We start from the raw sequence: 144,179 nt of genomic DNA, 5'->3' as shown, positions 1-144,179 counted from the left end.
GTTTCTTATTTCCATCTGGCATACTCTCACAGTTTAAAAGAATCTTTAAAAAGTTGCAGAGTTAATGAAGTGGACGATTTTTTTTTTAGATTGTTCACCAGTAACAGGTATGCTCTCTTCAGTAAATCAGCACCTTTTCCTGCGGTGTTCTGTGAGGTTGCATGTGAGAACAACAGCTCAGAACTGAACACTTGTCCTGGCTACAGTCTGCGTTTACAACACCCGGCTTAGAATATGTTCTTTACAGTAATCAGAAAACCAATAACCTTTTGGCACAGTACAGCATATTATTTTATCCTAGAGAGAACTAAGCACATCTTTTAGAGCACTGTTAGTTCATGCTCTCTCTCCTGAATCAGCTTGCTGACAGGTACATTCTAGAAGCGGAATTTTGCTTAGTCCCCTTTTCAACCCTAACCCTTCCCTGCTTTTTGTCCTCTTGTAACATAAACAGCATAATGGTTCCTTCCCAAAAGCTTTGTAGCTGGCAATACTGACACCTTGCTGAGAGCAGGCAGCAAGTGTCGTTATCTAGTGATCTCCCAAATTGCCATTTTTCTTTTTCAGCTATCTCTACCATATATCTTCTTGATAGAAAACTACTATATGAAGTGCTTCTGAAGTAAAGAAATTCACTTCAGAGGTTTTGGAGATTTTTTCCCTATTTTTCCTTAAATTCATGGCTCTCAAAACACTGACAGTTTTGATGGAAGAGGTTGCTGCCAGCAAGAAAACAGATGCAAAATTGAGGAAAACGTGTGAAATGTGGAGAAGAGTAAATCAGCGCTTCAGTGTCAGAGTCACTATTTCATTATTCAGATGCAGTAGGCTGAGCAAAAAAGATGAAACATGTCAAAAGTAAGAACGAGGTTAGTATTGAAGTTCACTGAGAAACCGCAGCATCCAAGGCTTCTGCTCTGTAAGATTTATAATTACTCTCCAAAAAAACTCTTTGTGCTTCTCTGACTCATATAATTTTTGACCAACATATCTAAGCACATTACTGCAGTATTTGTTTCAATTCACTGTAATTTCACCAAAATCAACTGGATTTCACCACTGTAAAGCTAAAGCTTTACTGTAATGAATCAAGCCCAACACAATTACTTAAAAGTATAGAAAAGAGAATACTGAGAGAATGTAACATGTGTGGGAAAGTTGGAGAAAAATGAAATTCCTTCTAGAAAAACATCTAAAATATCATAACTGCAGCAGGACTGGATTTACTGCCTGTAATTTAGACTCCATAGGGCTGAATGTGGATACAGACGCCCTATTAGCAGTTTTGGAGGAGAGGACACGTACCACTACATTTATTCCTGTTCATTTTCTTAAATTAACAGCATTATCATTAGTTCTCCCTCTTGACAGAAATAATTGGTGGAAGACCAAACAATAGCTAACCCGAGGACCAAACTGCTATCAACAATACCGCACTATGCCACAAACTGAAGCCAAACCCTAATTCCAGGATGCATCATTGCTGCCTGAACCCAACACCACCACAATCACGCTGTATCAGAGCTAGGTTCTTTTTAATCTAATATTCGTTACTTTACCGTTTCCAGTAAGTAATTCTTCAGAGGGGAAAAAATACAGAGTAAACTATAATCTACCTTATCAATTACATACTCAGTTCATACCCTAAAATGTTACTTTAGTTGTTTGTTGTCTTATTTTGTGCAACTCGGTCTTAAAGACGTATAAACCCTCATCACTGATCCCTCTAGGTTCGTTTTGTTTTGTGAGGGTGGTAACACAGTTACTTTAAAATACTTAGCAGGTTCCCCTCAGTTTTTCTTTTCAAATTCTTTTACAAAAATCACAAAACATTTAATTTTAACCTTTTCAAATTACTTTGTTATTACACCTTATGCAAATCATCTTTTTATGTCCAACTTCACTATCATTTTTTAAAAATACTAATAATAAAAATATTTTAAAAGCAAAATTGATTTGGTAACAAATGTCAAGTTTTTTTTTTTAGCTTGCTAGAGAGCAGAAAAAATAATAATTTTTTACTTTTTCAGCAGCCTTAATCTTTCTTATATGTTGTAGACTACTTACAGAAACACCTCAATCAACTGAGTCTGTCCCACATTTTCAAGAAAAGCCTCAGATTCAGCAATTTGCTTTTACAGACCTGCTTGGGATTCTCAGAAATGTTCATCAGTATCCAACCTCAGATAAGCAGCAGACACTTAAAAAAGACCATATTCTCTGTGCCTTGCTACTGCAGTTTTGTATGATCAAGGGGAACAACAGGATTATGAAGAGCTAGCCTGGCAACGATCTTGCTACTTACTAAACATAATAGCTGTTAATGACTGATTTCTACCCACACATTCTTCTTAAATAAGGCTTCTCATTAGTGTCAAGTGCCATCATTTGTAATTTTTATAACATTTTTATATGTTTTGCTTCTTATGCAACCAACACATTGAAAGACAGAGCTTGTAGCATCATTTTTGAGTAATGTCTTCTCTAGGCCTCAGTCTTCACTAATCAATAAATTTAATCTATCAAATTAAATGCATTTCCAAGTATCGGTCATGTGAAGAGTTGAGACAGCAACTAGAGTGCACATTCTGAAAGTCCTTTTAACCACCTTTCCTTCCCAAATAAGCCTTGGTTATCCTGCAGGATTTTCAGCCTGATAGTAATCTCTCAATCTCCCAGGGGAACACACTGCTTATTTCTCATGAATTAATATTTTACAGCTTATATTGTGCATTACAATCTTCCAATCCTCACTCTAGATGAAAGAGGTACATTTATCATTTCCAAGAACAATAGGTTTTATTCAGATTGTGCAGGAAAGAACCAGAGCCATCCTAAAATGAGCAAATGACTAGTGCACAGATGAAAGGAAGATGAAGGCAGGCTTATAAGAAATATAAAAAAGACATTTTTAACACTTTTTTTCTTTCCCCTTGATCAATTTCTTTTCTCAAGGTGCTTTTTAACAATAAGGCAAGGCAATGTACTTGACTCTGTCAAACCCAACATTCCCTCAACGTCATTTGAAGAAATAACAAATTTCTACAGGAGAAAATACTGTAGAAAGGATTCAACAGATAGCCCAGCAGACACATTTTTCAAATGGGACAGACAGACAGTCCTGGCAGTTTTATACCAATTTTTGGAAAGCAGTTTTATACCACAAAAAACAGAGATACTACAGTTCAGATTAAAATTTGACCTCTTGTCCTGGGCAGATGAAAGTAGCAAGGTTTTGGAAAGAACAAAAAGCAAAAAAAACCTAGTAACGAGTAAAATCCAGGCTGGAAGACTTTAACAGAAATGCTAACTGCCAAAAAGCAGTTAAAAAACCTTCATACACAGAATATGTCTTTTTCTACTGAAAGCCTTTCTGCTGCCTAGGAGTCCCAGATGATGGCCCTTATTTCACCTGAAGCCCTTGCCAGAACAATGGAAGGAGGCAAGTGATTTAAGAGCAGTACCTGCCTCCCCAGAGCTCCCTACCAGGGAAGAAAACACTTCCCTTCCTCCTAACCCTCTGTGCAGCTCTCCTCCTGGCATCTTTTTTCCCAAGACATCATCACAAGAGAAGGCAGACTACCACCCTCCTTGGCAGCTCTTGGAAGGCACGGCTGAATTTACTCAGGATGAAATTCAAAGGCAGGCAGTTTACTTTGTTAGTGCTACCAACCAAGGAAGTGGTTCAACAGCTTTAAACAATAATACTCCCTTCTACTAAAATCAAAAGCACAAATGAATTAAACAGAATTTCTCACTCAAAGCTGTATTTCCTAGTACCCCCTTTAAGCCCAGTGAACACGCTCTTGTCTCGGCTCTGGCAACACGCACAGCTGCGTGTGAAACCCAGCTTGTTCCCAAAGGTGAGGAGAGGAGAAGCCGCAGTGCTGCGCAGCAGCGACGGCCGGGCCAGTTCCTTACCCTGCCCACAGCGAAACCATTCCCCGCCTGCAGGCAGAGCTCAGCCCATCTCTCAGGCCAAGGGAGACGAAGCGAAATGAGGGCAAATAACAAGCGTTGCTTTGCAGAAGTCGAGTGCTCCAACTGCTCTCTTCGGTTCCGTTGTCCTTCCTCACCCCAAGTCATGACATTCTATTTCCCACCAAACAGAGGAGATTTCCATAAAGTCAAACTGTAACTATATGCTGCCATGCATAAGGACTGGCTTTGGGGTTAATTTTGTGTAGGATGTGTGTATAAAAATACTTCTAGCAGATTTCTTTGCAGTAGATAGTCAACAACTTCATCACGATGTTTTTATTTATGCCAAATTTAAGATATATTAAAATATGCGAATCTTCAGGGGTTAGTCACGCTGGCATAAACAAATACCAGCACATGTACCTGCAAAAAAACACAAAAGGGCTAAGAAACACTTTCTTCCCTTGAACAAGCACTTCTGAAAGCTGTTCTAGAGGGGGTGTATCCCCACGTTTGCATAAATACGTTGACAAATTTGTCCTATATTTTAGGTTATTCTTGGAGTGATTTTCTTTAATATATGACCAGAATAAACATTGCGTGGAAAGCTGTAGTGTGTTTGGATTGTCTATAGATGCTGCAAATAATTTAACAAGTACCCTCATGTTGTTTCTTGCTGTAGGCAAAACATTCATTTTCTTCTGCTTAAATGTAATGATTTTTTTATTATTTCCTTTTTACAACAATTTAGGAAAATAGTAAAAAGAATGCTTCTAAGTATAATCTTTTATGAAACAGGCAATGCCACAAAATTCACTCCAGATCTCATTCTATTAAAATCAAGCTATGCCAGACACTTGGCCACTATGGACTGCAAGTTCTAATAAAAGTTTAAAAAATCTATGGAGATTTTGACTATTACAAAAGTCTTCAATGCGCAAAATTCCCTACACAGAAATATGTAAAAGATTCCAATTTACACTATGCTGTCTTAATATTTAATTAATATTTTTGCTCTAATTAACAGCTCCTGAATACCTAATTTATGATTCTTTTCTTTCATCTGATATCCCCTTTCCCTCCCTGTGTTTGCAGTATCAAACACAGATTTGGAATATTAGCTTTCTGAACACTTTGATAAAAGAATATTATAAGCTATATTTTCCCCAACATAAGGCCCCAGAAGTCACAGTTTCATAGTGAAATTACCCATCTATATTTTCAATGTAATAAACACCTTCTGTGCTCTGAAGCTCTAAAGGATTAGCAACCCAAAGAAGGCTAAAAGAGCAACTTAGCTATGCAAGCTGGAACATGCAGAACCCTGTTAAGAGACAACCCACATTACCCCCAAGAGTTTTTTGTCTTCTTGAACATGACAAAAATAAAATATTTTTTGAAACATTGCTTTACACACACCCCAGCCCTTATTAAAACAAAGGTATATTCACAGTATTGGGAACACTATAAATTGAAAGTCGTGGTCTGACTCTTCCAGAGGTGTAAATCAGTAAGCCCACTGAACTGATAGGAGGTATTCAGTTACTAAAGTAAAGTCCTGATGGCAAAAGCACCAGTGTAAATCTGCGATCATCACAGTGATTTATATGGCTTGTATTTGTTCTAATTATTTTCACTTCAAAAATACATTTTGTTTTAATTGATACCTGTTGATATCTGTTTATATTCTTTGCATTGAGAATCGATATCTAAAGTTTTGGAATCATCAATAGGGTGAGGGGAATATTGGTTATACAGGGGAATGGAACTGGACAGTTTGGACTGTTCAGTTTTGAGTTCTGCTCCAAATCCAGCATTTCTCCACAGTCTGTGCCTTGATTCTCATGCGCGGTGTTTCTGAGGTCATACTCCTTCACTGGGGACAGATTGTCTTCCAGAGCAAGGGAGTACTAGTTTGGTCCAAGACAAGTAGTTTCCAGTGACCCTCACTGGTACAGAATGAGCACGTTAAAGGAAAGACAGTTCAAGTAAATGAATTCAGCTGGACGGGTGTCATCTTTGTGGAAGGACGGCAAGACAGCAAGAACATTGCAGTCCAAGCCAATGGCCAATAATTTTGTTGTTAGTAGCAGAATAAAACACAAACAAAGAGTTTTACTGTAGTTCCCAAGTTATTTGTGGCTGAGATGCACCTGAAAATTTGGCAATTAGTAAGAAAATGTGCTCTTTACAAGGCTCTTAAAAGTCCCATTAAGTCTGTATTTACTTAGCATTTTCTCTAACACCCTTATTGGAAACCAAGCAGTGGTAGTTTCAGAAAAAGTAGTAAGAGAATAAATGCCTGTTTTCCATTCTAGTGCAACAAGAAGCGGTGGCTGAATTCCAGAGTGCCCAAATTAAAACTGGATAAACCTAATGACATGCATTCCAGGCTCAACCACAGAATACATCTCCAGAATAAATTCATTACCTCATTAATTCCAGAGATATTAACTGCAGTCAGTACAATCTAGGAAAACTTGAATTGTTTCAGAATTTTGAGACTATGAAAGAACCAATAGATTTCAATGCCCCACTCTGTGTGGTTCACTACAGTGATGCAGAAGCAATAGATTTAAACCTGTACAATTTCAAAAAAGCATGCATAGATTCAGCCATACAGCTCTCACTGATGTAAAACCACAAAGTCACCTAGAAGTATTCAGAAAGGCAGGACTATAACTTCAGACCAAAGCAGAGTAATCCTGTTTTCAAAGTTCCTTGATAACAGCTGCAGTCTTTTGAACTTGCCTTGAGTTTCAGTTCGAAGATCTACAAAAAGATACCTATCTCTAAAGGACTCTGCTCAAGAAATGTCAAATGTAAACAGACTTTGAAGGAGTTAAACAACTGTTTCCAGAGCAGCAATGATCAATTTTAAGCTCATTTGTTGTTTTAGTTTGATTTAACAACACAGAAAGGAGACCTCAACACAAAGCAATAACATGCAGTAATTGTGGTAGGTTGCAGTGTGATTAGATATTGCTGGGTACCAATATTAACTTGGGGGTAATGTATGTACATACACCACTTTGCAGCCGACTTCATTTTAATATGTAGAGAGCATATGTTCTGACAGCTGTGTGCCATAACAGGATCCCACCTTTGTCTGACATGATTGATGTGCAACCCTTGAGACTATCTTTCACCACAAACTGGTATTATACAGGTAGTCAGTGTGAAAGAATTTCTTCTGTTAGAGGGAACCAAAGGGAAAAAAAACAATAAACTGAAAAGAGTTGCTCTTATTTAAAAAGCAGCAGGACAGGGAAAAATAATTCTTTGAAGAAGAACCTTTCAGCTCACAGTGCAGGCTTAGAAGATAAAAATGCCTCCCAATTTTCATATATGAATATCTAAATGCAATCTACAGACAGAAATTGAAACAAGAGTGGCCTGGTTTCCAAATATACCAAAACCCCTTTCAATTCTTATGGTTTCTTTTATTTTTTATATCATGCTGGCTTTTAAGGTATCTCTGTATTGCATATTGCAAGCTCATGCAAGTTTGTTGTATGTAGTGTCCAAACCAGCCAGATGTGCGCCAGCTGCAGGCAGGCTGCTGGCTAAACAACGGCTGCTGCACCTGAAATATTAACCAGGACTCAGTGTTGTACTAACTACACGGAGGACTGAATTGTCTCTTTCAGATCAGCTCAGTCATAAAATTCAGAATGGTGTCCTGTGTATTCCTGCATGTTGCTCATGTGCCTCACTGATTAAAGATGAGATTGTAGCACTTTATTTAAAAAATGGATTTAGATGAAAAAATTCACGAATCTACAATGGAAAATTGTTTTCCGTAAATGTAACCTAATATGAACTGATCACTACTTAATAACTAAGTGAATATTTTTTGTTGATTTTTTTTTAAACAAGACAAAATAAATTCTACCCCACACACGTGTGCGTGTATATACATACACGCACACACATTCCCAGATTTAGGTGTCTGAAGTATAATTTGATGGAAATTTGGCCCTTCAAACCAAACACTGTGGAAGACATAGACCTTTGTACACAGCTAAATCATCTGGAAGTTTTCTGAAATCACTCATTTTCTTCTGATCACACTCACATCTGACATGTTAAGAAGACTCCACATACACTACAGGGAAAAAAGCACAGGAAAGGTTCTACCACTTCTTTCTCTATCCCTCCCATCGAAGCGGCTTCTTTTACTGAAAGGAGAGAGAGAAGGAGGGAGACCAGATAGGGGATGATTATACAGATATTCACGTAGGAAGGGAGTTATGGGTCTGTGTGTTTAGCACAGCAGGACCTGGACAAAAAGGTACCACCAAAAAGAGGGACCCAGGACTGAAGACTAGGACAACCACTACCAAGCAAACACTCCAATCACAACGCTACAAAAATACAGCTTCTGTCCCTGGTAACCCCTTTGGGCACATGGCTACCAGATATCCAAAACCCCTTACTACTACGAGATGGCCTACCTCTGCTTTTGTTCACCAAAAAGGATATCTGGGGAAATGAGGAGATCCTGGAGCCTAAGTGGCATCACTGCTGCTCCCACGCCTCTTGGGTCCAGTGACCAACTTGCCTATACAACAGGAAGGCATCAGGGTGAAAACCCCTGTCTGGTGGGTAGCAGGTACCCCAGAAGGAAAGTAAATTTCAAACACCTTCATCTTTTGCCCAGTAGGATTCATATCCTGGTGAAACTTCTAAACTACAAAGGTGTTGCAACTAAATCACAAGCGTAACAGTAGACAGCAGGGGACACATTTTCTGTACACTTAAAACATCCAGTTCAGAGGAAATAATGAACATTTACTTCATGAATCCCATTAACACTGAAGTGTGAGATATGCTAAGCAACTTAGCACTGCCAGAGCAGAGATACTATTAAGACTATCCTGAAGCCAAGCTTTTAACACTAGGATACATTAATTTAGAAAAATGATTTATTAACACACAGATTCTAGCCATCCAGTGGGTTAAGATGAATGCAAACTGACTTGGAATGAGCAACTGCTGGGAAATACAGACTTTTTTTTCATTTTCCCATTTGAAGCAGCCATATGCCATCCTAAATGTTTCCCAAGTGTCCTGAAACCATTACATTCTGCTAACAGGTTGACACCCATGAACACTGACAGAATTGCTCTCCTCCATCCCTCATTATTCCCACTTATAACCTACCAACCATAAGTACTTGTTCTCTAGGATAATTGCTTCACCATAATTCACTATTAACTGTGGCCACACTGGAATGATTGGATCTAATACTAAAGGAAATGAGAAAATAAAAACCCCAGAGTGGGTATGGAGGATCACTTGGAAATCTCTTATGCTTCAAACTCAAGCTAAGGAATCATGATTGAACTACTAACACATCACTGCAGGAAAAAAAGTGTAAAAACCCTCTGAACATCTATTTGCCAACCTCTGTTTGGCACGGGCATCACTAGTGATCTAAGAAATGGAAATATCCATCTCCAACTGTTAGCACCTTTTTCTCCTGAAAAAGAAGTGGTATCTGTCCTGAAGCTGATCCTCAGATAATCAAGACAATTAGACAATCAAGTTTGGTATTGATTGAAAAGTCAACAATATTTCTATATTGTTAAGCTATCTCAAAATCAAGAATTAAGAAAATCCACAGCATGTGCTGCTTAAAAAAGATTAAAATGCTCCACATGATGACTGCTATAAAAAGAAAATCACTGTGTATTCAATCAGAAATATCAGCACAGAATGTTAATCTCAAATAGGAAGTAAAAGCTTCCCTTCTTAAAAGAAAATTAAAAAATAATAATAATAAAAAATTGATCTCATTTCCAAAACAAGATTTTTTTGTGCATATATTATTTCAAACAAGATAGACATCAGTTTCCAATTCCTCATCTTCCATTAAAGTATGTCAAAGGGCTCTTCCTCTGGACTAATCCAATTTCTCCTTGCAAGCAGATCTTCAAGAAGGAAAAAAAACACTAATCTTTTTTTGTTGTTATTGTCTTAACAAAAAAAAAAAAAAGGTGAAGATCAGTATTAATGTGAGTATTTTGCAAGAAGGCAGCCAGTGTGCAGAAGAAAACCTCCTGCTCCATTGCCTGAACTTGCTGTCTCTGAGATACTGCCTCAAATCAGCCCCAACAACACCCATCTCCTGCTCCCAATGCAGAACAGGACACAGCCTGCGGCAAGCCAGGACCCCCAGCTCACTCAGATGTTTTCTGAACTCTATCAGCTCCTCTGTCATCACCCTTCCTTTCCAACTCAACACACCTTGTTAGTTACCATGTATTATTCCCATTCTCAAACTGTAGTTATGGATCATATTAACACTAAAATCTTTATCCAGCAGAGAGGGCTGGATAGGTCAACAGCACTTCTAAATTAGAGCCTGTGTCAGTAAAATTTTCTAATATCTATCTCAACAAAAGGCTGACCAGAACTCTTCCCAAGCACGAAAAACAGTCAATGTCAGAAAACCTATCAAGTTCACTATATAGTAACAAAGTCAGCCATGTTTATTATGGCACTACAGTATTCTTTACACCGAATGAAGAACATCAAGTACAATTCTTTCAAATTATGTCTTCCAAGCTCATATAAAAGACTACTGCCAAAGCAAAAAGCAGATTTGTTTTTCAGCTGACAAATGACTGATTTTTATTAGACATTTTGTACTAGATCTATAACATCAAACCTTCCCTTTGAGAAATTTTAAAGATCTTTCCCAATGTTTGTGAGACACATTTATGGATAGTATATGACTTTTCAAGGAAATTACATTTCAGAATTTTGTTTCTATGACAAGAAATAAGATTTCAACTCTCTGTCTAGTTTCAATAGACAAATTGAAGGTCAACATGGTCTGCATATTTACACCTCTAGAGTAAGCAAAAAGTGAAAAGGCAAGTAAATCACCTTGAAAAGGCAAGAGCCCAGCCATAAAAACCTATTGTTTATCTTTTGCAGCAATGGTATTTTACTTTCCAAATAAAAATCCCAGTTCTGCAATGAACAGAATTATTGAAGTAACACTGTACTACACTGTTTTAATTTCAGATATTTGAAACAATGATACCATAAAATGATCTGAAGTATTGTTGTTGCATAAATCTCCAAGCACTTTCCGTGTCCTTAATGTTTGAGCCTAAAATTGTTTCATTCTTTAGCTGAGAGTGCACATTATAAAAGTTGCAGTTTATCACTTTTCTTTCATTCTTCTCCAGCAGTTACATTACCACATCCTTTTTTATTACTATCGCAGGATGTCACTATGTAAGTGACATCATAAGGGGAGAACAACGATTTGCCAGGAATAGTCAGAATTGCTCTGCAGTGCTACAGAGCTCTGTGTTTCAGAGAAAAGGGGACAGTCTTGCATTTTAGCATGCTGAACGTGTGCACTATCAAATCTATTGCCTGTCACCATAGTCCCTTGGACTGGATAAATTATATCCCACAGTTGGGTAGTACAAAGGTAATTCTGTTGCCATATGTTGTGCCAAAGAGCTCATGCCGTGACAGGGTGCAGTATGGATTATGCTTTGCCATGTGACGCCAACTTTCTCCTTCATCTGTGAGGGATAAACCTTGCCTCCTTTAAGATTTCAAACTATCCAAAACAAAACAGTACTCCCAACAAGCTGGAGATGCAAACCTTGCTTTTAAAAAAAGGAAAAAGAAGAGACAGAAAAAGCCCTACAATTTTTCAGATTTTGGAAATTACTTGTATTGTCCCAGCATACACCCAGAATTCACTACGCATCAATCTCATAGGAATTCCAGTCCCAGTTCTAAGTTAGTAAGTCAGAAAAATTGGAGTCAAGAACATTGTGATCAGCTTCACACATTTTCTTTATCAGACATTGCAGTATTTTTGAGTTTCTTTGGTTGGTTGATTCCAAATGCTGGCATTGGCAGCAGCTCACACATAAAGAAAAGAAAGATCATGAGAGTAGAAAGAAAATAGGTAGAGCCCCCCAGAGCATGTTTAAGAGATTTTGCTTGTCTGTTCAATTTATTACTGCATTTCATTATTTAGCAGAAGTGAATTGAAGTGGTTCATAATATGCCACAAATGATTTCAACCATCAGCATCCAGCTCAGTTCAGGAATAATCAAAAGCCATTGCTACATGACTAGAGTTGGGCATAGGAGAGAAAGGAGGTCTGTTTGAAGTCTTGTTCCTGGTACGGAAATGACCACATCATGTAAGTCAAATCAGTGAACACATGGGTTTCATCTCATAAGGCATAAATGAAGAAAACTACATTTTAGGCATAACTAGAAATACAATATGTGAGAGGAAAGAATGGACAGTAATAACCTAACATCTCACATGAGAAAAACTGCTCAAGATAAATGGTAGAGGCAGTGAATGCACATATGATCAAACACTTCTCACATTCTTCAAGAATTAAACAAGATAACCCCCCTAATACACACAGTCATATGTGCTCATAGCTCATTTGCTTCAGTAATTTTTTTTTTAAACTCTTGGAAAAGAAAGAGACATTCAGAAAGGGTTTTGCATAACAGCAGCCCTTGGAATACAAAGGCTTGCTATACAAAAACTTTCGGGGTCAAAGTGCAAGAAAAAACTTTACTGGAGAATTGTTCAGGTATATAAAGTCATAGTCACATCAGTTCCTCTTCCACCCATACATCAAGAAAGAGACAGATATAATTTAAAGGAATCATGCATGAGTACAAACCCCAGCCCACGCTACAGTCATCAGAAATGCTGCTTGCAGAAGCAGGAGTCAAGGAACACGCATCTTGCCCGCCAAAAGCAAGCCTAGGCCCGATCCCTCATGGGGATTTTCCTAGAAAAGTCTCCCTGGAACACTGACTCCCACAGTGATTTTCTTCTCTTACTTTTTTAAACAAAGAGTTTAGATATTTGTTATGCCAGCAGGCAGTCTGTAATCCTCACCCCAATTTCAAGGTTACTAGAACATACTCCTTTTGATTTAAGGCCTTTTGCCTTCAGCTAGAATCCAGCTTACCCTAATTATCTTCATTATAACATCCATAATTCGGGGCTCCCATGGGCACTAAGGGTGTAACAAGGATGGCATAAATTTTTACATCCATTGACCTCCAAATTAGTGCGAGCTTATTGCACTGGATAAGGGTACAAAGTCAAATAAATTCCTTGCTTTCCACTCACTTTACAAATGTGTGGATGAAACTTCGTGGTTAGGTATGTGAGCCTATGTCATCTGCATTCCTGTTTTTCAGTGCTACATATAGCTCATGGCCCAGATGCTGCACCATTCAAGGCTGTTTTATGTGCTATTTTCATGGCCAAGTTGCGATAAAGCCTAGAAAGGTTTATGGCCACATTAAAAGAACATTCTCACATCAAGTCATCCAACTGCTTAGTCAATGTATAATAGGTCCTGGACACCACCTCCCTCTGTAAATTTTATAGGAAATACTCATATACAACCAGAAGGACCAAAAGCATCAAGTGGTCTTTTGCCATAAGAAAACATTGTGAAACTTTGTAGGTCTCCATTTTCCCTAGAGTTCCAAAGACAAAAGGGTACTGTGAGAATGGAAAGAGTGCTCAAGGTGGAGAGGAAGAAAAAAAAGAATTATCGTTCTCTTCAGCTGTGAGAAATTTAAATGAAAAGAATAAAACACTCTCCCTAGATGTGCAGCCTTATAAAGATCCCCCAAGTTGTATGGATTCCATTACCATAGTGAATAGTAATGCTAATGGCAGTATGGAGAATATCTCGAGGTGAAAAACAAGAACAGCTCACATTATGATCAGTAAACATTAAATCTATGGTAGATCAACATATACGTACCAGCTAACCTCTTGTTCAGTTATTTAATAGGAATATTTACTATCTAGAACCTGGACTGAGGTTATTACATTTAGTCCACATATCCCATCAAGACCTGTCAGACCACCTAGTGTTAAGAAAATGCTGTAAGTGAAATCTGATCGGATTTGCTATTTCAGTATTTCTCCTTTTCGTTTTAGCATGCCCCACTAGTTGGCAATTACTTCGTACTGTACAATCTATTAAATATTCATGTCAGATATTATTTGCATAGAGCAGCCTTTCTCTGATAAAAAAATATGTTATTCATTCACTGCTTAGAAGATTGACCTAAGGTCCCTACTTTAAACACAGAGTTATATTGATTGTGAAAATACAGTAGGAAAATTATGTAGTTTATATGCATGCATTATTTCTACTGAGTCATCCTCAAGCTTATAATTTAAGCCTCAGTGTTTCAGGTAAAATGAAATTGCTTCACTAAGTAAGGCTGCTTTGATTTCAGCTTTGCTCCAAGCTTTGCCAGGCAAGCAGAAAATCTTCGTAGTATGAAAGGTCTTGTTCATATAGAATGTATAGTCATGCATTGATAAAATCGTATGCATTCAAAACACACCCTGCCTTTGTCCAAAGATTGTTTTACAAAACCCTTTTTTCATTTTATGGAAATAATTCCATATCCTATATTAATGGAAGATCATCATAAATGAACAATGAATTTAGACTTCCAAAGCACTGCTGCAACTACTGCATTATACATAGCATACAGAGGACAGAGAAAACTAAGGAACTTCCTTCAAACGGGAATAAACGCCCCAAAACCAAGCCAAAAGAACCCCAAGCAACAACAGAAAGATAAGCTAACTGGATTTAAACTAAAAAGAAATTTACTTCTCATGAGTGTGCCAGAGGAAGAAACTCTGAAATACCCCACTTTTTAAAACCTTATCTGCATTTTGCTTTTCTGCCGCTCTCACTAGACAGGAACAGTTTAAGAGCCGGGGGAGGAGGGGAGGAAAAAAAGAGAGAAAAAAAGAATGGACACATTCTTTGCCTGCCTGCCTTTTTTGTTGGTATTTTGCTATTTTCTTACATCCAGCCACCTGCTAGTCTTTCCCAGGTCCTCTGGTCCTCTCCACCCTTTCTCTCTCTTGCCTCCTTGCCTCTTCTCCCCATTTCAGTCCTCTGTTTCAAGAGAACATTATCTCTAGTACGGTTATTCATCATTAAGAAATCAAAACAATGAGGAAAATTACAGTTCAACACTTAAAGGAATTACATTATCCTGGCAATGTTGCTTGCTATGACAGGAAATCCATGTCATGAAGAAGTCTGTTCACCTTTGAAGTCTCACAAGTCAAAGTAGATTTCAGGGGGTGTGTGAGCCTTTTGTTGCTGTCTATGTGCTGATCAACTGCAATCCCTCTGCAATGTCATTTCATTTGAGGAGTTACAGGTCACACTATTGCAGATGTATTAAAGTACTGAGCTAAACAATGTGTTTCAAGAATGGACTCCATTCTAAAACTTTGGAATAGGCCTAGCAGGATTTGTGCTTCCCCAGAATAAAAGGTCCAGAATCTGGTATCTCCCTAAATCGTAAAGCCAAGTAAAAAGTTCTCTGAAGACAGCTGAAGTTGGTATTCTGGGTATTCTACATGTTAGCCTGACTAGTACCCTTCTGTATTTTGTTTGATGTTCTCATGTAGTTCTGTACAGAAAGTGAAAACTTTAACCTCAGTGCAAACATTGGCAAATTCCTGCTGAGTTCTGTTATCTGAGAAACTTACCCGCGGTACTGCAGGGTTAGGGAGGTTGCCTGGCTTACTTTGCTTTCATTTATCAACTGCAAAGGTTTTTTTGGCCAACAATGAAGTTCAGATGCAGATATTAAGTAGGTTTTTTTCTTCTCCAAATCCAACTCTTTTCAGTTCTAATACTGTGTTCCCATACATCCATATACCCTTGTTTTTCCTTAACACCTAGTGATTATTCCATTTCATTAAAAAGCTGAATAATCTAGGGAATACACGGCCAAATTTCAATCTATCTTTATAAACGCAAGCAATACAGTAATGATTTGCCACCATTTGTACTCACTGTGACATGGTAGAAAGCCAAGCACAATCAAATGGGGTGGAAAACAGATGCAGAAGCTCTTAACGGACTGTATAACATACTGGATGTAAATATAACAGGTAATATCTGTTGACATATTGCAGCATATGTGATAAAAGTCTGTAATGCTGGCTTTTAAATTTTGTTTCAAGACTTCCTTTCTTCTTAAAATGAGAAGAGAGAGAATTAAACCAGCACTTACTTTCAGTTTGCAGAATGATGAAAATTATTAAAAAATAAGGAGGCCATATCCAGTGACATGGTGAACTTAACAAGTCTGGGCTGTAGACAATTGTACATCCAGCAAACAGAAGGATGGTGTGGGACTACTTTGAAGACCTAAGCTACCTGCTCTGCATGCTATTTTTCTATAATTTGCTTATATTTCAACAGGAAGACAGATGTAGTGTCTCAAAGATGAAGGGTCTATCTGGTTTTACTAAATCGGTAGCAATAGGAGAGAGTCGAGTTCCTTATGTAGTACCTTATTCATTTGCAGATTTACACTAACGTATTGTTTTTCAGTATATTTAACAGGAATAGTTTCTCATATATTAACTTTGGTGTCCCAACAAAGCAAAGTCTACACTTTAGTGAATACTCCCCTAATGAATAAGATTCTTCTCAGTGTGGAGAAATATCCTAACCTGTCCCATAATATGGGTATTGCATTTTCAAGACATGAAACATTCTATACAAACAAATCGATTTTTCTTGTATCTTTGCATTTCTTCCACAACACACAGAAATAGTCAAGAGTGAAACTAATCTTTTGTAAACTCGTGTATAGATTTTTACTTTCAGTAAGTAAAGGTTCTTTTTCTTTATCAAATTGTTTATTAAAATGATTCAGTAGAAATACTTCCTTAACGTGGTCATCCAACAGAACACTATGCTATGCTAGAACTAGAATACCTTTCTAAAATGTCTCCCTCAAATGGATCTGAGGCTTCTCCACTCACATTTTCATGCAAGCACGTTTTACACCAAGAATGGATTTTTCCTACACTTTTTTTACAATGTATAAATGCAACCCAATAATATATTTCTAGAATGAATCTGTAAGAATAATTCACATCTCATGCCAGTGAAAATCTGGAATAATTCCACTGATGTTTCAGAAATTATCCTAGTGTAAAGAAGAATTAAGGGAAACAAAATACAGAGCCTTTTGTCTCCAAGGCTTATTGCTATACAAATAATTAATTAGTGTAGCTTGTGTGCTGCGGGACTGCCTGTCTGACCATTGAGCAATTAAATAAAGTGATTCTAGGAGCTGTAAGTGGTTGCCTCTGGAAAACATACCATCCTTCAAAACAAGAAAAAAGCATTCTTTACTAGTTCAATTTTTACAGAATTATAACCTAATTAATCTTATATAGACTTCTTGGCATCACTATTCTCTCATTGTTACAACAATTCATAATTTAGTCTTGCAGTAACAATCTTAACAACAAAGTTTGGACACATTCCAGGCACAAGGGCAAGGGACAATTTCGACCAGAAACATTATACATACATTTTACCATTACTTAATATTGCATGTAGGAGATACACATATAGAGAGAGATTTAGATTTTCTTTGAAGAAAACCCAGAGGCACTATAATCATTAGCTAAACGTCCACCAACTGCATTAGGGAGTACATCACCTTTTCGATTTCCCCAAAAAGCCTAAAAATCACAAAAATAGAAATACAGGATTCTTATTTATGCTCTGCTAAGAGAATAACTAGAATTGTAATACAACAGTTAGCAGCACACAAATAGAAAACATGACAACACTATATGTCATCAGCTATTTGGAGTCTTATCTAAAAAATTATCTTCAGAATTAGATGAAAAAACTCTAATCATAATTGTTGATGGGAGGTTACAGAGAACTGACTACAATTCAGACACCGGAGGCCTCTCTAACCTTCTCTGGGGATTCAACAGGGTAGAGATGACTCAAAGCTATCATTAGCACATCCTACTGATGATCTTACTCATGTATCCTTGTCTCGAGCACAGAAACACAGTAATAGAAGTAAGGCTCAAGTAGGGGAACAGAAAGGACTGTTTTCACAAAGTATATGGTAGTAATTAAAAAAATAATAATAATCTCAGCACTTGGAAAGACATTATATATTTGCTTGAAGCTGATGTCCAAAAGGATTCTTCTTCTACTTTAATCAAAAAATTATGATTAAATGTGCTTATTGCAAATCCTATGATACTACATAAAAGAGGGATTTATTTAAATTTTCCAAAAGCAGTGATATTATTGAACAATGATCAATAATACAATAGCTAATATGCCGATAGTTCAGAAAAGTTACAGTTTATAAAGTTAAGATTCCATTACGTGTTGCACTTTGATTCAATTTGATCTTTTAGCCACAATACCCTGCAATCAGGTCCACAGTAGAGACACAGAGGTAGATAACAGGAAAGAGAGTTTTTGACAAGGAGCATCATCAAATCTGCTCCTTTTGTACAGTCTTCATCCGCAAATATCTGAGGAGGGGCCTCACGTGAGGACTGCCGTACTCTTGCCCACATCCACCAAAATTGCCCTTCCAGTCAGTATCTGGAAGCATTAGCATTAGTTCAAGGAAACATTATCACCTCTAGGAGCTGAAATACTGACTGGCAACAGGAACTCACGCGCAGGCCTTGCAAGGCTCGCGAAAAGTCGGGGCTTGTCTAAGGTATAAAACCGATGTGGTTGTTAATCATTGTGAAGGGTTTGTTTTGCAACCACTGTTCAAGCAGGGGTTCATCAATTTTGTGCATATTAGGTTCAGAAACTACCCTCCTCACTGGGGAGTATTTAGTGCAACTAGACAAACACAGATGTTTCTCAGAAATCCCCAAACACTCCTGTGTTCAAAGGTTCACAACATTTTTCAAATCGACTATGTTAATCTTCACTGTCCAATAGGTTATATCTTGTCGTCAGTTATGTTTAGCTGTAATTGAAAATCATGGTCATCTCCAATATTTTGCTCTGCTACTGCACTGGTCCAGTCACTGTTTCTAAATAAAAGGCTGGAAAATTTTAAAGGAGCAGTGCAGATTGAAAAAAAAGTCTGAAAATACAACAGAGAGGTATATGTGTTCAAGTTTTATAACTATTACCCAAATTGCTCCTGCTATGTAACCTTTACAGGTTGTAATTATCATTCCTTGTCTTCACTAAAGCTTTTTGATCAAAATTTACAATGTAAGTTCTATTATTCTCCCTACATATGGCTAAATTCCATTCTTCTCCCTGTTTGTGACCTGGAGATTTTCAGAGGTGCTTGAGATGACAAGGAAATAAAAACTTGTCCAATTTTTCCTTTGACCAGCTGAAGCTCAAAATAAACTGTATGCAAACATTGAGAAGCTGCCATTCTTTGCCTATGCAGACTCAAAAGACTCTGCTGAGATTTATTTTCTAGGTCAGATTTTTATCATTAAAATGTAATAATTTGAACCTAACATTAAGAATAAACAGACGAAATGATCCTTAGATCAGGTACTAAAAAAATCTCTTTCTTGGTCAGTATGTTATATTAGTTATTACCTATACCTTGAAGTATACCTCGAGACTTCAAACTTACGGAGTTCATTCACAGCCACGCACTACCTGATAAACTGTGGATGCAGGAGTCTGTAGCCTATTTTACCCCATCCTCTTAGAAGATATGAATTGCGTCTGTACTGATTTTTGCCCCCTTTTAATAGCTCTGTCATTTATCTCTTTACACTCTTGGTTTGAGTAAAAGAGTTTAAGCAAGCTATTTGGAGCATGCCATAGCCAGTGCCCTGAGAAGCACATTCCAGCTCATTCACTAACAAAAGAAGAACGGGAAGGCTAAGTACCCAATGCTACATACTGAAGAGCAGACGTGCAGGTATCACTGAAGGAGAGAGAATGATCTGATAACAAAATCCTCTCCTGGAATTATCCCAACAAAGGAACTGGTGGCTACTATTTCTACCTGGGGGAGTTTCCCTCCAGGAGCCAGGGCAGCACGTTTGACTTCACAGCGGAGCAGAGCCCACGAGGAGACTCACACAATTGTCACTGGTGTAACAGAGTAAGCTGCAATTCATAGCGAGAGAGGAGCTTTACTGAGCGCAAGGTTGTGTTGTAATGTAAGTACAATTAAATCATTAGAGGAAGCTCACCACATTGATGCCCAGACCAATACAAACTGAACTACTCTTGTTTTGTTTCATGATGGAGACATGCTGAGAATTAATAGCAACCCGACACATACCACCCTGGATCTGGGTGGGAGTAGAGCCTGAATACTCCAAGTAATACTGAATACTGAAAGAGGTGTAGAAATTCTGCATTGTTGAATACTAGGTACTTTGAATCCCAAAAAGCATACTGTACTGTGAAAGAATTTTGAGTAGGTCTGAAAAGAAGGCTGTGATTCTGGAAGAAACAGCAGAAGACTCATTTATTACTGGCTGCTCTATAATCATGTCTCGTATAAACAAAGCATGGCCCAGTATTACTTGTAAGGATCACAGAACCCACCGTGATATGTTTTGGCTTGAGGCATATGTTTGTGGTTTCAAGCTAATCCCTTAATCACTGATGTGAAAATTGCTAGGGATATATAGAGACAGGATAGCTAGGATCCTCAACACAGCATCGTCATCTTTTATTTCAAAGAACAAGCACAGTTTGAAGAATAAACAATTAACATTTGATGTTATATACTTAATTTAATTTAGGATAACAGAGTGATATCTTTGTAAGATACTTAATGAAAATGTAGAAAAGAAGAATGAGAAACAGAACAGGATCTGTTCAACTTAACACAGAAAACACTGTCACTATACAGAGACTAAAAAGAGGATTTTTAAAAAGAAGCTGTAGAATGAATAGCAGAATAGCCACTAATGGAAGGACCATAACAACTAGCGAGCAATCTGCTCTCCCATACTGCAGTGTAAATTAGAAGTACCTTTACAGAAGCCAATTGTTTGGGCTGCATCAGAATAATGTCAGAATGAATGACATTAAAAATCAGGGTAAAATCAGAGAAAATACCATATGTGGTATAAGAAGCATGCATAAAAGATGAAAATACCTTAACCTGGCAACAGAGAACAACTATATAATGAATTTTTGGCAACCTGCCATGCTGAGAATGGCACTAACCCAAACATTCCCCAAATTCCACAAATACTGGAATCCAGATAATTTAAAATGCAACTTGATAAAGAGAATTTTGATAAACCTACTATCTAGACCAATAAAACTGCTTTGATTATATAGGGATTTGTGTTACAGAATATATACAATATATAATGCATCGGTCTTCTGCATTTATCTCTTCCTGGGCACCCGCAGGACATTTTCACAATGTAGAGGGAAAAATTTTCATGTATGAAATCACCCATGTTCACAAGACAAAGAGAAAATGAAGAGTAGTATGTGTATCTTGACTTCTCTAGGAAGAAACTGTGCTCACTGCTTAAAACAGGGTCAGCTAGAGCAGACCGCCCAGGACCGTGTCTGGGCAGGTTTCGAGTATGTCAAAAGGATGGAGACTCTGCAGACTCTCTAGGCAACTTATTCCAGTGTCCGATCACACTCATAGTAAAAGAGTTTTCTCTTATGTTTAAGTAACTGCAGCTTTAGTAACTACACCACCACCTGGCTGATTAAATGCTGATCGCTTCTTAAGCTTAGTTTCTTTCTCTAAAAGCTTTCTCGCCTCCAATACACTTAGCAAACGTGGAAACCATTTCAAAGAACCATACGCTGGTGTCTTCTAAACTATCGTTTTCTGCAAATTGCCATTTCATAGAAGTTGAGGTGAAAATGCTTTTGTTCTTATTTGGATGAAAACTCATTTAGAAAGATAAAGACATTCCCCCAACATACAATTCCTGACTTTTGGCTATCTCTAGCATGAGACAAAACTAGGAAGTCAAGCTAACCATTCTCTACTAATAGACCACATGTACGGCATATTTTGGAACATCTATGCTCAAAAATTTAATGTACCTTTGAGATTCATTGTTAATGTTATACCATAAACAAGTTATTTTGTTGGAACTGATAATCTTCAGAATAACTCTGCTAAGAAAACAAATTGTAAAGACAAATTCTCTGGAAAACACTTCGTTTCACTGTGCTCCTGTCATAGGGCTTTTAGATCAAGCAGCCCGAGATTAATTAAACCAGTTCATAATTTCTGGTACTCTGATTTCTGCATTGAATGAATTAATCGACTTAATCAAAGTCTTACAAATTCTTTGAAATGCAAGCGTAAATTTGACAGTAGCGTGTGGCCAGTATTCACCGACTGATTTCCACCCCGTTTAAGCGTCCCATTCACTGTGAGTGGACCTGCAAGAGCTCAGCACTTCAGAAAGTCAGGGCCATTCTGTATGAGCAACATACAGGGCTGTAACAGCAGGGTTGTAACTAAGCATCAAGAAGGGAACAAGAAGAGTAGGAAACAAGTAAAAGGCAAAAGGATCAAAAAGGCACACCATGTGGAAGCCTCGAATAAGTCATGACAGCAGTTGGCTAGAGATTCTGTAATGCATTTAATAAAATACGTCTATGAACACCAGACGCTGTTTTTTTCCAAAGGCAATGAAGTTCTGATTTACAAAGAAAGAGTATCACCCAAGAGTTACTGACTTTTTTAGTTTGTGCCGAAAAGATAATGTAGGATAAAATTCTGGGCCACAATGTTGTTATGGTGAAACTTCCCCCCCCCCCCCAATTGCAGATGAATCCTTTAGCTCTCCTTCATGTATATATCAGCAAAGAACAAAAAAGCGCAAGGTAAATCATGCTCAAAAATCAGATGAAACCTGGTGAGATCATGCTATCACCATTAAAACAGCCTGGTAATTCTATTTTCAGGTTTACTATTACCCTATAGCTTTAATTCCTAAAACTTTGCTGGATTTCAAACTACCCAGAAAAAGCATTTTTCGTGAAGTGACTTCATCCTCAAAACTAAATAAGAATTCATTAAAGTAAAGCCAAATTGATCTCCAAAACGACAGCTTTCAGAGATAAAGAGATAAACTTTCTGTTGAATACTAGCTATTGTAGGAAGAAGCCTGGGCTAACTTGGCTCACAGGAAATCAAGGTTTCTTTTTTGCTCCCCGTCACAAGTCTGGGCAAATCTTTTTTTGCTCAGCCTTTTTCTAGCTGCTGAGTAGCAGCGATAGCATTTCCCTGCCTCACAGGGATGTTGCGCTCACGACTGCACCAACCATTTCAAAGGAGTTCAGTACTACTGTGAGAGTAGATGCAAGCGCATCAGATATGAAAGGCCATGCAAACACAAAGGTTCACAGGTGCACAAGGGCTATTAATATTTGTATTAATGTTATTCATGCATTCAGATGAAAGACCAAGACTTAAATTTCTATATGATAGATAGCAAAAGTAGCAAAAAGCTACTTAAAATACCTAAAATAATTACTGCATCCTTTATTCCTTCAAAGTTCTGTTGACAAATCATTAATTGACAAATCAACTACTCGGGTATCATATAGCGGGAAAGAAAACCCAAACCAAAAATACAAAACCAAAAAACATGCCTGCCTTAAAAAATGCCTTAAATCGTACCACATATTTTAATTTCTTAAGCTGACCTAGTAGGGTTTTTCTTCTGCTTCTCCTTAGGATTTCATTTACTGTCTCTTGCATTCTATAGTGATTTGTTTTCTGTTGTTGCATTTTCTTTAAATGCCATGAGAATACTATAAATTCTCCGTCAGAACGCTAAATGTTCAGTTTCTAAAGTGCCCTTTCAAACTTGCATGCAAATATGTTTTTTTTTTTCATTTAGGTCTTTAATTGCTGGATTAATCGATGTGGTCATGCTTAAGTTTTTACCATGAAATGAATTAAAATATTCCCAGTAGCAAAACCAAAGTTCTTCTCCTGTGGAGAACTGATTGCAGACAGGGTAGCTGTTACTGTTCCAGGAAGGACTGAAGGTCATGGGTATGGGGAGGAGGAACTTCTAGCATAGCAATTTCCTTCTGTTTGTGCCTATTTTACTCATGACATTCTCATAGTATTTTCACATTCAAAGAAACATTTATTCATAAGAGATTTATGTCAAGGTGGAGGGTTTTTTTTCTTTCATATAAAACCAATTCACTTTGATCAGATTAATTTTGCACTTTATACATAATTGAAATGTCTTCACAAGTAGTTTTTTATCATTACATATTTCTACTTTTTCATATTTCCCCCTTTTCATCCTTTCTGGGTTTCTGTTATTGTTAGCCCCGATTCTTAAAATTCTCTGGAATTAATTTAAAGCTTCAATCTCTCAAGTATATTCTAGCAGCATAATTCTTTTGTCAATTTGTTTCTTTTCACTCAGTAACCTCCATTCTTTTATACGGTTTTAATTGACTCTGTTAAGAAAGATGGTAAAGTCTGGATAAAAAGAGAAAAATGGATCTTTAGAAGAGATGATCAAGACTTTTGTCTTAACATTTACAGGATGACTGAGGGCACACCTTCAGAAGCATTTTAAACTAGCATTTTGCCACTCCTTCTCTGTTAATATACAGGACAATGTTCTGCACCAATCCTATATTAATATTTACAGAATCTTCTTACTATTACAAACAGGAGCAACCAGTGTTTCTTCGATACATCTGGATGTAAGCACCAATTAACTGATCTCACTTTGTCATAGCCTATGGCAGCAACAGGCAATATTGCCAAGCAGCAGTAGACAATCCCCAAAATCTCTACCTTACTGAAAACTAGGACAGCTTATCATTTCTAACCATCACTTTACCTGTACCTGTTAAAAAAATTAAAGAAACTACCCAGTGTTCAAGGTTTGGGTTTGGTTTTTGTTTTTCTTAGCTCATGGGTTTTCTGCATAATATTAAAACCTGAAAAAGCAATTGCTGCACTGACCTTTGGTTTGCACCTCAGCTAACTGTAGAGAAGACGTCGAGAAGAAAAGAGGTTTGAACAGCAACTAACTCTACTTATTCATCACTTCCATGAATCCTGTTTCAGAGTTTTACCCCTTAATAAAACTCAAGAAAAGGACTCAGATACAAGGTCAAATACACACTTAATGCTAATGTATTCTTGTAGGCTTTCCTATACTTCTCTTAACATTTTATAAAGTTAGAAAATTATTAGAAATAAAACTCGGCAGTGTTTTACAAGCTCTGTTACGTGTTACTTCTGTCAAATTGGCAATATATCATACAAGCACCACATCTGATATGCCTAATAAATCCTAATATGATAAACTGATCATTTAATGTCAGAACTGAAGTGGTTATTTTTGTATTCATTAACTTATAGCTTCTGAGCATTTGTCTTTCATTTGGTTGATGTCTTAAGAGTTCAGAAGTTTCTTAAACAAACTCCTTTCATTCCTTCATGACAGAGGACTGCATAGTAAGTGCTTGTCTTGTTTTTATTTTACTTTTGCAGTTTTGAAAATGCAACTTATTTTAACTTAATCCAATACATTCATGCTATATAATCCTCATAATTTATCTGCTGTATTCTTCTGTTACAGTCAGTAGCTATAAAAGCTTAACACAGTTTATCTATTCATATACACAGAAAAGAGACCTGTGATCTCCGGCTTCCATTTGCTCATTTCTTTGGGGCACAGTGATACTAAAGAATTATCGCCTAAATAATCTGAAGAAATAATTTCTGCAACAGGTAAATTAGAGGGTTATAAACCCACAGAACCTGACCAAAGCCACACTGCACTCATGAGCAACCATTTCATTGATTTCATTGATCAGGCCTCGAACCCTAACAACTGATTTGCTCCAAATATAGCCTGGGAAATACTCAAATTGCAACTGAGTACGGATTTTTAGAGTAACTTAGTTGCACTCCACTTTATGATTTAAACATGTATTGCGGACTACCCAACCTGTTTCAAAATCAAATGTAAACATGAAAATTTCAATCCTTTATGGTGGAAGAGAAATGAGAAAGAATTAAGCAGTTGTCCAAGATAAGACAGCCAGTGATCCTGTGTGGCTACCACAGCCGTGACAATGGAACTCAGATCCACAACAAAAATATCCAGTGCTGTCTTTTGGCATATATTCTGATATTCCATAAATTTTGAATCAGGCTCCAAAATGTGTATATATATTCCTGGCTCACAGCCTCCAGCTCTGAAGCTTCTTCCTTGAAAGTTAGCCTGAAGTATTTTCAGGTTACAGATAATATGAAGAACCAGTGGAATGACTATCCCTTTAATGATCTTCTGTTAAGTTACAATTTTTCAGGAAATGGCACTGTGTAGAAAAATCTACTAAAAGATTCAACATAATAGACGGCACAATTCAGAAAGATTGAATTATATGTTGAGACAACACTTGATAGTTTGAAACAACTCACTGACTTTCAGTTCTCTATTCTTAGCACATGTACTTAGAATTTGCGAATGGCTTCAGCTGAGAGGAGCCTTTGAAGACTAATTTAAATGTTTGGTGGGATGGTGATGTAACTTGATAGCAGAAGTTTTTGTTTGCTTTCTTAATCACTTTTTAATTGCACTGCATTCCTCTCTGTGATAGATAAATTTGCATTATGGAACACAGTAGAACAAGAAACCTGAAGGTTATTAGTTTTCTATGAATTAATATTCTTTACTTCTAATTCCACTCACCTGCTCAGTTTCTCAAAAATTGTACTCAATTGCTGCTTAGTCACTCTACTCATAGAAGTAGACGCACTGAGGTAAGATGAACAGGATTCAGACCTTGCATTAAAATACATGTTTATTAATTTGACTATTTAAACAGTTTGACATAATAGAAAGCATCCTTCATTGCTCTCAGTTAATAAGAGAATTGCAGTACACATTTTGTGTATACTCTACCAGAGCATCAAACAGATACTAATTTCAATATTTGCTAGCTTTGGATTATTCCAGATTTTTCTCTTTAGTTGTTGGTCATTTACCAAACCCACAAAATCAACAGTGATTTTAGGTGGTAAGTATGGAATATTCAAAGTTTAAGGTTTTAATCACTGAGTCAGTTGCCTTGAGGCTAATATTTCTCTAAGGAAAGTAATGTTATTGTCTTCAAACTGTGATTGTTTCAAACACTTGCTGTTTTTCATATAACAGGATTTCTTTAGTCTGAAGGAAAAGCACATGTTCGGGAAGTGCAATGCTATTGACAGGTTGATAAGACTGCCAAGGACATTAGGTATCCAAATCTCTGCAGACCCATGACTGGAAGTGTAACTTGCTTCATTCATTATAAAGAGATACACCTTGCCACTGTCGAGAAGTTCCCTCTACCCCCTTAGAGGAGATAACCCCATCACATTACAAGGTAAATCAGCCTTTGTGACTCTCTTCTCAGCAGCTGCCATGGTTGTATTAAGGGCCATGATGAAGCCACTACATTTCCATGCTTCAGGCTATGTATATTCACCTTACGAAGAGATCCCTGGGATATCAGATGCAGAGGTTCTGAAATCACTCAGGAGCAGTCTCCTACAGAGTATTGCATATACACTAGTCATACCCACACTGCATAGCATTGGCCCGGTATTCCTTGTGCACTGCAGCATCCCTAAGCCTCTAAGACACATTATTTTTTTTTTGTGATGTGGTTTGTTTTGGTGTTTGGTGGGGGTTTTTTTCTGTTAAAAGTGAGGACTGCATCATAATCTGCCACAATGGCAGTTTATTGTATCATGCTGAGAGGACAGCCTCATGACAGATGAGGGGTTTGCAGGTGCAAAACTTGCTGGACTAGCACTGAAGGATCCTGCAGGACAGAGGCAGCCAAATCACGCTCAGATAAACTATTCTCCAAAACTCATCTGCGATTTGCATCTGAGGGAAGTAGTTGTCTCATTCCAAGAGGAGCTCAGCAATGCACCAATAAACCTGCAGTGTAGCTAACCAGCAGAAGGGGACAGGGAACAAACCAGGCAGTTATGGCAGACATGAACTCAATACTGGCGGTTCTGTTTAGTTAGCACCTGAGAAGTGTTATCCCAGAAAAGGTGACTTTTTTGCTAAATATTATTAAACTGGTAAACACTTTTTCCCTATTATTGGGAAAAATGCTATTTCCATTGCAAATATGAACTCTGTTTCATTGACTGTGCTTTTATAAAATGCTTTTTGTATCTGAGAATACCCCATATCTCCTGGTAGAAGACTACAAAATGCCTTCTATTATGATTTCGTGAATAATGAAAACCTATATTATAAACTTCTGCTACAATATTTGCATTCACACAACTCTTTATTCTGAGGTATTGTCTTTCGATATTATAAAAAGTCTTATTTTAACTCACTTGAATGTCCTTCAGAGTATAGATGAAGGTCAGTACTTTTATAAGCTTTCTTCCTCTGTAAGCTCATAATACTCTTATGACATTAAGGTATGTACTTAAAGACTTGATTGTTGGCTTTCATTTACTTAATATCTTGGCAAGTTTGCAGTACTGCCACAAAATCTGTTTAGTAGCAAAGCACACAACTGTTCTGCTTTTTAAGCTAGGCTTATTTATATAAATTTATTCCATAGCCTGCTCATCTTATTTTAATGGCCAGATGTTCTTTTCTCTTCACTTCTTAATAAACAAATACCCTTAACTAACCAGACATTCTCAGAGTTCTTCATCCTAATGTCTTTGATATTTCCACCCTTTTTTTTTTTTTTTTTCCTTTTTGGTTACTTTCTTCCATGAAGAGTTAAGGGCACTAAAGGCATTGCCAACATACAAATATTAATTTGAAAGATAAGGACAGAAGTATATCAAGACACTGCTCTCAGTAGTAGTTTACTTCAATATCTAACTGCAAGCTCACCACTTTTTCTAAAGTGAGCCTGACATCTGTTTTTGTTTACCATTTGGTAATGACATGAATTCATACTAAGAGGATGAAACAAAATTTAAATATAAGTACTCCTTTAGATGCACTGGATAGCGAATATAGCATTTTCAAGACTCTATTCATCTCCTTACAGTTTACATGGAGGCTAGATGATGGCTTAGTTATATTAGAAACAACATTTGGGTTTGCTGCTTGGTTTACAAAAACAATTCTGTGGAAAACTTTTCATACAAAAAACCCAAAACCAAAACACAAAACAAACACCAAGGGAAACTTTTGCACTTCTAATACAGTATTTTTGACCAGTTTTAGTTCTGAATGTAAGCATTCTTTTAAAGATAAGCAAACTGCTATGTTCTTTACCAAAGTTAGACTATAACCCACTGTAAAACATGAAAAGACACAATGTAGAAGTAAAACATGATGAAAAGAGCACAGACTCATGGCAGCAATCTAACTTTGTGAACCTGTTAAGAGAGAAGCAGATTTGCCAAAATCCCAAATAAAATATATCAGAAATATTTCAATTCAGGACTCTAGGATTAGATCCTGCATTACACACTTGTATAAACCACAATGTATTCTCTCTTTCTCAAAATTATTTGGTACTGATACAATGCTGGAGTAGGTAGGGGACTGAGGCTGATCTAATTTTGCAAAGCCATCTTCCCAGCATTGTCATTATGCCTCTGAGAAGCCTACAGCCATTAATCAGAATTAAAAACATCTATATTCTAAGAGTAAGATGAAAGTACTACATTTCTGTCTAAATGGCATTATCAGAAATAATGTCTACTTAGCAAAGTGTTTTGCCGAATGATGGAAATTTACCACTGACAGCACGTTTGCAAAGTTCATTAAGACAACCCTACCGTATTCTATTTTATGCAAAATTAAAATGGAAACTAAAGCAGCAATACAAAATCTTTTCTTTTTTTTTTTTGGCAAAATTTCTCCTGTCCTATTCTACTTGTTCCTATATGCTGAATATTTAAAAAAAATAATTGACAACAACATCTAGGCAGAGCTGCGCTCATCTGTTCTAATCTTGCGGGACCACAACTCATTTCAAGCTTGTAAAGTTTATACAAATTACTCATGCACATGGCTAGCCCAGAGGCAGCAGCAGCGTGAAGTGCCAACTGAAAGTCCTAGATTTAACAGTTCAGGCAAAATCCCAGACACAATGGTAGCTGAGGCTGCTCTGCCTATTACACTGAATTGCTCAGTCTTTGAGGTGGGAGACTGCCAACTGTTTGGGCACTAACATTCCTAATGCTTGAGCCATTCATGTGGCAAAGCTGAGAGCCACAAGATGCCACTCACCATTCCTTTCATCCCTTTGGAAAGGTTTTGGCTGCAACGAGAAATAAAAGGGAGGGAAGCACAGAAATAATGAGCCATATGCAAAAACAGCAAGAGCAATTTGCTCCCATTCTAACACTTTTTACATCAGAAATGGAAGGTATTGTGCACTATTCTCAAAGGTGCTGATCACAGAGCCCTGAGAATCAAAGTCACTGACATGCTTGAAAGCTGTTAAGCACCCAGTTGATGTAAAGTTTCCAAGTATCTTTTGGTGCCTGTGCATCAGATAGTGTGGACTTAAGTACGGAGTGGTACCCTTGAAATTAATAATGTTCCCTAACCATAAAATCTCAGTATTGTATATCCTGATTAATGATTTTGGAACTGAGAATTCAGAAAGCTGTTCAGCTTGAAACCAGCTTAGGTTCAGTTAACTCAAGCTCAGGGAGTGAGAAGGGTTTGTATTGCCTACAATTAGCAGAGGGACTACCATGATACCACGTAACATCCAGTTTCGGGGCTCTCTGTAGGAACTTTTTTCCTGATAGTCTCTAGCAGGTGCTGTGCAGCCCATTCATTTTGACATGAGATATACTATTGTTATTTAATTAGCATATCATAAGCTAATCCTGGGAGCCTACAATTATAGAAGCCTGCCAAAGTATGCTTTCATCAAAAATTGGTTCATCACAACAGTAAAACTGAAGAACAAAGGTAGAGCAATATGCTTAAAGTTAGCAATCACCCAGAAAGCATTAATCCACTTCCTACCTCTTGCTCCAGGTTCTTCCAGTCAGGTTTCTATCTAGCAGATTCTCTATGCAAAATATCTCTTTTAAAATACTAAATAGCTGATACATAAACTCATATTATTTTGCTTATTTGCATCTTACTAATTCTCCACTTTATAATCACTCTTTAGAATTTCAAACGGAGAGAAGACAATTACCAAGGCCCCTAATTTTACAGGAATATGAAGAGGAAAGTATCAGGGAAGACAGAAAGAAGAATTAATCTATTAGATTTTTTTCTTTCTTTTCGACAGCCATATTTAAGGAAAGAAAGGAGTAATTTGATTATTATGCAAAAATGTAAGAGAAGGATAATGCGATCATGGAGGACCTCAAGCACTGATTTAATCCTCAACATTTTAATTACAGATTTTATAAATTAATTTTGATTCTTCCTGAAAAGTTCTTCATGGTTCTGAGGTAATAATATCTGATATAATTTATAGTGTTAGGGAAATTCTATTACAACTCTCATAAGATTGCCTTCAGTGATTGTAATTATTGCCTTCTTAATTTTTGATCTACAGGTCTCATTTCAAACGAAGGCTAAAAGGCCTAAAGCCAGGGCTAAGATGGTTCTGTCCATCTTGGACACCAGGGAAATGCTCCTTTAACTCTACTGAGCCAACCTTGAAATCTCACAGGGAAGAAAGCCATTTCCAAGTCAGCTTTTAGAATTTCCTGGATTTCATTCTGGAGAAACAACTTTTCACAACTTATCCCAAGCTTTAAATTGCTAAAACCAATACGTAGATTGTGATTGTAAGAAGGGAAGGACAAAAATATTTCATGCTTGAGCCTTAAGGAAATACTCGAGAGTCCTGGGTAAGACGAGCATATTATTAAGATCACTAAAGACCTTTCCTCCTTTGACAATGGGAGGTACCCTACAGCTTGCTTAAATTTTAGTCCTCTCCCTGATCCCCGCAGTAGTCACCAGCCTGTCACATTTTGTATGCTATTTCTGAAAAGTGGGAGTTCAGCAGTATAGACTATTTGGCCCTTTATATTCAAACTGCTGATGTTACTCAGAAAATACCAGAGCTAATTCTCTGCTTACACAAATTGTCCTTTTCATTCCTCTGCATCTAACTGATGTGAATGTAATTGCCTCCATTAACTTTCAGAGTCATATTCCCCTCCCCTTTTTTTTTAATTAATACAAATGAAAAAAGATTTGGACCTCTACTTTCTGAAGTCAGTGCTGCAGAGAAAGAGGCTAGGGAAGCCAGCTACTCTAGAAATATGGCTTGCTATTTATGACATTATCCATACCACAAGACTTTGAGATACACTCACATTAGACAATACACAGTGCATTTTAATTTAGATGAACACTTGTTTTTGGAAGGATTTAGACTATCTCAATGACTGCTGATTGACATAAAATTAAAAGGGAGAAAGAGTGGCTTTGAAAGTGGTTGTGCATATATTTAACTTGGTGATGTACTGAGGGAACGAACGGATTGCCTCTCTGACCTGTGTGGAAAAGCAGTAGAATAAAATGTGGGTTTGCACTTAGCCTTTCCTTTTTAATACCTGTCACGTCTCAGATTTGTCACCTTTAGATGAATTGCTGCTCCTCCCATGCATAGTGTGAATTGTTTGATGTATCTTTCAAGCAGCTGTTAAATCTGGGATACAGTAAAGTCACGTAATTTATCCTGAGTCAGGGGTGGCACCCAGCAGCAGAACAGAAAGACAGGACTTTCAGTTTTCCTTTCTATTAGGAGCAGCAAGTTATTTTACCTCTTTAGTTAGAAAAAAACTATTTCCTATCATATGCCCAACCATTTATTGTGGCCAGCAAAATTGAAAGGTGAGGTCACAACACCTACCAACAACTTACTGGCTCTTAAGGGAAAATATGTGATCCCTCTTTTCTTCCCATATTTAGCTGGAATCAGTCTCCACGCAGAGATACACAAGAATGGACTAGAATGCAGCTGTCCATGAGAAATGTCTTCCTATAGGGCAGCAAACTTACTGCCTTTATGACAAATTCAATTTTCGCTTTGTTGGGAAATCCAAAGAAAAAAGACACCGTAACATCTGATACCATGGCATTATCCTGTAGAAGGAGAAATGTATGTTCCAATCAGAATAGTCACTTTCATGGTAATTTTATTTTAATCTGCACTTCAGAAACTGTAGCTCTTGAAATGACAGTCCTTGTATAATTGTTGGAGAACAATATCTAGAAAATTGTGCTGAGCTATCAATTTATTCTCTGGCATCTGTTAACACCTGTGTGTGATGAGGGAAAACCCTTCTGAAATTAGGGGTAGATTGGGTATTGCATGTATCTAGTCTTATTTTGTAGAGGTGAAATATTCTCTTCCAGTGTAAGTCAAAATGAAATAAGGCTAGAAATTTCACAATAGTCCATAATAAATATGTAAGGTTTATAAATAGATGAAGTTGACAGACACCTGGTTAAATTCTGTTTAACTGACTCATCTCTTTTCTTCTTTATATGAAAGCAGCCAAAGCAAAACAGAAGAGTTTTTTTCAAATTCAAAACATCGATCTATATGACAGACAGGTGCTGTATGAGACTTTCTTTGACTGTTACCAAGTCCTGCAGAAAAAGCCAAAAATTGAGCAAAGAAAGGCTATCGAGTCATTTCATGAGAACGGAGCAGGACTGTACCATTTCATATTTAAAGAAATGTTGTTCAGTCCTCTCCTAATTTTATCTCCTGATAGATGGGACGTGACATTTATAGACAGAAAAGACAGTAATAGCCATCCACAGGACCCCCCACCCCATCACCCCCACATGACTGGCAGGCTCACAGGAAGCTGCCCGGTACTGGCACAGCCGTACTGCTGCGGACGAGGTGTGAAGCACACCGGCAGGGGTGTGCACAGCACACGTTTAAACCCTGACTAAGTGCTTAAACAATACTGTCACTTTCTCAGTATAACTTGCTAGATATGCCCTCTGACACAGTTAGTTTTTCTAAAATCCTCAAAGTAAAAAATGCAGGATGTAGCAGTCCCTCCAATGTTAAAAGCTTTAGTTCTGAGCCTTTCATTAGTATACAGAAGGTGAGACTCTAATTACTAATCTTTCACAGTCTGTAGCACCCTAGGGCTTCCAGACATCCTGGTGAAGGCAGGAAGGATATTTCAGACTTCATTTCAATTCCCTTAAACTTTTGTCAACAGCCTCATTTCAAATGGAAACTGCTCAGTGCTGCTCAGCTGCGCTGTCTCAGCTTCTAAGCTAGCCCAGCTCTGAAAAAATGCCCTCATTAAAAGAGATGGGCATGAAATAAGACTCAGTTTCAAAAACCTCTAAACTACTGCAACACTGAAAGATGAATATAAACTTTTGGGGCTTTTCTGAAGAAAGAAAACATGAAGACATCTGGCCATAAAACTATTTTATATACACTGTGGATGGTAAGCAGGAGGAAAACCCTGATCTGGTGGGTACATATGAGGCTTGTAACACTGCTTTCTTCTCGTCCTTTGCAGAGCTGCTGTACACACACATGCCCCAGGCACAAGCTTCAGGGCTTGCTAAGACCTGCAGGGAGCCTTTCTGAAAGCTTCTTGCACATTTCTATCAGAAGGAAATGCTTCTTAGAATTCAACAAATCACAGAATCACAGAATCACTAAGGTTGGAAAAGACCTTCAGGATCATCAAGTCCAACCATTAACCCAACGCCACCATGTCCCTTAAACTACATCCTGAAGCGTCACATCCACACGTTTTTTGAACACTTCCAGAGATGGTGACTCCACCACCTCCCTGGGCAGCCTGTTCCAATGCTTGATCACCCTCTCGGTGAAGAAATTTTTCCTAATATCCAATCTAAACCTGCCCTGGCACAACTTGAGGCCATTTCCTCTCATCCTATCGCTAGCTACTCGGGAGAAGAGACCAACGCCCACCTCACCACAACCCCCTTTCAGGTAGTTGTAGAGAGTGATAAGGTTTCCCATCAGCCTCCTCTTCTCCAGATTGAACAACCCCCATTCCCTCAGCCGCTCCTCATAAGACTTGTGCTCCAGACCCCTCACCAGCTTCGTTGCCCTTCTCTGGACACGCTCCAGCACCTCAGCATCTTTCTTGTAGTGAAGGGCCCAAAACTGAACACAGTATTCAAGGTGCGGCCTCACCAGTGCCGAGTAGAGGGGCACAATCACTTCCCTGCTCCTGCTGGCCACACTATTCCTGATACAGGCCAGGACGCTGTCAGCCTTCTTGGCCACCTGGGCACACTGCGGGCTCATGTTCAGCCAGCTGTCAACCAGCACCCCCAGGTCCCTTTCTGCCGGGCAGCTCTCCAGCCACTCCTCCCCAAGCCTGGAGCATTGCATGGGGTTGTTGTGACCCAAGTGCAGGACCCGGCACTTGGCCTTGTTAAACCTCATACAGTTGACCTCTGCCCATCGATCCAGCCTGTCCAGATCCCTCTGCAGAGCCCTCCTACCCTCCAGCAGATCAACACTCCTCATCAACTTGGTGTCATATGCAAACTTACTGAGGGAACCCTTGATCCCCTCATCCAGATCATCAATAAAGATATTGAACAAGACCGGCCCCAGAACCGAGCCCTGGGGAACACCGCTTGTGACCGGCCGCCAGCTGGATTTAACGCCATTCACCACGACTCTCTGGGCTTGGCCGTCCAGCCAGTTCTTCACCCAGCGAAGGCCTATTTTGCAGACTGGCAGAAAGTATTTCCAAACTCTTTACCCCTCTGATGTGGGCACCTTCACCTTTTTCCTCTAACATTCTTTGCAAGTTGGTTTCTGGACACCATTACAAATGCCCTGATATTTCAGTCTAGACTCAGGCATACTTAAAGGTAATCCTCCATACACCAGGGCAAATTCCGTTGGCCAAGTGATATATGAACTATGTAAGTATAATTGATGGCTATTCCTAGGAGAGACACCTTGGATGATTAAATGATATTTCTACTTCATTCTTAATTCAAAACTGATTATTACATGTGCAGTTACTCATGTTATACTTCCCAATTTGAAAAATGAAGGTAACGGGATTGAAAACCTCTTTAACAATGCCAAGGAAGAGACACACAGATATCGCACTGAAACCATAGAAAAGGCATCTTTTCTGATCTTCATGTTTTAAACTGAACGTTCAAAACCTCTTTTGTCGTTCCTGTCGACTTCCAATGCGAATTCCCAAAACCTAATAGTATTGTACTCATTCAGGAGAGATAAATCTCTGTCTTGAAAAAGTTATGATATGGTGTGGCTTGTTGAGCTACATCAGAAATGCATCACACCTGTATGACTGGCATACCATTTTCTGACATTTTATGAAGATATGTTAATTAACACTGCATAATATTGCAAAATCTGCAAGTAACAGTATTTTAAACTTTTCAATTTTTTCCTTTCAAAGCCAGTTAAATATTCCACAGGTGTTTCCCATGTAGAATATTTTGTTAAAAAAAAAGTAGAACAATTTTTTTTTTTTTTTAATTTTAAACGAAAAAAAAGTTCTACGTTAGAATGGAGTCCCTAACATCAATGATCTGGCTGTTAAAGCACCATTGGCACGGATAACACAAGTGAACCATAGTGTACTATACCTCATACTTAACATTCAGGGAAAACATGATCTGTAGCAGCTCTAAAGAGTAACTCTGATCTCTAGAGAATGGAGTCTCAATGATTCCATTAACATTGATCACGTTTGAAGACGTCTCAGGCATAATACATTATTAATATCACCCCTTTCTGGTTTTTTATGATGGTTTGAAAAGAAACAAAGGAAATAGATAGAAATGTTGCCATTAAAATAAGTGGTCAGACTAAAACCCACCAAAGGCAGGAAATCCAAAATTAAAAGTTGCTACTCCCACTGAGCGTCTCCAGACATTAGCTGAACTTGTGTGCTATACTGTGCAATATTGAATCCTGGCATAAGTTCAAAACAAGGTGACTAAAGGATGAGTCACCTCCTTCCTGCAGGTTTATGTCCAAAGCTTAATGCATTTTTTGTGTATCATACCAGTAACTGTCTTCTAGTTCTCACTCCTCTAACACATGTGATTGTTCACAGGAATTTAATCTTCCATGAAAGACAAAATCAGGCTAAGGGTAAAAAAATAGAAATACTTAAGGGATTCGATGGAAAGACTTAGAATGCTCTTCTCCCAGGCTAGATCTAACATTAAAAAAAAAACAAACCTGAAAACCAGATTTAAACTATGTTTAAAGCTAGCTTCAGGATCCAGAGGCAATGCTCATTTTAAATTATGCCAGTTCCAAATTTTCCAACAGACTATTTCTTTATGTTTCAAAAGAAGATGGATTTACCCATCTCCATATATAGACAACATATAGAAAGATAAGCTTGCGGTGGAGCCATGACATATAGGTCAGACCATCAGCACTGAGGTATGTTGTACCCTCAGAGGGAGTGTCCTGCTCCCTTGTGTCTATGAAGCCTGTCTAACTTGGACCAGAGGGACAGGGGCCTTGACTGCTGTGAGTGTAAAGTGTGTGAGTATAATAGAAACCTTAGAACAGGAAGAACAGAAATTGCTATCTACCCACTCCAGCCATCCCACTTAGCAAATAAATTTTCTATTTCATGCCACTGAGTGGTGTGGTTCCCTTCTTGCTCATTCCACCCCACACTCCCTCACAGCACCACTTCCTTATGGACAGACTTATATGAAAAAGTACCTTGTCACGCTGTAAACATAGTTATGAGTTTTGACCACTTCTCTAGGAACAACACATGTCATCTGGTATGTGTTTTTAAAAGAAAGCTGCATACTTCTATCACGCAGACACTTAAATCAGCAGAAAGCTCTTACATAATCGATCATTTCTGACTTAATATCTGACAAATAATTATGCATGAAGTCCTATTGTAGGTATACAGTAATAGAGTCATGCAGTCGTTTGCAAGAAACTTCACAGACCTTACATGCGTGTGCCTGAGAACAGCAATGGACTCTTGTCAAAGTCAAGGGAGCTCTCAGGGCACTATATAGGTGGTTTCAGGGTCGTGGGTTCGAGCCCCATGCTGGGTGCATTCCTTCGTCGGTGTTATTGTTGTTTCCTTCTCTCTTGCTGTCCTATTAAACTGTTTTTATCTCAACCCCCGAGTCTTTTCCCAATTCTCTCCCCCATCCCACCGGGAGAGGGGGGAGTGAGCGAGTGGCTGCCTGGTGCTTAGTTGCCAGCTGGGGCTAAACCACAATAGGAATTCAAGTTCCAGCACAGAAGAGCAGCGTTGGGAATAGGGCACTGAGGCTGATTGCAACTGCACAGCGCAAGATTGCTGTAACAAACACCCAGCTCCAAAAGCTGCTTTTAATGGTTGGACTTGATGATCTTAAAGGTCCTTTCCAACCTAGTGATTCTGTGATTCTGTGATTCTGTGATTTTGAAACATACATATTGTATCGGTTTCTTCAGAACAAAGACGCATGATGTGCTATTAGTGAACTGACTGGTATTACCGAAGAGATAATGTTCTCGTAATAGCGCACAAAAACTCCTTATGCGAAGGAAAAGACTAAAGAAATCCTCCATGGGTCGTGCTTTTTCCTCTCCAAAACTTAAAATATCTAGGGAGTTGCAGTCAATGGACAAACCCGTTTATTCTACCGATGTTGCCTCAGATATGGTATTTTTATGACCTAAGAAGGATAGAGCCCATAAAATTACAACAAACATTTGTAAGCTGGGGTCACAAACTGGGACTGCAAAACACACAGCAAATTTTTGCAAGTAGTCCAAAGCAAAAGATCACTCTGGCATTGCTAATAGTCTACTAAAAGAGTTTACTTAGCTGCCAAATCAATATGAAACAACAGCAAAAATACCTTTTTCTTTTTCTTTATCAATAGCAAACTTCCGTAGTGGGAATGCTACTAGTCACAAAATTGTATCTGTGCATTTTTTTGAGCACAGCAAAATCTTCAGTTCTCTCTTAAAAATGATACTATAGGGAAAAGCATTCCCACTTTGTTGTAGCTGATCTCCTCGTTTTTTAATGTGAGCCTTCAAAAGATTACCACATAGCACTTCTGTACTAATGCATTCGGGTTGATTTAGTTGGTTTACGGTTCCTTGTTATATTATGTACAGGAAAATCTTATTTAATTTCAAACCATGCATCAATGATTTTCCATTCATTTTTCACAGTACCCTGTGTCTAATCAGGCTTACACATGAAATCATTTATGTATACAGTTTGATTTCATATATGTACACACAGGTACATGCATACCTCCACATACATATATATAGATATATAATATGAAATGAATGAAATGTGGTTGCTAAAGTTTTCTTTCAGAGACCAATAGCAAAAACAGCAGGGGGCAAGCAGCAGCAAAGAAACAGGAAGAGCTTTAGAGTGAATTGCATGAAAAGATCCCAAACACATTAGAAACAGATTTGCGTAATAGTATTTCAGCATTAGGGAAATATCTAGTTATGTTGCCTTTTTAAAGCGCATCCCCAAGCAGTTAATATCAATTACCGTAAGCAGGTAAAATTCCAGTTCTGCCTTTGTACTTTCGTGAAGCAGATTTCATTCTTTAGGGAAGATGTTTTCTATTTGCACCCACAAAAAAATGTAAGAAAGAGGAAATTTGTATCATTTTTGAAGATGTAATTGAAAAACAAATGCTTTTATTCATAAGTAGCTCTCTATTTTTTCTGTGTATATGGAACTAAGTACTACAAATAGTAGGTATGACCTTTAAGAAAAACAAAGCTTACTAGCCAGCTGAATCCCACCAGGCATTGTTAAAGTATACAAAACCACTGAAGTCCGGCTACCAGAGCAGATTACAAAGTGGTTTTTACTGGTCTTCACTTCAGACAACTTGATTTAAAAAAACCCCACAAACCATCTCTCAAAACAGGGCTAGATGCCTCCTATTAAATCTTAAATCTTTTTCCTATGCTTTCCTCAAGCTGCTGCCCAGACTGATTAGTTTATAGTATAGTTGGTTATGGTATATGACAATCTGTTGCTAGTCAGTGAGGCATAGAGACAGAGCCACAGGCTCAGCTCTCTGCAAAACCTGTTGGTAGCTGTGGACACAGCTCAGGAAAAGCAGCATTACATCTCTCATGATAAGAGAAAGGGATAAATAGGGAGATGGGTGGCACAGACTTCAAGTGTCTAATGTCTTCTTCTGGCTCTGGAAAGATGTATCAGTCCAAAGAAAGAGAACTACTCTGCCCTAGGCAGCTAGACTCTGAACTTCACACACGAATACGGAAGATTATCACCCTTTTCCACTCTTATTTCTCTATCAGCCAAGCACAGAATCTTGAGTAACCATTTCTGTTCATATTAGAGTTGAGGAACAGCTCTACTAATAAGTTGTAAACCCCCTTCTGTTTGATGAAAACTTACTAATTTAAGTACTCCAAATCCACACATCTATTTGGATTTTCCTGACATTTGATATTTGCTCTGAAGTTCAGTGAGATTAACATTTCGAGGTCAAAGTCATTCAAGTCCTCAGAAAGTAATGCTTATAATAAAATCCACGCCTGCCTTTATTCTGGCGGATGTTAATAACCCCTCTTCTACAACCTCAGATATCAGAACAGAACTATAACCTTTTGTAAAAACGTCTTGACCATTCAACTCTTACTCAATTAATTTTAAATATTGAAAATAACACTTGAAAAGGAATTCAATTCCCTTGATAGCCTCTATGGTCTAGGTAAACACTGCTTCCCCAACTTCTCACTGCCCAAGTGGTTCTTGTTTATTTATAAAGAAGAAAACAATCTGAGTATTGAAGAAAAAACTGTACTTAGTTCAGAACTGAAAGCACTCCTTTCACTTGGTAACAGACTGGGTGGGGGTATCTGTTTCCCCTCTGCTGAATTTTCCTCAGGACCTAACAGGGGGAAAAGCTGGAAAAATAGAATGTAGCAAAACATCCACATCAAGATTTTTAAAAAACTCTAAATTACACATGCACATGCTAGAGTGGAGGGTTGAAGGGTGCTGCTCTACAGAAGCTTAAAATAATCCGAGTCAGAGATGCTCTTTTCTTTTCCCCTCATCCTTAACCATGAAGCCCCATCCCTGTCCCAGTCCTGACATTGATATGGGCCATTAACTGGTTCAGAGAGCTGAATAGCTAAATATGTCCCTAAAAAAAGTGATGAGAGGAGGCAGTTAGCTGTCTGAGCCAGTTCAAGGTTAACAGAGGAAAAGGAACAGGACCACAGCATCCCTAAAAAGCCCTGATTTGAGCTGGGCTTCTGTCTTTTTTAGAGCCTCCCTCCAATCCTAACAACAATTACAGGAGTGCTGGAGCCTGGAACAGATTGTTGACCTTTGCCTAGACATTTGGTGGATACACAGCTTGTGCTGCTTTAATTAAATATAGGGCTGATAGCCTGGACCAGTGGTCAGAAACTCATTAAAGTAATGAGAATGCCTTTGCAGCTACCTTCCAGGCTATCTTTGTAAACTCTTCAGGCAATATTAGAGATTGCAGGGTTGAGAACAGGTCCAAAAACCTACTAGAGGAATAAATGATGATGGCGGCTCATTATCAGATGAGAGAAATTAATCCAGATGGCTAGGAACAGGGATAGGGCAAGTTTAACCTAGTTCTGTTTATTTGAAGTAAAATTCTTCCATCCCCAGCATATCAGTGAATTGAGAAAATATCTGCATAAAATTAATATTTTAGTATACTTCTTAAATGCCCAGGGAAAGCATCTGATGCTCAGATATTGAGATTTAATTAAATTTAAAATTCAGTTAATAAGATGGACAAGTTTGAAAGATTAGGTATGAATCTACATCTGAACTCTTCCCAAATCTCTTTTCCTAAAGTACCTCTAAACAGAGGTTCCCCCAGGATTAATTTCTTGGGTATCCCTTCCTTCATATTCTCTGTCAAATCTCTATTCAAAGCCTCCAAAAGCAAAGCAAAGCCACAGAGCCATAGCTATGAGATTCCTGCTGTCAAAATCTAAGACATCAAAATCTAAGATGTCTCTACAGTATTGTACATAACACAGGACAAACACTTGTTAAACTCACAACGGAACTGGTTTTATTAGAGTAAATTGTGAGCAATCTCACAAAAGCCTTTGCATTATCATTTAAAACTCTGCATTGGCAAAAGGGTTTCTGAGCTTTTAGTGCCTTAAATTTCCCAAACAAGGGTATACAGCTCATCAGTCCAAAAGTAGAAAGTTTGCCTGGTTGGTTTTATTTCCCTTGGCATTTTCCCCTTTTTCTTGATAGAAGACAGCTCCATTGCTATGCTGATAAAAGAGCAGGAAAGCTATATGATACTGCCACCTCCATCAAAAATCATTTCCTTGTCAAAAATCTATATATTACTATTGTAGCTGAAAGTGGCTTTGGTGTAGGTTCAAGGAAATGCTACTGGGACGCACTGTGCATTAGGGCTTTTCTTTGGTCTGGCTAGTAATTGTTTCAGTCAGAGAACTTTTTTTTGTCTGTGCTGTACTTTGTCAACTGCTTAGTGCACAGGCTGTTGGGAAAACTGAAGCTTTCAGAAGTCTGTTTTCAAGGTAATTAAAAGTAAAGATTTTTCCTCTTGTTTTTTTTCTGCCCCAGGATTTTTGCTCTTGAGCAGAAACTCCCTATTGAAGTGAACAGCACTTTCAAGAATGATGTCTTTGGTCAGTACAACTGCACTTGTGCAGCAGTGATTTTACTATGCAGTGCTGTGTTTAACCAACTGAGAATGAGACAACAATTAAAATAAAGCTCTGGTAGCATACCTGCGTTCAGGCAGACACATTATGCACTTAGAAGAGATAATATGCCTCAGAGAATGAGAGGGCAAAATCCAGTTTAATATGAATCGCTTTTAAAAATACCCGTCACCAGTTAAACTATGCCTATGTATACCAGAGCTGTTGTCATCTGAATAATTCCACAGTGAGTCATGACACTAAAGCAGAATTCCTATAGAGAACAAGAAAGAAGGGAGAGAATTTCATGATTCTTTCTTTGGAAAGAACATTTTAGATAGGTCTATTTTCTATGATGTTACCATTCCTAGCTGGATCTACAAGTTATTGCCAAGGTTATTAATATTATTATCTACAAGTTATTGCCAAGATACACCTTGCTGAGACAGTGGGAACTGAATTTAAAATGTTAATAAATTTAAAATGTTAATAAAGGAGGAAAACAGAAGTTCTTATCATTACCCTGCACAGCTCTTTCCAGGTTCTCCTTGGGCCTTTCCCTTCCCCTTCCCTTTCTTCTCCTCTCCTTTCCTTTCTTTTTTCCTTTCCTCTCCTTTCCTTTCCACTTAATTTTATTCAGTGAAAAACTGAAAAAAAGAAAAGTCAGTGTTAAAAGCAAAAAAGGAAAAGAAGACATTAGACCAATCAGTATGTTTCCGTCCCCATGCTGTCTCCAGAAATCAGAAGATATAGTGAAAATCACTGATATCAGACAACTAAAATATAGGCTTTAGCAAAAAACATAATGGGACATAATAGCTGCCAGCATAATCCATCACTGTTCAGTGGGCCTAACTTTCCACTGGTGAAAAAAAAGAAAAACTCCACTGAAAACAGCTGCACCTGTTTAAGAGGAAGATGATTCAGCTCCATGGAGTATGACTGCAAACCTTCCCACACCCCAACCTTCCACCCTTCTATCAAAACACACTGAGGTAAGAGTGACAATCCAGTGGTTAAGGCAATTAAATACTCAGCTCCAATATTTCTTCATTCATAACTTTGGGAAATGAGGTTAAGAACAAATTTTTCAAATTCAGAAATTACTTTGCAAATATTGCTCTCAAAATTGTAGTGAGCTCCAACTGTGACACTTAGAGGTCAGCTAACAGGCTTAATGATCACAGATCATATGCTGAAATGCTAGAACGAAAACAATCTTTGGCTGCATTTTGGGTTCTGAGTAGATTTGTATGAAATTTAGAATTTATGGATTATGGGAAACATTAATATATTCGTATTTGCTTTGAAAATCAGGGAAAAGTATGTTTAGTATTTTCAGCTATACTTCAGTCACATAAAATGGATGTAGAGAAGTTTTATTTTTAAATTTAATGCCTTAATTTCAGCTTGTTTTTTTTTCTTTAAGTATCAAGTCATTTCATACCAACACAAATAGGAATAGGAACACTCTGAAATAAAGGTCAAGCTATTTCATTACAGCCACCCGTTCACAGCAGCAAGAAGGGAATATCTTTCAAACATCTTTCAAAATATCTTTCAAGCTCTTCTGTATTGCAGCTGCCCTTTGTTGAACTTGCTCAGGTTTTCCTAGGCTTACAGAAGTAGCAAGCAATTTTTGGAGTTTGCCTGACATAAATGAAGTTTCTTATTGGTATGTAAAAGATCTACAGAAATGTCTTACTTAGAAAAGGTGGAGGTATATTATTTATTGGTTAGAGAAAAATGACAAACTGATCTTATTTGTTAAATTCTAGCATTTGTCTGTTAAACTTTGTTTTGGTCAATAAGCCATCTATTATGCAAGTAAAATAGCAAAACATATACATAGTGATACAATATAAAGTCACAATGTAAATTTGATGTATATGTATTACGTATATGAATTATATGCGCTTAGAATTAGGCATATTAATGTTTTAAAGATGTTAACAAACATAAATAGCAAATCCTTAGAAGATAAACATAAAAAGTAAATAATGTACAAAAGCATACTCATGGGGTGATTTCTTTAACTACTTTCCTCAGGAATCATATTGACAGCAGACCTTCGACAAAGCCAGGTTAATGCAAAATAGCAGGCTGATGTACCCATGGATGTATATGAGTAAATATATATTTATGAGAGTAAAAAAATATACATTTATGTTGGAGTTCTCCCTGAAATAAAGCTGTTATTTCTATTATTTGCAGAGTGACTAGGTAGAAATAAACCTAACCAAAATAAAAGCATTAACAGATCCCTTATAAGATATCATATCTTATGATATATAAGGTATCTCTAACTCATGTTAAAGTTGACCTGAATCTGACACTGGTTGACATTGTAATATAAAACCAAAGAGTTCAAGTCGACTCATTGAGGGACTTGTGCAACACATCGTTTCAGATCTTTGGCCCCTAATCTTTAACAAACATCGTTAATCTTTGCCTTAGGACCAGACATTAAACATGCAGTCAACTCTGTCATTAATGATACTTTTCCAAGAAGACTACTCTGTGTTTTCATGTGGTGCCACTCTTACTTGATTTGGTAAAGAAACAGTAAGGAAATCTGTAATTAAAGACTCTATTGGAGGAGGCAAAAACTTAGAATTCTCAAATCCAAATTTTTATTTTGTTCTAAATTGGAATAAGAATTCTGAACTATGCCAACATTTTTCATCAAACAAAATTCCAGTGTTATTTTGTCACGGAATCCAGGAAAAAGTGTATTTTCAGTCCTAAGCTTCAACCTCTTTCTTCCCAGCTCCCAAATCCAACCCTCTACTGCAGGTCCATTTTACTTTAACTCATCCCAATCTATCCCACTCTGAGACCCTTCTATCCATTTATAATTAATTTCAATTCAAGCTGCATTGTTCAAACAGGACAGTCCCTGTACAAAGCTGAGACATTTCTACATATCCATTTTAATTCCCATGCAATGAAGTATGAATTAGAAGGAGTCGACAGAGCTCATGCAATTCTAGAGTGTGGATAGCTTAATTGATCAATCTTTGAGAATGGTGAAACATGCCCAGATATTGTAGATATCCATAAATCCAAGTAGGTTTGGAGGTTTTGGAGCAGGTTCAGGCTGGGATACATAATTTGAGGATTTAGTGGCCACATACTAAGAAGTCTATAAAGAACATGTAATAAATGAACATTTTCAAAGTCTAAAAATGTCAAGAGTTTAAGGAAACAACAAGGAGAGACAAATGACCGTCCCTGCCAAATACCAACTCCCTATTGCAGAACCAGCAGTGCCAAGCCTTCCTAAAGGTAAGCACCCAGTGGGTTCTTTCTGTTTTAACTGCAGCAAAGAATACTTATTTCCTTCCCTTTTTCTTGTACATGTGTAGAGCATTTTAGAAGATATTCTGAAAACAAAATAAAAAGGAAATATTTTCTTGATCTTGGTACTTGGTACAGAAAATTGTAATCCAAATCATTAGTTTTTTGCAAAGTTAGGATACAAGTAAGTTGACATTAATAATGAACGGGCAATTACCAGTTCTCCTTATAGTAACACAGTTAATATAGCTCAATGTAAACATTTCATACTCTAATAAATGGTAAGCAAGATCATGTTTTGATACTTAAATAAATACTCACTTTGGTTTTCAGTTCATCATTTTTAGTTTTGCAAGTGCCTAAATATAACTGGGATGGGCAGACAAAAGCAACTGAGACAAATCCACAGACGCATGCTGCAGCCTAGGCAGAAATATACGTGGAGTTCTGAGCCTCATCTTAAACTCCCTATTCAAGCAATATTCCTAATGCCATCTGTTGTTGAATTTGGATGTTCTTAGTCCTCTAACATTAGATGATTAGTCTTTCCTTGTGCATCTGAAATGATTAAAATGTCTCAAAATACATTTTCACAGTAGACACTGTACTAAATGTAGAAAAAATGACACAGGAACAGTTCATTCTAACAAATGGCAAAGAAGAGAAAATAGCTATTTTGGATTTCTTAATTATACAATATGTTATTAAATATTTAATACATCTCATTTAAATCTTTACAGTGTAATCTTACAAGTATATATCCATCATATTTTAATGCATATGTTTTATAAGTATACATACACACACACACACTTCTGGGGACAAATCAGGTATTTCTAAGTAGAGACAAATATAAAATGACTCAGTATCTAGAAATACAGCGGTAGTAACTTGCTCCAAGGCAGCTACATTCAGCTTTGCCTGATACCAAAATCAAGCAGGACTCCCCGGCAGGAAAGAATGCCCTTCTCCAGCTGCAGAGCCTTGTGTATACATCTCTGTGGGTACATTACATGGCATGATGCTCTAGCTGGGCTTGCTGTAATTATCCCTCCTGAGGAAGAGGATATATTAGCCTGAGAAAAGTACAGTATTAACGCTTTTTGCTGTACTACTACTATTCTCCTTTGAGAAAGGCTAAAGGGCTTCAGAAGCTGAGGGTGGGGAACTTGTGTCCCTGTTCTGCTATGACAGTCACGTTGTGTGTCAGGGAAACTCGCCAGATTAATCCCTTCCAGGAGCTGGGCTATGCCTGAAGCTCACACACTGGCAGTGACAGAAGTACTGAGAATCCAGTGATGTGCCCAGGAGTTAGCAGTGGGACCAGAGGGAAGAAGTACATATAGGTACATACCGTAAGAGAAACGGTAAGGAGAAGAGAGACATAATATTGGCCCCAGTTTCCTTAAAAAGGGGGACAGCAACATTTGGGAGATGTGACCCCGGCACAGAGAGAACAGAAATGGAGTAGGAAACACCTGATTAAACAAAAAGTCTGACAGGAAAACTAAAGAGGCACAGACAGGAGTTACTAATTCTAGTAGAGGCAGTATCTCAGCAGTTTTTACCCTGATGTACTCTGGTAAGAATTTGGATAATATGGTCTGGTGTTTTGATCCACTTCTACATACTTGAAGCCTTCTACACCAGTGTAAATAACCCAGCAAATAAAAAATTAGTACCTATCTGCTGGGTATAGCAAACGGAATTGGCTAAAAAAATGGTCCAACAAGCAGAGCCAGCACAAAGGAAGGGGTGGGAGGAGACGGATTTCCCCTTTCAGCAGGCTCAGCGTAATGTGCAGCTTTACTCCCACAGTACCAACTTTTTTCTCTAAAAATTAGTTCAGAGACAGGTTTCTGATATCCAGTCAAAAGAGCAGTATATTCAGCAGCACTAGGCAAAAGTTGATAATACCTACCCACCAACCGAAACCGAAAGGAAAGAACCATCGTGTCTGGAGTTTGGCAAAAAAACCAAGCTTAAAATACTGATTTTTACAAAAATACTGGGTCACATGGAATGATCCCAAGTGTTGTTCTGTCTCATCTGAAATGCAGAAAGCAGAGACAGTGTCCCTTAATACTGTGCTATCAATAACAATGAAGGAAAAAGAGCTGCTGTAGTAGCAACCTCAAAGCCCTGATGCTATTCCAGTACTGGCACTAAGGGTGCTCTGAATTTTTCTGACAATGGTGACCCATAACTTCCTACATTCCTGAACTTCCATTAGCCTCTGTAGACTAAAGTATCAGCTCTTCCTCTGGAATTCCTGGTTCTTGTTAATTCTTTTGGCACTGCTGACAACTACAAGTAAATAGGAAGGCTCTGGAAGATTTTTCTTTCCCCACAGTATTTTGGAAGTTTGAATTTGATGTTAGCATCTCTCTGCTGCAGAAAGCTCAGCTTTTCACCATCTCTAATTATGGACGATTCCTGCTATAACAACACTGAATGCCTTGGTAAGAGTTGGTGCCCCACACTGTTTAACCACGAATCTCAGCACACGTCTACAGTGTTAGGCAACTCCACCTGTGGATCACTTTAATAAACATGAATAGCCAACCTTATCACCCAGAGGTAAATTAGATAGAAAAAGACAAACTTGGATGATCACACATCACATCTTTGCCAACTGTGCATAACGCACATGTAATAGCTGGGATAATGGGAAATATATATAGGATTTCAAAATTTCTGTCCAAGATTTAAAGAAAGTACATTTAAACCTATTATTCATAAGCATTAGGATTTAAAAAAAAATGAAAACATTGTATTATCAGCAAAATTATCATCATTTTCCAGCAGTATAAGTCGGATGTGGAATTCCTTTAAATATAATTGTCCTGTATTTGTTTTCCTGCTTTAAAAGAACCTAAAATGTATTCACATGGTAAAGCTTATTCAGGGATAATGTCAAAATAAATGCATTTTCCTAAAAGATCCTTTCAGACTACTGCATACAGGTGTACTGAAGACAGACTATGCATATTAAACCTCCATCTGAAAAAATATTGCTGCCCAAGCACTTTCTCCTATTTCCAAAACTGACTGAATCTGCAGATGCACAGGATACTTAACTAGAAGCAGGGATAATGTATGCATTATCCCTTTTACTCGCTACTTCCTCTCATAGCTCTCAGCATACAGGTCTGATGCTATATGTAAGAATGAGAGGGAAAAAAGGACTTTACAAATTGTGCCAAATAACATTAATCCATCGAAAAGGACATAAATTAATCCTCTCTTTTCTGGGACTGAAAGCTAGATATTTGTAAGCAAGTATTCTAGAAGCTTTTACTTCATTCCTGAATTGAGACACCTTCATTAATTTGGGCCATTAATTGTGGAGATTCATTACTGGCATATTTTCATCACTTTAGTTTCCTTTTAATGTATTCTTAATGAAATGCTTCTATTTTCACATGGGCCCTCTGTATCGGAATTAACTTGGGCAGCTTTGCAAAAGCAGCACTATAAAAAAGGCAGATGAATGAGCAACACGTTTATAACAAAATACTATGACTTACTAATAATGCTAAGCACACTTCAGTATCAGGCACTACATAATAATGGCTCTGTATGACGATTGTTTTCTATACAGTGACGATTCCGCCCTTTAAAATACATGCATCTGCGAAATCTTGTCTTCGAAGCAGGGCCATTTGTCTCTTTGGTGGTAAATACTAGTTTCAGGTGCTCTTTCCCTAGCTCTATTTTTCTTCCAAACTCACACATAACTCCCAATGACATTAATGGGGGACAAAATGTATGCAATACAGAGAGGTAAAAGGACTCCTGCAGCGTTAAGTTAAGATACCTAGGAAAATCTGGACGAGCTACAGGTTAATTATCTACCAGGTACAACCATTCATAAAATATGAAATAAATAATAGGAACATAATGCTGGCAAACACATACATTTGGATACAACACACTCACACTCAAGAAGTGCACAGCTTCTTCAGGATTCTGAGATGTAAACCAAATGTAGTTACTTGGATTGAAAAGCCTGTGGCCAAGTGATCTACAACTTCTTTCCTATTCTCTGGACCTTTCCCTGTATGTCTCTCTGAGGGTGATAAGCAAAAAGACATTCAGATCCTAATGACAGACATTTCCTATAAAATTCATGATTGCAGGTATATAATATTACTCACCCGTTATTGTAGTATATTCAACTTCAGTGATATCTGTTGGTTTCCCTTTTAAAATTTTAATAATAAATTTGTTTCATTTATGTAACATCCATCAATTTATTTTCAAATTTAATTCTAAATTCTTAGTTTTATATTTAAATTGAAGAAGGAAAGATATAGATTCTCACTGAAAATACCTTTGACGCTTCACTGCGATGTATTTTCCAAATACTTGTTTCCTTCTATAGGTACATTTGTAGGCATCAGTTTGTTAACCGGATAAAACTAAATATATTTTTCAAACCTATTTCTCTGCAGAGTTACTCTCAAGTCACATAGGTGAAAGTCCATTGAAACTAGCTGCAGCTATGCAACTGCTCCAATGGTTCGTATTTGGAGTTGCACTCAGCAGTCCATTTCTAATCAGCATAGTTTTTAAGCCTATTGCTAAAGGTTCATTTGTAGCTATGACTTAATCACAACCTTAACATTAATTATACCTTAAATAGTTAGTTGAGCAGCCTGCACTTCAGTTTTGATCAAATACTTTTCCAGAATGAAAGGACAGACCAAAGAGCGAGACTGCTTCCATCCACCCAACTTTTAATTTCATTTCACAGCCAGATTTGCTCTTACTGTAACCTAGATTGCATACAACAATTTGTCTTGCAACAAACAAGACTGGCAGAAAAATCACAGTGTCAGATAGAATCTTTTTCATTAAAGAAAAGCATTTTAGAAGTTTTGTTGTGTTTCACCTTTGTGACATAATGCCTCATAATGCTGTACTCCTTTTAGCACAAATGTCCTTAAATGTCACTGGCTCATTAATGCAAGCATACTTCTGCTTATAATTATTGGTTACTTATGATTAATGTGCATTTTTTAAATGGTACCTGTTACACTGAGGATTATTAAAAATGGATAATTAGAAGCATCTCCTTGAGAAGAGGAGTTAAATATTCTAAAACTTAACCTACATAAGTATTTGCACATAATAATCATAGAGTTTAAATTAACAACTCCAAATTATCTGTAATGGAACTTCAGAGAAGTCTGGTTTCCTAATCCTTCCTATCACTTTATGAAAAAAAAAAAAAAAAAAAAAGGAAGCGAAACCAACCAATATAGAATGCAACAAGATACAACATAGGAACTGTTGTATTTTAAGGCTATTAAGCTTCTGATCAGAGTCCAGGTCTCAATCCTGGAAGACATGAGCACTTTGGTCTCACAAAGCCATCTACTGCTATGGGACATCCCTGTGGTCTGTTACTCAGTGAGATGTGTTCTGTGTCATTATATAGGGAAAGAAAACATGCCATCAGAGGATTAAATGGCTTGTATTGTAATGGAAGAGAGAAGACCATAACTTTCCCAAGACAGAAGATGATGCATGTGACTTGTTCTGCAACCACAGTCACCTTGTGCTACCTTACAGAAAGTACGAAACTTAGGAATACTTACTGTGAAAAGGGCATTTCCAAGGATTTCACCTGAGACCTGGATGAGGTCCATCAATAGTGATGTGAAGTTCTCGTTTTCTGAAGTTCTTATTTAACCTGTTTATTTGACACATACAACCAATCTAAATTGGTAGAATTCCATACAGCTAATGAAACTACTGGCAGCTTCCCAGACCATTGGGCTACACTTGCAACATTTTAATACCGATAGCATGTTCATTCCACTCACAATATGATTTCAGTGATCTATATTTTTCCCTGTATTGACAAAGTTGTTTATGGCATTCCTCAGGTATAGGCCTTGGGTCCCATTCTACATTTATCTGCTCCCATTAAGTGGTGTCATTAAAGACATTTCGACAGCTCTCTCGGCACTCTATGAATGTTTGTGACATTAAAGCCTGAATGTCTTCAAATTTCCTACAGCTAAATGTTGACAAGCTTGAATTCTTATTTATTAGTTGCCTGCAGTAACAAACTGCATGTTCATCTCTGACAGTTCCTTTCATGATGAGCTCTATCCACAAAAGGCTGATGTTCTGAAACCACGTTTGAGCAAACCCACACATTTTAAGGGCCAAAGTTATTGCAGCACTAAAAAAGAATGAAAAAAAAGATAAATACGAAAGGGCATAATGAGATGTTTAAATGTTATACTGAACCACACGCACTTACTTCAATCAAGCAAGTTCCATCAGAAAAAACCTCTAGCTTTTGAGTCAACGTGGGATGAAGAGAGAAGTATCCTTATTTCCAGCTCTGCTAAAAGACAAGGCTCCCACCATCATGAATTATCAGAAGCAGATCAGGATTTTATATCACTGTCCAAATTCTATGTACAGCACATACAGAAAAGGCAGAACTTTCAAATTACATTAATTTACTTGTTACTTTTAGATACGTTCCTCTAAACACTAACTAAACAAGCTCAGCCAAGATGCTCAGCTCATGTAGGTGTTTTCCCCATTTTCTGCTAATCTGAACATCTTAAACTATACAGAAAGGAGCAGAATAGCAATTTATGTTATTAATCTGAAGGAGAGAAAAAAAAGGTTCATCTAAGGCATTAGGATCAACTAGTAATTAGATTACAAAAAGCCCCCAAAACCAACTAAGGCCAAGTGATCACAAATTCAGAATCTGAGTGTCAAGTTAGGCCAATATATATAGTCAGCATATACAAAAATGTTAACTGTTTGCTAAGCAGGTTTTCAAGATACATCATAGAGACTTTTAATACAGACAGTGTATTGGGAATACTTGTTTACACAGAGCCTACAAGTTCTGTATGTACCAGAAGATAAAATTTTAATGATATTGTAGTCTCTCCCATGTACTAGACACGTCCAAACATGGACTAAAGAAAAAGATAATAAAATGATAGTGCAAAAACTTTGTTCTGTATTCATTCACCCTTTGAACATGGTTGACATGAAGATCTTCATTTCCTGTGCCTACCCATCTCCTTATGATGTGTGCTGTTTTACTCAATATTCAGTCCTGGATAACATTCTACAGTGGAAATATAAATCGTTAAATCTACAGATGGCAAGGGCAAGAAACAAGCCACCCAGAACCAGAATAAATAATTCACAAAAGCTATCAGGCCAAGATAGGAATGTGTTCCCCTAATTTTCTGTGCTGAAATACTTTTTCAAAGGTTTAGAAATAGGTATTTACAAACAAGAGTCAAGTGACTTGACTCTAGAAATCATTTTTCCCATGGCATCAGGAGGATAACATTGATTTATGTGGGGACAAGTTCAAGCCCAGCATAAGTTCTTTGCAGACTGCCTCTCTAAAGGTGAAACTCATAGTTCAAATCTTATACACCAAATAAATTCCACTTAAATCTACTTTGATGGCTTAATTGGGGTGTATGACTTGTGTTTGGCCTCCTGCAGAGTGTTGGATTTCACTCTATATCATTTGACCTTATTGTGAGAACAGCGTTGCATCTTTTACTATCTGTTTTATTCATGATCCTGAGGTGAATACAATAAATAAAAGCTTGAAAAAGCACTCTTGAAGCAATTCCACTGTTAGAGGAAAAAACTGTTTACCTTACTCCTGGGTAGGCAATGGGACTACAAGCACCAGAGGTGCTCAGGTTAACTGTTCATTCTAGATACATGGTTTGACTTCATTTATGATCTTACAACCCTCCCAAATCCCAGTCTCAGTTGTTAAAGTGGCATGAGGTGCCTACAACACAGAACACACAGAATACTCATAAAAGGGTTTTTCCTCTTTACCAAACTATTCTGCCTATATTATGGGAAATGGTCACATCTACATCAAGCACAGGGAACAATTTTCTTGCCGACGACCGAGAAGGATTTTCAGATACATATACAAAGTGCATATTCGCACTACACTTGTTCCATCAGCGTATAAACTACCTTTTGCTTGCTCTGCTGATGCTCCAATAACTTGCCAAGAGCATCTAGAAACCACACTGCTTTATCACTGGTTGGACTTGATGATCTTAGAGGTCTTTTCCAACCTTAATGATTCTATTATTAGAACACTACTGTGCTCAGATTAATAAAAACCAGTATTACTAACAGTGGCTTGTTTTCTGGAACCAGTGCCAACTAAATAGGTTTACATGTCTTTCAGATACGTCTCACCCCGCTGCAACTTAGAATGATTTTATCTTGTCCACCCTTAAAATTATAAGCTTATAAGTGTGCCCAATGAGAGGAAGTAAGTAAAGGGACACTGGAGCATGGTGATGGAAAAATCATCCACCACCTGTTGTCACAAACCCCACAACTGGATGGCTCCAGGCCATCGAGTTCCTCCCTCTGCGATTCACCTTGTCCCCTGGCAGCACAGAATTCCACGTTGCTTCTCTGCACAGCACCCGCGGCTCTTGCAATTCCTAGTGCCTCCATGGCAGTCACGACTGCAGCCACACCACGCAGGCAGAATCAGGCAGGCCTTAGAGAGCAGAGCAAGCATGTCTGGCAAAGATAACGGGTGCCCTTGGGTGTCCCTCATCCAGAGCAGAGAAATGCAGTGGTCTGGGAGTTGCATCTTTTTGTTTAAGCTATTTAAACATAGGAAAGATTTATTACTGAAATACCACCATGGCTTTTGATTAGAAGGAATTTATTCAAAACCTTAACTCAAGAGAAAGTTGGAAGGCTTAGATACAGTCATAAAGATTGCTGTATTAATCTAGGAAATTCGTGGTTCCAACATGTCTTCCACTGTGCAGAAAGAAGCAATTGTACTGAGCCATACTGCAGATGTGCCAGGAAGATTTGAAACATATCTCTCCTCCTATCCCGACATTACCCTCAACTTCACTGATCATGGATTCAGGGTCCTTCAACATCAAACCAAATACAGCAAAGAAACAAGGATGCTTTTCGAAAACAAATGTAATATACTCTTCACATAATTAATGCAGCTAATGGCTGTCAAAACTAAAAGTGAAACTATTTCCCTTGGTACTACTTGCCAACTGCAGGCCCTTACAAACACTCTGCAGGGAAAGCGTAAGCTTGAAGGAGGAGTAAGAATGGCTGTAAGTCCCCTGGTAAAAACTATCCTCATAAAACAAACACATTCCTGCCCTTTAAAGAAAATGACAGCCCATGACCTCATGTTCCAGGAGATTTTTGTGTCCGTTACATTTTTAAGATACAGGTACTAAGTCTAGAGCAAAATGTCAGCTATACATAGATTTTAACAGTTTAAGGAGAAGAATTAGTCCAAGAAGAAGAAAAAAAATCCCCTAACCTTGCAATTTTTCTCTATTTCTATATACTGATTGTACTGAAGCTCATAATATCCACTTTACCAAGCAGAGAGGGACGATAGCCGCAATTATCTGTTCACAAAGAGAAATATAAAAGCTCTACAAGGAACAATTTAAGAATAGGTTTAGGTGAATTTTTAAGTCTGAAATTTTTAAGGGACTTATAAGTTCACTAACAATTCAGTATTTCAGAATATATAACAAACTACATACAAATTGTTAATATCTGAAAAATATATTTCACCTTGATGAAGTGCTGACAAATTCTCTTCAGCTACTCTTTAATACAAATACTCAGAAGTCAAACAGTCTTTAAACAAGATTTCAAGAATTATGGTAATTTTCAGAGATCCCCCCCAGGTTTTCTTCCTGATCTCTTTTTTAAATTTTTCATTTTTTAGGGGCCTGCAAACAGACTTAGATCCAGAAAGTACAACATATTTCTGTAGTATAATATAGGGGGGGAAAGAAAAAGCTTTCTTACCAGTAATACGAGTTCTTCATATGAATGTTTCTTTACGATCTATCAGTCTGGTCTGGAAAACATTTTCTCTTCACAAAAATCTTAGAGAGTATATGCATGCCCTTGCTCCACCTTGCTTGTCCCAAAGGTACATAAGGAGGAAAATATCCAGGACCATTTAAATTTTGTTTTGGCCACAGATACTGAATTTCAAATCCTGAAAAACTGTGTAGGAAAGCGGAGGAAATAAATACACTTTCATACCATACATCTTGAAAAATTCCAGTTTTAAGTCTATCTTCCAGTCTTTGAGAGTTAATCCTATTTACATTCACATTGCAGATAGCTCCAAAGGGCTTTCTCCCTTCTGGAAATTATGTGGTATACTGGTTTGGTGCCATCTGATGTCCCAACAGCAAGTGAGGAGCTCTAACACCTGCCAAACCATTGCCCAAGACCTCTGAGATGATATAGTGCACGGTGAAGGTATGAATGTGACCCCTGTTGCTGCATAACAGATGTCAGATGCAAAGATGTTTCTCATCTGAGCAGTAAAGCACATTTCATTTTAAGCCTAATAATTCATGAGTTTAAAGATTGTAATATATCATGGTTAACACCCAGCAGTCACCTACTCCCTGGAAAGTCTACTGTGAAGTGTCAGAGTAAGTCATACATAAACACATTAAATTCTAACAAGGAGATGCAGAACCACTGAAATCACTGTACCTCAAAATTACTTATTAGTCATACTAATTTAAGGTAAGACTCTAAAAATAAACCTCTGCTTCATAAGGCTAAGCTATGAATCACCATAATATATGAATCATAACTTCAAATGCAGTAATGAAAAGACATGGGAAAATAATACGGTTTGTTCAGGAGAGTGCTGATTATTCCATTTCACAGAAGACTGAAAAAAAGCAAGTTTCATTATTTTTATATAATCATTCTAAATTGCAAAGCCCTCCACACATCCAGCCTATTTAAATACCATTTTAACAATGTAATTACTAGAGATATTTCTCTCCATCTTCCTTTAAAAAAACTACACCAGTAACAACACCTTTATTTATTTTGCTATTCATTATTCTAAGGGGCTGACACCTGGCGGAAACTATTTTGTTTATATTCATTCATATCAGAATACTCAGCTGGAGAAGGCCCAAGTGAATAATTAACTAATCAGTGGAAGAACAGTGCACTTCCCAGCACAGAGGAGATCCTCAAATTCCCACTCTGTGACAAAGACAAATTCATATGCAAGCATGGAAGGCTCAAAATTTGAGATCTTTAAAGATGAAACAATAAAATACTTGTTCAAAACTCTGACTGCAGTTGTCAATCTTTTATCCATTAAATAGCTGTGAATCAGCCAATAGGGCTATGCTCGTCTGAACGTCTTTTGAAGCAGGGAATTTAATAACAAATCCTATCTAACATTGGGTACCACTTCCATTCCTACACCACTGCCAGCTCTTGATCATACATTATCCTCTTCACAGAGGAGTTAATGGAATTAACCTTATGCAAGGGAAGCTACATATTGACGACGTAGTATTATCCACGTTTTTATCATGTTCCTTTGAAGTTTGAAAAGCTTTGTGTACATTCTTGATTCAAATTCTGATTCCTACATTGAGGAATAGAATATAAAATCTCCTGAATTCTAATCTCTCCTTTCAGGGATAAAGTGTCCAGTGACTGGAATCAAAAGTATTGAACTTAATTTGCTTCGACATAACCTAACCCTCCCCATGTATTACACAGATATCTTAAGCCTTAATATACAGGATATTTGGCTTTCACTCTAGGGCCAAGCACTTAGAGGTTAGGCACCGACCTGTCCTGGTTTCAGCCAGGATAGAGTTGGTTTTCTTCACAGAAGCCAGTGTGAGGCTGTGTTTTGGATCTGGGATGAGAAAATGTTGATAATGTGCTGATATTTTGAGTTGTTGCTAAGCAGTCAAGGGCAGTCCAGTTCCTCATGCTGGCCTGCTAGCAAGGAGGCTGGGGGTGCACGGGGAGCTGGGAGGGGACACAGCCGGGACAGCTGACCCAGGTTGGCCAGAGGGATATTCCCTACCGTACAACATCATGTCCAGTTTATAAACTGGATTTAGCTGGGGGGCAGGAATCGCTGCTCGGGGACAGGCTATCGATCACCAGGTGGTGAGCAATTGCTGTATTGGGCATCACTTGTTCTTGTACATTCCTTTGTCGGTATTATTATTGTTGTCATCATTGTTGTTTCCTTCTCTCTTGCTGTCCTATTAAACTGTTTTTATCTCAACTCATGAGTTTTTTCCCAATTCTCTCCCCTGTCCCACTGGGGGATGAGGAAGCGAGCGAGCGGCTGTGTGGTACTTAGTTGCCGGCTGTGGCTAAACCATGACAATCCTTTTTGGTGCACAACATGGGGCATGAAGCGCTTGAGATAAGGCTAAACCATGACATGAACTAAATTAACTGATCCAGCCACCATTTTCATAAAGACACCTTATGTTTATATGGAAGTATTTTAATAACAGTATTTTAAAAGTACAGCACAAGGCTGTGCATCTGCAGCTATTCTTGAGGAACAAATCCCTCCAACACAAAGAACTTCTTTGCACATGTTACCTTTGTACCCCCGTGACATTTTGATTAAAAATGTAACTAATCTTACAAGAAGTCTTGCCCAAATGCAATCAATTATACTTTGTCCAGAATGAAGCTGTAGCACCTTTGTGGAAGAAAAATGAGAGGAGATGCTGGTTTGTGGAGGTTCCCTGTTGATGAATGGACACAGAACTGTGAACATACCAACTCCATTATCATTACAGACAAATTAAAACTAATGCACTTCTTTGTATTTCAGGAGTTATACCTTTTTACACCAAAGACTGACTAAATGGGACTTTAAGTCTCCTGAATCATACCAAAGATGGACTAATAAGCCAGAAAATTTCCATCATGTGTTTTCTTGCCCTTTTATAATATGTTAAAAGTATAAAAATTTGAATACTTCAATAACACATAAATATAGAACTTGGTCAAGATTTGCTAGGTGCTATTAACCAAAACTTGCAGTTTTTAATAGTATCATAATATATTATATGCAGTTGAAGCTGATGAAACTACTTCAAGCTAGATAAAAATAATTGATTCACAAATCAAAGTTGTAAAGCACAGGCAGGCTTTTTGCCTCTCAGAAATCATGTTGAACAGGTAGTAACAGGTTGAATCTGAAATTTGTGCTCATTTCTTCAAAAGATATCTAGAAACTCCAGTTTGCCCAAAGCTATACTCTGCAATAGTTAGAGCAAGAAATACTAAAAAATAAAAAATAACACAGCAGACTAGAGATAGTGGCCTAATTTTCTGGTCTAGTATGGTGTAAATGTAATGTTATTCTTAAAAGTACATCAATATATAAAGAGATAGATCCCAAACCCGTGTATTCCTATTGACATTGTTGGAGTCCCGGTTACTTATAATAATTAATACTTATAATAATTAAGTGGGCACCTACAAGTGTAATAGTAGAAAATTACAAGCTTAGATACTCATGAAAACAGTGAAGAAAAAAAATAATTCTAGACTAAACGATGGAAACACAAAACAAGTTCGATGATCTGGAGAACCCTTACATTCTAACAGTACTGCAAGAAGCATTGATTAATTTGAAATCATAAAAAATGTGTGGAATCTTCACATCATTTTGAATGACATGAATGACACTCCTATTTCTTATATTAGCTTCTGGGACACAACACTGCATTAAGTAGATACTTTATCTATTATTGCAATACTATGCTACATAGACTGAAGATTTAATACATTTACTTTAACAGTGCACCTTTTAGGTTTATCTGTCTGGTTGGATGTTTAAAAACAGATTACTTGAAAATCTGACTACTTTGACAGAGTATTTTGACAGGATATTTTATTAACTAGATTTGCTTATGAATAAAAGTATAGAAATTAATTAGCTTCAGAGGAAAGTATGACAGATGAAGTATTACAAAAACATCACTAATCTAGTTCCCTAAATTAGAATACTGTATTACAAAGCTTCAGGAAACCTGGTTATTTTTCACATACAGTTATATGTACATGTAAGCATCCAGCAGACATGCTTGTTTAACATAACTATGTCTCCTTTTTACTGGCTTATGTACCTAAGTAGTTCTCAGCTGTTCTGAAATATCTTGTTAGAGAAGGCATCTTGTTAGACAAAGTTGCAGCCACAAGAAAAAGTGAAGCTCAAAAGCTGTTTTCATCTGTAACTGTTAATTTTTTTCCCCTCATAAGGCAAATAATGATTGATGGCTCAACTATGAGATGCTCCAGACCAACTGCATCCCTTCTGCAACCTCAGTGACTCTGATCAACTTGACCCTTTTAGCCTGATAAACAATAATACAGACAAACCATCAATTATGCTCTTACATGTCCTTGTCTGTAATCAAGGGTGTATTATTTAGATGTTTTGAAAGCTTCATAAAACTCTGGATATTTCTGTAATTCAGCACAGTTATTGAGGAGTCTCAAAGTGGCCAGAGGATCTTGAGAAATACCTTACTTCCTATTCTGACTTCTACAGATGAAATCATTGCCCTGATTTCTGCCACGGAAGACATTGAGAGCCCTAGGTCCCACAGAAGTCAGTGGTTATCTCTTAAAGTCCGTTTGCAATTGCATTGTTTGTGTTAAATTGTTTGTGTAAAGCTAAAAAGAGATTAATTTTCTCCTTAAAACTTACAGCACTCATGGGAGGGAGTTGCTATTAAGACACCTATTTCAATCTCATGGCATTTACAGCTGATATTCAAAGATTATTCTAACACAACTTTTTGAAATTCATGAGCAGTCTCTACACCACAGGATTGGGGAAGGGCAAGAAAATACCACAGATGAAGTGGACACTTTATGAGCATGAATTCAACAGAGATCATCTATGAACAGAAAATAAAATAATATTATGTTAATTTGCAGAAGGATTTGCCTTTGAACCCCGAAAATTGTTAACTCTCTCAAATTGGAAGATTCCTGGAATTAGTGAAAGAGGAAGTAACAGGTACTACTTACCAGCCTATAATACATTTTCCATACTGTTTAAGGCAAATTTATGCACTATTTTAAAATGCTTATGAATCCTGAATTTTTAAGGAACTTTCAGCTAGAGTAACTTTACATTGGACATGTAAGTGCAAGTAATATACCAGGATTTTGGACCTGTAATATATTGATCAAATATCTCTGGTGCCTGCAGTTGTCATCTGTCAATCCTCAGTACATGATATTTCCAGGGGGGTTACTGACTGGAATGCCTGAGAATACAGTTCCAGAAATAGGGATGCCACTTTCAGGAATGACGCTAAAGCGTCACTTGTTGACAGTTTTATAGGTTTTTATAATACTCAAGGTGATGCACATATTGAACACATAAAGCGTGACTCACTTTATTGGCAGGATGTATACTTTGCCTAGCACATTTGGTATTTTCTTTTTAGATGAAAGCCAGTGTATTAATGCAAAATGAGATATGGCCATTATATATTTAACCATAAATTCTATTTCATTTGTGATACCAAATACAGTACTAGCTACAGCTTTCTGGATCTTTCTTTTTTTGAGACTACATATAAAATCAATATATTAAAAATTAAGGACTTAAGGTGACTTCTTCATTATGCTGGGAGCTCCTTATGCCCTTCTAGAAATGCTGCCCTTCTTTAAGATCAGCAAATCATCACTTTTTGTCTTTGCTAAATTCACTCAAGTGGAAAGTAATAGAGAAATCATACAGGGGGAGTGAGATATGTTCTGAATACTTTTAAACTATAGCTAATATCAGAATGGCCTATGCAATATGTAGATGATAGAAATTTTTCTATTTATCTTATGATAACCATTGAAATTAGTTCGTACTAGAGATCTGAAAAGCTGACAAAGATAGTTTTTCCTCTTGATTCTTTTGTATCCTCTACTGAGCTCAACTGAACTAGAGAAAAGAGTTATGCATATCACAATTGAGAAAAGTTGAGGATACAAAACGCAGATCTTTCAGAGAACGAACATGATCGCTCTCTAAATGCAGAATATTAATTTGTCTCCATTTGGAATTCTTCTCCATATTGGGACTCCAAGATTTGGGTTTTTTTCTATTCACAGCAAGATATCCAAGTTAGCATCACTTTGGAAATAATAAAAAACCCCACACTTTTAAGTAGTTTGAGGACAATTTAACTTATGCACAAAAGGTTAATTTGGCAAATGATTTGTTTCTGGACACAATTTGATTACTTTGGAGAAATTCTGGATGCCTATAGGTCATGGGCGTTATGTTTGCCATCACTACAACTGACATGCAGAGTGCAAATACTATAAAAACATCAACCTGAATTTCAAGAGAAGTACAGGATCTGAGAAGGCTTCAAAGTTTCAGATTATTATAAAGAAAAGAACATGAGTTATCAAAAATATAGTACATAGCAGATAATATATCCAAACCTATGGGTGCTCAAGTCTGGACTTCAGTAACTATAAAAATTCCGATAGATCACAACAGTATATGTTGCTAAACATTATAATTGCATATAAAATTTAATACTTACGGCTCAAAGTACAAAAGAGGTAGCTTCATACTTTCAACAAGTTCAGAAAGTGGTATTTAAAAAAACTAAATAAAAATGTTCCTTGGATTTTCTATGAGTGTATTTACATATGTATGTCTTATTAATGTATCATTAGAATATGCTAATGATTGAGAACTAATATATTACTTGAGATTAGTCTTTATTATTTCAGGGTTTTTTTCCAAATTAGTTTAATCAAAATGATCAGGAATACAATCAGGGAAATTCAAAGTAGGTATTTACACATCAAAAACGCTCCTTTGATGCTTTACTTTTGCCTAATACCAGTTAGCTAAGCTATATGAGACCATATGTGTTTTGTTATTTATACAGCCAGGAGTGTTCTATGACAATAATTGGTTCATATTTGAAGCTATAAAAGATGATGAGCAAAAGATCTCAATTATAAAAGCACTTTACAGACACTTCTAGCCAAGGACTGACTGCAGTAGTTTGTCCATACCCTGCAGTCATACTGCTTTAAGAAATGCAATGAAATACAAAACATACAGAAATATCTTTGGACCCTACATGAACATTATCCACAATTTTTGAAGTTGCAGATGTAAAGGAATATTCTTCAGTACAAAAGCAAGGACATTTTGTTTGTCTGGGTAGAAATGACAAAGAGGTCAAACTTTCTACAGCTGAAGTTTCTGCTGCACAAGGAAACAACTGCCCTGGAGAAGGTAGCTGTGACAATTTCTAAGTCTTAAGGAAAAGTTATGCATAATATCGAATAATGTGTTTTATTCTGGAGACTATGTCTAAATTGTAGAATGTGGGACTTACTTCCAGATGAACATCCCTCTGCATGCTAATGCCAAACATGGATGAAAACTGTAGTCACATGTCATTTACATGGAAAGTCTTCTGTGCACGTGAGCTGGAAGGGAACCATGGTGTGGCCGTGCCAAATGCTCAATGTCAGCACTCAGAACAAAGATCCAAGAGCACAGCAAGCAATTCAACTACTTCAGAGTTCAGTTGTAACCTGAATAATACTCTATGCACCTATCCCTCTGTTTACTGTAAAGAGAATTTAAGCTTAAATTAAAAATTAAGTGCTCTGTACTATACCCATGCTAAATGCCCAAATAAGCAAAACCAAGCAGTGTGAATAACACCAAAATAGTATGCGTACATGTGTATACATGCATGTGTATACATATAAAATAATAGCAAGATATCTAAATGACATCATCACATGAACTTTTGAAAAGAGTTTAAGCATCTAATACATGGGTAACTGCTGCAACCGTATTTCCTAAGCAGGAATCCTAACTCTGACTAAAAACATACACAAGCTTTTCGTAAAAAATGAAAGCTGTGATTCAGAAAGTAGAGGGTACCTACCTTCTAATGTATTTCTATTCAAGAAAGATGATGTTCCATGTTTTATCTACCTCAGAGGAATCTTGTGAAGCTTAAACAGCACAGGCTGCAGGAAGTATAAAGAATTCCAAAACTAGTATATAGTTGATATATATCCAATATACATAGCTGATAAATATCACTTTGTCCTTTTTAGTAGTCTCTAGTTAATATTTAATAAAAACATAAGAGACTTAGTACGATTAAGATGCTCTTCCCTGAAAAGTTCTTCCAGGTTTATAAAACTACCTATGCCCCCCTCAAAAGCTGCAAGTCTTCAGATTTACAAAGCTGCAGTTACATGAGCCAGTGAGCAAAGTGTTCAATATCTGTCTATTTGTCAAGCACACCAGGCTCATTCATTCTGACATCTGTTGTTAGCTCTCCTCCCAACAAATCTGGTGAGAAAGCATATAGAAACATGTAAGAACAAAGAAAAAAGAATGTATAGAAAATCACCTACCGAATGAGCTGAACTACATGCTTAGAGCAAAACTCACTGGATGTCTCCGTCTTTTACTTCCATAAAAAGAGGACTAATAAAACGAGAGAAAAAAATAAGGGAAAAAAGAGACAACCCAGAAAAGAAAAAAAAATCTTCTACTGAAAATTTAACCCTAATTCTTTTCTTAAAAAGAAGGAAAGGAGGAAGAAATGGGTAAATGGGGAACTTCAGAACTTTTCCAATTTTCTGTAACTTCTGTATTTTTTTTCCTTTTAATTCTAATCAGCAACATCCCTTGTGAAGTTATTTACAGTTCCTTAGCAGTTATGAATAAAAAGTAAAGACTACACTCTGAAATATCTTTCTATTTACGTCAGTATCTCTGCAGACAACATTGTTATTCTTTACTTGAGCTATTTCCAATTCAGATTAAAGTGAAAGTATATCCAGTCCTCACTAGTAATTTAAAAATCCCCTACTCATGTGTGCCAGATTTTATATATTTCGGAACATATGCCAAAAAGTGGCTGCTTAAGACAGGGTGTTTTAGAAGAGGGAATTGTGTGAGAAAGGAAATGAATAAAACAATCACAAAAATATTTTATTCTTCTGATTGAATTTTTATCTCATTTCATTACCATGCACTTGCTTTTTTTTTTTTTTTTCTACAGCAGTGATAGTGAATGCTGATAAGATTATGTTGGTGAAGCTCCAGCCCATCACATAATTTAAGAAACCTGTGCACATTCATTTTAAATAAATAAATCTGTCTTGTCTCTAACATATTTCAGAACTGGGTTAAACAACTAATCTGGATACTATAGAAAAAGGTGATTGGTGGCAGATGATAAATTACCTAAATGATTCGCTGTTGCTCTTGGAAAGCTCTACCTTAATCTGTTGCCATACCTGGACATTTGTTGGCCATGCTCCTATGGAACCGACCAGCAAAATCACAAACAGCACCTTAAAGGCAGTCACTGAAAATAAGTTTATTCTAACAGTGGAACAGTGATATAAGAACTAGTGCAGGCAAAGATTTTCTAATCATTCAATGACAAAAATCTATCATGCACATAGTTAGGGTTATTGACAGTGCTCTGTGCTTCTAGAAAGTGAAGTTCACTGTCACTCAAGCGTCTGAAAAACAAGGAGTGGAGAATCAGAGTAATTCAGATTTATATGTCTGAAAAACTGGAAGATGTATTGTCAGGATAAAAACTGAAGCAACCTTAACTCTGCCCCTTCAAGTGGCCACTTGAAAGAGTCACTGCATTCACTATTGCAGCTCTGGGTCATGGAAATATTTGCTGGAGCAGCTTCCCAGGGCTGCACTGAGAAATGAGATCCAAGGACCAATGTGAGGACTGTAACTGTGATAGAGAGAATTATCTAAAAACTTGAGTCGCCATTTTACCTCACTAAAGTTGTCTGTGCCAAATGAAATATATATATTTAAATTAAATAAATGTAGCTGTATTTTGACACGGATATGCCAAATTCACTTCTTTTCTAAATATTATGAAAGTGTAAATACTTAATAAATTTTTTTGGACCAATTACTGTCCTGGGAAATGTGTTAATCTATATATAAACAAAAAACAACATTACTATAACTATATATAAATATCTACTAAGACATCATATGATGCCTTTCATACTGCTGATAGCAGAAATCGACAGTGACATTAAATTAACTGTATTGTTTCTATTGGTGAACTGTAGTATCTAACACAGTAATCTATTTTCAAAAACTTGTTTTAATGTAAATCACCAATTTAACCAGAAGTACAGATATTAAAGTTAATACTACTGGGAAAACTCTGTAAGTAACTAGAGGGAGACACTCAAATAAAGACGTTTACACCAAAACTTTGCACACAGTTGCTCAAAATGGCTGAAAACATATAGAAGTCGTGTATTCTTCTATTTAATAAGGACAGAAAAGGGTTTACTTCTCCCACAATTAAAGCAATCACTAAGTGATATGGAAGCTACTTCATTTATCACTCACTCCATACTTTCTGAATTTAATTTTTATGAGCTCTACAAAGAACTTTTAAAAAAGTACAGTTTCTGTGTTTGAAAGGATTATAAATTTCATGGGTGAAGAATCCCTAACAAACACGCTGGGATGTGTTATTGTCGTGTCACTTCTCCTTATATTGACAAGTCAGTGATGAAAACTGGACGTACTTTCCCCAATTCTGATTTACTGCAGTTTCTAAATCAGATACATGAAAGACAGCTCAATACAAGACATAAGTCAAGGTGTGCCAAGACCTCTGAGAATTCAGTGAACAAAGACTTCCTCTGATTCTTCGGTATTAGTATTTGTGAGATATTTCTGCTTTATGTTGAAACACACACTATATGTATAATTCCATAGCTGTATTACACAGAGCTAAATCCTGAAGCTTTTCTGAAGAAGATTTATGAGGACTTCGTTTAGAATAATTTGAGGATAGTATATATGGTTTAGTTGAATTATGCTTGTCACAAAAATCAAGAATTTCTTGAAAGACTAGATCCACATCTTTTGGAAGATGGGACAATTTCCATCACAAATAAAAGTGGCCCAAAGGCTTCTCTATTTACAACCGTCTGCTCCTGGCTCAGGGCTATTCCATGAGACTGAGATGGCAGGGATGTTGAAATACAATCTCTTTTCACTGGTCACAAGTTCCCGAACTGAGAGGTGCAGGAAATCACAATAGCTTTCACCTCTGGACAGCTGGGATAGGCAAAGATTAGGAGAGCCGTAACAATGATTAAAGAACTGAGGAATCAGCCTGAACAAAAGATTTAAAAGCTCAGACTGTTTATTTCAACAAGGAAAGTTTAACAGAGACTCAACTAGATTCTAAGTATCTAAAATGTACCTGAGACTGAAGAGAACAAATGCAGAGCTTTACATGTATGGAGGAATACCCAGTGGAAAAAATATAGCTTACAGGAGCAACCACAGATCGTCAGAGCCCAAACTGGATTTTATATTACATACAGCTGATTCAAAAAGGCAAGAAGTCAGACTGGGCATAAACAAGAATATGTCCATACATAATATGGAGCAATCCTCCTCTTTTTCTACTATTTGATAAATCTCAGATAGAAGATCAAGAAAAAAGATGGCATTCCTAAAGAGACTAATGCAAGAAGGAAGAGCATGAACATGACTTTTCAATAGGCATGTTAGTGGAAAGCATTTTCAAGTCTAATCCATTTAATCTTCTACGTAATTTAAAAGGATGCTTAAAACAAGCAAACAAGCAATATACTCATCAGTTGTAGGACTACTGCCACAAACAAAGAGGAGCTTTCAAAGAACTGAGGGACCTATGTCTGCAATTGTATCACTCAGTGACCAATGGTCCACCATACTTCTCCTTTCCCCTATCTTGTCTGACACCTGCAGCCTACAAGGTGATGGAATACATTTAGGATCCTTAATAGGATGAGAGTCAACAGTGCTGGAAAATGATATTCACATATTATTAATATATCTTTAACTGAAATTCTTCCTTTCAGAGCAACTCAGAAGAAATGTCATCAAATGATAGTTTCTGCAGCAGGAAGATCTGTATTTCTGTATCACTTCCATTACTAGGGTCTAGCCACTTAGGATCATTACAGGTTTCATTTGTCATAAATTTAATTTTTAGTTTGACAGGAGATAATAACATCCAGTGAGCTGACCCAACCTCAGATAATTACTATCAAAATTGGTCCTGCAGCTTCAACTGGAAACAGTTTTCTTCTTCACTTCATGCCTAAAACTACTGTGCTGCATGGGTGCATTTCACTAGTGACTGAAATAATTGCAAAAAAATTTAAGTCGAAGACTGAAGAATTAATTCTTTGCAACCATCTCAATTTTTACTGGTAATGAAATATTCAGTGATTATGCTGTGTCTGTATTTTTACTTGCATTCACTTTGACGACTTATCAGTTGCAATCTCCATTATTCAGAATGTAAATTACAGTGCTTAGTTGCAAGTGGACATAAATCACATGTTATGGTCTACTTCCACTCTTAGGGACTGGTCATCATCCCAAATTTGATGAATATTTTGCCATTGATTTAAGTTGATACTGAAACAACAAAAGTACAGTCAGCATGAGGACTTTAAAATACTGTATTTCAGTAGAGCTTGGGAAGAGGTTCATATCTAAACAGAATTAAGGCATTTAAAAGATGAAAAAATGTCTTTCTGGGCTTTACCCCACTGGACTGTCTGAGGCAGGTTTTCCAGGAAAAAAAATGGTGAAAACCCTCTTGAGATTGTTGAGTTAATTTAGCATACAAAGCATTCCTACAAGGTCCAAGAAAAAAAGTGTCATTTCAGTAAACAATTTCAAAAGTATTTCCAGTGTCTAAGGACCTAGTAGTAAGGAAATTTCTGAATTCTGCAGGATGTGTAATGTTTTTATTTTATGTCACCTCAGGTGATGAGACAGGTGGGGAACAAATCAGATCAACTGCTTTTTTCTCCCAAAGTCTGGATGATTATTTCTCTAAAATAAAAATCTTTAAAGACATAAAATGATTTAAATAGAAGGAACATTAGAATACCACATGCTGTATCACAGCCAGAGTACTTGGTCTGTAGGTCAAAAAAGAAAACCTATAGAAAAAAGCTTGCTGACAAGACATTTTCTTATTCAGGCACGAAGTGTGAATATAGTATTAAAAATGTGCTTGCCATGGCCCAGAGACTCTTTTGCATGTCATTGTTCTTTCTGAACAGAATACTTTCAAAACTTTATAGAAGAAATTGCTGAGTATCACTGAAGTTCCTGATGAAACTGCAGATATAACTACTCAACAGATTCTGAAGTTTGCTAAAACAATAATGGGTTGCAAACAAAAGTAATGAGTCAGTCTGAAACGTTAATACAAACTGGATAACTCTTAAAAAGAAGGATTGAAAACATTCTGACTAACATAAAAAATGGATGTAAGATAAAATAATTCTTGGTCGCAACACCCATACAATCCATAGGAGTGCAGAGACAGATTTGGATTCCTTTTCAGAAAACGCTGGAAGGCTTCCCACAAAAGTGTTCACATGTATCCTTACCCAGAGACTCAAGGTTTTCTGTCATTTCACCTGAACAGATACTGCATTAGTAAAATCTTCTCTGGAACCCACCGGTGTCTGCTTGGAAGTGAATATTAAAACTGTTTGCAGATAGTTTGCAGTTGCTGTTGAATTTAAATTGTTTCCCTATCCAGGCATCTGGAGTCCAACAGTACTAAAAGGCTATTTGAAAATCCAGTACAGAAAAGCAGATTTGCATAGCTCATCCTCAGTGTTATCCCACCTTCATGATACTATAAAGCTTGTAGAAGATGATCAAAACATAATATAAAGTTGTTTAGTTGTGCCAGAGCTTTTGAATAAACTAACTTTTGGAAGAGATTACAATTAGAGACACTCATTAGAGATGGCTAAAGAGCTGTTGAAGAAATTGGAAGGGACCCATAACATTATTTACATATGTCTAACTCTTTTACTTATACAGCTGTGAATAATTTGACATCATAGCACCAGGACACAAACGACCTTCAGGATCCAAACTATTTGCTGCTTAGAAGGAATTTGGCTATAGAGAAGCTACAGTATATTATAAAAAATATTAATAGAAATATCTTTTTTTAGTGGTTCTCCTACTTCAGTGTATTTATTACTTAAATAATAGTAGGAAATTCATGAACAGAAGAGAGTGCAAAGTTTTAATTTTAAATACAAAATGAAGATCATACAGGAACTTACAGTGTGCTCAGCAGACTACAACAATGTAGCTGGAAGATGTTTTCCACTGAGGAATTTGCCCCTGGATAACAAAAAATCAGGACTTGAAAAATGTAAGCATGGCAAACTAGGCTCAGAGTGAAGATAAAAGTTTTTAACAAGCTCTGAAAATTTCACAGACAGGCAGAGAACTGCCTTTTCTTATAAATATTGTGGTTACATTCCTCACTTTAAAATGAATAGCATTTCACTGTATTCCCAGAACTGGAAAAACTACCAGGAAACCAGCGTGACTTTAAAAGCATAGTCAGTCAGTACAAGCTCCATGAACTGCCTCTCCCCTTTATACCAGAGCTTGCAGGTTGTACAAAAGCCATTTTTACTATGCTGCCAATTTAACTTTCAGTGTGTGATGTCTTGGGTATATTGATAATCTGTATTTTCTTCTCTTTGTTGTTTTATAGAAATGAAGTATACAGTGATTTCAAAATCCTTTTCCACATCAGTCCCAACAAGGGATCATATTCCTATAAGATGGTTCTCCTCCTTTCAGACAGCAGGACAGAACTGATGAGGTGCCTGAACACCCATCAACACCCCAAGAAAGCCATTAACAATTTTTGGCAGTAGTATCCATTAAATAGGCTCTATCTTGAATGAAGTATGGGCCAAGAAACCTGAATTGTACTGCTGATAAGTAAGTCTATCCCACAATACAGACTCATTTTTTGGCTCTCAAGAAGACAAAGAACTGTTCTCTGGGACTTTTTTGGCAAGCTGTATTGGAATGGTATTTTGGCAAGGATACAAGATATACTTGAATGCTCACTCACTCTGAACGTATCTGGAGATGAGCAGTATCCATCTCCCAAAGAAGTCTTTATTTATTACTATCAAAACATATTTGCCAAAAGTTCTCAGTTTACTTTAAAGGTAAGGAGGGCTATAACATATTTGAGACTATGAATAAATTACCTGAAACACAGCACTTATTTATCAATTTTAAGCTTTTCATTTATGAAGGCATACTTATCAACTGTAATTCTTTTCAAGGTTCTGGCTCTGTCATTGAGACAAGCAGAATGAAGACAAGAGACAGGAATTGCTTGCTTGCTCCAATCAGGACTCCAAAAGAAAAATGAGGTTCAGTCAGAAGATTCCTATGCTATAACTCGCGAGATGGATACTAAAAATAAATAAATAAATAAAAAATCCTCAATAACAGACGCCTACACTTCCAGTATGCTAGAAATGAAAAGGAAAGTTCATTCCAAAGCCCTGACAACTGGTCAGAATACAAAGTATGGCCATGTTTTCAGTAGATCGTGTGCAGAAACAATGTACATAATTTCATTTGAAAATAGCCTGGTTGAATCTAAAGAACACCACTTTAGTTTTAGCTTGTGTTTTTAACTAATTTGAAATTGTTTTGTTGCAGTATGTGCAGTGCTATATTTTGAGTCTATTTATCTAAGACAAAGAGTAACTTCTTTATAACCTTAGATCTAGTTACTGATTTATCCTCCTTGGTTTTTTGTGTCTTGAAATTTAGCTGACACTGGAGCAGCCCTGTACAATACATTTCATATATATATGAAGGGGGAAACAAAGACACAGCAATGAACCAAATTAACACACTGGGAAAAAGAAACAGAATCTACCTCCTAGTTTCTTAGTGCTCAGTGTACTCCAATGCATTTATTTACAGGGCTCTTCCTTCTTGGAATCAGATTGCTTGTCTAAAAAAAATTGCTTCACTGACAATATATTTCATGTAAAATGCTTATAATTGGCAGTCTCTTTAATTTTGAAGAGTCTATAGCTTCTCTTAATTTTAAAATTGCATCCCAACAATGAATGGGATGATGGGTATTTCTCAGAATACTAGCAGAAAAATAAATAACTCTGTTTGGAAGTGACGTGAAGGAAGTAAAAGTCAAATTTCTGTATCAGGCCAGAGATACACCAAACCTGCCTCACTGTTGCTTTGGGTTGGTCTGTCTCCTGGAGCAGCCCACATTCCAGGAATCACAACAAAGACCTTCACTGTACTTCACCACTTCTGTAACATTGTCCTATTCAAGAAAGATTGGATGAATCTGTCCATTTGTTGGAACTAGAGTCAGAACCATTATTTCATTTTCTCAACTTCTGTCAACATCTGCCATCTCCTTCCTTGAAAATACAGGTTTGTTTTTAAGGTGTTTTTGCAAAAAGCACCTTACAGAGTGCTTGTAAAGAAATTTAAATCTCTTGTCTTGTTTTAAAATACACCTCCGATGCTTCAATAGTAAATTTTAAATGAGTATTTAATTAGAACTATTTCAGGAAAACCTGATCAAAATGAAATATGAAAGATAAGGACTTCTGCATTTTATGAGAAAAACATCCAGCTAAGTTGAAGGAAAGTGCTTTCCTTTGTACATTTGATAATAAAATAACCTTTCCTTCTTTCATTAGTAAACCTTGACAGCGTACTTTTTCTTAACAATTTTTAAACTTAAATTTTTTATGAAAAGAATTTTATAAATGTCATGGACAGATAGGACCAGTGGACAGCAGGTATAATGAGAGACTGGTACTGCTATAGAAGCTCTTGCATGTGTATTGCTAGTGTATCTTTAGTATGACCTATGGCACCTCTGCTACAGAGTTCTGGGTCTCAAAAATACAGCACAACAAAAGGAAGTGTTATTTTCAATTTAAAATCTTTCTTCACAGTACTGACCACTACAAATACAAAAAGGGTGGTTGGTGACCTATGGATGTGCTGCAAAGCTAATCTGTCACCAGCAGAGATGAACAAAGCAATCAGCAGACCCCAGAAAAAAATTATATCCTATGCTTTGTACACTGCTGCAGACACAATAACAGCTGTCCTTAATAGAATAAGACTGCTGGGAGAGATAGCCATTTGTTTCTTGATGTTAGTGTCTCCTTCAACAAAAATAAACAGTAATAACAGAGGCAGAAGCTTTGCTGCTGAAAAGTGCAGAGGCTCTCAGGGGGATTTGGAAATTAAGATGTCTTTAGGAGGTCTTCTTAAAACATAGTGTCTCTTGAAACCTCAACAGTTTTTCAATATATGAGATCTCAAAAGAGAGGCAGAGAAATTCTTTCTAAATATCCTGTACAAGCCCTTTACACAAATAAGAACTCATACTCAGTATTAAGAAGCAGCTATCCTTGTTTTTTTTTAAAACATTAGTTTGACTACTGTCATGATGCATCAACAGTGTTCAGGTGAAATAGTCAAATAGTCAGTAACCACTACTACAATCAAAGAAGAAAATAATGCAGATACAGAAGGAATATGAAGTAATATATTTTCATTTGAAATTTTAGAAAGCTGTAGATTTAAAATTTTAAAGACACTATTTTTTTTAATTCTTGTTTTGTTTTACACAATATACCAAGTCTGTACCATCTCTGGAAAACATCCTAAGAATTACCAGTAAACACAAAATAAGAATGATGAGGCAGGATAAGAGACGTTCAGATGTGTGCTCAAGGACCCTGGTGTGAGTGGTAGAGGAGCTTACCAATAGTGTCAGGTCTCCCTCTTGCAGCACAGAATAGCTGTATCATTCAGAGATGGCAGTAAAAAGAAAATATTTTTCACAAGATTTCCAGTCTGGATGAGTGCTCTCCCTAAGGAAAAAATGTCATATAGATTCATGTACTGCACCTGATTCACTTCTGATAAATTAGATTTTAGCCTGAAAAGCAAAGGAGGAAGCCAAATGCAGACCTGTGGGTTGGTACACAGATGTCCAAAGAAAGCTTCATCCTCTCGAAAATGCCTCCCTTATGTCCAAAGGAGAGCAAAACAAACTCTCAACCTATAGTCCTTAAAACTATACTAAATATATTACCTTTTCTAGCATGCCTAATATACACAATGTGATTTCAGTATTGACAATTTGTCTTTAGTGTCAACAGAGTATTCTTCACAAAATGATTGGTAAACATTCAAAAAGGGTCCAGAGTGATGCAGACGTATTTGACGTGGGCATCTCTGTTATTTTGCCATCACTGGAAAACTAACAGTATTACAGCTCCCGATTGTTTGATCATTCTACTGGATACCATGAAGTGTAATTGATAAATGTCAGATCTGCTTTGTACATGAAGAGTTTTTACTGCCAAACATTGCTCTTTGAGCTCAGGACAAGAGTTAATTAAAAAGTTGATACCAAAGATAACATCCTCAGCAGGCAACATCTATTGATCTCTTCAGCAGCATGAGCGAGAGAGTGCGATATGAGATTATAAAATGTTCACATAGAACAAGGCTGATTGCCACAACTTTTCCCCATCTTACATGCTCAAGATTGTATACTACAAAATATTAAAAGTATGAAGGGTAGCAAATCATCAAGAAACAATACCAAGCCAACACTGCTGTTTCTCTGTGTTCTACTATCCTTTTTCAAATTCTGTGTAAAAATCTCAATTTCTTTGATATGTTTATCTTCAATTTCTGTACTACAGCTATTAATTTCATTTAGAGATTGGAAATTCACTGCACTGTGAAGCCTTATACTTTTTCCCACTGTTAATACTCAGAGTCCTGACACATTATGGTACATCTTAGTTTTACTTTACTACTTTATCCTATTCTACTGTTTAGTATGGATCTGAAAAAGACAAGTAGACATACTAGCAAATTATTCTGTAGACTAAGATTTTATCTTTGGGTGCAATTTCTTGGCATTCTTCTGTTCATGAATGTTTTTTGTAAAATTCACAGTGTATAGGTTGTGCAGACAACGTCTATGTTATTTAATTGGGAACATCTTAGAGATATGAGAAAGCACTTGTATAAAAAACTTCTCTTTTTGCACTTTTTAAAAACAAAAATTAGATGTTGATATCACTGTTTCTGTGATTACAAGTTTGAAAGAGCTGCAGAACTATCCCAATGGATCTTTGAAAAGAACAGATCATATGATTAAGATTGGTTTCTCAATTTTTAAATTAATTTTAAAATCTTGCATGTTGTTCTGAGCAAGAAAGCTACTCTTATCACGTGGTCCGTAGCTGAACTCACTGCTTTTTCATTACACTTAGGAATATCCAGGACTAGTGGCTGGCACATGTACCTTCATCGTGTGCTACCAGTTTTAGTTCTCCTCTCCCTCAGTTCAGACAAAGGCTTTGTTGATTCCTGTTGAAACACAGGGGTCAGCTTCTACTGAACAAGCCAAGGTTGAAAGACAATGCCATGTACATTTTTTTAAAGTACCTTTAATCACACACTGCCAGCTTATTCCATGCCCTCAGACTCTTTAATATAGCTCAGTTTGAGAGCAGTCTTAGACTTTAGCTTTCAGATACTTTCTATTTTCATTTTATTATTATTACCATCCAGTTATAAACCACACACACTAAGAGGATGTAATGAACACAGTTTTTACGTCTCTCAATTAAGACTGCAAAGTAAGTCCTACAGAAGGTCATTTGATATGTGTGTTTGAATTTCCAGAGAGTTATAATGAATGCTTTTACTTTCTGGGTCAAGCAAATAACAGTTGGCATTACTTGAATGAGATGGATCAGGGTTCAAAATAAATCTTTATTCAGGGAGAGCAAATAGTGCTTTCTGTTACAGTTCTATTATTCACTTCTGTTTTAAAGACATGTCGTGCGTATCTCTTAAAAATTAAGGTGAGACCTTCCATTTGTGAGACCTTGTTTTCTGTACTGGCCCCTTTTGGTATGACCAGTGTCATGCTCTATTCTCTTCTCTAGTCAAAAAATGCTACTAAGAGGATATCTTTTTTATAGCATATTGCAATTATTTTACATGGCAGGATCTTGGAGCAGTACCATTGCCGCTTAGTACTCACATTAATCTAAATTAAATTAGCTATTGAGCCTTCCAGCTGGAAATCCCTTATTATCAGTGACTTCCTGTTGGAATTATGGCGTAATTCGTAAGAAAAGTCAACCCAGAGCCCAGAGCATTAAGCTTGTTTGGTATATCAAGGCCGTGTCAGAATGGGGAAGAAGTGATCAGCCATGAACAACATGGCTAGAGGATAAAATGCAGCCAACTGATCTTTCTTATAACTTATTCATTGCTTATTCATGGAATCAGGGGACAAGGGATCAGCACTTTTTAGGATCAAGACTGTTACACAAGCTGATTTAATTCTTTTTCATGAGTTATTTCAAACTGAATAAAAACCCAAAGATATAAACCAACATACATACCAAGAAAAGGAAATAGCCTGATTGTTGCATCAAAAATAAGTAGACAAACGCATTTTTAGAACATTCAAAATATTGAAGGGTTTCTTATGGTTTTCAAACAGGGTAGAGTAAATCTTGCAAGGTATGTGAAGAGACAAGCTGGCAAAGCAGATAAAAGGGTTGCTTGGATAGCAGCAGAGGATTACGGAAACTTTGTTGGGGGCCGTGTTTGTCTAGCTATAGCCAGAAAAACCTATCTTTTTCTACATAGCATGCAAATATATTATGCAAAAAGAAACTTGTCTCATAGTTTTCTGTTATCTCTTGTTACTACTAAAAATGATGGTTAAGTGATTTCAAAGGATTTTCACACTGATTGTGGGTTATATGTCAACATGGTGACCTTTGCTACGTGCTTTCTATGTTCTCTCAGGCAACAGATTTTTTTCAGTGCTGAATCTCTTGGAAAAATTTCCACAAAATGCAATCTTTATGGAGTGTGCTAGGATTTTTCTAGTTCCTCTGTCAATGCTCTCAATTAGTGACCATAAATAATTCCATTTTTATTATCTTCCTTGTGCATTTTTCAATTCCCTAAGGCTCTGTTTGACTTCTAAGCTTTTGTGTATTTACATGCATCCCAGGGGTGTTATTTTCCAACAACCTTGCTTCAGTTTTCATTGTTATGCATATGATGTAAAAAAAAAAAAAGGCATTTTCTCCCATCACTCAAAACCTATCTGTGCTCATACTTTTGCTTTAAAGTTCTGCCATCCAGCACATCTATTTTTTCCCTTAAATACTGATAAGACGAAAACCCTTTTTACCAGCTTTCTTCAGCTCATAAAATCTGTTTCTTTCTCTCCTATTTATATTTCTTATGATTTAATATCAACTTAAAGAGCACCTCTGCCTGTGAATGTTGGATTTTCCGATTCCAGTTCACCTTTTAAGCCATCAGAAAAAATATATTGCATCACACCATCTCAGCAACATCTTTAAATAACTGACACACATTTGAAGATGCTGTTGTCCTCATGCCTTTGCAAGGTATAAAATGAAAGTGATTACTTTTATTCTCAGGTCTTGGTAGCAGAAGAGATCCATGGATTACAATAGATCAGCTGTGCATATTAGGCATATCGAAATCGATTGATAAAACTTCAGAGTATGCTATCAAAAATTCCATCAGCCCATGCTTTTGCTTTGAGTAATGTCTGGCTAGATACATGAAGAGGTCATGGAAATAGGTAATTTCTGTTTGTCACAGAAATCCTAGTTAATCATTTTACCCCCCCATTAAAGGTGTAATCCAGCTTTGACTACCAGAGATAATGCAGAACTACAAAACGGTAAACATGTCATCACTGATAATATGCATAGTTTCATTTTTCATCTCTCCACAAAAACAGATCTATCTACATAGATTCTATGTCAAAACCTGGCCTTAATCAATACATACGGTAATTTTCATAAACAGAAGGTGTACAGATATTTTTATGTATAAATTTCTAAAAATAAAGGGCTAGATCCAGCATTATAGAAAAAAAAACCCCAACAATCAAACAAAAAAACTAGCATAGTATTATAGACTTCAAATTCTAACAGAAACCGAGAAACCAAGTATTAATATTTACATGCATGATATGCAGCTCCATTCTTAAGGAGAATAACAAGAAAACACAAAACCAGGTACAAGCATATTGAAGCTGAAGATGATTATTTAACCTTAGTGGCTAGCTGAGATAACAGATATGTTGATTGCTAATATCATGGTGATATTGTCAATTAATTTATAACAGAAAATAGCATCTTCAGCTCTGTAAAACAGATAATCCAAAGACAAATGGAAAGACATTATACAGGGCCGTCTACCATTTCCTTTTTTTGCACTGCTACATTGATTGCTACACCTTGATTTTACTTCTGCACAATTGCGTATCATGAAATTGGGCTAAATGATGAGTTTTACTATGAAAACAGGTATGATTGCATACATCACCACCTTCTAAACAAGAAAGAAAAATACTTGTTATTTTTGGGTACAAACTACTCACTTCATAAAGCACAAAATCCCTTGATGCTGAACTGCAGAATCAATCTTTTGTTTTCTTCTCAGTGACTGTGCTGTAATCAGTTTGATACCTGACATACACATTTTACTCAAGGTATTGCTTAATAATCACTCTTTCTACTTCCCACACTGGAAAAATATTTGAATTCTGGAAAAACTGATTTTTGTTTAATTGCTTTTCCATACGTTTTTTAATACCTTCCATGCCTTGTTTAATACCTTTTCCATAAAAAGTAATTTTTAGTCAATGAAATCTGCCAGGTTAAGAACACTAGAATATGAATGGCACTTCTAAAAGTGACTATATAAAAGTAACACCCTCTTACATATGTGTACCTCATTATTTTTATTGCATTTTATTCCTGATAGCTTTGCAAAGCCAACATACCAATAGGAAAAAGGATCTGGATTCGGGTTAAGACATTTACAGAACTGCTAATTACACTCTAAAAGAAAAATTTTTATTATTTACTAACTGTGAGCCAGAGAGAACCTATTTGACTTTGGGTTTGCAAGGCTGCCAATTAGAAACAATATTTTTTTTTTCCGTTTCAGATGAGAAAATACAAACTGGAAATTACTGAGGTGCCATAAATTTGGAACACAATGGCACAGTTTTTCAGAGTGATTCCTTCATAGTATTATGTAAATTTGTTTCTTTACCTAGGAAACATGTTAGGCACTCTGTCTACAAACCAGTACTTCTTGAACTGTGAGCATAGTCTAGCCTGTATGCCCTCTGTGAAATTCTGACCTGAGACAAGAATGTCACTCCAGCACAGATCAAAATGTAAAGTTAGACATTTTAACTGTATATGGATATCAAAACAAGATATTTTAATTCACAAATCTAATTGTTTAGATAACCACCTTGCCAGGAAAAAGACCACAAGCTTACATTAGCAGACCACACTCTCAGAGGCGTAAAACAGATCAACTCCCCCACACACTGTGAAGTTATTTTTCACCTACTGAAACCCCTATTCAGCTTGTAGAACCATCCACATGGGTTAAAAAATATTTTTAAAACTTGTTCTGTTTTAAAACCTTGAAGTTATATTTTGGATGCAGACATTTATTACTGCTACCTCTTGGATATATTTTCGTTAACTTATAAAGGAATTGCAGTAATTGCCTTTCAGAGAATGACATGGAAAATACAGCACTTTCCCCATTTCCTCTATCTGTTACACAATATTTTCATCTACCTACTGCTGACAATGTACTAATGATAAAATAAAAAGCTTAACACAATAAAAAAAGTAGAGGTGCCTATTCTGAGCTGTGCATGGATTTGAAAAGAACACAAAAGAACAATACATAATGCATGTTATGGCAAATCCATATCATAGAATAAAATTCTGTATCAAAAACTATTACGAGGGGTATTCAGAGATGCAGTAACATTTTAAACACCAGATACACCATAAAGTATTTCAGAGAAATTTAATCCAGCCATAATACCTAACTGGATAAGAAAAGCTAACTGTGCATATATAATCAATAATGTGGTGTGTGCCAGTTTAATAGGATATATAAAATCTTTATATTCTCTTCCAAAGTCTCACTTAAAAATAAATTCAACCACTCTTTTGCTAAGCTTACCAAAGTGATCATTAAACATTCTAAACTTTGAAAGATGCCATATTTTACGTAATGTAAAATAATTACTAAATTACTCTAGTTTTCAGAACTTTCCCGGACATAATTTGACTAAACATTATTATGAAATGAATTTTGCAATTAAACTTACTGCAACAAAGAAATATTTTGTAAAGGCTGACAAAAACATGCAAGCAATTTTCTTTTGCCCCTAAATTGCATTCATTACATAGTTCTAGTTATCATCTGGGAAAACCTCAGAACTGTCCACCTCCTAGCATGTATAATTCTTACATGGCAAAGCTAAGTATTTAAATATTGTCTTACAGGACTTCTGCCCCCAAGAAGCACACCTACAAAGTTCTACAGGAGCAAAAGTAAAGGAGGAAAGGCTGCTAAGTTCCCCTGGAGCCTGGCAGTGCTACACCCCCAAGCTGTTACCTATTGTGATGAAGAACTCCATTAGCAAACTGTCAGGCTCCATCCCTACAGGTCCCGAAAGCAGGTTAAGCACTTCAAAGTCCATGAGATTCACAAGCCCCATTCCTAAGAGGAACAGTGGCTAACAAATTCCTTCTCTTGAGGACTCCACTCCTGCCTGATAACTTCCTGGAAGATATGATGCTTCTACAGGTACATTGCTCAGAAAAGGAAGATTAAAGAAAATGTACCTCCCTTGGTAAATAAGACAGGAGAGCTAGTGGGTCCCTTCCAACCCAAACCATTCTGTTGTTCTATGATTCTCCCAAGGAACCCAAATCAGAGATGTCACTGAATGGTTGTGATTCTCATCTGTCCTGCTGACCCCCACTGACCCCTACACTTCTCTATGGATATGCCCATATGGAGGCTAATCATTGTTTAGGAATGGCTCTGAGACAGAAAAAAAAAATCATTTACAGTGGTCTGGTAAAAGGGCTTAGGGGATTTAAGAATCAGGGCAACTTGTGTCAATTCTTCTTGATTTCTGTAGCTAACAGCTCATGCCATGTACCTTCTGGACAAGAATGAAGTCTGGCACACAAAAGGGCAAAGAACACCACTATGCAACACCCTGCTAACTTAGTGACCGTACTTTGAAGTGAGGTCAAGACAGTACGAGGCACAGTCCAAGAATTAACCATATACAGATGCAACCCACTGGATTATTCATGAAAGGGTTGCACTATGAGCAATAAAGAGAATTGATGGTTGATTTTCTTACTACCTTTGACATCTGCGTCATGATCATAAAAAGAAACACCTGTGAAAGTGTTAGTAGTGGTTGTCAGTTAAGAAATTTAAAGATGTAATACGTTTTGGTACCAGTCTACTATTAAAAGTTTGAATAGAATAGCTACCCTTCCAAGTGGCAAAGAAAGCAGAGCTCAGATTCACCTTAAATTGGACCTAACAAGAGGAAGAGAGTTTAGCCATCTGGATGTAAGCCATACAGAACCATTTCATCTGAGGGCCAGACAACAGAGCCTAGCTTATTTTACATATTAATATAAATGCAGTTTCCAGAGTCCTTCATAGCCCGAAATTCCAAGAGTTCTGTAATATCTTCTATGCTGTTCACTGAGATGCAGTCATAAAGCAACATTAAAAAGAAACCCATTACATGACTTTTGCAAAGAAATTATTCAGTTGCTCAAAGGAGCAGAAATTGTTAAAGGCAATTAGGCAGAACAAGTAGTAGAGTAACTCTTCACCTTTAGGTCACCAATTTAAACTTGATTCAGCTCAGTGGTTACTAGAATTCATTACCTTCTGAAAGCTTTGCAAGATAAATTACGTCTTTGTCAACAGCTCCTCATGGAGAAGTGTCAGCATCACTAGACTTGGTATTCTTTGGTGTTATTGTTACTATAATCTGGACAGTGGACAAAGTTGTAGTTTTATACTCAGGATCTACAGTTAGAACCCCAGCATCTTTTGATGACAAAATAACCTGGGGTCATCTCTAATGAGGTGACATAACCTCACTTTAGTCACAGTAACAGCTTAGGAAGATGAAATTCTCACACTTTATTTTGCGACTGAACTACTGCACTCATTTAGTACTCATTCCTCCAGGTTCCAAGATACATGAGTGTCTTGCATTATGGCTATGACAAGTCATCAGCATTGCTACTTTTCTGCTGCCATTTGTTTGGACTAAATTCACTTTAAAATTAGCCAAGGGTAACGTTGGGTAATACCAGTGGTAGTGAAGACTTCAAGAACTGGAAGACAGCTTAAGAGGTGTGAAATGAAGGATAAAGTATTCAATTCCTGAATAGGAAGAACAGTCTGGCTATTTGAATATTTTTTAATCAGCACAATTTCAAGTAAACAAGAACCGCAATAACTTGAGATGGTAAGTGGTTCAGCCAAGAAGAAAGATCTGAACAGAGAAAGAGTCAAGGGAAATACAGTGCAAATTTGTTTGGGTTTGAAAGAAATTAATATTATGTAGTAGGATTTATTTATAAAAAGACCTTCATTTCTCCTGAATTTCTTCCTGCCTTCCTCTATAGAGGAAGATAGGAAACTTTGGTGGCTCAACCAAAGTTCCTGTTGTTGCTGTTTACTAAGAACCAAAGTACATTACACAATTTCCTTCTGTATATGTTGGGATTTTGTAAATATATGAGTAAATATACTGCTAAATGTAAAATATTAACAAAAAAATTAAACCTGCATCTAGTACTGATTGTACCATGTGAGTCTAATATGAAATAATGGGAACAGCAGATCACAGAATCTTTAACATGGGGTGCTAAAAATCTGGATTTTATTCTCTTAATGATCTGTAACTTTTCCTGTTAATTGTGCCTGAAGCTACGGTCAAATTACGCCATCAAACACCATAATGAAAAAACCCCTGTCATGAGTCTGAGAAGTTTAGCTTAAAACAGAGAAGACAAAATAAGAGAACTCAAGATTTATGCTTTCCTTCGAGGGGGGCCTATGAGCTACATAATATCATTAAAGCTATATCAGACTTACCTTTCCTTCTAACATCCTACGTGCCTGGCTGAAAGAAGGGCAGCTGGAATTAAATCTCCTTGCATTGTTCAGTTGGGCCAGGCTGTCATGTCATTGCAGAGTAACTCTGACTGATCCATGACCATATTTCCTGACGTTATGAACAGCAACACGGCAGCAATGAATTCTTCTCAGTTTATTCCATGTTGTACACTTTACAGGCTTATACAGGAATAAATGGTGTCTAGCTGAATGTCCTGGGACAGTCTGCTCCTGAGACTCCTACACTGACGTACAAAGTACACTGTGTTTCAGTAGAGTATGAGATAAGAAGGCACCAAAACCAAGGGCATAAGTGATGTTGTAGAAAAAAGCAGCCTCAGGCAAAAGTCCTGCAGTGAGAAAGACATAGCTGCCAGGAGTCCTAAGTATTATCCTTAAAATAGTGTAGAAAAATGCAAAACTTCCCCATAATCAGAGCTAGAAACATTACTTTTGTTAATGGCTCTTCCCTGAAAGGGATTTGCACAATTTGTACCCTTTGTGTGGGACCAGAATTAATCCTGTGTAAGTGTACTCAGTAGGAAGCACGTTATAGTTTAAATTCTTGAGTATCCTGGCCAGTCAACTTCCAGTGGTGGCTCTGACTGTGGGGCTGAACTTCTCAAGAGGGCTGTGACAGAGTGGAATCCCACTCAGCTATCTCTCCACAAACTATTTAAGAAGAACACATGATATCACCTTTGTATAAAGATTAGTGGTGCACATAATTTCCATCTAATGGGGACGAAAGGTAGGAGGGGAACAGAAGCTGTGCAATTGCATGGCAGCTTACATGGGAGCCAGTATCAAACAGGCCAACAATAAAGCTGTGATAAAAGCCTACTTCTGTTTCACACCATGCAAAGCAAGGAGTAAATTTAAAGTACAATACTTCCTGGTATGACTACCTGACAGGTAAGCTTCTCCTCTTTTTTTCAACTAGAGCAACTGGCCAATATGCCACATTCAGCCAGAAACCCGCACTGTTACCTTTTCTCGGAACCAGACTCAATACAGACTTTTAGAAGCAAATGACACATTCTTCTCCAGATTATTTTCTTTCATATATACTCTCTCTTAATTAATCATATATAATCTCTTAACCTTGATTTCCAGTTATTAAAAAAAAGTGACACATCAGAATTGTACTATAAAACGTACTTGGTGCTGCAAACTGCCAAAGTCTCCAAACATTCTTGATATTGCTTGTGCATTATAAAAGAAAGATATATCTATGGTTAGCAGAAGGATGATGTCTTACAGGTTTTTTTTCTATGTATTTCCACCTATTCAAACATACTAAGTTCACAGAGTTAGTCAGAAGCAGCATGGCAAAAAACAGTAAAGAGGATATTTCTTTTTCCTTTCAAGATCACAAACAGGGAAAATGTTCCATTATCAACACATTGCTAAGTCTTCATTACCAAAAATGCATGAGGACATCAAATATTTATTTTCTGCAGGATTATCTGTATTTTCTTTATAGACAAATCCCTACTGTATCTAGTTTTGTGCTCTCTAGCAGGTTGCAGTTCATCTTCCACAAAAACATAGCAAGATATAATCTTCCTGTTCCCCACAGAATCAAGAAAAGGTACATATCTTTACACATTTCATTGTCTAAGGTGTGTCCAAATAAAGGCTAAATTTTTATTCCTGCTAATATAATACATTGTTGTACTTTCATCCACTCCATTAAAGGTGGATGATTGGGTTTGTTATATCAGTTTCAGATTCTATCTATAAGAATGTGAAGGGTTCTCCATAATGCAGAATGAAAACTGGTTTACTGTCAGATGGAGCTACCAAGGTGCTGGACATGATCTCTTGTAGATCAAACACAGAGAAAGTTGAAACAAAGAGCCAGTGTGGTCACTGGTAATTCTGCAAACTTTGAAATACAAGGTTTTCTTCTCCAAAAACGTCTCCCATAAGAGTCCTAAGCTCCAGCAAAGACTTCAGATACGTGCAGCCAATATGGTCTTTAGGAATATCAGTTAAACTACAGAAAGCAAAAGGTCTGATGTATTATTTACGAACTACAGGAAAAACAAAGTAAAGCAGTAAATTCTTGTCACCTGCAAATGGACTAGATGACTGTCCTAGATAATCTGACTAACAGGGAAGGACACAGAATAAGATTTATCATTTCCATGGATGGATTTAATACCTATGAATTGAGACTGTAATGTAAATGGGCAGATCAAGGCAAAAATGGAGCCAGCAAAAAGTGAGCTTCTTCACAGCTCCTTGCTCCTACACTACACAGGCTCCGACCTACTCACATCTACTCTTCCAGAACAGCATCCCTTTCCAGCAAACTGCTGCTTGAACTGAGCCATGTAAAACAATGTGGCAATTCAAATTAAGCCAAAATACAATAGGATTAAATTAATTTTCAGTTGTGTCACTGTTTTGAGCAAAGATTTGATAATAGCTTTTCAGAAATAGAAAGCCAGAACACAACCAACCCATTTTATAGCCTGTGCTGAAACAAAACAGAATAAAATAATAGTATGAAAAAACCCCAAACCAACCAACCCAGCATAATGAAGACCAGGAAAAGCTATGTTATACCCTGATCTTCTGAAATCAGAGGTTGCCTTTACGGGAAATCTGATAGGCTATTCTAGATACCACTCACCTCACTTGTGAGGCTTAATTACTACCTTACTGTACAGCAAAACTGTATCCGCTATCCATTCAAGTAGAGAGCAGAAATCCATGCCTTAGACTAATCTAAAAAGAAAAATCACACTAACATAGCTCAATCTGCATCCTATCATTTGCTTTTTTCCAATACACCCACAAGAGTGGGACAGGTAATTCCAAATATCCTTATAAGCAAACTACGCTTACACAAAGACTTGCATACAATTAGACAAGAAGCTAATCAAGGTGAAAGACTTAACAGCTTACAGTGGCTGTGTAATATATAACAGGATTATATATAACCTGCAGTGAACTGCTAACATACTTGTCTCGCTACTTGATGACAAGGAGAAACTGTCTTCAAGGAGTCAAATACCCACTGGAAGGCAACCATGTAAGCATGCCTGCATGCACACATGTGTGTTGGTGAACCTGGTAATCCAGTGTGATATGATTACCTACACGTTTCTGAGTTAGGTATCTGCAAATCAAAAGGGCCTAGTCTGCAAATTATTATAGAAAAACATGTTTCTTTTTGGTGTATACCGTATCTTTTACACTGCAGTAAGGTAACAATGATATCATGATAAAGGTTATACCACACTGAACAGCAGTGGATGATTCTAGCTGCAATTACAAAGAGGTTTTTAGCATTTTTTTTAATTAATCTTAAAATATGATACATATAGCTTGTGCCTTTTAACAGCTTATAAGCTTTCAACATGACATTATATCATAGTATATCAAAATCCAACTCTCACTGTAATTTTTTTCATATTAAATCAATCTTTTAGATCAGTCATAAACTGGAAAAAAGTCCTATAGAGGTTTAGTTTCCTAAATACTAGTTCACTGTTACTCTTCCCGTGTTTGGGTAAGACTCTGTGTTTGTAGAGAAATATTACAAATTTTAAAAAGGATTTTTAAAACAATGTTCCTTTTAAATTTAAGTGAGTCTTCATGTTAAAGTGTAATGGTCAGGTTTTCTGCTGGGATTATGCATCTTTCATTCCAACCTTATAAGTTTACTACAATTACTATTAATATACATTTTTTCATAGCACATAACTTTTTTGCCCATCACAACAGAATTTAATAGCAGTTTATATTAACTTGTTTATGATAGTATTCATTAAAGATTTAAATGAGCACTCTTAAATTACTAGTCTAATATATAGAAAGCTTAGAAACAATTATAACCTTCACAAAAAATGTACCAGCGACCAAGTAGGTTCTTTATATAAAGCAATTTAAAAAAATAAAGCACACTTCATTAACATACTATGTCATGTCTTAACAAAAGCTAACTTAAACTGATACAGTAAAAAAGAAATCACTTAGACACTTCTCTGATAATTTGAATTCTTCTTCTATTCAGCCAGGCTCACATGTATTTTTACTGAAGTTAAATATTCATTCATGTGCCTCACTCAAAATGAACATGTGAAAAAAGGATTCTCAGAGCCACTTTATGTTTTCTATAATAGCTTTTCTTTTTCAGCAGGAAAGATACTTAAACCTAGTCTTAGTAAAACTAGTCCAAAAGAGGTATTTGCAACTCCCAAACCAGGAAGGAATATGCACGATATTGAACTTGAGGGTGAAACATCAGGGCACCCAAAACTGCAATCTTTTCCCCCTGAACACAGTGCACAAGTCCAATTATAACTTCAGCACTTAGTTCCCTAATTTTCTAAAGATTTTTTTTCGTGTTTTGTACTGAAAGAAATACTATTACACCGAAGTGTCTGAAACACTTTATTAAAGTATGCTTCTTGTGCCTTCACACAGCTTAATGCTATGGGCTAAGCTGCTGCATCCTACACAGAGTATACTGTAAGTGTGAAGTTAATCAACACGGTATAATAAAAATGCATATATACAAATTTCCATACAATATGTGACAGGATCATGGGGTCATTGTGGGAATATTCCTAACAAGAGAAACAGACTTGTGCTATGCCTAGAGACCAGATACAAAAATCAAAATAATTACAAGTAGGATGCCAGTGGCTGTCTTCAGGGGGCAGGGGGGGAAGTATACATCCATTTAACTTCTTTCATTAATGAGTCTGCTGCTCTATTTTCTTAGACTTGTCTCCTGAACTTTACTTACAAAACCCACAGGCTACACCCTGACATTGATTTATAAGTAGAACTCTCCAGTGAAAGCAAAGAGGAACTTTGTTTATAAAAGTATGTTACAGTATCTTCAAAAATGTAGGAAAGCCTTCTGAATTTTGTAAAACAATGGACTTTCTCACCCAGACAGGATTCACTTCTGTAGTAGAAAATGTACCCAGCACATTAAAGGACACTGCAGCGTTCTTTAAACCTTTTCCTCACACATTTCTGATACCTCTGGTAAAACAGATTTTGAGAGTGCTTTGATTAAGTCTACTTCTTATCAATTTCACACAAAGCTGCACATGGATGAGTTACTCTTCTAGCCAAAGGGCTGGGGAAACTCACAGTCAAACCAAACGTCCCCGTTTCTTTTTGCTTCCAGTTCCAAACCTCGTAACAGTAGGGCAACAGGGAACATAAAAAGCATCAGACTTTGCAGAGAAAATACACAGCTATATGCTGTGCTGTATCATACACATGTAAGTGAAGAAGTAAAAGTAGGTCTCTCAAAAACAAAACAAAGAGATGAAGCTACAGTCAAATGAAGTGTTAAAATTCTGCTGTAAAAATTCAGGTGAAAACATCTTGACTGTGCCATATAGGAAGAAATAACTAATACATTCCTTCCTGCAAAATCAAATACCTCATTCCAACACTGTTTAATACATGAATTTTCCTGCCAGCCAACATTTGCTTTATGTATTAGCTGCTAATCCAATCAATCAATCAATCAATACAAAATTTTGACGCTTGATAAAATGTTTTCTTAAAAAACATCAAAAAATACAAGTTTTAACTGGAATGTAATCGGATTTTGAATAGCAATAAACCCTTGGGATTTTGTATTTCATAAGGGTGCAGAAGAAAAGTTAATTTCCAGAAGAAAGGTGAACCAAAAAGAGAATCTCAGAAAATAAGACACTTGGCACCCACTGAATGCCCACTACACCATTTAAATCTTCGCTGCTGAATTCTGTGCATTTTAGCATGTTGCTGTCCTTAACAGGGAAAAAAAGTCTCATCAAGCCTCCTGTGGGATCACTACAGCCTAGGAAGAAAGGGCAAACCTGCATTCATCACATTTGCTCCCTACCTGAAATTTATAGTTTGAATCTTCCTCCTGACACTGAAAATAGTATTAAATCTAGGAAGAAGAGGAGGAGGCAGGAAAGCGAAGAAAAACAGCCTTCACTATTCTATACCGAAGAAAAAGCAACTATATAAATCAAAAGGCTGACTTATCAGTGCAGAGATTTTTAATAGAAAAAATATCAAGGGGAGCTCACCATATGGATCAAAGTGCTCTCCACATATGTTAGGTTTTTTCATTTGAAAAGTAACATATGTGAGGAGATGCACAAGAATTGATTTCTGAAGATCTCATCTGGCTTATTTTTAATTGGAATAATGTTAGAGTTTCTATATGAATGAGTAACAAATGACTGCTGTTACTTTACTAAGTATTACTGTCAGTTATAGATGGATAGATTTGCATTCTATTTTCTTTGAATATGAAAGCTAAAATAACTACAAAAAAAAAGGAGAATGAAGACTACACAGTATGAAACATATATAAGCCATGGAAGGTTATATATTTATGTGTCACATTTATATAATGATAATTTTACTGGGCTGTTAGATTCAAAGGATTTCACAACTTCACCAAGGCCAAAAGATGTTTCATCAAAGATGCCCATTTAGAAAGACACAACTGTACATCTCCAAGCACGGTTGCATGAAGTAATTTTTTTATACTATTTTATTTTTCCATTATTGATTTTAAGTGAGTTAACTTATTCAGTGGAATAAATACCTGAATGTCTGAACTTCCAACACTATTGGTATTATTTTGACAGAAATCAGAAATACAGCTATATTGCACCCCTCTGGGATGTATATGCTTTCTGGTTTCTACTACAAAAAGTGTTTGCAAGACTAAGTGTGGATAAGATAAAACAACTAATTCACTGATAAATAAATGAGAGCAAACATGTTATCATATTGTGATTTCTTTATTTATACACAGCTTTTAGATATTTTATGTGACTACTCTGAAATGAATGAAAACCTATTGTTAACGAATCTACCAGCAGAATCATTCAGCCTCTAGAACTGAAAGTACGTGCCCCTTCGTCATGCATGTCAGAAACTGCAAGTGTTACCTGCCCATCTTCTATCTTTTTTTTCACTCATATCTGAAAAAAAGTTTATTCTCGTTATAAGCTAATAGTTCTCATTTACAAGTGCAAAAGCCAGCAATTTCTGCCAAGGGAAGGGTACTCTCTTCAGGTCAAATTATACCAAAGGTTTTACCGCTGCTGCTGATCAACTTGAAGAAGACTTGTATGCATCAGTATGGTCTGTCCATCTCACGATGTCATGGGCCTCTATAAAAAGATTTGGGTGCTTATGAGGAAGTCTCAGAGATATGACTCAGGTAGCTGTAAAAATCTATCATAAGTCAGAAATTATTTTGTTTTCAGACAAAAAAGCAAGATTCACTTTGAAACAAAACAATACACGTAAGGATTATGATCTATGAAACTTCTGAAAGATCCTAAGTCAGGTACTCAGCTGAAACCTTAACTAGGACTGACATGGTGCTAAGAACGATGCCAAGCCACTGCATAACAAGTGGCTGGTTTCTATGAGCAAATGTCTGGGCCAGCTCAGTTCCATTAATGTTTTACTCCATTATCTGAGAGCTGACATCTTTTCAGTAATTACTGCAGATGATACCACCTCTAGTGTAATTAAAGAACGATTATTTAGAGTGAAGTGAGCCAAGATCATCCCCATTCTCTGTTTAGGCCAAGCCAAAGAAAGACTTGTCAAATAAAATGGATGTTTTGCATTAGGGAGCAAAAAAAGGGTGATGTAAAGAGTCAAGTAATTTGATGGGCAACGCTGCAGTGGAATTAATTCAATATGTTCAATATGGTCAGTTCCATGTGTAGTAATATTGGACAGATGGGTACGATAGCTATGTACTTTCACTGCCTTTGCATTAGTGATTCAGTACTTACAAAGCAAACCTCAGACAGTTCCTGGCTTGTTGCCCAGTGAGAGAAAGACTGGAAGCAAAACACATTAAATGCTCCTGCAAATCTACATACTCTGCAACCCTTCTGAAATGAACCTCTTTCAAAATGACCCTTTGGACACCAACCAAAAAAATAATCATCATCACAACGTGAGCCTATAAACTTTTTGGATTAACGGTTAAATAATAATGAATGGGAACTGAAAGGAGCAATTCACTTTGTATGAATGCTAATGAGAGAGGGCTTGATGTACTTTGTTTTTGACGGTAACTAGGTAGAAGGACTAATTACATCTCCTACTTAAAACAGAAATTGCATGTTTGAAGGAATTATTTAAGAGAAGAATGGAGTTAATTAATGCACTCTATCAGACCCAGAAAGATCACAACTGACCAAAACATACGTTTCCAAATGCATCAGAGTTCAGGGTCTATACAGTAAAGGTCATGTTTGGTCAATTGGACATAACAAGTTTTCTCTTCAGGAGCTGATGCAAAGATAGAGATTCTCAGACATGTAGGGAATTATTTAGAAACGGTTGCGGGAAGTTTAGCTCCTTGGTCAGTATAGTCATCTTTTCAGACGTTTGCACGTGACTCCTATAAATACTACCCACAAAAGATGCTTAGATTCCCTTATTCCAAAAACAAACATGTCACCATTAACATTTATAAAAGAGATACAAGAAGGAATCTTATATTGTCTGGGATCCTGAATGCTGGTGGCCTTGCTAGAATAGTAAGATGTCCATTGACTGAGTGGGCTCAAACAATTTATCTTTACACACTGTTTAATTCAGCTATTTACAACTTCAAAAGACAAACAACAGCTCAGAAACATTGTTCCCATTTGACCGTTTCATTTTGGAATTTGTTAAATTCCGGGTTCAATTCCATAACAGCTTGTTATTTTTTAGTGCATTAATTTTTGTCTTCTACCCTCCTGTGAGGAAAGACAGTGATAGGGAGTGTGATATTAAGCTAAGTTGTCATTTTCTTGTAACAAAATATTGAAAAAATGGGCCTTGCTTTACAATTAAGCTTCCTGAAATGAAGGCTGGGCTTTTGCTTTAGTTATGGGACAAAGTATTTTAGAAATTGAGAGGAAAACTCAAAATTATGAAGAGCTGGCAGATATCAAAGATGGAAGGTGGTGCAGTTACATGAAAAAATATTGACACTGAATAATGTTTCTGAATATGGAAGAGTATGTGGCTGATTATTAGCGGGTTTTCTTTACTTTCAGGGAGACCTCTTCCTTCCATCCATATGACAAGCTGCTATTCAAAAACTGAGAAAGCCCTGAGATTTGAGGCTGACAAACCATAGAAACTTCATCCTGAATGAAAACCGAGCAACCATGTCTGTCCATTTATCAGACCGAGATAAATGCTAACTCCTACCTCTCTCAGGCAGAGGAAACAACTGAATCAACGCAGCCTTTCATGTCATTCTAGTCTCTCAGCTATTTCATGAGACTGAGAGGTATCTTTTATCTGAAGTTTATTCTGCTTCATTTGCTTCAGGAATGGGCATCAGACTAAGCAAAACTGATAGAATAGCATCTAGACTACAGACCCCCACAAGATAGGGCCCTACCTTTTCTACTGTGTTGATACTCAAACTCTTGTAGCAGTCTTAGAGGCAAGTAAAGGACTTGATAGTGAAAGTGAAGATACCTAGAGAGTGTATGCAACATCTGAAAATTATACATTTCTAAATTTGGCCTGTAGAAATATGTGTTCTGTCTGGATGACATTGTAGACCTTGAATGCATCCTTCAAACTGCATAACACAAAGAGCAGCCAATATATTCTAACAAAAATCTGAGCTAAGCTAGGACAATCTATAGAGGGCCAACACTTGTGGACTTGCAGAGTATACTTTTTCATAACTAACATTTATCTGTTGCTGCGGCTTTCAGTGAGTAAACAGAACATGGAAGCCAAATGAGAAACTCTGGATGGAGAACAGGCAACAACAGAGCTGAAGTAAACAGTTCAGACTGTACATGCATTTTGTCTTACAGCCAAGGTAGACATAGGATATATTTTGTATGATAATGTCTCAGAGCAACATTTGCAACGATTCAGCATGTTACATGTACGCTCTACTTAATGTAGATCAAAGTCTAGTGTCAAAGTTCTCTGCATAATACATATAAACAGAATGCAGCATCTTTGGAAATAACAACTAATACATGTTCCTCTAGCACTTAATATGACTTTAGTGCATGATTTACATCTATTTATTTAAAGAAACATCATATATCTGGTTTGTAACAGTACTCAGCAGCTCTCAGCAGACAAGAAAAAAATGTATGACCTCATACAAGAAATAAATATTTGCAAAATTTTTAGCAAAAAATGCCTTAGGTGCATAAGGAAATTCTACTATCCTGCATAGCAAATTGATTTGGAAATCATTACTAATTAGGTGTCACTAAAGTTTAGAATTATAGTATGGAAACTAAGATGTGACATTTCTGACATCTATGTACTTGTTCTTATAAAGGTGTCACTGTGTTTCAAATACAGAATCAAAATGTAGACTTTAGGGACTCTAGAAACTGATCTTTTTTGCCAATTACATTCCCCCAAATTACCATGATTAATAAATTACAGCATGTATTATAAATATATGCTTGAAATGGAATGTCAAATATGAATATTGTTAAAATTGAGAAGGCTAAAATGTTACATGCATAGATTTTGAATTATCATAACCAAATGAAACAAATTATGACAAAATTCAGCATGAGAGCTCTTCCAATACCTATACTGAATAAAATAAAATCTTACATCTATCCTTCCAAGCTCTGAAGATATGCAGTTCTCTAGCCTTTAAATATGGTGATAGTACAAGAATCAAACAGCTTCATTTGGAGGTACTCACTTTCATTATTTTTTTTGCCTAGATGAAAGAAAAAGATATCCCTAATATTCCCTGTGATTACCATGGAAATGATTGACATGAACAATTATGCATTTGGAATACTACTGGCATAGGATTTAGAATACAATTATTATTATCCTCATTTTACACATTGAGAACCCATGTCTATTAGGGATTAAGCAATACAAGTCACAGAGAAGACTCTGCAGTTGAAAACAGGTTGTTCACTGATGGGCTTTTTCCACTTAATGCAAAGACCCTTCAACATCTGCCTTCCACTTTTCATTTACACAGCTTCTGGTACGGTTTGTATCCCAGTTGATGCCATTGCTTGCTATTGTAATACAAACACTTTTAGCATCCCTACTAAGCCATTACTCAACATTTTAAATCTTTGCTTTATGCCATTTTAAATTGTTAAATTGCTGAACTGTTGGTTTCATGCTTATAGTATTTTAAAACCACATTTTAATTGCTTATTTTGAGAAGGGCTTGGGTTTGGTTTTAAATTGTGAAACTTAAGTATATGCAGAGAAGTACCTGCATTCTGAGAGAAGGCTGCTTGCTAGAGCTCTATGATAAAGTAATTCCACTCTTTGAGGTCACTCAGAGACCAAATACCACCAATATCACAGCCATATATCCATCACTTGCAGGATATCTATGATGACAATAGACAACATAGTAGAAATCTTACTGCAGTGAATGTGTAGGATAGCAAACAAACCACTGACTTTCTTTCTAGTAGTATAATGTATCTCTCCCCTTTGCTTCCTTATTGAAAAAATATTTTGCCAATTTTTCATTCTTCTAACTCTCTTCAACACATTTTTGAGCCTTCTTTTTTTTCAACCTTCTATTCTACAGTTATCCATGACAATTATTGACCTGTGACCGTACTTTTGGTACTGCAAAGAAATCAGGTAATATGGAGAAAGCGGTATCAATTAAAAGCCCATCATGAAAGATCTGCAAGGTCATTTGCAACAGAACAGTATGGACAATACTGTCAGGAGTGGTGGACCTACTGGGGTCTTTTGTACTACCTTTCTCCCTATACTACCTACCTTCAACAGGTAACAAAGGCCTCCACAGGGCTTTCTAGTATATCTAGGCATCTCTCTGGGGACATCCTTTGTCATTTTGTAGTCAGTTAACTGATTAGCATTACAAAATTTGAGAAATATTTCTTATTATTAATTATGAAATTTTGATTTTCAGATTTGTTTAATTTCACCCTATCTGCAAGTTAAAAGTCATCTCCAAACCTGCTTAAATCCTGACCTAGAGTTTTCTAGGGATGGGGACTGGAAAGTTTATTCACAGCCTTCTTTTAAGGTTATGAAACCTTTAAAGCACTAGCATTTTAAATATGAGCCTTCAACAGCAATATCATCTTCCACAAGCAAATCTCTGCTTTATGTCTTGTGAAAAGTGAATGTTACCTCAGGCTGTGCTTCTTGGTTAAGTTAATACAGGGCTACACCCTAGAAGGAAGTTCCTTTTCTGAAATGTCAGAATAAGAATAGGATAAGGGGATTACTTATTTTCTGCCTGATGCCATCTGATTCCGAATTCAAATGAGCAAAACCTCTGGAGACTAGTATTTTTCCTAGAGAATCATATGGTGCTTCCAATAGGAAAATATTTACAAGTGAAAAGCAGTTGTAAAAGACTGATGTTAAATGCTAGTGTCATTGGAATCGCTTAGATTTGTTCAAACAGTTGTGCAAGTCTAAAATAATTATTTCTCTTTGCTGATCTTTTTCGCATACTGTATCAGGAAGTTTCTACAGTAAGCGACGAAAATCAATGCTTTAATATATAGTAACAGAAGCGTAACTCTGGCTTATGAAAATAATGTCAGTATTTTAAAACCTTTATCAGAATCAATGCAATCGCTAGAAAAGAAAACACAACTTGACTCACAGTCATTTCATGCCATTTTAGGTGTGAATTGCCCTCTGTGCTCACTTGAAGCCAAATTGGAGGAAAGTTGCCTCTTGGGGCAGGATTTGTCACTGTTAATGTTAGAAGCCCGGGCACTAGGAAGTCCTTGCCTGTCCAGCACACTCTCTAGAGCATGTCCCAGTGAAAGGTGCATAGGTAGAGAGCTAGTAGTGCAGATGTCAGGAGATGACTCTTTCTGTGACCGGTGATGACCAGGAAGGCTCTCTGGCTGGTAGCCAGATATGAGAGAGCTTGCCTCAGTGCCCTGTCTCAATGCAGAGCCCTCGCTGTAAATTATGAGACATAACTCGTATCACTTGTCTCTAACGCTTTCTCATGTAATTCTATATTATATTTGCACTCCATTTGGATAAAGTCACGGAATAATTCATGGAAGATAGTCTTAAAAAAAGAGATCATTCTCAGGCTTTAGAAAATAGTGAAAGGAAAACATTCTGATCATTTTGTGAGTATACTCACAAAACCATTAGTTCATCCCAAAATAACATATATGTACACAGATATTATTGTTTGTGCAGTATTAAAAATAAAAGAAAAAATATTTCCAGTATTTTGTGTGCAATGCAACATCACTTATTAAATGCAAAGTATTTATAAGGAGCTGAATTGCAGTGGTGGTCAGATAATTTTCAGGTGAAAATGACTATTCCCCCCCCATGTTTCAGTTGTGCTTATATAAAGAACACAAGTGCAACATTCTTCTGTTTTGCAACCACTTGGCATCATCGAGGAGCTTTCAGAGAGGAGAGTAATTATGTGCTGTCTCATGTATTAGCAGCATAATTATCAGCTCAACCTTAATTACAGTAAGATATTTTTGTGTTAGAGGGAAAAAGCTGCTAGCTTTTCATGACCCAGGATGCAGTTATGAGGTTGTGCCTCTTGCCTGGGAGAGGTTTCTCTCCCCAAGGCTGCAGCTTGCCTGTGGAACAAGAGGTGTCAAGAGAGGCCAAAGCTGCTGCCTCCCATTGCTATGGCACATTTGCTCTAAAACCTAACAGAGACAATTTAATAAGTCCTTCTCTGACTACTAACTTAACAGAAATACCAGCTGTTTTGGGGAACCATTTGTGATTGTGGAATACTACAGCATTGCATCCTCGTTCTGATAATCATCTTCATACTTTGCATGTTTGTTAAATGCTAGCTGAAGCAAGCAATAGATTTCCACTTCAATGAAAAGTGAAATCTTTAACCTTTAACTGCAAACCAGCTGCAGTAAGCTATGCAAAATTTTTTGTTTCCCATTGGAAACTGCCTACTATCCAGAACAGTGGTCTTAATTCCTAGTAGATTTAAAATTCTATTATAGCAACCAACCATAAATACACTTTGCAAGAAGCTTCAGAGCTGTTTCAATCATTAAATACATATTTTATTTTTTCCCAGTTGTGCAACTCTTCCAACTATTAAATATTAAAACATTACTTTGCCACTCAGGTCTGTTCAAGAAATCAAGTAAACTCCACAGAAAGTATCCTAGTGGTTTTTCTGGTAAAGCAAAAGTCTAATAGAAGAACTGAATAGGAGCCAAGGGGTCAGGACCATAAAGATTTCTACTTGGATAGTGTTTCAGTTTCTTCACTGACTACTAACACAGTACATACATGGGCCTACAGCATTCTGGATGCACCCTGGGATAACTAAGGAACTCTACAAAGAAAAATCACAGCAAATAGGTAGCACAGACACTATGATAACAAAAATCAGTGATACTAATGATAGACTTCTCCTGAATATCAACATCTGAAATTAGCCAGCAATCAACCACGGAATGATTATCGTTATTCTATACCCCTCATCAGGGCACATAAGCTCAAGCAGAGAATCATACTAACACAGCTGTACAGTTTCTGGACTGGATTAACCCAGAGCAGGAGGTGAGCAGAATGTGGATCTACCTGCAGCTTTTTATTCCAATATAACCTTCTTGGGTCCAGAAGGTGGACACGGACTGTCTGCTATGAGGATCTACATTTGCGAGTTCAGAAATGTGCCAATTTCCATTCAGAAGTTTTTTTAGACAATGTCATAGCACTTAAAGAATGGTCTTTCAATACTCAGTATAAAGTTCTATTTGTTTTATGTACAATAATTAGATGTGGTAATAATTTACAGAACAGTGACCAGTTCTACTATTTTTCAACATTTTTAAAGTTGTTTCGAGCTTCCTTTATTCATTCTGACATATTTGTTGTTATCTCAGTTACATGATCATATTAGTGAAATGCAAACTACTAAACAATAAAACTTGTGTGTCCATAAATTGCTTTTACGAAAAAAAAATTAAAAGTTACTTAAACTTCTTTTTTAATAAAACAGTCTATCTCTGTGTATTTCAATTTTCTTTCTATTCCTCTGTTGATAGGATATTCCTACTTCATATGTATAAGAAAAATATATGATAGTACCAGTGGTTCACAAGAACAGTAAAGTACCAGTCCAGCTATGGGTTTCTGCTGCTTTCCAAGCCCTGTCTCAATTGTAGAACAATATTCAATTGTCTAGTCATTCTGTATAATTTTTTTTTATTTATTTTGGCTTTTTTGTCATCTTCACAGTTGTACTAACACCATTTTAAACAGGATATTGCAGCTTTGGTGTCCTCTATGAGCTCCAATTCAAAGATAAGCAGTATGACTTTCTTCTCAAATATATTTGCAGTACATAATCTGGATTGATATAAACTTAAAAAAAATAAATTAGTGGTAAAGCATCAAAGGGGCCTTGTGTCAGATATAACTAAAATTATTCTACTTCAGAGCTAGAAGCGCCACCTGTATTTCACTAACATATACAAATGTATTATTCCACATATCATACTGTATAAATATACTAATTGAGGAAGAACCTAATCAGTAAAAATAGTCTCTCAATTTATTTATTTTTAAAACTGGAAGTTGTTTTCATGTGAAATAGGATGATCAACATGTTATACTGAGGTATTTTCAATATTGCTATTTAAAAGCAAAGTCCAAAATATGTTGCTCTGAATAGATAAAGGGACTTCCATAACTTCTGTAATACTACTTTGGATTTTTAAATCAAAATGAAAAGTTTAAACATTCCCAAATCAAAACACTTAATTACAATTCAATTTAGCATTAACCTCTCTTGACAGGCAGCCACAGTGCCCTGAAAGAGCTATAATTTATTTGCCTTATCATTCTGTACAAAATGGGTTCTTTGGCCTTTGATAATGAACTGTCACAACCCTTTGACTCTCTCAGGGTATCATTTGGTTGCAACAACAGCAACAAAATCGGCAGGGCATCATGGGAATTCAGCTCGGAACAAAGTTCAATACAGAGAAGAAATCAAAGGATGAGGAAAGAGTATGCCTAAATCCAAGAATTAAGGACCCATTAAGAAAGCTATCAACTCCCCTAAGACTTAGGCACAATCAATACAGCAGAACAGTGAAAGATACATTCAGATTATTAAAATCCAAACTGCTGAGTGATCCTGATCAAAGGAAACACTTTAGTGATGTACAGAAAATGAACTGCAAATAGACTAATAGTTGTTCAGTCAAAATAGAATTTTTCTGAATATATTCTAAGCAAGTCTAAAGAAGAGAAAGAAATGGTAAGAAGCATACAGATCATCTGAAAGGTCATTAAGAATCACTAAGAATTGAATCTTAACTGAATTATTCTAATTTTACTTTAAGTTGTACACCTGAAGAGATCAGGTAGAAGTAAGATAGCAGGATGTAACTCTAAAAAAGTCAATAGAAGATATCTGATTATAGCAGATCCCAAATAAGATCCAAAAAAAGGCCTAATCAAATTGAATGAAAGAAAGGGCACCAGTTAAGAAGCAAAGTTAGGACACATTTATCATTCAGGCCATCAGGAATTGCATTATGCATTGTGGCACACATGAAATATAAACTAGTTATTTCCTGAATAAAGGTGTTTCTCTATGACTGTGTCTCACCTGTGATGATTGTCTGCCAGTTCCAATTAACTTCAACATAGATGCTACACTGAGGTTGTTAAAATGCAAAGCTACAGGTACATAAACTGTCCTTGGATAAGGGTTTACATTCACTTACATTCTGTTAGATTACAATAGATCTGTTGGTACAACACAGATTTCAGGGAGACATCATGTCTGACAGATTCACATCGAATAAGATCTAACCCTTAACACAATTACAGAATAGCTGAGACGCAACCCAGTGGATTATTAAATTTAGGGAAATACAATTAATCCTGCATACTTCAAGAAACTAGAAAGAATACTACAAAATAAAGAAGGCACAAGCTCAAATGAATAAAGCAACTAATTTAAGGGTCTTCAGCAATAGTCATAGAATTCTCATCAATATTTTCTTCTAGCAAGAGCCCGAAAGGATACATTCTTGGCCTTACATTGTTTCACTTCTATTTGGTTAACTGGAATAAAACAACCTAATCTGCTCTCTGGTAAATGTCCCATATCCACAAGGATCAAAAATCATTAACCTATAAAGTGGATAGTCCCTGAAACCAAAGCAACCTGGATAGCTTGGTAAGGTGCATACAATTACGTAACATTTACTTTGACACAGGCAAATATAGTCACACCTTTAACATCAAAAGAATGATTATTATGCCACAACAGATATTGTCCTGCAAAGCAATGGTTCTCGAAAGAGCTACTGAAATTCCAGTGGATAACTGGCCAGGATGCGAGACGTCAGCAAAATCCAAAAGGTCTAATACTCACAAAGTAACAGAAAAACACTGAAGTAAGCAAAGACATTCAGAATGCGGTATCCAACTTTTGACCAACCATTTTAAAAAACACTTAAGAGGGTTCAGACATATTCCATGAGAATGGTTAAATACTAGGACAATATGCATGGTAGAATGTAGTAGCTCACCATGCTTTATTTATCAAAAAACTTAAGGTCAGGCCTTTGAGATCAACTATTGCTCTGTAGATGAAAAATTTGGCAATTGGCTCAGCCTACCAGACAGAAATATGAGATTAAATGGCTGGAAGATAAATTAGAAACAGTCAGAAATAAGGTTCAATTTTGTAACAGTGCCAGCATAGGGGCAAACAGAAGATTTTTCAACACTAACCATCTTAAAGATGAAGTGGTTTCTTTCTTTCTATAAGATCTGCACCAATACAAACAAAAATTAATTCATGAAGTCAGACTAGATGACAACAATACTCTCTCCTGGCTGCATAATCTATTACCTACATGCACGTGGCCATCAGTCTTGGCATTTTACATAAACAAATATTTCATTTAATGATTTTTAAAACTGAGAGTTAGCTTTGGAAAAGTAATTTAGAATAATTGCTTTTCCCGTAATAGAAAATAATTTTTGTCTGTATTGTAACTTACTTGAATTTTTTCTTATATATTTCTTTTGTTTCAGCTTACAAAATTAAATGTAAGCTATGATTACAAATGTAATGCTTTCTAAATTTATTTTTACTGCTAAAGTCATCTTTTCATGCTTACATTTTTCATCAAAATATCACCTATCATTTTTGACACTACTTATAAAATATCAGCAATACAAACACTCATTTGCAAACACAATTTCTTATTGTGATCCATTTTTTATCTAAATGATAAATAAATTATTAAAAATTAAATAAAAGTTATATAGTAAGACTATTTCAGGCAGCATTAGTCTGATCATAACATTCTCAAACTTAATTACATGCTGTTCTTCCATGTTACTTTCCCATATTATACTGCCTTATCCTCTCCATTTTTTATATGTTACTATTAATAATTAACTCTCAAATATCTTTTACTAGAAGATGTTTAAAGATTAGGCGAGTAGGAAATAACCATTCATGTAGCTACTACAGACTAAATTATGTTCCAAATAGGAAAGCCCTTCTATCTAAATAGTAAATCTTTACTAGAAGATAAAACATAAAAAGATGTAAAAAAACCCCATAAAGATGTAAAACATACATCTTTAATAGATATGATATTTATTAACAATTGGGTTTAGATATTCTCTGAAACAGCTCAATTCACCATCTTGTAATAGTACTTAAAATGTTAGGTATAAGCAGTCCTATTAATTTCACAAGTGCAGCACTAAACATGTGCAGCATTAAACATGTGCTTGAATACTATGCTGAAACCTAGATTGAAACCTGCTGTCATCTTACATATCACAAGATTTTGGCCAGTTATGAAAATTACATTTACAGATTTAAAAAAATAGTATCTTTAAAAAAGCCTGTGATTCAACACAGGATTAGCTTCTCTATAAGGTGAACTGACATATCTACAATATCTTAAGTGAAGAGGATCATAGCATCATTTTCAGTTCTTCATATTACGCCCTAGCTACTCAATTTATTTAAAACGCTATGGAGCTTCTGCATGACCAAAAGCATATTTCAATTTTTCTGACAAAACGGTATGCAATAACATTCCTCCACTTTTGCTGAGGCTGTATTGCTTGTTCATGAGGTGAGAGAGACACTGCTGTCAGCCTGATTTAGTGTTTGATGTCTTTCCAATTCATATTAAACAAATAAAAACCACTGAAGCCACCATCTTCACCCTAAAACATCCCTCCTGTTTTAAATGATGAAAGCATTTTCATTTGTTTCATTCTCCTACCATAAATGTTTGTAGCTCCTCGGTGAAGTTATGGCTTTGTATGCCAGTCCTACAGTGCCAATGCTGCAATGGTGACGGAAGTTAAATGGAAGCCAGAGACGAATCTTGTAATTCTGCTAAATATGCTGGAAGCTTCCAAAAGTGCTAAATCAATCAACAAAAACAACAGGACTATATTCTAATTTCAGCAAGATACCATTCATCAGTTCACTTCCTTTAGAAAGTCTTTATTTGAAGTTACCATCTTCTCAAAAGTTGCTTTTAAAAAGTTTAATGACTCATGAACATATTATTACTTGGCATTTAGACCTGACAGCCTTTCTAAAGTATCTGTACAATCATCCACCTAGCTCTTTTTCTAATATTTCCAAACATAATTTACATTTGCTAAAATACTGGCAATCAAAAATGAAGCCAATTTTCTCATGGTAGTATTCACAGCACAAGTAATGGCTAATGATATATAAAATCATATCTTTAACCAACCGTACAGTAGCAGGTGATACAAAATTCCTTGGGGAAAAAAGAAAACAGACAGAAAAATTCAAAGGGAATCCATCCTAATTGTGAGAGTAAAAGCTTTGGATTCAAAGAACTAAACTCAAAGCTAGATAAGAAGACAAAGGAATAACCTTTCATCAAAACTAACACTGAAGTAGTCATGTGATAAAAAATGTATTTGGGAAATACTTTATTGTTGTTTAGATTTTTTTTAATTTAGTTCTTTTTACAATACCAGGCATAAATACTTGCACTTGGCCAAAATTAATCAAAAAGCATATTGTCCAAAGGTTTTCAGAGCCATCTGCTCCCAGGAATTTAAAAACACTTATGTTTCCTATCCACACAATACTGTGACAGATTCATGCTGTAGAAATACAGTACTAAAAAGGTTTTCCTTTCTTCTCCCAAATAGACATTTAAACCAATCAGCATGACAGAAGGTGCACATTAGACAATGTTTCCACCACTGAGAAAAAGCTATTGAAATAACAAGATCCAGATGTTAGACCAAAAGGAAGTTTATCATCCTCAGAAAACCCCAAATTGTGTCTGATGTTTCATACAAAGATTGCCTGATTTGCTAATGTGCATTTTCTTCCTATGTGATATTAAAAAGCACACCTGTCAAGAAACCTGTTTTCCACATGCATTGGAATGACATTTGTAGCAGCTAAGCATCAGGGAAGTCGAGATACCATTACTTTACTTTGAACATGTCTTACTGTGTACAACTTTCTCTGGAAATCATCAAGGTGCACAGAATAAATATGACTAATTTATTTATTTTTTACAACACCTACGGTTAAGAGTGAGGGGACGAAATTGCTAAGGAAGCGTTTTGAATAATAAATTCCTAGGTTGTTTTACCTGCTTCGAATTTTCATCTCTGAATTTTCATCTCTGGGAGTTTAAAAGAAACTAAATTCCAAGGTAGAGCCACCAGGCTGGATAGTCTGCTTCAATAATTAAGTTCAGTATCACTTACGGTCATCTACAACATATATGGAATGGCATCTTTAAAATTTTCCTGGTGAAATACTTCTTTGCTGTTATTGTATAAAGTCCTGCAATAGAAATCTAATTCTCTGTTAAATCTGACAGCGTAATTCTGAGAATCTGTTGATGAGTCCTATTTTCTCTACCAAAATCTGTCTTATTTCAGGTGAATTTTTCCAGTGATGTTTTGCAATTCGTAAACTTCAGTTTTAAGGCTTGAGGAAGAGAAGGAGAAAACACCAGACTCAATAATGATTAGTCAAAAGCATACCTGGGAGTAAAATGGACTACCATGTATAGAAAGTACAGCAAAATCTGGCTCTAATAAAATTTTATGAATATAATATGCTTTTAATAAATTATTTTTATCACAACTTCTACACATTGCTATTAAAACCATGATGACCGCAGACAGTAATAAACACAACTGCAACACCTAAGAGCTTATGCTCCAAGGGAATGAACAATAGAAGAAAGAAAGAAAATGACCCAGATACAGATTGTTGAAGGCCCTGATTAACAAAAAACCACAACAAATCATGATTGCTACACGTAGATACAACAGTAAAAAAAAAAAGAAAAAAAGTAAAACCAGGGTCTTTCTCCTAACAAGTGACACTTTTAGTTGGAAGTGATGGAGGCCTGAAATTTTCAGAACTTCCTTCTCACTGGGGTTGCATTATAGGCTTATTTTTCACTGTAACATAAAAGGGATTATTTGCACAAAGATTGTATCTGGTGACTGACATCTGCTTTTGTGGAGATCTTCTCAGAAAGATTCATAGGGTCTTGCTGTCACTGACATTTGAACAGACCTTAACTTTTTTCACCCCGTACAACAAAATTTCAGAGTAGGATGCTTCTGAAGAAGAAAGTTGATATAATCCTAGAGTTAAGCACATCTTCTAATTATCATAGGGTATATAACTTGTCATATTAATACTTTTCTTCTCATAAAAACTGCTGAGATGTTAAAGTTTAAAATGCAATGCAGGTATTGCACAAGTGAATTCTTTTATTTATTTTCCATATATTACAGCTGAATATCAGTTCCAGTACAGTTATGGTTGAAAATTGCTTACTGTTTAATATCGGGATATTCTAAATTCTGCTGACCCACCTGCTCTGAAATCCGCCTGCTGATTCAAATGCTTTAAAATTATTTTGCTTCATGGTGGTGGCCAAAATATTGGGCAATTTGGAAAACAGGTTCTTAAGACACAAATGAGCTCCCCTCCCAAATGACCTTGTATTACCTTTTTCTAATGTTTGGGGTTTTTTCCCACAAATTCAGAACTTAAATGATGGTAAATGACATACATTTTCCTTATATTTTAAGAAATACTATGAAATAGGTGAGGGCAACATTTAGAATCAAGGCATGAGAAAATGATGCATAAAGTGAAATATACCTTTAAATTAACCTAGGAACTGTTCAACTGATGTTTACAAATTTTCAAAGTGGCAGAGCAGATCTTAATGACGTATCCTGGGTGGTATGATGCTGCAGTCTACCTATATTAGTTTTCTGGGAGTACTGGGCACACATCTTGCTCTTAGCCTGAATCCAGAAATGTTTTGTCTGAAACGCAAATTTGTGACTTTGGTATAATATTTTAAACAAGTGATTTACCTTAGAACTATTGCAATGAACATTAATTAGTTATGGAGAAGGTAAGGAAATGCAGCGATATGTTTTGCATGATTGAACTGAGTCTGGCTAGGAGAAGGAAAACACCGAGTCCCTTGGTTAAGATATCTATTAAACTCAAGCTCCCCTGCCCCCATGAACTGCTTGGCTTTCGCTAGGTCTTTAACAGCTTGATGGCAGAGCTCAGATACAGGAGAGAATGAGGAATACAGTAAAAGAGTTCAAGAATAATACATGATGAAGCAATAAGAGGCCTGAAGTGTTATAGCTCCTTTGCAGACAATACGCGTAGGCTCTACAGTGTGGTTGCTCAGGCAATTCCAGGAAACAATTTCTTGTTGTTGTGAACATTCACTGTATTTTTGCAAATTCGATTCAACAACTGAAGAGTTGACAACAAATGGAATCAACCTGTAGCTTTCCTTCATCATTTCTTCATGAATCAAAGATCACCCTTAAGAAGACATCAAGTCTAAAGGAATTCACAGGTGTGAACACATAGACATTGTGTGCATGAGAAGTCAAGCACTGAGCTATTTGTGACCTTCCTACCTTTTATGGCAATGGCATCCATCTTCAGATGTCCTCCTCAGAGCTAACAAACCAGTTCAACGATATTACTGAGATGAAAGGGACAACGAAGGTTCGCCGATTCCAGCACACAGATGCAATCCATCACTACACAGCTGTGGCACAAAATACAGAGACATCATGAGCACCACAGGCCTAGCAGAGATACAGAAATCCGAGATCAGGGTGAGGAGCTGAGGACAGGCATCCTTGGTACACTCACATTCCCTCCAAACAGAGTGTGGGGGGTGCCGCACTTCCCCCTTTAAGGTTTGAACATTAGGTTCAAATGTTAAATAGGCTCAGGTTGTGTTAAAAAGTGTAAGACTTCCCCTCCCTGATCTTGCTACAACATTATCAAAGATCTGAGGGACTTAATTTGCTTACATCTTTTTTAACATGTTTTCAAACTCGATGCAACAGAGATCAACAACCAACTAGAAAGCAAAATATCAACAGAAACAATTCCTACACGTTTACAGTTAATTACAGTAATACAATAATAAAGACATCAGCTATGCAAAACATGACAGTTCACAGCTAACTATGAGGAGAGTCAAGACCTCACTGTAAGGTCAAGAAAAAGCAGCAACTTACTAACATGCCACGCAAGTGCTGTGGCGTGGTAGAAGAATGCAATCCCTAGTAGATAATTTTCTTGCTCTACTAATCTTAAATTAAACCCTTAACTCAATTTTAATGTATTTCTGTGATTTGAGAAAAAGGAGTGTCTTATGTCTGAGGAGAAAAAAAATGGTTTAATTAATTGTCTGAGCCAATACCTTACTTGATAAGGTTTATCTTGTTTCTAATACCTCAACTCGAATGTAAAAAAATATACAGAATAGAAAATGCCTTTAGGTTAAAAAAGGATTTGGATAGACACTGCTTTGTATCTTTGTTAATGATGCTATAGTCGATTACAACTGCTGAGTGATTTGTTTTTATAATACTACAAACCAATTCTGCTTTGTTGGCGTACAGATCCACACTCAGAAAATATTCATGAATCTCAGAGGATACCGAACCTAATAATTCAAAAAAAATATACAAGTGACTAGACATATGATTTTTTTCTGTATAATAAAAAATACTTCCCACCTTTGTTTTCAAGGTGCAACAATATCACTGAAATAAAAAAAAACAAAACAAGATAAAAAAACATGAAAGAAAATGTTATACATGTTTCAGGGTCCTTTTTATCCAAAACACAAGGGAAAAAAGGCAAAAAAGGCATAAGCAAAGGAATAATGTGCAGATTTTACAGAACAAATTCCTGAAAAAAAATCTAAATTTATTTTTAATATGCAATGGCTTTTTTTGACAGCATATTCAAAACAGCATAACAAAGAATATTGTATTGCTTTTTTAAGAAACTTTTTCAAAATCACCCTGGCATATAATAAACAGTAGGAGTTTTTAAATGGATACTCCTACAGAAAACAATGAAAAGAAAAATTAATCTGCTAAAACTACAGGACTATATTCATCTTGTCTTTTTTCCTTCATTCTTAAATCACTGAAAAACATTTGAGCATATAGCAGATGAGACAAAAGGGGATGAAAATAGAGGTAGATTTGCTATTATAAACTAAAACTCCATAACAATTCTACAATATTCCGTAATATATTTTTTAATAAATCAATGTCTATACATTAAATCCCTGACCGTGATTGAGCAGTATTTCAGGAAGTCTTGTGTATGGGAATTCACATTTATCTGTTTAGTTAGATCCTCCCACTATTTATGGTATTATTGTCTGCTTGATCAGCCAATGCAGTTACATTCACAATTACTATCTGATAAGGGCCTTATACTTATAGAATCACAGAATCACTAAGGTTGGAAAAGACCTCTAAGATCACCAAGTCCAACCATCAACCCAACACCACCGTGCCCACTAAACCATGCCCTGAAGTGCCCTGTCTACACGTTTTTTGAACACTTCCAGGGATGGTGACTCCACCACTTCCCTGGGAAGCCTGTTCCAATGCTTGACCACTCTTTCAGTAAAGAATTTTTTCCTAATATCCAACCTATACATATGGGATAGTGAAACCTTAGGATTATTATTTTCTTTCCTTAACCTTCAGGATTCTTCTTCTATCATACATCATGATGTTCAACAATACCTACTATGAAAACATAGGAACTGCACTGAAGAATGTAAGAACTTAAGAACGTAGCTGCACTGGAGATGCAGAGGTCCTGTCCAGTCCAGGGTCCTGGCTTTGTCAATGGACAAAAAAGGCAGTGTTTGTGAAACAATGCTAATTACTAGAATACTCCTTCTGTCTTCACAAAGATCTACCGAATTATCTCAAGCTAAGCCTAGGTTATCATCTGGCTGCTTTGGAAACTCACAAGAGTAGTTCAGTGTTAGGGACTCCACCCATGGTATTTTGTCTCTGTTGATACCGGCAGTCTCTCAGGACAGTGTTCTATACTAGGCATCATGCCCTTGGTCTTTCCACAAAGTAAACCTCTAACATAACAAAGCACTCTACCACCTTATTTATCCCCAGCAAAAGTAGTCTACTTTATTTGCACTTCTTGATACTTCTTTCTCTAACTAGAAGATTTCTAAAGAGAGGGAAGTATCAGCCTGGTGTGATCCTCTGGGGGAGACATGAGCTCCACATTGTCAGCAAAACCTAATGGTGCGCTGGACTCCCTTTCTCTGGGACCCATTGGTAATTGTTGAGCTAAAAGATGTTTTGAAAGATAGAGAGGGACATTAAAAGTTTGCAGTTTTATGACTACTGTTTTTAAAGATTTCAGACTTAAACACTCAAGATTTTTTCTTCCAAGATCTACGTCTCTCTACCTTGTTAGTTACTGTAATTGTAGGTGCGCCCAAGAAAGATACACAAGATCTGCTTGCTGCTTTTGCCGCCATGACATGAAAAAATAAAATACTACAATAATTTCAGTGTGATTGAATTTGAAATTTCTCGACCATATTCTTAGCTACTATGTACTGATATTGAGCTCTGTAAAGATTCATCATTTTATATCATCTAAGAATTTGGAGAAAGGATCATTCTTCAAGACAGCATAAGATCTCACAGGATTTTATCTCCTTTTAACTTCTCTAGGAAAATCCATTATTGACGTGATCATCTGCTGCCTTTAGAGCAACTGTATAAGTAAATGACAGTTATCTGTCAATGTCTGCATATTATTTAGATAATGACAATCGCAGTATTTCAGTCAAGGGGCAGTAATCCATTTGTATTATATACTTTCTCGGTTAACTATTCTACCTGGTTTTGCAAAACAGCTAGCTTACATTGCATGCTGCAGAGCAAAAGATTAAGTATTACAGAACAAAGGGATGAATTTCTCTACCTCAGCACTTATAGGCAATGAGTGAAGAGTGGGTAAAAAAGCATCTTTCATCCTGTTTTACTGAAACAAACACTTGATAGTGCTGTTCATTTCCAACAGTTGCATAAAAAATTAAAGGGGAATGTTTTTATGACTGAATTAAATCTGAAGAATTATGGAAAGAATCTATGTAAGACCCAGTCTTGTATCTTTATTCAAATTGTTTCATTTCCTATACTGCAAAAAAGGGTATGAAAATAGTACTGCAACTAAAACTCAGAATGCATGCTGCAAACAAGCAGTAACAATTTGGTATTTTTAGTGAATGCATTGTATTCCATAGCACGTTCACTTAATTTTAAAAAAAGCAACAAACACCACAAACCTTAAACCATATCTTGATATTTAAAATTTCTGAACAGTTATTGTTAGCTGCCCCTCCTCTGAACAGTAGGTTGGACTACAGGACTTCTGGAGATCTGATGATCTTATGATTTAGTAGCTGTTAGGGAAAAAGAAAAATCTCCTAACAGCAATATAGTATCAAAGGAATTCATAACACTGAGCAGAAAACCAGAATAAAATACTAACGGCTAGTTCCTGGAGAATAAAGTGACAGAAAGAAATAGAATGAATATAGCGTGATGCATTAGGACTACAGCAATTTTATAACCATTAAGTTGAGAAATAGTCATTTATAGGTTCCAAGGCACTACAACAGAACAACGACTCTGCTTCAGCAACCTTGTGAAAGAAGATGATGATTTCTAAAGGTATTTGAAATAATGGAAACTGGTAACATTTATAAATCATTACGGTGATTTATAATGATATTTTATACTGTTTTGTTATTATATTCTATGAGTGTTTAGGTGTGTTCATGTTTATCTTCAGTTCAAGTTCTGAAAAGTTGCCTTGGTTTCTCTGTAGACACTCAATTGGCTAAACAAACTTAACAGCAACTATTTTAAATTATTCATTTGGCCTTAATCTTTCATTACTTTGGAGAATAAACTAGAAATAGAAGGCTTCAACTTATGATGATCCTCTAAATGATACACAACATGAACCAATGCCACTGGCAATAAAGCCTTTTCCTCTACCATGTGCACCTTGAGAGGACAAAGAATCAGCAGCTCATCTCATCAGAGAAATGAAGAAATTTATAGTAAAAAGCGTTGAGTTAAAAGGAACATAGTAACTGAAAGTTCAGACCAGATATTATCAGCTTTGAGAATAGCAAAATTGGAAAAAAGATGTCAAAATATCAATGTATCAAAACCCTGTTGGTACTAGAAAACTCCAGATGAAATTTATTTCATCAGAGAATGTAGTATATTCAACACTTCCACAACAGAAATGTATTGCATCTACTGACTGATTGCAATGAAGCTTAATCAAGACTTAAAATCTATAATTGTGAGTCAGTAGCACTCATTACCCTATTTCTGGTAAAATCGCACCCCAGCTCTCTTAAGTAACGAATAACAGAACAGTGACATTAGCAAAATGAAGACTTTTTATAATAAATCACCACCTGCCCCTGCCAGTACTATAGAAATCTTTTTGCATAGGTCCAGTATCTTCTGTTAAAAATGTATGTTTTCACCTGTCCGCTTCCAGTGCAGCAGTCATACGTGTGTGGACTGACTCTGGGCTCTTCCACTGAGACCACTGGGCAGCTCTCACTACATAAACAATTCACATCTGTGACAGCACCAGGGGCCAAGCGGCCACCCTCAAACAGACCCACAATATGAATGGCAGAATCTTCCACCAAACAGTCCAAGAATTCAAAAATGTATTATACCTGATGAGTTCTATAAAAACCACAGTTTTCAAACTTTATGTCTGTAGGTAGGAACATCAGAGATGTAGAAACTTCACGATGTTGTTCGGATACTCTGCTGAACACTTTCAGGTGTAAAACTAGTACTGTGATTTGAGATGAAGCCAATAAATAGAAGGGCTGCATGTCTGAAAAGTCAGGACTGTTCAATTTTTGCTCAATCTTTCAATAAGATTTACATCTAAGAGTACCTATTAGAAACCCTGTTGCTTTTCTCTTTGATCTAAAGGTGTCAAAGAAGCATCCTTTATAACACACTGCTTATTATTTCAAAAACCTGAATTTCCTTTGAATGGAAAATCAGATAGAATGACATCTTTTTTAATGTATGACAAAAATGCTGTATATTAGGAATTACAGAGATCAAGACAATTGACAGTAAGACTACAAAGGACTGGTAAATCAATAGAATGAATTAAATGTAAGAAAAGGAAAAAAAATTACCCACCATTCTCGTTAAAAAAATGTGGCAGACAATACAATAGAGAAGAATAGAATAAGCCAAAACACAATTAAAAAATGACTGCATTATTAAAGAATGAAAAACTTTGTGAGTACCCATTAGTGGTCTAGGATCATTATCCAAAACCAAATCACAGCATTTCTTTTACTTGCCAAGGGCCTAAAGAACAAAAGAAAACTGAACATATCCGAAGATCAACAGAATAAGTTCTTGTAGAACTACATTATGGGACTGAGTGAAGGTTTATTTGTTGAACTGAATGAAGAATGGAACACAAGCACACAGACATCACCGCCACTTGCAAATATGCAGCGGAGAGGAAACATGGTTACACGCAGTGATAGCTTATAAGGCTTAACTACTAAAACATAAGAAAATTCATTAGACTAAATTTTAAATGAAAAGCTTACTAGAGATCATAAAATATCATCAAAACCAGCTTGAAATTCTTCCCTGACACCCTCCAATGTCCAACAGGTTTTTCCAAAGTACCTTAAATGACTCAAAAGTTTAAATTCCATTAAGCGTCACTGGAGAAATGTCAACCAGATCTCCGTCTCAAAAGCCTATTTCTAACTCACTAAAATTGGTGCATGTTTGTCACCAATGCCACCTAGAAGCAAAAACAAGCACTGAAGGTGGCACTTATGTTCTTCATGGTGCCTTGCACATATACGTTTACACAGGGTCCAGTATTGAGGTGATAACAATTAGGATTTGAATATTAAGGTGTTCACACCACTCCTGACACTCAGTGGGGTAAATCTGACATATTGTCAGCTCTCCTTCAGTTGAAAAAAACCCAAACAAAAAACCAAAACCCAAAACTCGGGATTTCACTTTCCTCAATTGGAACTGATTTCATTTGGAGGGTGGAGACAAGTAGAAACATCCCAGTGGAAACATACTTTATCACTGTCATATTTTTCTATTTGTATATGCAACTATTAAGATGAATCCACGTGAAAATGGGTCTTCATTCCAGTGCCATGGCTGCTTGACTTAAACGACTGATATGTCTGTTTTTTGCTCATCCTTCTTCCACTCACTTGGTACACACGTTGCCTGTCATCCACTGCTGATCACTCATTTGAAACGTGGCCTAAAATTGAACAACCTTCTTTGAAAAAAGCCTCACCTAAAGCACAGCCACGTAATTATAAGGAAGATATGTTTTTCTTTCATTACATCAAGACCTGGATAGTTCACCTACAAACTAATAACCATGCTTTCCCATGGCAAAATAAATAAACCTGGAGATACCAGGCAGAACATTCGCAGAATAACTGAAGAACTTTTTCCCTTTTGAACATTTGTCAACAAGCAGGATTATTGAAGAAAATAAGTTTCCTTGACAGAATGATTTCAGCTTTTGAGAAAATGTATTCTGTCAACAAGACAGAGTAAGGACTTGACAAAATAATATGTCTGAACCACTGAAGTGTTTTGAGTTTTCTTCTCAAGCATAACAATGAGAGGTTGTGAGTATGTGTGTGCACAAAGTCAAAAGTAACTCTTTTGACATTATATGCATGTTTTCTCCTCAGATGTCAAAGTCAAAGACAAGGTCTGGCAATCTCTCTAACGTCTTCATATAATGAGCCATGGTCAGAAACCAACATCGTTTACAGAGACTGACAGAGAAACTCCTTTCAAAACCAAACTATTAGCAAAGAATTAAGCAGCAAAACCAAAGGACAGCAAGAGCCACAGTATATAAGAAATTAATCCAAAGCAAAGCAGAAATATCTGAACATTGCTCAGGACAAGTCTTTAGGCTGACAAAGTTAGAGGTAAACCCTTGTCCTAAAAATTGTCTGGAGGTAGTGGCACTCCATCTTATCCACAATTCTGTGCTCCATATCAGAAGTTCTGCTCCTGTAGAACAGCTGGTAAGCTTTCACACAAGTCGTAAAATTTCTACTAAAGGTGAATTGCCTTTTATGAAAATATTTACTGGAAAAGCTATGGGGCAAGAGGGAGAAAGGGGAAGAGTTTCTAGTCTTACTGTTTTTACTGAACTCAGCTTCTCAGTAAGGCAATTCTGGCAGCAAAAACTTCCAGCACAAACTTTTAAATCAAAGCTGAGATTTAAATACTTCATTCTTGTCCTCACTATCAGATCAACAGTGGATGCTGATAATTTATAGATATGGATATAAAAATGCACTGATAAGAGTCAGCACTGGAGGGAAGCTAATAAAGAGGTGGGGAAAAAACATTATTTACAATATGCGTTGCCTGCACTGGAATGCAGTCACCATCAACATTTTTCATTGGGATTTGTGCTGCTGGATGTACTCTATTGCCTCATGAGTTCCAGTGAGGGGAGGAAAAGAACAAATAAATAAAATCAAAAAGCATGCATTGCATCTGTCAGCTGTAAACAGGATATCCTCTGTTTACCTACTATCTTTATAAACAACTTTCCAGGAAATTACCTTTCATGATTGAACAACCCAAAATAATTTTGATACTAAATGTGGAAGTTCCTCATGTTTATTTGTGGTGCTACAAATGACCAACAACGTACATTAAGAGCCTCTCTCTAGACTATCAGTTACTTAGCAAAGTTTATTGATTTCTCCACTTCTGCCTTTGCTTTGATGTTAACTATGCATTTCCTATTGGCCACTTGTAAACCTGGCTTTAGATTCTGTTTAAGGTCTGACCTTTTTTGGCAGGTTCTGTACTTACTAATGAAACAGTCAAAAGCAAACTGAAATTTGTCTTTCCAGGGATAATCTGGCTGTGGTGCAAGGCCCATTTATGGAGTCCTCAGTGTGTTTTTCATGTCTTTTGTTCTACTGAAATAAATGGATCAAATAATAAAATGATGACAGGAACATGTGGCATCAAAATCCAGGTACAGGTGTTTTACCACGGGGGGACAAAGTCTTGCTTTCAGTAATCATAGCAAAGCCTACTGCTTGATAAAGGAAGTACTGGGGCACCATTTTCAAAGTGAGGCACTTGCATAAGTGTCCCAACTTTAACAGTTGACTACAATGAAATTAGAAGTCTCTCTTCTCAGAGCAAATTAATTGTAGGCTTAAGAGTTCTCCAATGCAGATAGTGTTAAAAGAAAGTTCATAGCAGTAAAAGAAGGCCCAATTTTTACAATTGCATATATGAAACATTAGAGTATATGTGCAACTTGAATGCTTGGCTATATGAAGCACTAATGACTGTGCAGTAACTACTGTTGTGGAGAAATTAAACTATTCATGTAGTCTATATACTAAATCAACTTGTTTTTCCCTGTTTGCCCTCTTTAGGTGTCTTTCTTACAGGGTAACAAGTAAGTGGTGTGTGTGTGTGCACAAGTGCGAGTTTCATGGTTTTCATTGTTACTTATGAGAATCTCTACGCATAGGGTTCTTCTTTTGTTCTGCTTTGTGTTTTCCTTTGTTCTGCTGGGGTGAGTGGACCAAAACCAATGCTAAAATAAGAATATTGCAACAGTGCTAACAGAGGTTAAAAAGTCACGGTCATCATACCATACAAATAAAATGTAAACTATTTCCTGGAATTACTTCTTCTATACTGGACTTTCTTGTAACAATATGTTGTACTTAGGGTTGCTTTGATGACCAAGTGTTCAATATTAACTTGCATGTTCTGTTGAAAGGCTAATAAACCTTTATGTCTCATGTTTTCTGTGTTCCCGTATGGCATGCTGAAAATTGTGTCCATACATCTGGAAGAACGTAAGTCAAACATCTCCAACACTCACATTTCAACACAAATAATATGTGAGCAGAGGAAAGCCACACTGTCAGCACCGAATGACTGAAATGGTCAAAATGCAAGAAAAACACAGACAAAATAATATAGCCAAAGAAATCAGTGAGGGAAAACTTCAACAGTTCACCAAAAACCTCATGGAACCAAGCAGAAAAAAAGACTGGAGGGCAAGGACGTGGTGTGAAGCCGCCAACAAATTAGAAACCAGAAAACGACCGGTCTTTACTGAAGACAACACTTTTGGTCTGATCTCTGCTCTATAGTTTGAAAAAGATCATTCAGGCTCAACTCTTAAAAATAAAACCAATTCTGCTTTTCTATGCAAGACAAAATATTACTCTCAGTTAAACAGAGATCTGAATTACTGAAGATGATACAAGTTCTCCAAAACCAGGGTGTGCAAATGTATGTAAATACATAGATATGCACTCACCAATGTACATACCAAATAAGTAAGTATAAATATGGAATATGTGTTTGATACACATATATATAAAAACATGCATAGCCCCGTAAAGCAAACATATATTTTATCTTTGAAAGAATGTGTATAGATAGATAAATGTATATCCAGAAAGGTCCTTTTTATGACTTTGTAATTGTTCCTGAAGTTTAACATCTGCATCCACTTACTTAAAGGAAAAAGACCTGACAAATTGCAAGTTCAGTAAAAGCATGTTATATACTATTCTTGCATACAGGATGTGACATCTGAACAAAAATTAAAAGATCTTTAAGAATGCTTATACAACGTCTTATGCAATATTTTGAAGCTTGTTAAATAGTAGAGAAATAAATACTAAAGAAATAAATGCCATGGCAAATTGCTAGACTTCTCTGCCATCTTTTTGTGTTTGCGTGTTTCCCTTGAGGTCCCTTAAGTGGCACTTCGGCAGCCCACAGCCGACCGGATCCTGGAATCTAAGATCAACAGATCTTTTAAAGAACAGCAGGTTCTAGAAGGTTTTAATATATAAGAAGTTGGAGATGTTAAAAAGACCCACCAAAAAGCCTATCTGCTTTTCACCCTATCCAGCTCTATGTTTCATGAATCCTGTGAGCAGGTTAATCTTTGACACAGCCTTGAGCTACTTTTATTGTAAGAAGTTAAGCAAAGAACGTGTACAACCTGCCACATACCAGTTGGGGATGTAGAGTGGTTTGAATTACAGCAAGCTACAGCATGCATTAGGATTTCTATTAAAAATAAATAAGGGCTTCTCAACATTTTTCTCCTTAAGAGGGAACAACAAAGGATACAGACACAAAAGTGAATATTAATCGTCCAGTTTAGCTTTGTACTAGGGTATACCACAGAGCAAAGGGAAATAGCAAGAGCTAGTGCAATCAAATGAGTTTATTCTGGCACATGGGTGGCTTCTTATCATTCAGATCAAAGGACACACCTTACTGGATCAGACCATCGGTGTGCATGTGATCCTCCCTAGGAAGCTGACGTCCCCATATAATATATATCTAACCAATTGTGTGCTTTCACACAGAAGCCCTTTGAAAAGTCCATTCTGATTGACTGAACACTTCTAGCTATACATTCCACAGCCTGAATATAGAGTGTGGCACCTTCTATTTGTTTTCAATTTATTTCCCCTTGTAGCCATAGCACATTCCTTCGTTTTCAAATTATGGGACAAAAATTCTCCCCTGGAACAGGACCCATTAAAAAACAAAAACAAAAAACAAAACAAGAAACCCCTCCAAATATCATAATTTAAAAAAAAACAACCAAAAAACAACAAACCACAAAACCCCCCAAAAAACAGCGTAATTAGAAATTCGATGCCACAAAACCAAAATAGCTTAACAGTTACCTATGAAAGTCTTAACAGACACACTCCAGACCGACTGAATTATTTTACATAAAGCATTCTCTTCATACCATTGCCCTGCAGGGTAGGAGAAACAATATATCAATAAATAAGGTAAAATTTCTCCAATATGTACAACAATCCATATACTAACAGTAATAACAGTAACTGTTTAATGTACTTTTTACTTCAGTCCAACATTTTGCAGTATCTATTACACGTCTGTGTTGCACAGAGAGATAACACCTAGTGAGGATGAGTAGATCCGAAGGAGTATTTTTCATTACCTGTAAGGAATAAAATAACCAACAGAACTAAATAATAAAAATGCTCTCTAATAGAAGAGTGTTTCTCTGAGGTGCTACTAACATGCAACTCAAAACAGAGGAAAATAGGACATTCATTCAAAAAAGGAAAACAGTCACCTGTCCTGAATTATATAAAATCTCTAACTTTATGTTTCCAAAATCTCTGCATATAGTAGACATAAATCCTATTCTTTTATTCCAAGGAGAGGAACACCTGCATGCAAAGATTCTCTCCAGTCTCAATGTGGCATCCAAGGATACCTGTCACTATTTTGGTAATACCTCTTCCTCTAGAAGAGAGTTTTGTTTTCTCCAGAAGTCAGGAAAACACTTGAGCTAAGAAAGAGCAATAAAACAGTCTCAATTGACTCTAAAAAAAAAAAAAAATTGCTATTTTAGAAAATCTACAGAATATTGAAGAAAATATATTTTATTTCATTCTTTCTGTTTTACAGCTTTTCTGAGCTGGCCATCTGCATTAGTTCTGCATGCCTGCCAGCTGACAAGTTCTATTTGTTGAGCAGATAATTGTAGCTGTTTTATTTTCCCAGTAACACACTATCACAAAACACAAGAGCGTTCAGCTTACTTCAGATCTGTTCTTCAATATACAGAGGGCAGTGAATAATAGTGAAAACTGTTTTGCCTGACAAGCAAAGCATGAATGCGTCACATCAAATACTTTGTCTTGCTCAGTGTTCCTTCAGAACAGATAGCATTTAGCCTTCATATTTTACAAGACCTGCAAAGATAGCTGTGAATAGGTTGTATTTCAGGTACAACTTTTTAAAAAGTTTTCTTCAGGTTTGAAAACTTTATTTCATAAGTATCTAAATCTGTAATAAAAGAGATGAACATTACAATCTGCAACTTTTAAATAAGGAAAAGAAATTTGAACATTTAAGGCATTGTATTACCTCTCAAGCAGATTATGGTTTTCTAGTGATAAATATTATCCCTTTACAAATACAAATGTATTGTAAATGAGCTATTTCAATATCAATATCCCTGGAGATGAATTTTAATTACATTCTGTTTAAGTTATATTGCTTTCCAGGAGATTTGATTGTTTTGCCAGGTGAATAACAAGGACTGTAACTATGGCAAATTCACAGTCTAGATTTTATTAGGAAAAACAGCCAGCTATGGAGTTATTTAGTCACCAATTTTCAGAACTGGGGTCTAGAAGTCTTTTGAGTGCCATTCCGCAGTCACCAAGCTAATTTTAAGCCATGCTTAGTACTGATGTTTCCCTTACCCTTTCTTAGGCATTTCAGAGCCTTTGCTTGTGCGTTACCAGTATTTGTACAAGTCCAGATAAACCATTTTAGGAAGTTAAATTAGCCCCCAAATGGTATCTTTTTCCATAGGGTTAGTTTTTAGATAATCAGTTTCCTGAGCCCTCTTACCACATGATGGCCTGAACGCCAGTGCAGCACAAGGCAGGAACACACGGTTGGCAGCAGGTGGGAGGACTGGACCCTGAGCTGTGGGCACTTAACGTGGAGAGATAAGCGAAAGGAACTACAAGAATCAGAATACACTACTGTACATAAATGGTTTAGGGCAAAGAAACAAAACAATACCTATTTTTGACTAAACTACATCTCACTAACCTGAGCTACTAAGTCTTCCACAATGCTGAGGATGCTGCCGGCCTAAAGCAGCACATTGCAGACAAAAGACTTGATTTACCAGTGTACTCAACTAATCTACACCAGTTCTATTCCAGTACAACTTGAAGAATCAAGGGGTATGACTCACTCGTACCTGACTTCCATTTTGCACTAGAGTAATTTTATTTGTTAAAATGATGTGGCAGCACCATTAAAACAGAAATAAGATTCATTATGTATAAGCATTTAGGATTATGACTCCCCCCCCTTTCTAAAACCAATGGTAAAATTCATCCACACCCTTTTGTCAAATACTGTTCCACTCAAACTCAGAATTCAATTAAAAAAAAAATTAAATTTGTTTTTTCTTTTTTTCTTTGTTAATCAATCATTTACACATCAGTGCTGTGCCTTTATTATCTCATTATTTCATCTCCACTGATTAGCAAAGAAAAGTTCCACTTTAGCTGCAATGAATAATTGTTGGCACTTACTATGCAAAAGTTTTAATGTATAGTTTAAATTTTTTTTCATTAAAATCAAAGCTATCATGAGTTATCTCATCAAATTCCACATATTATGAGTTTAACACTTTAAGGCTGAACCTTGAAGTGTCTAAAATAGATGTACATGCAGCACATCTGTATATCGGATAGGTCATGAGCCTTCTAAAAAAGTGTAAACAGAGTTGCACTCAGTAATATAACTGGAAAAAAGAAAGCCTGTTGAGTAAACAGTGCCATAGTATGGATACAAACATGCATAAGAACATTTGACAACAGAAATCTTCTGTTTATTACCTTTTTTTACTTTTTAATTACTTATTATAACTTTTTTTTCTATTGAGGCAGAAATGAAATAATTACACTGGCTACTGTGGTATTCAGAGTGAGAAACAAAAAGGAATTAAAAGTGTCCCCTAAGGGGAACAAATAAAGAGTTAAGACCATGTTGATCCTTTTTGCCTTCCTGTGTCTCTCCTCCCATTCTTTGCAAAGTGGGTTACTCTTAGTGCAGAAGCTAATAAATTAAGCCAGTGTATTTTATAAAAGTGTCTTCTTTCCGGGAAAAAAAATAGGTTTATCTGAATTCTATAAAGTAACAGGTGAAACATCTGAAGGCACAACATATCAGGGAAAAACCCCAAGCATTTACTCAATTTATTCAAGATCCTTTTTTGACCGCATGAGTTTCCTCCTCTAGTTTGTTTCTTTTTGTCTATGAAGTTGGGTATCATTGCATATCTAAACAAGACGATTTCTTTCTCCTTACTGAGAGTTTTTGTCAGGTCAATAATATCTTTTATGTTTAATACACCTTCATTTTTTAATATGTAAATAGCATTAATTGAGAGGAAAAGGGACTGAGATTCTGGAATATCAATGAGATTTTAAACTGCATCTTTAGATTTAGCAGGGTAAATAGTATTTTTAATAAGCTAACACCTTGAGTGAAGACCACTATGAGGCAGAAATGGAACAGCAACAGAGATGATGAAAGCCTACAGGGAACTGACAGTTATCTAGAACTTCTATGGAACAAAAATCGTTTCCCTGAGGAAGGGAAGCATCAAAACTACTTAATTTTTAATCTTATTTTTAATATTTAAAATCATACTGTCTCAGCCACTTCTAAAGAGAGGAGGGCTAAGGCAATCTAAGTACAATATTAGCTTAAGACAAGAATCTTGGCCAGTTAAATGCTTGGGTCATAACAAATCTATATTTATTCTCTTTACATACGAGAAGCCAAGTATAAAGGAAAAAGATGACCTTTCCAAGTAAGACGGATAGTAAACTTTAATTGCAGATACTTATACAAAATTGCAGCCATGTTTTCGTAAATCACCCTGTGTAATTTATTTTACAAAAACTAGCATTGACTGCTTTAAAAAAATACAGTAACGTACACAAGCAATACAATGTACTTACACAAATAGAACTACCATAATACTACCGCAAAAGGAACTTACAAACTAGAGCACCACACAACTGGAGAGGGACTCTGCCCAACTTTGACAATGGTAGAGGCAGAAACGGACTTTTATCTCCCTCCTCCACAGTTGTGTAAAAGGTCAATGTTGTTACAAGCACTAGAGTACCCAAGAGGGATGAGCTAAAAAGGAACTGCAATCACACTTTTATCTCCCATCTTCTGAGACCAGAGGAAAGTCTATGAAGCTATGCTATTTTCTGAACTATTTCTATGAATACTACTGCATTAGATGGCCCTGGTCTTTTCACAGCATAAGAGAAAGAAAGGAGAGAGATGTGGACACAGAGATTGGGCACCAATCTGTGCAACATATTTCACCCATTTCAGCAAACACAAGAAACGCAACTCCCATTCAAAGCACACCGCTGTACTAGAATAACCATAAATTTTTTAAAACCAATTTATTAACAGCATTCAGACAGCCATAGAAGAAATAAATCTACTAGTACCTATGCAAAAAAGTTACACAGTTACATTATAAAATATTAGTAACTATTATTCAGAAGCAGTTGTTTTGAAGTTAAGATTTCAATCAAGGTTCTCTTTCCTCTTTGGTTGCCAGCTTGGAAATACATTTATCTGGTGCTTGAATGTCTGAATATATAAATATTTGTTTTAAAGATTATGCATATTAATAGATATTTAACCTAAACCAACAAAGACTAAAATGATAGGCCAGCTTTGATTTAAAGCAATACCATAAATAATCATCAGGACAAAGAATAAGGGCTGTGTATTTTCCTAGTAGCATGACTAAAATATGATAATAATACTGTGTTGCAGTTTAAGAGAACTTCAAATTATGCTCACACTTACTTTAGACTCACATGTTAAAATCCCAGTTTATCTGGAAAAAGTCTCTTGCAAACCAAATGTCAAACCAAAACACAGGAGAAAGACCAGAATAACCTTTCTTCGCTCTACGAACTGAGAATGGAATCTGTGATTCAAGGACATCTTGCTTGCATGATGCTTTCACTTGTTAGTATGAAATCCATGGTGATTTGAATACTCACGCCTCCGATATACACAAGTACCACAGTAATACTGTTAACTTAGTTTTGCATTATTTTTCATATTCTTTTATCCTCCATACAAAGTGTAATTGCTGCCTTATAGATTCCAATTCCAACATATTTCTGTTCTGTGCACTCTCACAAGTTTTCAGCAATACAGTCAGCAGGTATTAGCAGGGTCAGTTTGTGTTCACGTATCTGTCACACATTTCAATCGAAAGCTGACAAAGATTTTCTTTCAAACCTTTCTTAGGCATTTGAACACATGTCTAGTATTTTAAGCTCCCTGCAAGGCTTTGCTTACTATGTGAGCTAATTTAGTATGTGGGTCTTGTCACATATATAAGTAAAGCATCATCTGTATGAAGCGTGAGTCAATAGCATAGTCAATGAAAAACAGTATTTTTGAGAATCTGTCTAATTAATTCTAATTTACTTTGCAAATTACAAATCTAATTAATTCTAATTTATTCTGCAAATTATAGAAAGAACCAATATGCACTAGTTTTGAGCCTTCTGCCTTTGGTGGCTAAATACAGACCTTGCCATTCCTCACTTACCTAGAGATACTGTAGACAGGAAAAAAATACTTCCAGTGATATAGTCGAGATATGGAAGCTAAAGCTTTTTATATATCAATTTGTTGACATTTAAATGTATTTCTATTTTAAATTTGTATTCCTCATCTATATTTTGAAATTATTTTTCCCAACACTTCCTAGAAATTTATGATAAAACAATTTCAGCTAACGATTTCAGAACAGAAATGAAAAATGTTTCATATCAAATATAGATTGGAAACATTTCAATTCCTTGTGAAATAAACCATTTTAATTACCATTTGCTGAAATTCTAACATGTTCTTTTCCTGAAACATTTTTTTTTTTAATTAATTATCACTGCCTTAAAAAACAAAACAAAACTGTTTTTGTCTAGCTCTACTTTGGAAATCAAACATTTTGGTGCACTGCTATCAGTAATAAATAGTTACTGGCTTAGTCTAAACATATGGTGAATTTAGTACAACAGAAAAAGCAGAATTATGAAAACAAGTGATTATTCTGACAACAGGGAAAAAGTGCTATCCTTTTGATTCTTTGGGATCCAAGAAAGACCTTTTAGTTTCTTCCCATTTAAATAAAAATTAAGTAATTGTTTGCTTTGGAATTCAAAGGAATTCCAAAAATTCAGAACACAAAACAGGAAATAATTTTTTTTTCTTCTCTCCACTTATGCAATGCAATGTACCATTCAGGACCACAAATGAAAAAAAAACCAACCCAAAGCCAAGCAAACATGGCACTGACCCAAATCCTTTTTTTTTAAGGAAAGGAATAAGACAACTCACATGGGACTTGATGGCATTCCTCACATTTGCAGCTGAAGTGTTGTTATGAACTATAATTTTGTTTTTTAAGGTGAACAATCAGAGATTAACTATTTCACAAGCTGACAAAACTGAGTAAAGGAGTGCTTCTTTTCTATTTTGTTAAGGTATACATAAACCTTGAGCACAGTCTTGCACAACGGAAGCATCTTCAAAATCTACAATGATGAATCCTACCATTGTAAGCAATAGCAGCAGAAAGCACTTCTTGACTGCCTGAAGTGCTTCACGGTTCACAATAATTGAGGCCCAAAACATACTGCCTTGGTGAGATGGGGGTTTCAAGAAAACTGAATACCCAACATGGCAACACAATACTGCACAGCAAATTAACCTCAAAGACCAAAATAAACAAACGTTGCTGAAATGTTACCAAACCATAGTCATCTATCCCACAAATGGAAATAAAAAACTTTAGAAAACTGCATTTTCAATACAACAGAATGTAAATAATTTTCAGACAATGATTTTTGCTTTTCTGGATACTCATAAAAATTTTAGCAGCATAACTTTTAAGCAGCTTTGTAAGTTTTACACAATGTTTTAGGTCACATTACTAATAAATCCTTGCAAAGTAAACAGTAAAAATGTCAACACTGATCTTTACCAAAGTATGAAAATGAATCTTTATAGTTTTGAGTATTTCCAGTTTAGACAAAACACTTTCTCCACTGAAAGAAGGTTATCATACTCATGTGTGTGAAATCTCTCAAGACCCAAGAAAAATGCAGGTTCAAGCAACAGCAGAAAAATGGTCCCAAAGTTCTAAATGTCCTGCCTCCCTGCCCCCCCAAAAAGATTTAAAAAAAAGCTGAATAGTGTATTATTTACAAATAACATGGGAGAAAGTGGCTTTCCCACCCTTGGGGAATGTGTATTCGTATTCACAACCCAAAACATGGAAAATGTCCATTCATATTCATATAGTTTCTACAAAAGACTTTCTGTAAGTATAGAAAAATGGAGATAAGCTGCTGCAAAGAACATAGGATCTGTGCTTTGTTTTCTTTCTGCACTTTGTCACTGACTTCTGGAATCAAAGGAAAGATTAACAACATGTAGAAGGGCATGTACAAAGCAAGCCAGTCTGAGAGCCAAGAACTGGGTCATCTGTTGTCAGCTGTTAAAACTGCTACATGCTACAGAAAGAAAGGTGAAAAAACCCACTGTTAGGATATCTCCCTGGTTTAGAGCAGATGACAAATTTACCACATGGAAAAAACGCCTTACTAGATTCTCACAAAAGCAACATATAATCTGATTCAACACTGCACAGAAGATGCCAAGTTACAACTTTGTTTAATATTAATACTTGTAAAAGATTTCTTTTTCTTTTTCGTGAACTCTCATCAGCTGTTTCTTCTGTATGATTCTATTAGTAAGGTTTGTGTGATATAAGAAAAGTTTTGCAGTAAATTGCCCCAAATCACATATATTACGGGCTTGGCTGAAAAGGATTTTCAATCTTTCAGTATTCTTCTCCGTTTCACATATTCCCTCCTCCTAGGGATGGCCTTAAAACGTATTGAACCTTATCTTAAAATAAACTAAAACACAAGTAGTAGACAGTAAGGCAGAGATTAAAAACCCTAGGATGTTTCCAAATGCTTGGTTTCTATATTCTCAGACAGAAGATAGTGCTTGAAACAAGAGCTGGTCAATACTATGATGACGAAATGCTTTATTGAAAAATACTGTCTCAATGAAAAGTCAAAATTGCCTTTGCAACAGCTTGATTCTTCAAATACTCACTATTATTAAAAGCAAGTTTTCCAAGGAAAGCCTGTCCTAATTCAAAGCAACTAGATTTTATCCCGGGCTACAAACACCCAGTAGAAGCACAGCAAAGGTATACTGGCCACAGCTGAGGCTGCTAGAAGTCCATAGTTCCCCAGAATGAGGGGCTGTGAATTCCCTCAGTGACTAAAAGCATCACTGATTTTTCTTAATGTCTTTCTGATTTTCCTAATATTTAGAGATGCCATCCAGAAGGAACTTCACAGGTCCAAGAAGTGGACCCTTGCAAACCTCATCAAGTTCAACAAGGCCAAGTGCAAGGTCCTGGCTTGGGTCAGAGCAATCTCTAATTTCAAGACAGAATGGGGCATGACTGGATTGAGAGCCGCGCTGCAGAGAAGGACATGGGGATAATGGTGGGTGACAAATGGCAATGTGCACTGGCTACAGAAAGCCAATCGTATCCTGGTCTGCATGACAAGTGGCATGGCCAGCAAGTCGAAGGATGGGACTCTCTGCGTTTCATGAGACCCCATCTGGCGCACTGCAAGAAGACATGGACCTCTTAGAGCTGGTCCAGAAGAGAGACAGAAAAACTGTCAAAGGGCTGGAACACTTGTGCTCTGAAGAAAGTCTAAGATAGTTGAGATTCTTCTCCTTGGAGAAGAGAAGGCTGTTGGGAGACCTTATTGTGCCTTTGTAATATATAAACCCCCTAGAAAAAGGGAGCTTGTAAGAAAAGAGGAAGACGTTTTATCAGGGCCTGTTGTGACAGGACAAGAAGCAATGCTTGTAAACTGAAAGATGGTATGTTTAGATAGGACATAAAGAAGAAATTGATGATGAGGGTGATGAGACACTGGAACAGGTTGCCCAGAGAAGTTGTGGATGCGCCACCATTAGAAAGGTTCAAGAACAGGTTGGAAGGGGCTTTGAGCCACCTGATCTAGTGAAGGATGTCCCTGTGCATGGCAGAGGGGTGGACTAGGCGATCTTTAAAGGTCCCTTCCAACCCAAACCGTTCTAAGACTTTTTTTTGTATTTAAAAAAAATGCATTACTATGCTTTATTAAACAAACAAACAAACAAACAAACAACCATCAAACATTAGTATTCCAGTAAGTCATCTGTAAATAAAAATCTTGCATTTTTATTCATGCACCATCTTTTAATGGAGGAGAAAAATAAAGAAAGGTCAAATCAGAAAATTGTGCACTAACCCTTTATGGTTTTTAAATAAACAAATATATGTAGTTAACATTTTCAACAAGCCACAAGGCTTAGAGTTAAGCAACAGACCTGATATATCAATGAACCAAGCCACTCTTATTTGTTTTCTGTCATGGAGTAGAATGAGAAAAAGAACTTAAAGTTCTTTTAAAATACCATTTTACATCAGGGTTTTTTGGTAATTATGTTCTAGCAAAGGAGAACGCGTTCCGTAGCTTGGATGTCCTAACATGTTCAATTCTTTTTGCATACTTTACTGCTGAAATGAAAATTACAATATTTTGTCTGTGCTGTATCCGTTTAAGCATCTGTTCAGCACTTTCAACTTAATTACACTGTACATTGATTTTTTTTTTAGGCGTAATTATTAACCCTTGAAAAGTCTTCTAATAATCAATTTATACCTAATTAATCTCTCTCTGACATGCCCTCTAGTATTTCAGTAGACACACTTCAAAAAAGTTACTTCCAACACGTATGGATATCTCAACTCTTGTTATAAGAAATCCACACTGTTTTTTTCCAAGACTGCATCACCCATCTTTATACCTCCACTTCACCAACTGCTTGGGTCATTCGAGCAACAATCTGCAGATTCAAGGGACATTACATATATTCTCCTGCCTAGCAATGTGCTAGGAAACAAGTAGTTATCAGATCCAGTACAACAGCACTGGGATTAGCAGGTTTAGCCATGACAGTCAATGTTCTTGCATAGCCCCCAGCACAGCAACAGCTAAGACAGCCACCAAGAGTGAGAATATTTGACTTTGTGTGCACACACTTTTATTTCAAAACAAAATTTCTATGGGTTTAATGACAAAATCCAGGGATTACAGTAAATACAAGTCTGCTATCTTTAATCTTTTAAGTCAACTATTATGTTATTTGGAAAACACTTCCAATGGAATTCAAACCAACCTTTAAATACAGTAAGCTCTGGCTGTAAACAGATCTGTTAGCTTCTTTATTTGATTCTGCCTATTGTTAAGATTAAAGAGAAAATGTAATTTTCCGCTACACAAGACAAGGCATGGACTTCCATGAGAAAATGCGGAGAAGACAATGGCACCTTCTCTCAGCAAGCTTTACATAGTTTGACTTTTTGACTTTTACATAAAGTAGTATTATTTTATCATTAAGTATTGCCTATAGTTAAAACTGACCCTCAACTTTTTGAGAAACAATATGGCTTTTAATGTCATTTACTGTTCACATTTCCCAAAGGCTAGAAGAGTGCTATTTTACTAAGCTTCCTGGTCCGGACTGGGAAATGCTAATGCAACAGTTTGTGTACAAGCAGTATTTTTTGCTAACTGATGTTAGTCACATGCTTTGTCCTGTAGCAGAATAATGAAGACCAGAATAAGGAATAAAACCACAATGGTGACAACAGACACAGTAGGCAAATCCTTCATAGGCTATGTAACACAGCTCTCAATTCTTATGATTTGTTACTTTTTGCGGTCCAAACAGATATCTAACAAGATGACCATGGTTCAAGTCTTTCCACCTTGTACTAGCTTAATCAAAGAGACTGTACTTCATCCAAGTATTATATTGTACAATACCTATTGGATATAAGTTATGTACAACTATAATAGCATATATTAGTGTAACTATCTACTGGTAGATAACAAATAAGCTTGAAATTACAGGCATGAGAGGAATATTTCCTTATGACAAACACCAAGAAACCATTCAGCTGAGGATGAAATATAACAGTGACGTGAGTGAATCCAATTTTATCAGTGACCAGGTAGTATCATTTCCCTCTCCATGCTGAACAAAAAGATCTCTGAAGTAGCTACATTTCTTTGTATGATGTCCTTGGCTCTACTTCGTGCATCATCTCAGAAGACTGCAGGGCAGCAGAGAGCATTGGATGCAACTACTCTCTGTACCAGTAAGAGAAAAGGCTGCAGCCTTTGCCAAATTAATGTGTTACCTTTTTGCACATAGTAGTGGCAAACAGAGCATTCCCTGTTTGGAATGTAATTGTAGCATCAATGTCAATATCCAGCCCTAACGATACCATTTTAAGAGCTGAAGTAGCCACAATTTCGAAGTAATTTGTAGAAACCAGCAAATTATGCCCTTCTACACCCATATAATACTTCACATTTTCAAGAGCCAAACTCCAAAGTCATTGTAGAGTCCTGTAAGTTCAGCTATTTGTGTAATTTTATTAAGTGTAATAAAAACCCCAAAATAAATAGCATGCATTTAATTTCATCTGTCAGACTGGGATCACAGTTCAAAAAGTAAAGTTGTTTACAATGGCTTTCCAAGTATAGGTTTTACTTCATACTTTTAGTTCGCAAGCTTCACACTGAAATTCTGTGGCAGGCATCTACTGGTTAGTGTTGTCCTGACAAATTGTACACGCTACAAAGGTTTGGCAAAAGTGCTATGCACAATAACCTACCGTTTCTCTCTTCATAAAGAACTTCTGCACAGTAGTCTCCAGACAGAGCTTGTTTGCAGGTTAAGATATATCTCACAAATAGCATTTTCTCCTGAACCTATAAGGAAAAAAATCAGATATATGGATATGCTTACCAAAATTTATCTTAGAATGATTCCCCTGGAGAAATTAGTTTTGGCCATACTAAATTCTATACTGAGACCCACCCTCCCTTTACTGCTATATTTATTTTAAAAAAACCAACAAAAACCCCACAACACACTGTGGTAAAATGCAAGAGTAGTGCCTTTTATTTCATTTTATTCTGAAATCCATTCTTAGTGAAGAGGCCTATAAAATTTAATTTTCAAACGATAACTTATATCTACAAATTTTAAAGCAGTCTAAAGAATTACAGCAGATATAGAATTTTCTATTAGATTGCATGGGTTTTTAAAGTTATATAGATTCCTATTCAAACTCTAGAGAAGACTGTTAGAAGACTTGTTAAAGAGTTTTTACATAAAAAGTGAGATTGTAGAAATTAATTTTCAGTATGTTTTTGATTCTTCAAAGCATATAATTTGAACATGTGCTAGTCCCTTCAAAAATAAATTCTGATCCCATGGAAAAAAAGAAAAATCTAAGGCAAACACTTTGTAGCACTAATTTTTTTTTCTTAGCTACAATGATTAAGGTCAGTTGGGATAAATGCTGGTTATACAAGTAGCTGAACTGCTGTTACAATGGAAAAGAGCTTCTTACTACAAAATCATAGTCAATGGAACTAAGCTTATAATGGAGATGACTTATGCTGTTATAATAGCTGAAATGAAAATTACAGTAGCACATTTGCAACACAAAGCACACTTTTAAGTGAACAAAACATTGATGATGACATTCTTCAGACAGTAATTTAGTGGGCTCTATCGCTGCAATTATGTTACCGACAATCATTTTTAAAATAAGGTAATATATGGGGAACAAACAGGCAGCTACACTTTCCACACAGAGCAGAAACACACACAGAACAAAAACAAACACAGTGCAACTTCCAGAAAATCTGCACCGGGGTCACATAAGCACATGTCACTATTACTATAACTTTTTTTTTTCTTTTTGACTAGAGCAGCATTAATCCATGCTGGGGCACTAAAGATTATCAGACAATTTTGCTGACCATTGCTATTGCTTCTAATGTGCAAGTATCTACTTTAAAGATATTTAATCAGCGTTAAGTTCTTTTTCTGCAACCTAATTCTATTGAGAAAATAAGGAGGTTGCACTCTATCTATTTTAATCTTAGTCATTTTAACAAACATCTGTCCTGCATGATTTTTGTAGTGTAACAGCTGGCTACGTACAGCTACTTTTTCGAATGTCTGGTAGAAATGAAAGCATTTACTCTCCAAAATACACGTTCAAATACTGTAAAATCCTATGAAGAACAAATATTCCTGAAGTAAATCATAGTATAAATTCCACAAGGAGGAAGATGAACATACTTCTACTTAAAAAACCAAACAACACAGTAACCACACCCACCCTCCCCAAGCTCAGTGACAGTTTAGTACAGCTGGAGAGAATATGCATGTTGCCTGCTTTTTCAGTTAGAACAGTCCATTAAAAGACAGTCTATTGCAGTAAATAATGAATGCAGATTCCTGTTTTATTTTAAGCTAACCTGTCTGCCAGATAAGACACATACATTGTCTGTATGCACCAACATACACAAACTGAGATACAACACATTTAAACATCTATATGTATGTGTGCATATTAATGTATGTATGTAGGTATACATGTGTATCAAGGTAAGTTCTAAGGGTGACTCCAGAATGTTGTAGCTATAGGTGTTTGAACAAATATTGTCAAGCCTCATAAGCATTAAAATTAAGCCAATCAAACTATTTTCCATATTGTAAGAAAAAGATGCCCGATAACAATACCACAGAATTTTAAAATGAAAGAAATTTCATTCATGTTATATTTAAAATACTACCAACATTTTATTTCACAGCTCTCAACAAACCCTTGTTTCAGGGTTCTTCTCTGCTGCGCTCATAGCCCCATTCTTAACCTAACAATCTTCTTTCTCTTTCCATCCAGGAGAGGCAGTGTTCCTTTATTTCTTCTCAAGATCTGGCAAATTTTCTACGATACTTATTCAGTAGTTAGGCTACTTGGTACTGTACTAAACTAATACTTATGCCTCTGGGAATAGAACAGATAGTTTTTCTAAAATTCAATTTCTGTTTGACTGCAGATTAAAATCAATTGTGGAGCTGTTGGCTTCCTCAGAAAAGAAGAGTGAAGGAAAAGGACAACATCTTTCTGGGATTCACAAAAGGAAGCAGAGTTTTCCTAGGTGTAACCACATGCCCTGACAAGACAACTTCCTCTCATCCCCAAAGATCTCTTTACCTTCTAAGACGGTATCAGGATTTCATATCCCAAAACCAACCAAGCAAACAAATAACTGAGGCTTAGGAGAGAGTATCTTGGTCACTCATGTTAAAGAAGTTACTTAGTAGGAATCAGTAAGATCCAGAGAGGATATGACTTAGTGTATTTGGTCTTTCTAGAATGGAACAGGTACATCTACGAACTTCTGCACAAATCATTCAAGGGAATGAGAAATGAAAAATATGGGAGAAGATACATTACACAGGATACCTTGTACAACTTTCAGAAAAAACAGTATTCACAAATTTAAAAGTTATCTGTAACTAGCAAAGCTAGTTATGAGATGAAGCATGCTTAAAAATGCAATTTTGCACTTTTTTAACACTAAACGAATTATTGTGAAAGAACACCAACTTCTAATCCTGTGAACCTGAATATGCTTGATGATACAGGGACCCTGTGTACCTGAATAATACAGAAGGAGATTTTATCTCGGATATTTCAAAATTAGCTACAGGTCAATTAATGAGTCTGTTGACCTTCAACATACACTGTCCAACCAATACTAAAAAAAAATCTTCAACGAATGGTATGTGGGAGATACAGTTTTGATACTGTCATCCAAGTAATTTGTCACTACAGGTCTAAGTCCATTCTAACATTATTTTCTGTCTTTTATGCTTTTTTCCCGTTACCTACATTAAACTCCCACAACAGCTAACACCCTCTCTTTGATCAGAACCTCAGTCATTCTTTTACAGTTCATAGGCTACTTTCCCTATTTTACTGCAATGTTATAAAACATGAGGTGAAGTTCGCAAAAGCACTTGGACAGGAAATCTGGGTGCTTGGCATTCCTTCAAGAAACAAAGAGTGAAACACAGTCACTGTATGCTACCTAAAATTACCACAAACTACAAATTTAATAATAAGTTACCATGTAGCAACACATTCATTTTTGTCTAGAAGAAAATCTTTTTAGAAGGAACCAGAATTATACTCAGGTTCATCCAATTGTATCACTGGAGAATAACAGATCTCCCCCTCACTACGTACAAGGGCATTCGTCACATAATGACCAGGTTATTCTCAGGTAATTGTCACTGCAGAAGCAGTATACTACCCAACAGGTGTGTGTTTGGTTTTGCCCGCATTGTCAGTAGGAAAAATACATCACAAGTTGTCTAAATGTTCTGACAGAGAGCAACAGCAGGACGGATGTTTAGAAAAGGTTTGAAAATGACAGGAGCTCTTTCAAAAAAGAAACAGCAAAGCTCAGTTTTTAATTATTTTATGTAGCAAGCTGTTAAGATTGTTACAGGGGGAGTAAGATGTAAATAAAACCTTCAATTTTTAAGCCAACATAATGTTGGCTATATATCTATAAAAAACAATCTGGCATTTTATTTGAGACTAATGTTAATTGAAAAATGTGAAGAGAAGAAACAAACAAAATAATAACGTAAATCTACCTACCATGGGGCTAGGCGCTCATATATTGAAAAAATTAAGATCATCCAAAAATATGTGGGTGCCGTCATACATAGGCTCAGCTTAAAATGTGAAATGAGTCAGCAATTTCAACCTAACATGTACTTATCTAGTATCCCCATCACAACTGGCACTAATTAACCTTGCAAAGAAATGGAAGATTAATTCAAGTGGAATGCCATGCTAAAACAATTCTGCTGCTTCTCTTGTTAGTATAGTTATGGCCTTAATTGCCTTTGTAAGCCCTAATTGGGGGTACAGACTGAATATTCCAGGCAGAAACACCAACTTCCCTTTCCATTCAGAAACACTACTCTCAGCAAGACTTTGGAGCAGATTAGTACATATATTTGTTCTACTCGTGATGAATATGCTTTCTCAATATTGGAAAGATTTTTTTTCCTCTAAGAATATTATCTAACAACATTAGGAAGCACTACATCCAACTCGGCGGTTTCTCATGTTTTCCAAGTGACTAACTGAGCATTGGGTTGTGCTATTGTTTGGTGGGTTTTTTTGTTTTTGGGTTTCTTTTTGGGGGGGGGGAGACACACGGACACAAAGCAGTGAATGCTATATACTTTCTAGTAAAACTTTTTCTTTTGTAGCTGAAAAGCAAGAATCTCACCATCATCAGAAATGACTCCCTCTCCTTCTGAAGGCACAAGTTTTGTTGCATCTGCAACATGTTCCACTCTGATAAATTTTTTTATCTTTCAGGAACTACCAGAGAGAACAAGAACAAATCTCCAGACTCATCTCCACACTCTGAAGAGCTAACATGGTCCCTGTTTCTCCTCTACTGCTTACGTCAGAGCCTAATGTAAATTTTATGTTGTGTCCCAAAATGCTGAGTCTAATAACAAGAGCACCTGAGACCCCAGATTTGTCATGCGTACAACTCCAGCTCACCCCTGTACCCCCGTGAACCTGTACCAGCCTTATTTGATCGACAGCTGTCGTTGCGAAGCCGACTACTCAATGATTTTAAAAAATCTTGAACACAAAACTGGTTTTGACAAGCCCAATTAGTATCTATTGTTAAACACAACCGTATGAATTAACCCACAAGGCTTTACCATTCTGGGTGTACGTGTCCAGGTTTCGCTAGCGGGGAGGCTGCAGGGGCGGCTTCTGTGAGGAGAGGCTGGGGCTGCCCCGTGCCGGACACAGCCGGTTCCAGCCGGTTCCGGCTGGCTCCATATCAGACCCGCTGTGGGGCACAGCTGAGCCCACTGGCAAAGCTGGTGGTCTGGGGGAAAGGCGTTTTAGTTTGTGTCTTTGTTTCTCACCATTCATTTTTAATTGGCAAAAAATGACATCAATTTTCTGGAAGTTGAGTCTGTTGTGCCCACGGCGGTCACTGGTAAGCGATCTCCCCGTCTTTACCTCAAGCCACGAGCTTCCTCATCTTATCTTCTCCCCCTGTCCTGTTGAGGAGGGAGACCGAGAGAGCGGCTGGATGGGCATCTGGCAGCCAGCCACGGACAACCCACCACAGAAAGACAGCAAAACTGCTACAGATAAAAAGAATACTGTGCTGTTTCATTGCATCTTCTGGAACAACAGAAAGTCACATTTCATCTGCTATTTTTCAGTCAAGCAAAACCTGCATGCAGTTACACATCACTCGTCTCGGCTGCCCTCACTTCTCCTCCACTACCTGATGAGTATGCTGCTGCCAGCAAAGCCTTTATGAGGAATTATGGGAAGGAGATTTTTCTCATTCCTGCTTTGCTGATTTTTCTGTTTTCTCCCTTCTTTTTAGTTTTCTTTGCAATCTTTGGAAAGAAAACCTCCTTCAGATGACTTTTTTTTTTAATCGCCTATCTTCTCATTGTTCCTTTTGTTCAAGCCATTTCATTCACATTTTTTAAACTCAACTTTTACAGGAATAAAAACCTAAAAACAAAATTCATCAACCTGAACTATCTTGGAAGCTAGCCTTGCTTTGAGCAGGCTAGATAGCCTCCAGAGGTCTCTGCTCAACCTGAATTATTCTTTGATTCTGTGATATATGTATATACATACTTAAGCGCATACAGAGCTTCTTTATGACTAAAGTACATATTCCACCCCACACTGCAAAATAAATATAGGCTCATAGCATCCCAATTTCTGTCAGCCCAGACAATGACCTTGAATTGTTACATTAGTCTCTGTTGCCCACTCCCAAGCAAGATGCTCTTATTCAGGATTATCAGAATCGGTAATGGCCTTTGCTCCTGCATGGATTTATGGTATTTGCAAGTATAACTTGTGCAGCATTGAGACAGAGTAAACAAGGCTGTAACAAAGGAGCAATACCAATGAGTTCTGGTTATCAATGTCAAGCTTCAAAAGAGAAATTTCAGTGCTGAAAAGATAAAAATCTGAACAACTGGGACTAAACAGAGTTTCTCATTAGAATAGGAAAAAGTTCAAAGATGTGAAGGCTTACTTAAAATGCATATGCTCTTTGCTATTTGTTTTCATGTAGTAAGTTTCTTAAGACAGTGGAAAACTAATTGCTTACTAACATAAATAAGCACTGTGTGGCATGTTTGTGTATTCTCTAAGATTTACACAAAAGCTAGAGAAAAAAAATATTGTGCCTTCAAGACACAACCTGACAGCTAGAGTCTGTCATAATGATAAAAGCTTCTAACCTTGCTGTCAGTTAATGTCTTGCTTGAAGTGGCTTTGGAGTCAACTTCAGTGGAAACCAGTAAGATTAATTCTAGTATGCACAGTTCATTACCTCTTACAGAAAACACCATCAGCAGAGTTTAATAACTTGCTTCTAACTGTTTAATTGTTATGTCTCCAATAATAATTATTGATTATGTCAAAAAATTACATTTTGTAGAAGACTACCACACAACACATACAGTAACTAAGTGCCAGCTGATACTTTGCCAATTTGATTTATTAAGAGTTATGTATACACAAGTGGCAGCTAATGTGCTGGCTGCCTTCCTGCTATGTCTATTCTATCCTAGTCCCTCCCTTTCAGTGCTAATCAGTGAGCAGAGCATAACAAGGAGATAATTACACATTGCTGTTATTTGTGCTGAGACTTTATGTAAATATTTTTAATACATTCAGTTACTTTTCTCTGGCTACGGGTTGCATTTGAAGGCAGAAGTTTGGAGAGACACCCTCTTATGCTTTGTTGTTTGACACTAACTTTTTCAGACCATGTTTAGAATTATACTAAAAAATGTGCAATACACGTTTTTATAATTTATCTTTTAGTTAGCTTAAACCATATAGGAAAATATCCTTTGTAGACAGCAAAGAAGTGAAGATACAACAGCTAAAGGAACTTTTAACAGTGAATGTCTGAAAATGAATTACGTTACTACATTTTTGGAGATCAAAATTTGCTCAACTACTCTATTATTTAAAACAAGGTATATGTGAACTATTATTTTTTTATTTTGTAAATATGCATATGAAAATTGAGGTTTTCGTTCTTCATTCAGAAAAGCTCACAAATTCTGAGAATAATGCCAAATTCTCTAAAAGTTAGTGCTGTGAAAAACTGTCAGAAAATCAGCATGTACCATTGAAAATATGGATAAATATGACAATGAGCTTAACTGGCATAATGTTCCTTTGGAAAAGAAGCAATTAACCAAAAAAAAAGCATAAACAAGACACTGAACACTCAGGCTATTACTAGCAAAATTTGTTTCCTTTCTTCCTCATTTAAATGTTAAAAATAAGTTAGGACGCAAATTAGATTCCAACTTACGGCTTTTAAAATTATGATAAAATATAGTAACTGAAAAAAAAAATCTTAGAATAACTCATTCTAATTTGTTTGGTACCATGAACAGCAAAGTCGCTTGGGAGCAGACCTTTATATAAAGTTATCAGACTGTTACTATTTCGATGGGCAAGGTTGTTAATGAACCAAGGGCAGCTCACTGATAACAATTAGATGGGATGAAATTAAACCATGCACACTCTTTAGAAGAACAATGGTACTCCCAGTAACAGAGACTTAATCATTGTGTTACCTGATCGGCTGCCTGTCTGGAATTTACTTCACTGCAGGTTGCAATTTAGTATTAAATGTTCATCAATAACAATGTGCAAATAAAAATCATGTAAGCAAACTGATTTAATGTCAAATTAATGAGATTGGAAACTCTGCTTAAGGAATTATATTTTAGCCTTTATCAAATAAAGTGCTTAGAGAGGATGGGGCTTCCCCAAATTTACCAGAGTAGGAGATTTCAGTGGTTAACCGGAGGAGCAAGACTAAATGTCAAACTAAATACTACCATAAAATCTTTATTTCTGATGCTTGCCAATTCAGAGTCACCGCTTTCATACACCCTGTTGTAACAGGTTCACTGGCCAAATCTGAACTTCCAGCAAGAGTAAAACCTAGTTTATCAATATTCAGACACTAATCTGAAATCCCACCATACCACAAAAGCTTAGTGCAATACTTAATGCAAAACAACTACACAATGGTCTAAGGAAAACCAAATTCCTAAATTCACAGTTACTGACAGGTTCTTATGTAAGCTATAAGGAATATTTTAAAAAGCTTGAGATATAGAAACATACAAATATATTAATGACTGCAGAGATCTATCAACATTCTGCCTGTGGCATGACATAAATTAAATTACTTAAATGATGCCTAACAGGAGTTAACCTGCCTGGTTATGATTGAAAATTTTCCCTAAACTTTTCCCTTAATGGGGATCTGCACCCAAACGATGTTCAGTGAAAATACAGAAGCTTAGAAACATAGTAGGAATTGGGCATATTTAGCTTAAGTACTTAGTTTTCTTTCTTTGCTTGTAAAGCAACACAGTTCCTTGATATTTTTTGCAGTTTGTTAACTTCAGAAAATCGGTAGTTTTTTGAGATTTGACCATCCTTCCAAACACTCAGGATGGAATTTCTGTAATAGGGATCTACTTGCCATCTTTTGAGTATCCATTAAAAAAAAGTTGTTCTCTGTCGACTGTGGTATGGGACAGTGCCATAATGGTAGCACATGCATGCCATATACTTGTATATGTGTACGTTTGTGTGCATGTATATATGTAATCTTTAACCTAACCTGTTGTGAAGACACAAGGTTTTAATTTTATGGGGCTAAGAGACCTACAACAGTGAATTTAGTGCTGAAACCTATGCCACAATGTCTTCACTGTATGTGTTACCCAGGCTGTCTACATAAAAGCCTGATGTGCAGGTGTATCCAGAAACCAAACAAGTGTGCTCCAAATGTTTTAACAAATCTTTGGATCCAATGCAAAGAAAACCTCTAGCAAACCATCAGAAGTAAGGCTACAGTAGTGAGAAATACTTTTTTGATGAGGTGAAGAGCTAACTCCAATCTAGACGACCAGTACAAGGCCTCTCCATCGCTTAAAATTCATCAGGAATCCCAGGATTAAGTGGTGCTCAGCTCTCAGGCTATGGTGCACTTCACCACCGAGTGATTCCACACGGGTTACTTGTAGCTACTACCTCAACTGCAAAAATGGGCAAACGTTTCAACATAAACAACCTTATCATTTAACACTACAACATGCCTACAGCTATAACTTTATTTCTCAATAATTTTTCATGCCTTCTCATTTATACTTCAGTTTTCTTCTACCCAAAGGTAGTACGTGGGACATTTTTAAGGATTAACCCCGGATAAGATGGCCTTTAGAAATAAACATTTTCAAAATGATCAGTATAGGGGGAGATGATGAAGAAGAAAGGAAGGAAAAACGCAACTTTCAGATTAAGTTAAAAAGTGTGCAGAAAGTCCAAAAGGATAAAAAGAGATATTAAAAAATGCTGGGTTTTTGCCCTCTCGTGTTTCACCAAGGGATTCTAAATACCATCATGGGAGAAATCAATTTGCAGAAGCTGTGGACAGCCTTAAGGGCTTGAACAGCTTAATTGGAAAAATGTTTTAAAAGTTAAAAGGCCAGAATCATGTCAAGTACATGAAGCAAAAACTCACAGGTGCTTCTAAATGTATTCATTATACAGCATTAGAAAAGACAGCATCAATGTAAGAAAAATATGTTCAAAAAGGATCATTAAAAGATAGTTTTATTGATTAATTCCAATAAAATACCTAAATATTAATATAAGCATGTATATTATATTTTAATCTATTCTAAAAAGTTGTATTAGTAATTTTTAAGAATTATCCTTTAATATGTAGTTAATGTATAGAAGCTAAATTTTCAGGTACTTGAAAACATAATAGCCACTTAATTAAAGTCAGGACTGAAACTTAACAGTTCACTTAAACTACTCATCTCCTAATTTAGTTTTCTTCTTTATGTTGAATTTAGTGTTCATGCAGAGAGACCATCTAACTTGCATGAAAGTCGAAGCCCAAATGCATGGAATATGAAAGGGCACAAAATGTCTGGCTTTTAACTTCAGAGCTAGAATGCATATTTATCCTTCAGCTTAATTGCACAAAGAAATAATGGTGCCTTTAAAAGCACCTGTCTGCTGAGTAACTCAGCCCTTCAGGATGAAAACAGCACAGGAGGAAAATAACGTCCAGATAAGCAGTAGCAAATCTAGTGTTCACTATTACCTCCCTTCATTAAATGTGTGCATTTTACCTTTCCCATCATCATCCCTCAGCAGTGCTGCTTAGGAGGGAGACAACAACGTTCATTAAAAGCCTATCACTCACAAGAAGGAGAGGTTCGTCAGCCACTGCTCTCTCCCCTGAAATATGATCTGAAATGTGGATAAATTAAGAAATCAAAGGAAATGGTACTGTTCTAGAACTCCTGTAAGCATACTAGAGGTAAAGGAGGTCATGAAAACATGAAAGTCTTGATTTTTGGATCCATTCTCACATTGCACCTCAAATCACTTCAATGTACTATTCCAGATTTGCAATGGAGGTAAGTGGCAGGAAAAAAAATAAAATCCTTGTTTACTCTTTGGTAGTGTGAATTTACAGCACCATAAAAAAACAAGTTGCACAACAACAATGTAGGTCAGTATATCTGCATCAATATTAGTAATACACTTTCTGAATAAATACTCTGTTATTTATCACGCAAAAAGTTATAACATAGGTGGTTCGAATGATTATCAGATTTATACAGTACTTGTAGGTAGCTTGATTGAAAACATTATTAAGGACCTCAGTTGAAATTGGTGTAAACTGTGATATCCTCATTGGTCTATTTACAGTTTCTCATCCTACTGCCAAGCACTCTGGTATTATACGGGATCATTTTTTCAGTAACGATTCTAATAACTGGCTTCTGTGCTATACTTCCATGTGTTGAGTCATCCTTGAGGCACCCTTCTGCTGGCTTTAGTCTGGAAGCCTGCATCACTGAGGCTCCTCTCCCAACTCCAAACTGTGACACAGGAAAGCCACCAAAATCCTGTTACCTTCTGGATGTTTCTCCACATCTCCAAGAACTACTGTCATGTGCTTTTGTATAAAGATCAGCGTATGATGCTGATACAAACCCAACACCAAAGAACCAACCCCAGTCACTGTAATACAGAGACTGTATCTTTTTAACTAGTAAGGTCAATAAATGTTTTACCTAAGGAAATCTTCAATTCAGGAGCCCATTTCTACTCAGGAAATATACATTTAATTAGGATTTAAGTATTTGCTTAAGTTCTGTTTTCCAATTTGTGGTGGCGCATCCCCCCCCGCCCCACCCCACCCCTTCACCTTGTACCTGGGTGGCTCTAAGTTGCCTGAGAAGCCTTGGCCTCTGAACAACGGGTTTGGCAGTTGAGAACCCCTCAACCATACCAAGCACTCTTGTGTAGCCAAGGAGGAGAATGGCACTGAGTGCATCAGGGATGCGATCGCCTGAACAAGGTACAGAACAAGAACAGAACTAATCCATTATCTCCAGACAATCCTGGCAGTGGTACTGTTAAAAACCTGAGAAATCACCAGCTGGAATCATGGAAACTCACTGATGCCTAAAGTCAATCGTCTCGCAGTCCTATAAATAGCGGTCCCCAGTGAGATCCTTTGAGCTCTCCTGGACCACAGCGGCCTGTGACCAGCACCTCCCTCTGAGTGGGACGCCTCTCAGAGCCCGTGAACCCTCAAGTTTGCGATCAATTCAGAGGCTCAACTGTGCACCCGCTGAGCGATGCAAAGCATTTGATGTATTTGAATGAATTCGAGGGAGATATTTAATACGTACCTTTGTAGATAATCTGTCTCTTTTCTCTACATCTCTTTATGTGTCTCTATCTCTACACCTGTATGTGTGTGTGATTAAGGAATCTCAGTAAGTTTTAGGTTGATTATGCTGTTAAGTTTTATATTATTTGATACTGTGATTTATCTCAGTATCATTAGTGAATTTAATTGCTGTTATTTTGTATTAGAGGGTTTCCATCCTAAAGTCACACCAAGCACAAAATATATCACTACACCAGAATCCCCGATACCCTACTCCTTTAGTCATAAACCATTGACCAAGTCTGGGACTAGGAGTGGACTCAGCTGCACCCAGACTCCTCTCTGAGAAGGCGTTTAGAAAGCAAGGGGGTCCACTCTGAACCTCCTGACTCAATGAGAGGGCATTCCTTTACTTTCCTTACCTAACCTTAGTCATAAATCCTCGCCCAAGTCTGGGCCTAGGGCTAGATTTCAGTCCACTCAACCTCATGACTCAACAGGAGGGTCTCCTCTAACTTTCTCTCCTCAATATACACATTAACTGGATTCGATACACAAGTAAATCATTCCAATCTAATTGTAATTTGGTTTCTCTTTGTATACCTTTTCCATGTTGAATAAGCAGTAGAGTGAACCTTGCCATCAAATTCTGTTAAGTAGTGCTTTTTACAAATTTATATTAAAATCATTAGCTTTCTGATATCTTTGATGGTGATTTGTTACGCAGCCTAAATTATTCATTCACGACACCATTGTAGCGAGCCATATTTAAGGTTGATCTCTTTTATCATCTCCCAATCCATCTGCTTGCCAACTTACCTAGTCTCTTTCGAAGGTTAGTAATCAAAAACCTTTATTGTTCTTTTATGTCATACAATAAATAGCTCTGAAGCTATCTGTTATAAAAATTATGAACAGTATTGAAGCTATGACATACAAGTCCTCTAAACAAGAAACTAGAGTTAAAAGATGTATTTGTGTTCTAATTGAACTAATTATTGGGAACGGAGACTGCAGAAAGCCCAAGACATTGAACTAATTCTCTGTGGAATGCCTTCTGGTAAAGAAGACATGAAAAGAGTCCTCACCTCATGTCAGTAATTATTTTGGAGAATACAGATCTGAATGTTAGGTAAATGTCCAAGTGTTTACTTGTTTAAAGAAATATCTAATTAACAATTAAAAAAAAAAAAAAAAAAAAGTCCTGTTGTGTAGAGCTTCCTGACACCCCAGCCTTTGTCAGAGACACAATCTCAGCTGCAATTTTGTGGCCTTTCTTCTGTTCTAGGATAAACAGGTTAAATTCAGACAGTCACTGGCTACAACTTTATACCTACAGTTAGTGTGAGGCTGAAAAGACGTACGGTGGTAATCAGGTGGTGCAGAGCAGCACCACTCCATTATCTCAGAACAGCTGAGTATATCACTTTAAATCCTTATTAAGAAATATATAGGCTTTGTACGATGGACCTGAGCCTCTACTGTGCTACTCCAAGTTTCTGTCCTTGAAAATTCTTCTAAGTAATTATTTTAACAGAATGATATGACTAAAGTATCTCAATTATAGCAACGAAACCAATCAGTATTTCCAAGCTGTATGTGTACAGTACATACTCTTACAGTCTCTCCATAGCTAGTTGCAGTGCAAGTCCAGAAGCTGTTCAGAAATATCCCTGAAAGCTTTTTCCCCCAAAGGACACTTTTTCTCTTTTTACATCTTATTCTAAGGAATCTTGAGCATCTCTAGCTTTAGGGGGTTTTCTGCATTTAGCCTTCTTCTTGCTAAGAGATGTTACAAAATATAATATATGCAACCTCAGAGCTACAAGACGCATTTGCTTTTTTGTCTTCTGATCGTAAGTTCAGAAAAAAACATACCCTGCCTTTTCCTTAGAAGATATAACTGGAAACAAATGGTTATGTTTGCAATATCCATCTTTCTATATTCAGACTGTTAACTGGAGTGCACAGGCTTGTCACTCTTATGTAGCCTTGACTAAGTTTGTACCCTTTATCGCGTCCTTAGGCAGCAAGCCCCCAAAGACTGCCCTTTGCTGGAGGCAGTCCCAAATTTGCAGTCTCTGCTGTTGCAGTGATTTGCAGGTGCTGCCTGATTTCCAGCAAAGAGAGTGGCTGTGCTGCACGCACCCTGGACAGTCTGCCTTCTCGCTCCCAACAAGGACAGCTTTCTTCTGTGGACTGGGGCAGCAGCAGCTAGCAGGAAACGTATGTGCAGCAGCAGCACTTTCAGAACTGATCGTTTTAATTTACTGGTTGCTGTTTTATTTACGTACCTTCAAATTTGTTTTATCGTTTTCATTTTCTACTCATAATATGCGCAGGAGGAAAATGAGTCCAAACAGTCATATCAAAATAACCTTTCAGGTTTTTTGCAGGTAGATGGGATATTCTGATATGGGACTCCATTATTTTTCCATTTAGGCATTACAATATCCTTTAACTTACTCCCATTTTCCCTGCCTAATTTGCCATCTCTTAGATGCCAAGAATGTGTAGAAATCTCTGAGGGGCGTTCCTCTCATCAGCAAAAAAGGAACATTGGAATAATGACTTTTAGGCATTGGTGGCAAGCATCGTATTCTCAGAAGCATAAAATCAGAAATGGAAAAACTCCTAATAGGTCACCTAATCTATCTTTTTGCACAAACTGAGTTCTGCATAGTTGAAATATCCTCAATTTCTTTAAGAATTTGCCTGCTTGGGGTTCCATACGCAGATTTCTTTCTGGTAATAGAGTCCTACGCTCTTCCCCGTGGCCCCTTTCAATCTCAAGGAGGCATCGAAATTAAGAATATATAAGGAATAAAGGACGAGAAGCTTGGAGAGTTGTTACATTAAAACCACCAACTTAGCCTGACATAACCCAGAGTTATGGGTATATGCCAGTTATGGAAAAAATACCAGACTGGCATAACATTTCTGTGGCGATAATTATTTTCTAAACGTATTAGAATAAATTTGATCTTGATGAAATTCCATCCTATGCCAATGCAGCGACTACTGTCTTTCTCATACACCTCTCTAATTCTCATATCAGGAGGATAAGATCTTGAAATTCCCAAATAATGAACCTTCTTACACACTTAGATGACTACCAATATCTAAAGATACACTTTAGCAGTTCCTCTCAGAAAAAATAACGATCTGTTCGCAAAAGCTAACAGGTCTATATTTGCTCTCTGCTTAGTTCTGCAACTTTTCTACCTTTCTTTTTCACCACTACCTTATTTGTGCTATTGTCATACCCAGGAACATAAAACGTTAAATGGCATTTGAACTGGACATCTGTTTATCAGGTTACATTATTCAACCAGTTTCACCAGCAGAAGTCACGACAGAGTACCTACCCACATCCATATGATGTTAGCAAACATCTCTAGACCACAGATCACCAAAAGGTATTAATACGGTGACGAGCTACAGGCCACAGTCTCATGCTACCAGTGGAATAGCTCTAATTTTTTAACGTGCCTTGAGAATGAAGGAATGAACTGAGGGTGAAGGAACTAAAAGGCTTATCTTTCATTCCATAGC

Source organism: Phaethon aethereus, assembly GCF_964289735.1.
Source record: "Phaethon aethereus genome assembly, chromosome: 10".
Lineage (NCBI taxonomy): Eukaryota > Metazoa > Chordata > Aves > Phaethontiformes > Phaethontidae > Phaethon > Phaethon aethereus.
Note: the sequence above shows the minus strand (reverse complement) of the source record.